This window comes from Caretta caretta, chromosome 24 (assembly GCF_965140235.1).
Source record: "Caretta caretta isolate rCarCar2 chromosome 24, rCarCar1.hap1, whole genome shotgun sequence".
NCBI lineage: Eukaryota > Metazoa > Chordata > Testudines > Cheloniidae > Caretta > Caretta caretta.
The window spans coordinates 19,476,767-19,613,953 of record NC_134229.1 but is presented as its reverse complement, the minus strand read 5'-3'; the positions used below and the strand labels follow the sequence as shown (position 1 = coordinate 19,613,953).

Sequence of the window (137,187 nt, the reverse complement as noted above, 5' to 3'; positions counted from 1 at the left end):
GCCCAGGGACTCCGTGACAGGCTGAAAGAAATCTGATGAGGTTCAACAAGGATAAGTGCAGGGTCCTGCACTTAGGACGGAAGAATCCCATGCACCGCTACAGACTAGGGACCGAATGGCTCAGCAGCAGTTCTGCGGAAAAGGACCTAGGGGTGACAGTGGATGAGAAGCTGGATATGAGTCAGCAGTGTGCCCTTGTTGCCAAGAAGGCCAATGGCATTTTGGGATGTATAAGTAGGGGCATAGCAAGCAGATCGAGGGACGTGATCGTCCCCCTCTATTCGACATTGGTGAGGCCTCATCTGGAGGACTGTGTCCAGTTTTGGGCCCCACACTACAAGAAGGATGTGGAAAAATTGGAGAGAGTCCAGCGAAGGGCAACAAAAATGATTAGGGGACTGGAACACATGACTTGTGAGGAGAGACTGAGGGAACTGGGGATGTTTAGTCTGCAGAAGAGAAGAATGAGGGGGGATTTGATAGCTGCTTTCAACTACCTGAAAGAGGGTTCCAGAGAGGATGGACCTAGACTATTCTCAGTGGTAGAAGAGGACAGGACAAGGAGTAATGGTCTCAAGTTGCAGTGGGGGAGGTTTAGGTTGGATATTAGGAAAAACTTTTTCACTAGGAGGGTGGTGAAACACTGGAAAGCGTTACCTAGGGAGATGGTAGAATCTCCTTCCTTAGAAGTTTTTAAGGTCAGGCTTGACAAAGCCCTGGCTGGGATGATTTAATTGGGGATTGGTCCTGCTTTGAGCAGGGGGTTGGACTAGATGACCTCCTGAGGTCCTTTCCAACCCTGATATTCTATGATTCTATGACCCGGCCAGAGCCAGCAATGTGCTGAGCTGCTCATCTGAGCCAGGGAGAGAACCCAGGAGTCCTGGCTCCTTGCTCCCCGCTAGATACATCCCCCCTGCCCCCTGGAGGTAGTAGAGATGTGGCACCTACCAGCTCAGGGTCCTCAATCTTCTTCTGGGGAGGGGGCGGCTTGTATGCTGGGGGCGCATCCAGGCTAGGGGGCAGGGAAGTTGAAGGCAGAGAGGTTATTGTGGGTGGGGGCAAGGAGGAGAAAGCATGTCCCTGACCCCCTACCCAAATCGTCTTCCAGACCCTCATCACCCTTCCCCCACACTGACCCTCTCCCCTTCCTCACTTCCTCGTCCTTCACCCCTCAGAACCCCCAAACCCCCTCCATACCTCTGACCCCCAGATTCCATCCCCCAAGCTCTGATTCTTGGATGCTCTCCGAGCCCCCTCCCCTGATCTTCCTGCCCAAACCCCGACCCCTGCACACCCAGACACCGCTCTGTTCCCCAAACCCTGACCCCTGTGCTCCCAGACACCGCCCTGTTCCCTGACCCCCCAAACCCTGACCCCTGCGCTCCAGGTACTGCCCTGTTCCCTGACCCCTGCACCCCCAAACACTGTCCTATTCCATGAATGCCAATCCCTCTACCCCCAGACACTGCCCTGTTCCCCAAACCCCTACCCCTGGACCCCCAGGAACCACCATTTCCGAAAACCTGACCCCTGTACGCCCAGACACCGCCCTGTTCCCCCCCAGACACTGCCGTGTTCCCCGAATGCTGACCCCTGCGCATCCAGACACCGCCCTGTTCCCTGAACTCCAACCCTTGCACCCCAGACCCTGCCCTGTTCCCCGAACACTGACCCATGGGTCCCCACATTGCCCTATTCCCCAAACCCTGTGCCCCCAGACACTACTCTGTTCCCCGAACCCCCACATCCCGACGCCTACGACCCATACAGTGCCCTGTTCCACAAACCCCAACCCCTGTGCCCCCTGGTACTGCCCTGTTCCCTGAACCTTGACCCCTGCGCCCCAGACACCACCCTCTTCCCCAAATCCTGCACCCCCACGCACCGCCCTGTTTCCCTGTTCCCCAAACCGTGAGCCCCCAGGCACCGCCCTGTTCCCCGAACCCCGACCTCTGCGCCCCCAGCTCCACCCTTTTTCCCAAACCCCGACGCCGTGCCCCCAGACACCGCCCTGTTCCCCAAACCTCAACCCCTGTGCCCCCAGAAACCACCTTTTTTCCCAACCTCTGCGCCCCCAGGCACTGCCCTGTTCCATGAACCCTGACCCCTCCGCCCCCAGACACTGCCTGGCTCCACCCTGTTCCACAAACCCCGACACCTGCGCCCCCAAGCTCCACCCTGTTCCCCGAACCCCAACCCCTGAACTCCCAGACACTGCCCTGTTCCACGAACCCCGACCCCTGCACCCCCAGACACTGCCCTGTTTCCTGAACCCTGTGCCCGCAGACACTGCCCTGTTCCCCAAACTATTACCCCTCCACCCCCAGGCTCCACCCTGTTCCCCAAACCCCAACCCCTGAACTCCCAGACACTGCCCTGTTCCACGAACCCCGACCCCTGCACCCCCAGACACTGCCCTGTTTCCCAACCCTTGTGCCCCCAGACACTGCCCTGTTCCTTGAACCCTGACCCCTGTGCCCCCAGGCACCGCACTGTTCCCCGATCTCTGCGCCCCTGGGCACCGCGCTTTTCTCCAAACCCCGACCCCTGCACCCCCAGGCACCGCACTGTTCCCTGATCCCTGCGCCCCTGGGCACCGCGCTTTTCTCCAAACCCCGACCCCTGCACCCCCAGGCACCGCACTGTTCCCCGACCCCTGCACCCCCAGGCACCGCGCTTTTCTCTAAACCCCGACCCCTGCACCCCCAGGCACCGCGCTTTTCTCCAAACCCCGACCCCTGCACCCCCAGGCACCGCACTGTTCCCCAATCCCTGTGCCCCTGGGCACCGCGCTATTCTCCAAACCCCGACCCCTGCACCCCCAGGCACCGCACTGTTCCCCGACCCCTGCGCCCCTGGGCACCGCGCTTTTCTCCAAACCCCGACCCCTGCACCCCCAGGCACCGCGCTATTCTCCAAACCCCGACCCCTGCACCCCCAGGCACTGCACTGTTCCCTGACCCCTGCACCCCCAGGCACCGCGCTATTCTCCAAACCCCGACCCCTGCACCCCCAGGCACCGCACTGTTCCCCGACCCCTGCACCCCCAGGCACCGCGCTATTCTCCAAACCCCGACCCCTGCACCCCCAGGCTCCACCCTGTTCCCTGAATCCCAACCCCTGAACTCCCAGACACTGCCCTGTTCCACGAACCCCGACCCCTGCACCCCCAGACACTGCCCTGTTTCCCAACCCTTGTGCCCCCAGACACTGCCCTGTTCCTTGAACCCTGACCCCTGTGCCCCCAGGCACCGCACTGTTCCCCGATCTCTGCGCCCCCAGGCACCGCGCTTTTCTCCAAACCCCGACCCCTGCACCCCCAGGCACCGCACTGTTCCCTGATCTCTGCGCCCCTGGGCACCGCGCTTTTCTCCAAACCCCGACCCCTGCACCCCCAGGCACCGCACTGTTCCCCGACCCCTGCGCCCCTGGGCACCGCACTATTCTCCAAACCCCGACCCCTGTGCCCCCAGACACCGCACTGTTCCCCGATCTCTGCGCCCCTGGGCACCGCGCTATTCTCCAAACCCCGACCCCTGCACCCCCAGGCACCGCAGTGTTCCCCAACCCCTGCGCCTCCAGGCACCGCGCTTTTCTCCAAACCCCGACCCCTGCACTCCCAGGCACCGCACTGTTCCCCGATCCCTGCGCCCCGGGCACCGCGCTTTTCTCCGAGTCGCTCACTCGTCGTTGTCCTGCTCTGTGCGATTCTTCTGCTGCTGGCGGAAAATCAGGACCCCAGTGGCCACCACGGCCACGGCCACGATGGCAGCAATGATGCCACCGATGATGCCCCCTGTGCTGCCCGCGCCATCCATGTTGGGCTGGGCTAGGAAAGAGAGGAAGGGGGGCGTGAATGGATGAGGGGCAATGCCACAGGGGAAGGCCTGTCACCCTCTGGCCTCTCTGTGACCACCCAGGACGTCCCGTGGGCACAGAGGAACCTTCCTCAGGATCTTGCATCCCGTCCATAGCCCCAGCATCACAGACCTGCCCCCGCCCCAGCCTCACCCACCCTCCAGTCCCCCCGTCCCTCCACTGAAATCTAACCTTTACCCCTCACTCTAATCCATCCCTCAGGCCAGCCCTAACCCCTGACCCGTTCCCCTTGTGCCCTATTGGGATTGGGCCAGGCACCCCCCAGACCCCCTGGGGTCCCAGCTGCTCACTCTGGCCCAGCCCTCAGGAGCCCACCAGGTGGCGCTGCCAGGCTGAGCTATCCAGGGGGCAGCAAGTTTGTGGGCCCAGCACCAGGTCCTGGACCAGCTGGGACCCCACCAAAGGAGCTGACCCCAGCCAGCCTGGCTCCGCTCCCCACGCTCCCTCATGCTATACTGAGTGTGGCTGCGGGGGGAGGGGGAGGGTTCATTGCATGAGAGTGAGCAGGCTGGGATACAGGGTTCTACCCATGGCTCTGGGGAGCAGGGGGTGGGGGGGTGCAGAACTCCTGGGTCCCATTACCAGCTCTGAGAAGGGAGTGGGGTCTAGTGGGTTAGAGCAGGGGGAGGGGGGCTGGGAGCACTGTTCCCTCTAAGCTCTGTGCATGTGTGCGCGCCCACAGATCCTGAACCCCATGCACATGGTGAAACACTGCGCGCACAAAAATTTGCACAGAAGAAAATTTTTGCGCACACTGCCTGTCAAAAATTAGAGGGAACATTGGCCAGGAGCCACGACTCCTGGGTTCTGTTCCTGAGCACAAGGCTTGGGGGGGTGCAGAAAAGCTCCCACCTCCCGGTTCTCGAGATGGAGCATTGGTCCTGCCCTATAGATGTGAGCGTCACCTCCCACCTCCCCAGAAAGCCACACTGTACTTGCAGGTGTGTGAGGAGCTCGCTCTCCCTTCTCTGCCAGCCAGTGCATCCAGCCTGCAAACTCCCCTTCCCCCTGCTCTCCGGGGAGAACCCAGAATTACACACAGCCCCATGCATTATGCACAAGCAACTGGGAATGCTGCCAGGCCGTTTCATTTTAGCTTGGGGGTGGGGGCTGGGGGCTTTCAAGTTGCCGTGTTGCAGAAACCCCCATGGAGCCAGAGATCTCAGCACCAGCAGGGACAGGCTGGTCTGGGCCTGGCCTCTCCCCATCCAGCAACCTGGCGTCAGGCTCCCTTAGCGAGACAGGCTGCCCCGGAAACCCTGCAGTTATGGGGGTCCCTGGCCATGGGGAAAGCCCCTCCTAATTCTCACCAGGTGAGAGCTGGCCCATAGCCCAAAGCAGAGGGTTTAACATGCACTTGTAACTGTAAGTCTGCTGGTTTGCGTCAATGGAGTCTCCTCCTATGCCGGGGAGGGGAGGTAGAGCGTAAGCAACTGGACTGGGTCTCAGGACTCCTGGGTGCTGTTCCCAGCTGTTGCTGACTCCCCGGCTAACCTTGGGCCAGTCCCCACCTCTCTCCGGAGCCAGTTCTCAGCTGGGAAACGGGGATAAGAGCTCGAGCTCTGGCTGTCTTCCCTACTTAGACCGGGAGCAATTCAGTACCCAGCCTGACGGAGCCCCCGTCTCAGCTGGGGTCTGTGCAGTGCCTGGCACCACATGAGGCCCCCACACTTGAGCCTCTCGAGCCTCCCGCGTAAGAACAACACTCTCCACATGTTACAGACAGGTTTCAGAGTAGCAGCCGCGTTAGTCTGTATCCGCAGAAAGAAAAGGAGGACTTGTGGCACCTTAGAGACTCACAAAATTATTTGAGCATAAGCTTTCGTGAGCTACAGCTCCCTTCATCGGATGCACGCAAAGCTTATGCTCAGATAAATTTGTTAGTCTCTGAGGTGCCACAAGTCCTCCTTTTCATGTTACAGATAGTGGCCGAGATTTCCAAAAGTGCCTGGTGATTTTGGGCACCCACCTCAACACTCCTGAAAAGGGAGCCTTGTTTTTCACAGGGCAGATGCTCAGCACTTAGCACCTCTCCCCTCCCAGAGCCAGGATAGAACCCAGGAGGTCCTGGCTCGCAGCCCCCTCCTCGGCTGTAACCACTAGCCCCCCACTGCTGAGGGTACAGCCAGGTCTCTCCTGAGACACTGGGGGGAAGGCAGCAGTACAGCCTTTGGGGCCTGTGCTGGGATGGCAGCAGGTGACTCATGGGATCCAAAACCCATCAGCTCTCACAGGGGGAGGGGCTGTCTCAGGGTTCCCCCTCCCCCACCACTGATGTGGGGGGAAATCAGAGCCAAGTTTCACTGTGTGCAGGAGATGAAATACCAAAGCAATGAAACACTCACACAGGGCCCCCCCATCACCTCCTCCCATCTCCAGGGCTGGGAATGCAGCAGTCCCCTTATCTTATCACGCTGCCTGGCCCGTGGGAACAAAGTCCGACTCCTCCACTGCGCCTGCAGCCAGCCCCCCATCCCCCGAGCCTGCAGTCCCCGCATAGCTCCCATCCCCCCACGGCCCCCCTTCTCGCACCACCCCCGTCCTGCCTGCAGACAAGCACTGGCTCTTCCCCCCAAGCATCAGTGTGTGTCCCCCCCATGGGCTCCAGTTTCACCTTCAGCCTTCGGGTGTGCCCAGATCTCATCCGCCTCTCACCTCCTGCCCCCAAAGGTGCCATGGGCCTGGGACCCCACAGCCCAGACCCTTGGCCTCCCCAGCTCCTTCCCAGGCTGTGGGGCCCTGAGACTCCCCAGCTGTGAAAACCTCCCCCATCCCTCCACTCCCCATCTCCCTCCTTGGCTCTGTGGCTCTGAGACTCCCCCAGCTGTGAACCCCTAGTCCTCCAGCTCCCCCCAGGTTCTGGGGCCCTGAGACACCCAGCTGTGAACTCCAGCAGACACCCCCCAACTGTGAACCCCTGGTCCCCCAGCTCCCCCCTGGGCTCTGGGGCCCCAAGACCCCCCAGCTGTGAACCCCCCATTCCTACCTCCCAGGCTCGGGGGCCCAGAGTCCCCTCCCAGCTGAGACCCCCCAGCTGTGAACCCCCAGCCCCCTCCTGGGCTGTGGGGCCCCAAAACTCCCCCAACTGAGACCCCCAACTTTGAGAACCTGAGTCCCACAGCTTGCAGGCCCTGAGACTGGGGGCTCAGGTGACACTTCCCTGAGGGGCACATTACCAGAGGCCACAGGCGCTGGGCAGGGAGGGTGATAGGATGCCAGGCTAGTGACCCCCTCCCAAAGGGAAGGCAGGATGGTCCAATGGTTAGGCCCTTGCCTAGGACTCAGGAACCCTGAGTTCCATCCCCTGCTCTCCCCAGCCTTCATGTGCCTACGAGGGTAAGTCCCATAGGGTGGGCCCATGGGGCAAAGCCCCTGCAGTGGCGAGTCTCCGAGCTAGAGAGCTGGGGGCTTACGCTCTGTATGGTGACAGCCCCTGCAGAGGGGCGCAGTATAGCAAAGTGCATTGAGATCCCTGGCTGACACCACAGGTGAAAAACCCTCCCACCGTCCCCTCTCTTGGCAGGAAACAGCCCGGGTGCGAGGGGGGGAAATGGTGTTTCCCCTAGAAATGTTTGGATGAAACTGAAATAGGACGCAGGGCTTTGGCTTGGTGTTTCTCCCTTTGCATAAACAGAAAAACAACCCTGTTCCGTGTGACTCAGCATTCACAGACACTGGGGAAGAGCCTCGAAGCTCGACAGGAACTCGCTCCTGGTCAGCCCCCCCGCGGTTTGCTAGAGGTGGATCCCAAAGGGTCCACACATTATTGAACCATCTGCTGATCCTGCAGCAGCTGAGCAATTGCTACAGGCGGCTGCAGAATCCAACAGCTCCCTGCTAACTCCACAGCCCCTCGGAGAGATGGGCCGAGGCGGGGGGAAGTCCCATAACCCCCCAGCTCCCGGAGTCACAGGCTGATGGGATGGGAGGGGCTCGGCTTGTGCATTTTACAAAAGGGAAGTTCTAGCCTGCGGCTTTTTGGGAGAAAAGTTACACGACATGGAGTGTGACCCCTACAGGCTCAGACAGACGCTAGAGAGAGGTCACAGAGCAGGAGCCCCCCGCGCCAGGCGCTGCACAAACACAGACGGGCTACACGTGTCTCTAACCTCCAGGCATTCTCCCAGCAACCCCTTGCCATCGAGCCCTGGGAAAATCCCTGCTTCTCCCTGCAGCCCCACTTCCCTGCCAGGAATAAACACGGGCTATTTATACACCACACAGCCACTTAGAACTATGCCCGCAGCTCAGGCGAGCTGCAGAGAGGAAATCACAGGACTTCCAGGAACGGGCAGAGACGGGGGTGGGAGAGTTTGGGGGATGGCGTCACGCACTGGTGCTTGAGGACTTGCCCTTTCACTTCTGCCTTCACCCCAAGGGATTCCCCTTGCGCTGCAGAGAGCCGCAGGAACGGAGCTGAGCACAGTCCCGGCATCCAACTGGCATCCCCTCTGCCCTACAGCAACCGCTGCCTACCATGAACCCCCAACCCCAGAGACCCCCTGCGTACCATGCACCCCACCAACCCCACAGAGACCCCCCTGCCTACCATGCACCCCCAGCCCCACAGAGACCCCCTGCCTAGCATGCACCCCACCAACCCCACAGAGACCCTCTGCCTAGCATGCACCCCACTAACCCAAGACTCCCTGCCTAACGTGCACCCCACCAGCCCCACAGAGACCCCCGCCTAGCAAGTATCCCTCCTGTTGGCATGACCTCATCCCTCACAGAAGTCCCCTACCTGGCATACACCCCATCCCTGCACCCTGCCTGGCATGCCCTCACCCAGCCTGCACCCACCCCCCAGGGTGTGACCAGCCCATCCCCCCAAACCTAGAGCCCAGCCCAGGGCTGGGAGAGAGGCAGATGCTATTTTTAACTCAGGCAGCTTCATCCTCAGCTCAGCGGCTGCAAAGGAAGCCAGGGCCCTGCGGGGAGGATGGGGAGGCATGGGGGAGCTGCACTTGTGTAAAAGGGGAATAGCCCCAGAACTGCTGCTTCAGCTCCCAGCCCTTGGCAACGTCAAACCCCATGTGGAACAGGCTCCGGGGGGGCGGACGACAACACGCGAGGGGTCACCGTGTATCCAGCCCCCCAGCACAGGGGTCTCCCATGCGGCAGATCCTGCCGTGTCTGTGGTGCCCGGGGGGGCAATGGCATCATCTCCCCCAGCACCAACATCCCTGCTGCCTGCCCCGCACCAGCCCTGGCTCCAGCTGTTGAGAGCTCTGGCTGCTCCACAGTGGTCCCTAAACAGCCCAGGGGAGGGCACGTGCATGTGGGGGGGGGCTCACCCAGGTATCCTTGGCCAGAGCAGGCCCCCCCTCCCCGTGCTGGGCAGTTGGGAGGGATTCAGTTAATTGGTCTTTAGCGGCCTACAAAAGCTGCCCTCAGACCCCCGCCCCATGCTATACTTGGGGCTGCAGCAGGGCAAGAAATGGGTGCCCCAACCCCCTGCCATGATTCAGCAAGACTGAGGCTCCTGCTGGGGATGGGGTCCCTGTCTGGGCACCCCCCAACCCCTCGCTTAGCCAAGGGGACGCTCAGCAAGATCATCAGGCAGCAGATTCCCAACAGATGAGAGGAAGCGACTCCCCCCCAAGGCAAGTGAGCCACTGGAACCCAGTGCTACCGGACATGGGGAGTCACCCAGGGAGAGAACACCAGCAACTGCTGGCAAGTTGTGCACCCCACTGCAGGTATGACACCGATCTCTCGGAGGGTCAGGATGAGACCTGCCTGAGGGGTGGGGGGAGTGGCCAGTTGTCACGGAGTGTGGGGGAGTCCAGGCCCTGCACCCCTCTTCCTGGGATCCACTGAGACTCTCAGCCAGCCAGTAAAACAGAAGGTTGATTGGACAACAGGAACACAGTCCAAAACAGAGCTTGTGCGTACCCCCAGGACCCCTCAGTCAAGTCCTTCTGGGGGAGCAGGGAGCTTAGACCCTAGCCCTGGGGTTCCCTGTGTTCCTCCACCCAGTCCCAAACTGAAACCTAAACCCACCCAGCAGGTTCCCTGCTGCAGCCTCCGTCCACATTCCTGGGCAGAGGTGTCATCTCCCCCTCCCCCTCCCGGCTCAGGTGACAGGCTCTCAGGTCTCCCATCCCCAGGGCACATTCCCAGGTCAACACTCCCCTCTCCCTGCTGCATCACATCGTCACACCAATCACCACCTTGCAGGGCTCTCTCACCTCCCCTCTGACACACAGCACTGGATGGAAGACAGGATGCTGGGCTAGATGGGCCCTCACCTGGCAACTCCTAGATGCCAAGCCTCAGCTAAAAAGCAGTGGATCCGACCCTGGGCTGGGGAGATGGCAGCCGGGCTCGGGGGTGGGTCCCAGGCCTTCCCAGAGCTACTGCCCAGTCCCAGCAAGCGTGGAACAGCTGCGAGCACTTCAAAGCTGGGAGCTGCCGGGTCAGGGCCAGGTCAGCCAAAAACCAACCGCAGGACTGCTGAACTGACACCACAAGCTCCCAAGGGGCATGGGGGCTGGAGGGGGCTGCCCCAGGCCTGCAAAGCCATGGGGAGACAAGTCCCACAACAGATCACAGAGCCCGGGTCTCCCCAGCGCCTCCAACCTGGGCAGGCGGCACTGGCAGAGAATTAGGGGGATCCCAGCAGTGGGGGAGGTGGGTGGCACAGGGGAAAGGGGGGGGAATTCTGGGGAGAGGAGCAGCAGAGAATCAGGGAGGGACCCTCGCAGGGAGGAGTGGGGGGAGGAGCCCCAATACAGAACCCCGGAGAGCAAGTCAGTCTGGGGCCCCCTTACTGGTTTCCCAGCTCCCCCACCCCTGACATCTGGCCCCAGCTCCTCTCAGCGTGGCCCGTGCACGAACCATACACCACATTTCACACCTGAGCGGATGCTGCTTGTGGTGACAGGGGCCCGAAACCGCAGACACCTGCAGCGACACTCACAGGCCTCCCCAGTCCCCAGCCAGGGGCAATGGGCCCCCAGCCCTCCAGGCTGACCCTTCCCCCGTCAGATGGGCTCCCCCCCAACCTGGAATCTAGGAAGGCGCAATGGGGCACGAGACAAACGGCAGAACCTGCGGCGCCGACAGAGCCGGGCGACCCCCCGAGCCTGCCACCAACCTGGGCAGCTACTAATAAAATGGACGTTTTCCAACTCAAACCTGGACCCGCCCCAGAGCAGGCTGGGTTTGGGGAGCAGGTCCAACTGATGCTTTCTGTCGCCCCAGACACTGCACATGAGCCGGCGGGTCTGATGTTCCCACGCCTCCCCCCGGGGATTTTTAGTTTTCTGTTGATTAAAATGGAAATTTCTGTGACCACACAACAAAAAGCACCAGCCATTTCGGTTGGAAAGTTTGGGTTTTTTCCTGCCCACAGAAGTCGTTTCTGCCCATCTCTAGATAAGTTGGCGATTCACTGTCCCCGCACACACCCCCTTCTATACCCCTCCAGCGCAATGCCCCATAGACGCCCCTCACCCTGCTAACAATGCATTTCCAGTGTGCCCCCGGCCGGCTCCCTCCCACGCACACCCTGCAGTAATACAGGTGAGTGGGGGGAGGGCGTATGTGCCCCCAGCACACCCTCCTTAGCGCTGCGCATCCCCCCAGCATGCAATCCTTGGTGCTCCGCGCCCCCCCCAGCATGCCCGCCTTGGTGCAGCATGCCCCCCCCAGGCACCATGCACCTTCTCCAGCATGTCCTCCTTAGCGCCGTGCACCCCCCCCCAGCACACCCACCTCGGCATCATGTGCCCTACCCCCCCAGGACACCCACCTTGACACCACACGCCCCTCAAGCACACCCGCCTTGGTGCCCCATGACCCACCTTGGCACAGCACCCCCCTCCCACCAGCACGCCCTCCTTGGCACTATGCCCCCCCCCAGCACGCCCTCCTTGACCCCGTACACAGCTGCCCTCCCAAACACACCTGCCTTCATGCACGTGCCCCTGCCCTCCCAATAATGCAGACTCTTCCTCCCGCCACCTGCGCAGCCCTTCATGCTCCCCCCAGCAATACTCTTTTCAGCCCCTCTTTCCCCCCAGCAATGAGAAGAGACGGGGCTGGGCCTGGGGTCCAAGGAGACTTTATTACACACAAAATGGAGACAGACTGTTCCGGTGCCATAGCAACCAACACACTATGAAAATAACCTCTCTAGGGAGCTCGGGGCCCCAGGATATTTACACTGAGGGGGCGGAGGAGCTGGCCCGTAAGACACAGTATGGGGGGAAGGGGGGGGTAAACAGAGTGTCACACACAGACACTAGGAGACAAGGGAGAAACTGCTCCCTAGGGCAGAAGTATACTGGGCGCCCCGGGGCCATCCACCCCCAAAGCTGGGCAGGTCACAGACATAGGGTGCACCTCGGGGAAGCCCCCCAAACTGAGATGGGGTCACACAGACTCTCCCAATCTCATACCAGGTGGGGCAGAATCAGGCAAATCACATCTTGAATCGAGGGAGCTGTGTGGGCCATCTTTTAAAGAGGGAGGGGGATCTGTGTTCCCGCATTTTCAGCCAGGCTGGGGGACCCCAGCACAGCCCCAGTCCTGTCCCCCATCGCCCCCCCCCCCCCCCCCCCCGACCTCCGAGGCTGACGCCTGGCTCGGGAACTACTCTAGTGTACAAAAAAAGAGGCATCAGCACGAACCTTCCTGTTGGGAGGGGGGGCTCATCTCCCCATCCTGCCCCCCTTCCCAGCACTTGGGGGTCCCCAGCCCCATGTGTTCACCCAGAGCAGAGCATCCCCATCCCACCACATGGGTGTCAATGGAGCCTCTCCCCCAACACAAGGGTGCATCTCCCCCCACCTGGCCAGGCAGCCAAGACCCGCCTCCTGCCTGGGGCTGGCGGGATCACGAGTGAGGAGTCCAGCATCCTTGGCCCCCAGGAGTTTCCGCAGCCCCCTGAGTTAATCCGTCTCTGCTCCCCAGAGTCTCTCGTCCTCTCCCGCGGGGACTTCACCCCCCATTGTCTCGGCTTCCCCTCAGGGCAGGGCAGGGCAGAGCAGTCACACGTAGACAGCCGTCTTGGAGATGATGGACCCGTCGTGCTGCGACTCCATGTCGTCGTCCTCGTAGCCGCTCGGAGCGCTGTGCCCGGGGTGGGCGCTGAGCCGCAACATGGGCCCCACCTCGTCAAGCCGCTCCTCCTCCTCCTCCTCCTCGTGCCGCTGGCCGGGGTAGCCATAGGGGCCGGGCCACTCCCCGGGGGCCCCCTCGCCTGGTGCGGCCTTGAGGGGCCGGTCCAGCTCCGAGTCGGGGCGGTAGGTGAAGTTGTGGGGCGCCCCATTGCCGTAGACGCGGGTGGTGGGGTCATAGGCACCCTTGACAGGGGGGCGGGCACGGCGCCGGCGGAGCAGGAAGAATACCAGAGCCCCCAGCAGGGCGAGGGCCAGGATGCCCCCGACGAGGCCCCCAGCCACGGCTCCGGCGCTGCTCTGCAGCCTCGTGGGGTGCTCTGGAGTAGAGAAAAGACGGGGCAGGGGGTCACTCTCCAAGCTTCGGGGGATGGAGCCGTGGGGGGAGGGCCGGGGTCGTGGCGACCCCTTGGTCATCTGACGCACGCTTCCATGCAGAGCCGGGTCCTCCTGGGGCCGAGACGGGGTCTCCCCTCCCTTCCCCGCTCTGCCCAGTGCCCCCAAAACTCACACCCCGCCTGGACCCACAATGCACCTGGGCCCCTGCATGCCCATTCCAACAAGGCACCCAGCTGTGGGCACATGCCTCACCCCCTGCCCTACCCCTCCAATGCACCTGGGCCCCGCATGCCCATCCCCCTCAACACATCTGGCTGTTGGCACATGCCCCATCCCCACCCCACCGGGCTGTTGGCACACACCAAGCCCCCTGCCGCACAATGCACCTGGCTGTGGACACATGCCTCACCCCCATAATGCACCGGGCTAGTCGCACACACCAAGCCCCCTGTCTCCCTCTCCACAATGCACCCGGCAGTTGGCACACACCAAGCCGCCTGCCCCCCCCGTGCATCCGGCTAACGGCACATCGCCTGCCCCACAATGCACCTGGTTATTGGTATATGCCCCACACACTCCCCCACAACGCACCTGGTTTGCCCTGCCCTCCCACAATGCACTTGGGTATTAACTGACCCCCCCACCCTGACCCCCATATTAATGTTCACGCATGCTGCAAGGCCTATAAAGCCTGGCTGCTGCAGGAGCCTCGCACCTGTGTGCAGATCCTGAGAGCAGAGAATTATTGGCACATGACAGTCACAGGCATCCCCATCCCCGCAATGCTGCCCAGTCACCACCAGAGCAGTAACAGCGGGAGTCCTGACGCCAGCCCAGCCCAGCCCCCTCCTTAACCCACCAGACCCCCCCCTCCTACCCCTAAGAACCAGGGAGAGAACCCAGGAGTCCTGAGACCAGCCCAGCCCCGATTGACTAGGAAAAGCTGAAGCTGCGGGAGATTACCCCAGCTCCCGGACTGCAGGACCCCTGGGGAGGTGGGGGAGTGGGGGGGAAGAGCCTGCAGCTTCCAGCAGGGGTGTGGGAGAGCCCACCACACCTCCAGAAAAGGCAATGAGATGTAACACATTCCCGGAGCAGCTTCCACCAGCTAGGCAGGGCCTCTGCCCCCCGTCCCTCACTCAGAGGGCACAGGCTCCAGCAGGATCCAGAGCAATGCCTTGGGGAGAGGCGATGAAGCGGCCGGGGGGGCGGGGGGGCGGGAGAAGGGTAGGAGCCAACAACATTTGCAGGGACCCCCTCTCGTCCCAGGAGAGGCCCCTTCGCCTCCCAGGGGATGACACAGACACCCCTCCCCCACTCCTGGGAGCCCCACCCCCTGGAACTTCCAATATCCCCGCATGAGATCGCGCCACCTTCCCCTGGGAGCCCCCCCAGCACACAGACACCCCCAGCCCTGGATGAGCCTCCCACCCCCACCCTGCACTCCTCCAGCCCTTTGAACAGACCCTGGACCCAGATCACACACCCGTCCCCCTGGTGGGGGAGGGGACACCCCCCATTCTCAGCCACCAGGGAAGGACCCCCGCGCACTCACCTCGCACCAGGATGATCTGTTCGACCCGTGTCGTCCCCACGCTATTAGTGACCTGGCAGATGAAGGTCGTGTTCACCGCCACGTCCACCGACTGCACCAGCAGCCGGTCGCCCTGTACCTGCACCGTGGGGGGCAGCGGCCCGCTGGGGCTGGGGGAAGGGAGGGGAGAGGCTGGTTAGAGACCAGGGCAGGGGGACCTGACTCCCAGCATACCCACCCCACGCCCTTCTCAGACCTGGGGTTTGACCTGGCTCCCAGCCCCATCCCATGATCTACATACTAGACCCCATGTCCCTCCCAGAGCTGGGATAGAACCCAGGACTCCTGGCTCCCAGGCCCCACCCAGCCATTTGACTCCTTCAGGTGTGCATTTAAAGCAGGAACAACCCCCAACACACTTGCTGCTGACACACTATGGGGAGTGGGGGGCAGAGGGAGACCCAGGCAGCAGTGGGCAGCCACTGGGACAACGGTTCCGAGCTCCGTGCCAGGGGCTGGGTGGGGCCCCCCAGGTAACCCCTCCAATGCTCAAAGTAAGCATGGCTGCCACACTGCCCAAAGCACACTGACCCCCACCCCCCAGCCGCAGTCCTCCCCGGCACAGGGCTCTCCTTTCAGCCCGGCTGCCGAGTGACCAACAGCTGGCTGCCCTGCACCTAGCAGGGTCTGGGGGTGGGGGGGTGCAGCTGTTCCTCCCGGGTGGGAAAGATGAACTGGTTCAGACCATCAGCCTCCCGGGCCTTGCAGAAGCGGGGACAGAATGAGACAGCCCCCTCCCAGCCAACCGAGTCTCCCACAGGGACAGGCCACCCCGAGGTGAGGAACCCGCCTACAGAGAGTGCCCGGGGCCCCTCACTAGCCTGGCTCTGGGGAGTTTGGGGCCCTGCTAACCAGCAGAACAGGACCGGAGGCCCTTCACAACCTAGAAAAACAGGTTTGGGAGCTGGTTTATGTTTTCATTTCCTCCTCCCCATGGGAGCAGCACCATGAGCTGCCACCCCTCCTGTAAATGTAATCCCTTTGTCCCCTGGAACACCCCTTCTCCCATGAGGGGCACAGAACCCAGGAGTCCTGGCTCCCAGCCCCGCAGCTTTAACCCTCTAGACCTCACTCCCCTCCCAGAGCCAAGGACCCTCTCTCCCTGCCGTAACCCCAGGGCAGCCTGCACCCCAAACCCCTCATCCCCGGCCCCATCCCAGAGCCTGCACTCCCAGCCGGAGCCCCAGCCCTGAACCCTCATCCCTGGCCCAACCACAGAGTCCCCTCCCACACTCCAAACCCCTCGGCCCCACTCCCACCACATGAATTTTGTTTTGTGCATGTGCACATGGGTGGGAAAAATGAGAGGGAACACTGCCTCCCAGCCCCCCCTGCTCTAACCCACTAGGCCCCACTTGCCTCCCAGAGCCAGGGATACAACCCAGGAGTCCTGGCTCCCAGCCCCCCAGCTCTAACACACTAGATCCCAATCTAGGAGTCAGCCAGTGTGTTTCGGGGGTGGGGAGGGGGGGCTTAACAGCAGCATCTCCTCCCCCATGGGCCTGCGCAGGGACTCACGTGCTCCAGGAGTAATGGGTGGGTTTGGGGTTCCCTTTGGCCACACATCTCAGCACGGCCTCATTCCGGCTCACATACCAGTTGTCATCATAGCCCTCGATGGTGACTTGCGGGGGGTCTGTGGAGAAAGCAGAGGGGCCAGTCAGACCCTACCGCCTGCCTTTGGGGCCCAAGCTATCCTTGTCCCAGAGACAGAGAACCCAGGAGTCCTGGCCCCCAGCCCCTCCCCACCTTCTAACCCACTAGACCCCACTCCCCCACCAGGGACAGGAAAGAACCCAGGAGTCCTGGCTCCCAGGCCCTCTGCTCTAGCCCCCACTCCCCTCCCAGAGCCGCGGATGGGACCCAGGAGCCCCGGGCCCCGCACTCACACAGCACGGACAGCGTGACAGGGATGTTCTCCGGCTCCGTCAGTGTCCTCTGGCTGATGACGCAGGTGATTTGCTCCTGGTCTGCCACCGCCGTGGGCACCATGTTGAACTGGCTGGTGACAGTGACGGTGCCGTCTCCGTTGGCCACCTCGGAGGCATTGAAATTGCCGGGAAGGGTGGCGATCCAGGTGATGCGGGCAGGGGGTTTGCCATTGGCTGAGGTGCAGACGGCCACCGGGATCATGGCGTTACCCGCCACCACCTTCCGCGACTCCGCCGTGTTGGTGGGCCTGGCTGTGGGGACCAGAGGGCAGGGTTAGCCAGTGGCGTTCCCCAGGCTCCTCCAGCCAAGATCGGGGGCGCCGTCGCACCAGGCAGTGCGCAGAGATTGGACTTGGCCAAGCTCCGTGGGAGCTGACCCAGGAGTCCCGAGTCCCAGCTCCCCAGACTCATCTCGCCAAGATCCTGTCGCTGAAAGTCCCGTTCCCAGCAGCTGCCCAACGAGATCTTCTCCCAGGGCGACCTGGTAGCCATGCCTAACTATGCTTTCCCCATCGTTAATTAAAGCAATTAGCACAGGCAGTTCTGCCCATGTCAGACACAGGAACGAGGAACCCTGAGGCACCGATTTCACCACTTCCCCTGCCCTGGGAGTGGCGCAGGCTGCATCTGATCCCAGGGGCATCCCACAGACCATTCCCTAAGAAGATGGGACCTGCAGGCCAAACCATCAGCCCCACACCCCCCCTAGAAGGGAAGGCCTGTATCTCATTCCCCCACCCCCACCCCAGCCAGTCCCATGCCCTTGGGTGGGATTGGCACACCCTAGAAGGGAAGGCCCCATGTGACATTCCCCCCCAACCAGTTCCCTGCCTGGGGCGCCTCCCTCACCCAGGATGCTGAGTGTGGTGACCCCATCCTCGTTGCCATGAGGGTAGGTGGCGAATTCGCAGATGTAGGTGCCCTCGTCGCCCATGCGCAGGGGCTGGATGATCAGAGTGGCGTCCTGCAGGGAGACGTTCAGAAACCGGATTCTGCCGCTGTTGTCCAAGGGGAAGTTGGGCTTGTGGTCCGGGAGGTAGACAGCCACGTTCTGCTTCTTGCCCCCCATCTCCTTCATCCAGGTAACCTGGCTGACCTTGACGTCGGAGCTGGTTGTGGGGAAGAGGCATTGCAGCGTGGCCTCGTCGCCCACATAGCCCGTGACCTCATTCCGGACCTTCACCCGCTGGGTCAGCACCACTGTGGGGGGAAGAGACAGAGCCAGTTAGTGGGACAGGGACAGCCACTAGACCCAATGCCACTCACAGAGTTGGGATGGAACCCAGGAGTCTGCTCTCCCAGACCCTCCTGCTTTGACCCGCTGGACCCCACTCCCCTCCCAGAGCTAGAAACGAGGACTCCTGGCTCCCAGTCCCCCTGTTCTGACCACTAAACGCCACTCCCCTCTCAGAGCCAGAACAGAACGCAGGAGTCCTGGTTCCCCGCCCCTCTGCTCTGACCACTAAACCCCACTCCCCTCACAGAGCCAGGAAGAGAACCCAGCCCTCCAGCTCTAACCACTAGACCCCACGTCCTTCCCAGAGCCAGGACAGATCCAAATATCCTGATTCACAGCCTAGAGAGAGACTGAGCTGGTTAGTGATTGTAGGGGGAGAACAAGAGAGACACACCCTCATGAGTATCCCACACTGAGCTCCAAGCCCCTGCAGCCCAGAGATGGCCAGCTCCTCACTAGGGATGCCCCTCTGACAGGGAAATGTGGAAGGCTGGGAGCCTGAACCCCAGAGAGTTACAGATGGGTTTGGGGGGATAATTCCGATAGGAGCCATTTAAGTTGCAGGTGTTATTCTGGGGGTCTGACTAGATGATCTAATGGTCTCTCCACCTATGGACCTGCTTTTCCTGCCTGCCCGGGACCCTTGTACCCACAGATCCAGGGCGATTCAGGTCAGAAGGGACTGTTCATGCTTGCAGTCTGACCTGCTGTATAGCACAGGCCAGGGAATTCGACGCAGTCCCCCTGCACAAACCCGCCTCTCCGCGAGAGCCCACCACTTCCCATGGGAGTCCCTCCCAATCCACTCAGAACTGGTGCCTTGTTTCCAGTTGTACCATGTCTGGCTTTACTGTCCCATCACTGGCTCCTGTTCTGCTTCTCCGCTCGGTTCAGAGAGCCTTTCAGCGCCTGGGACAGTCACCTCCTCAGGGGCGTTGGAGCAGCATGTAGAGGGGTGTGCCAAGAGCCATTGAACCAAACTGTAAACTCTGCATGTGATGGAAACCACTTCGATCCCCCGACCCCTGCACCTCGTGACCCTTGTGAGACACTAGCCAGACCGAGCACGCTCAGTCTCGCTCCAAGGCATTTTCTCCAGCCCTCAGATCATTTCTGCAGCTCTTCTCTGCCCACGGGTTTAACTCTATGGGTTTGGGGCACGCAGAGCCCTGTACGAACGCGCCTGTTCCTGGGTCGTTTGCCCAAGTAACAACGCCTGGGCAAGGGCTGCACAGGGAATTGCTCCGATAGAACTGAATGCGGCAGCTTTGTAACCAGTCCAACTGCATGCTTAGACCTAAGCCCACCTCCAGCCAACCCAGTGTGTCCATTTACACCAGTTACCTGAATCCCTTTAAACCCAGACCTTAAAGAGGTGCAGCTCTGCATATAGACAAGGCCAAGGGACAACTGGGGCCGGTTCAGAAAAGGGAAAAGCTAGGCTGCATACCATGGAAAAATATCACAACAGAGAGATGGATCAGGCTGGAGAATTGTCTCCCCAAAGGAAGAGCTGGGAGCCCCAACATTGGGCAAGGGGTCCCTGTATAAATAGCCCCACGCCCCATCCCGTCAGGGATGCACCAGATGAAGATCTCTTCCGCCGTGCTGCCATGAATTCATAAAAGAGCAAGCGTGCAGTTTAAAGCGCTGTCACCCTCCCGTGCCCCAATCCAGAGCGAGGGAGAATCGGGCAGAGGCTGCCAGCCGTGGGACATGGGAAGGTTTCTAGCCCAGCCAGCTGAATGCTGCTACAGGTGCTGATCAAACACACTCCATTTAACAGGCCCCCTTGCACCCGATTTGTTCATCCCGCTAACCGGAGACAGCGCTGTTCTCCCAAGGAGAACCATGCAGGGTCTGGGAGCCTCCCCCGGCCATCTGTCTGTCCAATGTGCCATTGTATTCCAGCACAGACAGACTGACTCGTTCTATCCACAGCCCCAGACTGGCATGCACAGATACACGCCCATCCAACTCTCTCACACAAAGGCTTCCACCTCTCCCTGTACAGTCACTAATCTGAAATTTTCGTGACTCAGGGCCACATAAGACCCATTGTTTTTGTTTCTTAAACTCTTCCTCCCCCCACCCCGATTTGGCTGGTTTTGCCTTCTGCTTTTTGAGCTGTTTTCTTGTCTCCTGACACCCCACCCTGCCAGCCAGGAGAGCCAGAATGGACTTTTTCCAAACAAAAGCGGCAAGTCTCAAATAAATCACATGATCCTGGGAGCTGGGTCTTTATGAGGAAACATCAGACAGCACAAGAGTCATGACAACAGCAGCACAAGTCAGGCAGAGCGCTGGATCTCCCCAGCCCCGCCCCCAGTGTGCATCTCCACACCCCGTCTCCATGCGGACATCCCTGCTCCCCCCCTTACCTGCATGGCTGTATCCATACAGACGGCGTGTTTATACATACAGGGATGCAGGCTGAAGGCACAGTGCATTTTCAGGCTGCTGAAGCCGGTCCGGCTCGGACTTTGCTATCTGAGCCACTTCCATTGATTCGGCTTCACCCTCCCGTGCCTAAGACATTGACCCGATTTCATGAACCCCCAGCCAGGGGGACACGCGCTGCAAATCGGGAGCTGCCTGCTTCCAGTTAAGCAGGTAAGAGCCTTGGGTCTGAGGTCAGAGGGCCCCGACAAAGATTAGCCCCAAAGGCCCCCAGCTGCAGCAGTACCAGTCCCCCGGGGCCCAGGACCACTCACAGCCGCCTCCCTTCAGCTGAAGACGTGCACCTCTGCGGGTGTCCTGGTGGTTTGGATTTGCCCCAAAGCTGCAGCTTATCTCCTCGCACCAGTCCTGACCCCTGTTCCAAATGCAGACAGCGGTACAGGGCCTGCCAGCCACCACCTCCCTCACACACACCCCATCCCAGACCACTGCAAGAGTTAGAATACCCCACGGATAAGAACAGCCCCGTGCCTCACTCCCTGAGCCAGCCAGTCCCCCACCCCGGGAAAGGCCCTGAATCCCATTCCCCACCCCACTCTGAGCCAGCCCACCCCCTGGCTGCTGCTCCCAGATGGGGATTCCCCCTTAGTATGACTCTCATACACACAGCCCCACATATCCCATAGCTGGGCCTGCATCTGAGAGATCACGGCCACCACCCCAACCTGGCCCACAGCTCCACAGGAACTGGCCAACATCTTGTACTACAGCCCTGTGCCAGTCCCAGGCCTGGTGCCGTCAATGGCAGCAGCTCCCCGTTGGCCCCGGGAGGAGGAACCAAACACTGTCGCTAATAAATGCTTCTTATCTCAGAAAACACCTGTTACTCACCAGACACAGCTGGTAAATGACTCACCACCATCACATAGTGAGTTGGCAGCAAAGCTACCAATGGAACATAGGAGTCCTGGCTCCCAGCCCCCTGCTCTAACCACTAGACACTGCTCCACTCCCAGAGCTGGGATAGAACCCAGGAGTCCTGGCTCCCAGTCCAGCCCCCTTAAGAACTGGCCCATTCTCCTCCTCCAGCAGAGCTGCGAGCCTGTGTCCATCCAGGCTGGGGGCACACAAAGCGTGGTATCTGGGCAGAGATTTGGGGGACATGGATGCAAATCCAGCCCACGCACACAAAGGCCCCATGTCCCCTGCTACAGAGATGAGGATAGCAGACGGCTCAGAGCAATGCAGCCCAGTTCTCCCCGCATTTCCAGGCTGCTGGGTAAGATGCCACCTCCTCTGCTTCACAGACAGTAACCTACTGTCCCTGCCACAGCTGTCTTCCTGTCTGGCTGGGAGGACATGGGACACTGTTTCCTGCACACACACCCAGAGATACACCCAGACAATGCAGAAAAGGGAAAGCAACATGCCTGGGTCAGCAGAGAGTAAAGGACAGAGGGATTGGAGCTGGGGAGGCTTCCACGCACTGAACAGGGACGGGGAGAGAATTGGTCATACTTTAATCACTGTGGCTGGCCTGGCTCAGCACACTACAGCCTGGACAGAACATAGAATCATAGAATATCAGGATTAGAAGGGACCTCAGGAGGTCATCTAGTCCAACCCCCTGCTCAAAGCAGGACCGATTCCCAACTAAATCATCCCAGCCAGGGCTTTGTCATGCCTGACCTTAAAAACCTTCTAGGGAAGGAAATTCCACCACCTCCCTAGGTAACGCATTCCAGTGTTTCACCACCCTCCTAGTGAAAAAGCTTTTCCTAATATCCAACCTAAACCTCCCCCACTGCAACTTGAGACCATTACTCCTTGTTCTGTCATCTGCTACCACTGAGAATAGTCTAGATCCATCATCTCTGGAACCCCCTTTCAGGTAGTTGAAAGCAGCTATCAAATCCCCCCTCATTCTTCTCTTCTGCAGGCTAAACATCCCCAGTTCCCTCAGCCTCTCCTCATAAGTCATGTGTTCCAGTCCCCTAATCATTTTTGTTTCCCTCCGCTGGACTCTTTCCAATTTTTCCACATCCTTCTTGTAGTGTGGGGCCCAAAACTGGACACAGTCCTCCAGATGAGGCCTCACCAACATCGAATAGAGGGGAACGATCACGTCCCTCGATCTGCTGGCAATGCCCCTACTTATACATCCCAAAATGCCATTGGCCTTCTTGGCAACAAGGGCACACTGTTGACTCATATCCAGCTTCTCGTCCACTGTAACCCCTAGGTCCTTTTCTGCAGAACTGCTGCCGAGTCATTTGGTTCCTAGTCTGTAGCGGTGCATTGGATTCTTCCGTCCTAAGTGCAGGACTCTGCACTTGTCCTTGTTGAACCTCATCAGATTTCTTTTGGCCCAATCCTCCAATTTGTCTAGGTCCCTCTGAACCCAGGAGTCCTGCTCCCAGTCACCCCCCCAGTCCAATAGGCCTCACTCCCCTCCCAGAGCTGAGATAGAACCCAGGAGTCCTGGCTCCCAGCCACCCACCCTCTGGCTCTAACCACTAGACCCCACTCTTCTCCCAGGGCCTCTGTCTCAGGCTGGCTGTGGGATACACTACTTTCCCTTGTGGCTCCCTCCTCTGCTAGCTCTGCCGAACCAGAACCTTTTGAGCTGCAATTTCCCCTCTTCAGCCCCTCCAAAGAAAACCCGGGTTGTAAACTGTGACTCAGGACACCTGGGTTCACTTCCCAGCCCTGCTGCTGGCTCCCTGTGTGACCAGGGCCAGTTCCTGCGTCGCCCAGAACCAAACTCCCCAGCTGTAACGTGGGGAGATGATCCTGCCTTTGGCCACTTAGACGGCTAACATTTTGGGCCAAGGATTGCGCCCAGCTCTGTGTCTGCACAGCACCACGCCTGACTGGGGGGGCCCTTGCAATCTCAGCCTGCGGGCCAGCACCCAGCACAATGGGGGAGCCCCTGATATGGCTGGGGGCAGCTGCAGAGCATCCGGCACAATGTGGGGGGACTCGTTTTGATCTCGGCTAGTGGGAGCCTATACAGCGCCCAACAGGACTGCCCCCCCGCCCCCAATCACGCCCAGCCCCTCCACTGCATTTTGGCTGGGAGGGCGAGGTCTGTGCAGCACCCGGCATGAGGGGGGAGTGGGGCCCCTCAGCCCTGTGTAACAAACAAACCCTAATTGCACCATCCCTGCGCTCCACTTAGATCAGTTTGATAAACGAGAGAGGAAAAGGCTCCAGGCAGATTTTTTGCCTGATGATTTTGCTGCAGAAGAAAAGGGTTTTTTTGTTCCCAGCCAGCTAAGGGATCTTTGCGAGAGAGAAAGACACACACAAAGGACAGACGGCCACAGGGCCGAGACACACAAAGGACAGACCGCCAATGGGACAGACACACAGACTGTTTCACTTTTTAAAAATAGCCATAGCTGCTGAGGGACTAGCCTGGCAAATGCACCCATCCCCAAACCCCTCTCCGCTCCGGCTTTCAGAGCCCTCTCTTAGGATTCGTCCCGCAGCGAGGACCATTATCCCAGCGAGCCAGGCACGCAGACCCCCTACCCGTAATGGGAAGCGACAGAGCCCTCTCGAGCTGTGCGCCACAGTCAGTCTAATTCTAAGAGCGTGAATGAAGCGGCCCCTAATTTAATAAGAAACCAGATCGAGCGTGAGGCGGGAGCATTAAAAATTCAGTTTTACATGAGGGGAAAAACAAAAACCTGAAACCGAAAAGGAGGAGGCGGAGGGTAATTGCAAAGCTGCATTATATCCTCCACTGCTCGGGGAAGCTCCCAGAGACCCGACTGAGCTGAGATCAACCTGGACTTAGTAGGGGGCTTGGTTATCCCCTTTTTCCTGGCTTTATAATTACAGTCTCTAACCCAAATCCCCCTCTTTTCCCTTCTCAAATCTACATTGCTAACTAGCACTGTTGTGTTGCTGTTAAATGGGCCCCACAGCCCAGAGGTGCATCTCAGAGCCAGGTAAGAGAGCCCTGTAAAAACAGCCCCCGTGCGCCACCCCACCCCAGAAGCAGCCACATCTCAGCACAGCAGGTACAAGGTAAACACAAGCAGCTGGTATTGCCAGCCTGGACCACACCCCCAAGCTGTGGTGCTAAGAGGCACCTGTTCCTCATCAGGAACATTTTGGGAGGGGGCAGCAAACAGAGAAGGGGGACCAGGATTGTGTCTGACTCTCCCTCTCCCTGCCTCCAGCTGAGTCAACAGGACCAGACAGCAGCAGCGGGGCTGCAAATGCACAAGCGTCTCCAGCTGGACCAGCCTGGCAGCCACCACGATTCCCGCACCAGCTTCACGCACCCAGATAAGATTCCCACCACTGCGGGTGAGCCAGGGAGGGGGCTAGTGGCCCCCCGCCACCCCCCCATGCTGCTTCAGTCAGCTCTGTGGACAATGCTGGCTCCGCATCGCAGCACGGGGTGGGGCGGGGCGATCTACAGGCTCCAGCAGCAGTAAGAAGCAAGTTACATGTAAAAGGCACCTTCCCACTGGGCAGTTCAGGTGCCAGGTGCCAGTCTTGGCCGGGGGGAGGAGACAAGGCCCTGAAGTGCTGGGTGCTCCAGTGTGAGGCAGGGCATGGGGTGGGACAGCAGCCAGATGGAAACACGCATTGGGAAGAGAGGATGACAAGACACCCCAATGCATAGATGGGGGAGGAGACGCTCCGGCCATTGTTAGGGGCTCAGAGCCAGGACTCCTGGGTTCTATCCCTGACTCTGGGAGGGGAATGGGGTTTAGTGGGTTAGAGCAGGTGTGGTTGGAAGCCAGGACTCCTGGGTTCTATCCCAGCTTTGGGAGGAGCACCATTCCAATAGCTCTAGCTACAAGAATGGATGGGGGCCCAGTTAACCTAGTTTGCCCTCTTGGCTGGCGTCACACAGCAGGTCAGACAAGATATTCACAACAGTCCCTTTTGGCTTGGACAATCTATGAATAACCCAGGCCAGGGAACGACACTCGGCAATTCACCCTTTGCAGCTGAGCGTTAACACAGGGATGACACTAACGTGCACTGAGGCCCTCAGGACTGCGGGGCAGGGACTGTCTCATCATGTGTTTCTCCCCCCCAAATACAGCCTCTCGGCACTACTGCAAAGGGTGAGCAGCCCGCACAGGAAACAGCAGCGAGAGGGGCCCAGACACAGGAGCCTTTCACATTCCCAGCTCTGCTGCGATGCAGGGAACCAAACACGAGACTTGCAGCATCCATGGGCTGGCAGGAGGCAGGTTCCAGTTCCCTGGCCCGCAACCATATCAAGGGAGTGATTTCTGATCCGGGATGGGGGCAAGGAGTCACCCCAAAGGGCTCTGGGGGAGCTGAGCACATTCCCCGGCCTCAACTGTGCTCAGACAACATTTAGCCTGGTCTGCACATTTAGCCTGGTCTGCATGCCCCTTGTAGCCATGGCTATACAAAGGACACACTAATCCTTAATGAATACAGATTTAATGCCGGTTATCCTCAGGGATCGGCCCTGGGTCCAGTTCTGTTCAATATCTTCCTCAATCATTTAGATAATGGCATAGCGAGTACACTTATAACATTTGCTGACGATATCAAACTGGGAGGGGTTGCAAGTGCTTTCGAGGATAGGATTAAAATTCAAAATGATATGGACAAACCGGAGAAATGGTCTGAAGTAAATAGGTTAAAATTAAATAAGGACAAATGTAAAGTACTCCATTTAGGAAGGAACAACTAGTTGCACACACACTAAATGGGAAATGACTGCCCAGGAAGGAGTATTGCAGAAAGGGATCTGGGGGTCATAGTGGATCACAAGCTAAATATGAGTAAATTGTGTAACTGTTGCATAAAAAGCAAACATCATTCTGAGATGTCTTAGCAGGAGTGCTGTAAACAAGACAAGAAGTAATTCTTCCGCTCTACTGATTAGGCCTCAACTGGAGCATTGTGTCCAGTTCTGGGCGCCACATTTCAGGAAAGATCTGGACAAATTGGAGAAAGTCCAGAGAAGAGCAACAAAAATGATTAAAGGTCTGGAAAACATGACCTATGAGGGAAGACTGAAAAAATTGGATTTGTTTAGTCTGAAGAGACGAGACGACTCAGAGGGGACACGGTAACAGTTTTCAAGTACATAAAAGGTTGTTACAAGGAGGAGGGAGAAAAAATATTCTCCATAACCTCTGAGGCTAGGACAAGAAGCAATGGGCTTAAATTGAAGCAAGGGAGGTTTAGGTTGGATATTAGGAAAAACTTCCTAAGTGTCAGAATGGTTAAGCACTGGAATAAATTGCCCAGGGCGGTTGTGGGATCTCCATCATTGGAGATTTTTAAGATCAGGTTAGACAGACACCTCTCAGGGATGATCTAGAGAATACCTCATCCTGCCTTGAATGCAGGGGGCTGGACTAGAGGACCTTCTTGAGGTCCCTTCCAGTCCTACGATTCTGATTGCTAGAGGCCCCAACAGAAATCAGGACTCCTGCCCCCCGAGACCGAGATCAGAAGTCCCCATCATACTGGGTGCTGCAGACACGGGAAGAGACTCCCAGAACGTCCAGTCTCAACAGACCAAGGCAGGATCATTATCCTGCATTACCGATGGGAACCGAGGGCTGCAGTGACTCTCCCAAGGTCATCCAGCGAGTCTGGCAGCGCTGGGAAGAGAACCCAGGTGTGACACGTCTCATCCCAGCTCTTTAACAAGGCCACTCTGCCCAGGCTCCGATCAGGGCCTGAGGAGCCAGCTGATCCTGGTGCATGTTTGCTGTCTGGGGAAGGGAGAGGCAGCGGATCAAAGCAACCCACACTGATTATGACCGACCACTTCTTAACCTTCCCCTGGAGACGCTGAATGCAGGGAGGGGCATGGGCAAAGGCCGCTTTCCCAGCCCCCGAATCAATCTTCTCTTCTCCGAGCCCTTCCCACTTTGTTTACAGCACCAGAACCGGACGCAGTGTCCAGTGATGGCCTCACCCATGTTGTACACAGAGATAACACCTCCACCCTGCTCTGGCTTGCTATTCTCCTGCCCAGACACCCCAGGGACCCATTCACTCCCCCTTAGCGACAGCATCGGCTGCCAGCTCATGCCCAGATGACCCTCGAAACCTTTCCAGGATACAAGCCACCAGCGTAAGCCAGATTCTTTACATCCAACAGGTAGGGAAACCATGCGAGACAGCAACGGTCATTTTCCTAGATGTTAAGGCCAGAGGGGCCATTCCCCATCCCCAGAGGGGACATCGCAGGCCAGCAAGTTTCACCCAGTGACCCTGCACTGAGCCCAATCACCTGCATTTGGCAAAAGCCCCTTCCAGAAAGGCCCCCGCTCTGGGTCCGAGATGGAGCCACGGCCCTCGGGAGTTTGTTCCCCTAGTGACCCCCTCAATGTCAGACTGGTGCCTCCTGTCGCAGCTGGGATTTGTCTGGCGGCAGCTGCCAGCCCCTGGCTCCTCTGCCTTCCTTTGCTAGCTCCGTGGCTGCAGCTCGCAGGATTTCTCCCCGGGATGGCGCTCAAACCCCATAACCAAGTCAGCTCTCAACCAGATTGCACTGCGTCCATCTCTCCCCATCAGACCTTTTTCTCCAGCCTTAGATCGTTTCTGGGGCTCGTCTCTGCCCCCTCTTCAGCTTTTCCACAGGCGCCCCCAGAACGGGACGCAGAATTCCAGGATCCGTCTCACCAAGACAGAGGTAAAATCACCTCCCTGCTCCTCCTCACAGCTCCCCTGTTTATACACCTGAGGACTGTGACTTGCCCATGGCCACGCAGTGGCCCAAAGCTGGGAGAGAACCCAGGAGTTTTGGCTCCCAACTCTAAACCACGAGACCCCACTCCCCTCCCAGAGCTGGGAGAGAACCCAGGAGTCCTGGCTCCCAACTCCTCCACCCCTAACCACTAGACCTAGGGTGATCAGATGTCCCGATTTTATAGGGACAGTCCCGATATTCTGGGCTTTGTCTTATATAGGCACCTATTACCCACCACCCCGTCCCAATTTTTCACGCTATCTGCTCACCCTAACTGGACCCCACTCCCCTCCCAGAGCTGGGAGAGAACCCAGCTGAACCCAGGGTCTGAACCATAAAGGCCATCCAATCCGGAGCACAACTGGCAGGAGAAGAGTCTGCAGCCCTGGGGAATCCGGGAAGGGGACGATGGGGTGTGTGTGCCAGGCCAATCAATATGGTTTAATAAATATAACCCACAAGATGCAGCAAGCAACCCCTGGGGCGGGGGTAATTTAGATTCTCCCTCGTTTTTTAAACACATGCAAATGATGGGGGAGGGGAGAAGTAGGTCACCCACCAGGAAGCTGCCCTGCATGGTGAGGGCGGGGCAGTGCTGTTTGATGTAGTCACAGCAGGCAGACAAAGCGGTTTCAGAGACATCCACTCCCCTATCTGCCTGGTGCCAGACTGCGGACAGGGTGGGGGAGAGAACTAACCCCTGGAAGGCAGGCCAGAGGGTGCGGGGCGGGGGCAGGTGATAGGCTGGGAGAAGGCACAGCTGCCTGCAGGTCAGCAGGGAGACACAGGAGCCCCTGAGAGAGTAACCAAAGGGGGGGCTCCCTGCAATCTCCCCACGACTGCACCCCCCACCTGGCAGACCTGTCCCTGCTCCCTGAGTCCCTTCCCTGGGAAGCCAGTCACAGCTCTGCCACCCCAAGGCCAGCACTGGAGGATCAACGAGACGCAACTCTGCGCTTCAGAGAGGCAGGTGCCCAAAGACAAGGGTAGGGCGGGTATCCCCGTTTTACAGACAGGAAACCGAGGGACAAGCAGGAAGGACACTTGGCTAATCTTACAATGCCAGAGCCGGGGACAGAACCCAGGAGTCCTGGCTCCCAGCCCCCCTGCTCTAACCACAAGACCGCACTCCCCCTGAGCTTGGGTTAGAATCCGGGAGTCCTGGCTCAGCACTGTAGCTGCAGAGGACAGAGCAGTCTCTCCTCACATTATGCCGCCACATCCCTCGCCGTGCCGCTGCAATGAGCCCCCATCTCAGCCCAAGAGTCACTTCCAGGAAGGCAGCATCACAGCTGTGGCGCAGGGTGGGGGTTGCACGTCTGCCAGGATTACGCTCCCTGTCCCGCAGGGCCCGGGGGGACACCCCAGTTCAGGGAGATCTCTACGAGCAGAGACAGCGCTTCACAGCTCATCTCTTCAGTTCATTACTGAGAAGCCCGTTCCTCCTCCCTTCCCCCACATCAGGGCCCGTACGGCTGCCACTGCCAGACACAGCAAACAGGGCTACAACACAGCCCCTGCTCTAAACACCAACCCATTGAGAGAACCCAGGAGTCCGGGCTCCCAGCCCCCATTCCCCACTAATGCAGGAGGTGGCCACGCCGTCCCCTGGCCAGGGTATCTCAGGAATGTTGGCGCATTGGAGACAAAGGCAGGGCGGAGCTGGGATTAGGGCTGGAACAGAGAGGCGGGAGTGGGAGGGGGGTGCAGAGGCAGGGGTGGGCACAGCACAGCACAGCGGGGACTACGGAGTGGGTTGTATCCAGGGACAGACAGTACTGGGATGCAGCTGCTCCCTGCAGCCTCTCCCACTCCCTTCGGCCACTGCAAACAAAGTCAATGGGCTTTGCATTGGCTGCTTGTCCCAATGCAGCAGGGCCCCAGTGCAAAGGGGTCAGTGCAGGCAACGTCTCTGCCATGGCCCCCCAGCCTCCAGCACCGTCCCTGGCAACAGTGGTCTCTTTGGTGTCTGGCTTCTAACTATTGGTACAGTCTGGGCCGTGAAATACCAGCTCTGTACCAGCCAGCCGCTGCCTTTTCCTGGGCCTCCGATCCCAGCGGTAGCGAGGGGAGGGCGATCCCCTCTGGCTATTCAGACTGAGCTCTTTGGGTAGGGACCATCCCCCGGGACCCCTGCAGCTCCCGGCACGATGGGGGCGGACAGGTGCCGTCACAATACAAATGACGCCAGGCTCACCGGCTCTGCCCAAGGACAGGCTGGGCCCGTAGGCGAGGTGCTAACCTGGGGCTCAGGACGCCTGGGTTCTAGTCTCAGCTCCTTGTACATGTCACTGAATCTCCCTGTGCCTCTGTTTCCCCATCTGTGGATTGGGACAGTTCCCAACCTCACAGAGGCGCAGGGAGGCCAGCCAAGTCCACTGATCTTTGCAAGCTCCTGGATGCTTCAGGCTCAAATCCCACCCAGTGGACAGGACCCCGGGATTCACTCCAGCTCAAAATGGGGGTGAGCTGCTGTACAGCCTGAACATGCCACAGACGTTTGCCCCGTCACCAAGGCAGGAGGAGGCAAAGGTGCAGCGCTGGGGGAAACCGGGACCTGGGCCTGATGGGGACTCTGACCCAGTCTGCACTGGGGACGGGGGTGTCGCCATGCCATTCCTGCAGCTCTAGGGCCAGCTGCAAGTTTTCTCCCATTGAAATGGGATTTTTGCAAACCCAACTTTGTCGAAACCCAGAAGCTGCCCAGTGCGATGTCTGGGTTTGACCAATTCCTCTCGACTTTTGGTGAAAATAGATTAAAAAAAACCTGATTTTCAAAAAGCCCCATTCTCTTTAACCCTCCCCCAAAGCCTTTCCCAAGGAAAATAGCTACTTTTGGGATGAGCTCTAGTGTGTACACCGGTGCACAGACAGACAGACACACGCACCCAGAACAGAGGGGGTGGACGGGTGTGATTCATGGAGCAGGATGAATCGGAGCATCCGGGGGTTTCCCAGGGCCACGTGGCCAGCAGGAGAGGAAGGGGTTAATGCTCCCAGGCTGGGCCCTGAGCCTGCCTTTCTGTGTGTCTGGCTCAGCCAGGGTGTCCTGGGCTCAAGGGGAGTGGACAGAGGAGGGGAGTGGGGCTGCTGGGGTTCTCAATGACCGAGGCACCCAATGACAAGCTGGCACACGGGGCTCAGCGTGGCTCAGGTTTGGCCCAGCTGCCCCCATCATGGTGCCAAACCCGTGCCGTGCTGCAACCAGGCCCAGCAGGTCAAAAGCCCAGACTGGCAGTGGGGCCCAGCCCTCTGAGCCATTGGAGCAGCTGCTGCCTGGTGGGTGCGGAGGGGTGGGGGGAACTCTTTCTTGCACCCCCCCCATCCCACCTGGCTGGCCTCCTTTTCCAGCTCTCCCCTCCACACAAGGGCCGTGTTTCCCTCCCCAACGGGATGGGGCCTTCATGGGACACCAAACTCCAAAGGAGAGTGCAGCAAAAGCAGTTTGGGAACCTGTGGGCTAGAGCACACTTGGCCCCCCTGAAGCAGGCAGACCTGCACTCCCTAAGCACAGGGTGCCCCCTGGCACACCCGGTGCCCAATACACACCCTACTTTCCTACACACCCTCCTCCTGACACAACCTGTATCCCTACAGCATAGCTGTACACACAGTGACTGCAAGTTGCCAGTAGGACCTGTGCCCGCAGAATGTTCCCTAAGCACACTGCACGTACTCTGCCTTTCTCAGCAGGATATTTTACATCTAGAGCACCTGGGTGTACCGCGAAAGGCCCCCACCCTCCTGCAGAACCGCCCCGCACAGAGGGTATGCCTAATGTCCCTAGACAGGGCCCGTACAGGCCCCCAACCCAGCAGCCTGCCACCAGACCAGGGAGACAGGCAGCCAGCTGGGGGCCCTCTTTCTGCTATACCCGCCTCAGGGCAATAGTCACACTGGGCTGAAGCCAAGCGCATGCAGGTGCAGCAGAAAGGAGCCGCGTGCGTGTAGGGTCCATTTTAACATCCCCTGTATACACAGGGGCAGTGCATGTGATGGGGACATCACACATTTCAGCCCCAGAGTCCATTAAATTTGACTTCCCCTCCCTTTCAAGGATTGAAGTCATTTCCATCAGCAGTGAGGGAGCAGAGGTCACACTGACGCCAGGACCGGCTGCACTGCATGTCTCCCGCAAGAATAGCTGGGATGCTCAGAGCAGCCAAGCGGGGTCAGACCAATGCACAGATGCTGGAACTGGAGGTGCTGGAGAACAGTCAGGAGTTTTCATTCCACAAAGCCAGGATGGGCAAGGATGGTGTCCCTAGCCTCAGTTTGTCAGCAGCTAGGAATGGGCAACGGGGGATGGATCACTTGATAATTCCCTGTTCTGTTCATTCCCTCTGGGGCACCTGGCACTGGCCACTGTCTGAAGACAGGATACTGGATGGGATGGACCTTTGATCTGACCCACTATAGCAGTTCTTATGTTCTAAAGCATTTTCCAACCAAGCTAAAATTCCAGTTTCCTGGGGTGTATGGTTTTGGGGGGGGTTGTTTTGCTGTTTTCCCTCCAGGTCAACCCAGAAAAATCCAAAACATGAAAATTTTCAATCCATTTTGTCAAAAACCCACAAAGAAAATGAAGTTTTCCCAGGAGTTCCCGTTTCCCTTGAAAAGCCGGGGGGGGGTGATTAGACTAAGAAAAAAAGACTTCAGAGGCAAGATTTGTTTGTAGCTAAAATGGCAGAGCAGCCCATAGGAAATAAGGACAGGGCTGTGCTCGGCCATTATATGGCCTCCTTTGCTGTCTTAGCAGAGCTTCCCACAACATCTACCCCGCACTCCTGTTGCAGGTTGGGCACCTCCTCATGTTGGGCACCTCCTCATGTTGCAGGTTGGGAACCAAGACCCGGGCGTGGGGTGCATCGACACAGCAACTGGGTGTGACTGCCGCACACACCAGCATAGCTTGCCCTGAGCTAGCGGCAGCCCGGACTAAACCCCCGCGTACAATCACACCCAGGACAGTGACCCCTTCACATCCCTGAGCGGCACGGCTGTGCTGGCAGATGTCTGTGGTGTACGCAAACACACACACGCACACCTGGTCTCCGCTAGAAGCCAGTAGTACGATAGATCCCAAGGCCAGAAGGGCCCTTGGGATCATCTGGCCTGACCTCCTGGATGACACAGGTCAGAGACCTGCCCCACAATCGTTCCTATTGGAGTCCAGGCATTTTTTAACCCATCTAGATTTAAGAATTGCCACCTTGATTTAAAAACCCGCCATACCTCTTGGTGAATTGCTCCAGCCAAGGGTTAGTTTCCTTCCCAGATGAACAGGTTCACCTTATTTCCAGTCTGAATCGTTACACGGGCGTGAGGCCTACCAAGGACAGTGAGACCAGGATAAAGGTGCCACCCACAGAGCTCACTTTGCTTCGCACAACAGGAAGTGGTGATACCAGGTATAACTGAACTCCCATACGCGCTGCAGGCTCCAGAGGGGTGGGGCACTGGTTCTGGGGTCCTAGCCAGCTGGACTGCAGGGTCCCATTGCTCAGCGGGACAGGGACCAAGCTCTACCCAGAACGTGGGGCCCACCCAGAGCAGGACTGGGCCAAGGAATCGCCGATCCTGGTGCCATGTTAGTGACAGAGGCGAAACCTTCTAGTATGGACAAGGCCTGTGTCACAGGGGGCAGAACAACAGAACCCAGGCGTCCCAGCACCAGCTGGAGCATGGGGGAGGGGCTGGCGTCAGGTTTAGGGGCCTTCCGCTAGCCTAGTTAGCCTAGTGTTTACACGGAGTTGAAAGCAGAGTGAGTTTAGCAGAGTCGCTCCCAGTCTCGGTTTCAGAGACCTCCGAGTAGGAGTTCACTTTCCCCCTAGATCCACAGTTTCTGCGATACTTGCTCCTGCGCCAACGCCCCAGGCTCTCCTGGGATCCGGTGACTTCACACAGCTGTTCCCACAGGACCCACGCTCCGGACGCAAGGCAGAGCCGGCCCCCTGCGCCATCAGCCGCTGTCCTGCCCCGGGGCTGCGAGCCCTTTTCACAGCTCCCAAGGGTCGTGGGGCGGGACGCGATGTCCCAACAGCCCCACGCCGGGACAATGGGGGGCCAGGACCCCACCCGCTCGCTCCAGTGTGGGGAGCCGCCGGGGTAAAAGAGGTTCCCCCCGCGGGCTGAAATGCCCCACATTCCTTCGGGCAGAGGGGGGGCAATAGGCACTGACCCCCCCCTTCAGTTGAGCAGAGTCCGAAGGCTACGCCCCCGGCTCCCGGCGCCCAGCCAGAGAAACAGGTTCCCTGAACCTCGCCATCTTGGGAACAGAGAAAGTTTATCCAGGGAGAGGGCAGATGCCAAGGGCCGGAGTTCGGGGGTGGGGGCAAGACCGAGGGGGGCGCGGGACAGGGGGGAGGTGGCAGAATTGGGGGGGCATGGCACAGCCTGGAGATGGGGGCGAGTGAGGGGGGCGAAGGCGGGATGGGGATGCAAGGGGTTAGGAGGGATCGGGAGGGGGGACGCAGGAGGGACTGGGGGCGCAGGGGGGATTGGGGAGGTCTGGAGGGGGATGGGGCGCAGGGGAGATCGGGGGTCTGGAGGGATCGGGAGTCTATGGCGGGATCGGGGGGTCTGGAGGGGTATGGGGGGGACACAGGATGGGGGGCGCAGGGGGGACTGGGGAGGTCTGGAGGGGGATGGGGCGCAGGGGAGGATCGGGGGGTCTGGAGGGATCGGAGGGCGCAGAAGGGGTCTGGGGAGGGGGGACGCCTCCCTTACCGCTCAGCAGGCACCAGAAGACGAGGCTGCGGGGCGCGCCCATGGGACGCAGGGGGCCCCGCTGGGCTCGACCCCGGCTCGGTGTCCGGCCACGTCCCTCTGTCCGGCCGGCGCCGCTGTGTCCGTCCTGCCCCGCACCGCTGCCCCGGTCTCCTCGGCGCCCGCCTGCCAGAGCCCAGCCCAGCCCAGTCATGCGCCCGGCCCGGCCCGGCCCGGCCCCAGCGCTAGCCCCGCCCCGCCCCGCCCCGTCCCCACCCGGCACCCCGCCCCCGGGCCGGCTCCCCCCACCCAGCCTGCGGACTCGGGGGGCTCCGGCCCGCGCGCGCCCCCAGCCCTTAGCAACCGGGGCTCAGTCCCCCCTGCCCCAGCCCGGCACTCAGCGCCTCAGCCCCCCCGGGCACGGACCCTCCCCCCAGCCCTCAGGTGGGGATCCCCAGGCGGGGGCACCTCGGGGGTCAGGCGCCTCCCGGCCCCTAAAGCCCCCTCCACGATCAGACCTGGACCCAAGCCCGCCGCGGCGGAGTCGCAGTCCAGGGCACAGCAGGGTGTCCGCACCCCAGACCCCCGGCAGGGGCCGAGAACGGACCCCCACAGGGTCTGGGGTGCAGCCATGTCCTGCCTGCACCCCCTGTGGACCCCACAAGTCCGGCAGGGTCAGGAGCCCCCCGGCGGCCGGGATAATGATCAGCGGTGATGGGTTTATAGAGGGGGGGCTGGTTCCTCAAGGCCCCAGCACCCCACACCTGGCCTGAGCAGGAAGGGGCTCTATCAGGCTAAAGGAAAGAACTCAGGAGCCCTGGCTCCCAGACCCCTCCCACTCTAACCACTAGACCCCCCTGTCCCTCCCAGAGCTGGGGATAGAGCCTAGGAGTCCTGGCTCCCGGACACCCCCCCCCCATACCCACTCCCCTCCCAGAGCCAGGGAAAGAACCCAGGAGTCCTGGGGTCAGGGGAGTGATGCCCACCCTAGCAGAGACTGGAGAAGCGTGGCTTCTCCTTGCACATCCCACTGAATGCAATTGGTTACCTTTCTTGGGAGACCTACATCCCAATATCCCAGACCCCCACCTGCCCCTTGATCAGGTGCCCGCTGAGTCAGCAGCTGTCTCAGGGTAACTTGCCCAATCCCCGATTCCTGCTCCGCTGTTAGGGAACAGGGTGGTGATAGAGAAAAGCCCCACATCCCTTCCCCACACCCCTGAACCAGCCAACAGTCCTGCCCTGAGGCCAGATCAGAGTCAGTGCCGCCTGGGGAAAAGGCCCCACCTGGGGCTGGATCTGAGGCAGGGCCAGGGCTTTGTACCTCCTCAGCAGAAAGGCTGCCCTGATGGGTCAGGCCCCAAGCTGGCACCCTGGACCTCTGGGTTCGATTCCCAGCTCTGCTGGTGACTCCCTGGATGCCCGTAGGCCAGTCCCTGCTGCTCTCCGGGCCTCTGCTCCCAGCTGGACAGCGATCCTGCCTTTGGCTTTTAGACTGTGAGCCCTTCAAGGCAGGGCCCATCTCATCTCCCTGTGTGTCTGCAGCCCCTGGGGGACCTGATCTCGGCTGGGGTCTGTGCAGCACCGAGCACCCTGGGGACCCCCATCTCAGGGGGTAGGTGCCACCCCCAGCACAAGGGGGGGCCCAAACTCAGGGGGGGTCTGTGCAATGATCAGCAGAGCACAGGCCCCCAACTCCGTGGGGGGGTGGCAGCACTGTCCTAGGCGTGCCCCCTTGTGGCACAAGGTGACCCTGCAGGGCTCCTGCAGTCAGTTCCCTCCCGATTGTCCCGCTAACTCGCTGACAGCCAGAAGCACTTGGGACAACATCCCCCTTTCTTGGGGGCGGATTTGTTCTGTCTCAGTACAGCCCAGCCGGCCTGTCAGGCCCCAACCCTCTTGGGCTGCTACTTCACCCTGGTTTCCAGCTCCTGGGTCCCTCTGCTCCAGGGAGCTCAGCCAGCCCAAAACAGCCCCTAACCTCGCTGGAGAAATTTTCCTACCAACCTCCTGCCTCGTCCTTGGACTTGCACCCCCACCCTGCAGTTCAGGGCACCGCAGCCCTCCTCCATGGGGCTTGGTATGATGCAGCTGAGGTCCCTCCACAGCTATCTGCCTGCGCTCATCCCCTAGGCAGGGCCTAAAGCACGGTTTTCACTTTTTCCGGGGTAGCTCCTAACTGACACCTGGCACCATTCCCCAGCTGGGCAGCTGCTCCCTTGAACAGCTGCTCCTTAAAGGGATGGCTGGCCCCGGCCTCCCTCCTCCTTAAAGGGGGCAGGTGTCACGGAGTCCCTGGGCGTTGCTCTGGAACTGCTCCCTATGAAGCCAGTCAGGACACTGGAGAAGTCTCCTTTCTGTGAGCAGACTGTCTGCAGGGCAAAAAGCTCACACGGCTTCCACCTTCCTGGGTCTGACCTCGGAGCATTCAGCATCCTCTGCCCCTCCGTGCACTTCCCACAGCGAGTCCGCCCAGACGGGCTCCTGGGGAAGACAGAGGGTCCTGCCCCCCAACTCCGCAGTCAGACGTGACTCTCAGCCAGCCAGTGAAACAGAAGGTTTATTAGACGACAGGAACATGGTCTAACACAGAGCTTGTAGGTGCAGAGAACAGGATCCCTGAGCTGGGTCCATTTTGGGGGGCAGTGAGCCAGACAACCACGTCTGCACTTCACTCCATGTCCCCAGCCAGCCCTAAACTGAAATTCTCTCCTGCTCCTCCTCCTCTGGGCTTTGTCCCTTTCCCGGGCCAGGAGGTCACCTGATTCCTTTGTTCTCCAACCCTTTAGCTCTCACCTTGCAGGGGGGAAGGGCCCAGGCCATCAGTTGCCAGGAAACAGGGTGTCGGCCATTCTCTGTGTCCAGACCCCTGCACACACCTGCCCTCTAGGGCTCTGCAACGATCATACACCCTTATCCCATCACCTAGATACTTAAGAACTGCATAGGAGAAACTGAGGCACCCCCCACACTATTCAGAGGAAACATTAAGAACAGTCCCGCTTCGTCACATCACTCCCCCCTTCGAGACCAAACTGAGCGGGGTCACTTTAGCCGGTGACCTGGGGAAGTTCAAACCCACCAACATTCCCATGGATGCCCCAGCATCTCTCTCGTTCCTTGGTGGGAATTACACCAGGCCCTTCCAGTTTCACACCCTCCCTTAGGTCGGAGGTGGTCGATAGCACTCGCATGCCGCATGTGGGAAGGTTTATGCGGCCCGTGCCCTTTTGCCACCCCAAAACCCCTGGGGGTCACACTGGGATCAGGTCTTCTCCCAGCGCTCCAGTCTGGAGGCCTGCAATTCAGGCTCTCTTGGTTACACCATTTTGTGTACTTAATACTCCTCATTGTGTGTTATTTCTGTGGGACTCACTTCAGTCACTTGTTTGCATGGATTTCGTTAGCAGCTTCTTTCTCCTTTAGTGGAAGTGGCTTGTACTTGATGGAGGTGTGTGGAAGGTGGGAAGACCTGGGCCACATACTGTTCACTTACAGAACTAGCATTGAGACATTCCTTTCTCAACAACCTTGTCTCCCCAACAAGCTGGCCAAACACAGCCACTTGGCTATAAGACTGTTTAACTTTCTTAACAGCTTTCACTTCATCTGAGACCTTCTCAAAGCTATCCACATTGGATCCTTCAACAGGAAAGTCAGTGGATCCATTCACAACAGAAAATTTCTGGCTGTTAGGAACTCAAACTTTCTTGATTAATTTCAGAGTAACAGCCGTGTTAGTCTGTATTCGCAAAAAGAAAAGGAGTACTTGTGGCACCTTAGAGACTAACCAATTTATTTGAGCATAAGCTTTCGTGAGCTACAGCTAGTTCCTTGGTGAAAGTTCCTCATGAAAGCTTATGCTCAAATAAATTGGTTAGTCTCTAAGGTGCCACAAGTACTCCTTTTCTTTTTTCTTGATTAAATCACTTTCACACCCTTCAGTTGCAGTAAACTGCTTGCAAAGACTCCATGAGGATTCCTTTCCCTAGGGCTTTTCTATGCAACAATTCACCCCTCACGGAAATTCTGCCCTTAGCCTCTTCACCTAGGGCTTGCTCTAGAGGAACACTTTCCTGAGCAACAACAGACTCTTTCTGGGTCTCCCTTACATCCAGAATTACCTCTGGCCCATCAGGCGGATTCCTACACAATCCCCTTTCAGGCAAATTCACAGACTTCCTAGATAAAAGGTTAGAAGCATTCTCCATTCCTTTGCCACACACAAGTTCAGGAATCTTTTCCTTCTTGCTACAGGTTTCCACACCCTCAGTAGATAACACAATCACATCACCTTCATGCTCTCCTTGTGCCCTGGCTAGGATCTCACCCTGATTAGACAGAGTTGCTGCACCCTTTCCCAACAACACACTAGCAACAGGCAAAATACAAGCACCAGAATTGTCTGGTCTCTGGGATTTTACATAGACATTAACGGGATGCGACCTAGTTACAGGGCCATTCTCCCGAGCAGACACAAACTTAGGACCCTTCCCTTCCTGGGCTTTAGCTGAATCCAGAACCAGCTCTGAGACAACTGCACTCCCCTCAACCATCACAGGCTGCAAGGCCCCTTCTGTCTGCTCCACAGACAAAGGAGAGCCAGACACACTTTCTCCTTTCCCAGACACACAGCTTGGGATCTCATTCCCCTGGTCCCAGCACACAAGGCTGGTCACAGACAACTGCTTGGAGACCAGGGTAGCTCCCTCCACAGGCAAGTCAATACCCCTGGCAGACACAGGCACATTTCCTTCACTGTCCCACTTCTCCACCCAGCTAACAGGTAAGGTCCAGGGACACTCATCTTCCACTCTCCTCGCCTTCCCACCCTGCTGACTAGACAAAGCCATCAGCTCACAAGGCTGCCTAGGCTCATCCAGACTTTCCTTACCAAGCACCTTGCCACTCCCCACAGATCCCCTGCCCTGCCTGTGTCTCCCCCCACTCAGCTGGGGTCTCAGCTCCCACTGTGCTCAGCGCTGTCCTTGCTGTCCCAGTGGGGCAGGCCACTGCTTTCCTCACTGCATCAGAGCCAGCAAGAGTCCCCACTCTGGTGTGCAAGGGGGCGGGGAGCATCCCTCTGTCCCACCCAGCCCCAGGGGGCTGGTTACAGGCAGGCAGGTAACCTAAGCCTAGCAGCTCCTCCCCCCTGCCAGCCAGGTCATCTGCATTTTCACTGACCATTTCCCTCTCCACCGATTGCTTCCCTGGATTCAAATTCAAACCCTTGGCAGTTACTGGAGCAGGGCCTGGATCCTGTCCCAAAGAGACACAGTCGCCCCACCACACGGTCTCGCAGCTGGTGTCCTGGAGAACCCCAAGGACCAGCCAGCCCCACCCCTCCTGTGTCTGCACAGGGATCTGGGCCATAGGCAGGGCGAGGGGCTTCATCCCTGGGACCCTCACCCAGCTCACCCAGCCCCTCAGCCTCTGAGGCTGCACCACCCAGGGCCTGACAACAGTTCTCTCTGTCCCAGGATCTTGCAACCCCAGGAATGTCTCCCCATTGACCATCACCTTCTGCTCCCACTGGGGGTCCGAGGGGCCTGGCCCCAGGAAACTCCACACAGACATATAGGTTGGGGTCAGGAGTGGGAGCCTGTCCACCTCCCCACCCATCTGGCTGACGGAGTCTGTGGCCTTGGGACTGTGATGATGTGATGCAGCAGGGAGGGGGGAGTGTTGACCTGGGAATGTGCCCTGGGGATGGGAGACCTGAGAGCCTGTCACCTGAGCCGGGAGGGGGAGGGGGAGGTGACACCTCTGCCCAGGAATGTGTACAGAGGCTGCAGTAGGGAACCTGCTGGGGGGGGTTTAGTTTCAGTTTGGGGCTGGGTGGAGGAACACAGGGAACCCCAGGGCTGGGGTCTAAGCTCCCTGCTCCCCCAGAAGGACTTGACTGAGGGGTCCTGGGGGTACGCACAAGCTCTGTTTTGGACTGTGTTCCTGTTGTCCAATCAACCTTCTGTTTTACTGGCTGGCTGAGAGTCTCAGTGAATCCCAGGAAAAGGGGTGCAGGGCCTGGACTCCCCCACACTCCGTGACAGGGACCCAGCAAGGGAGCTAGACACCGGGGCTTTTCTGCAGGGTCCCACTGGTTCAAATCTCCAGCCTGCTCAAAGGCAGTGAGATGGGCATCCACATCCCCCCACTCCTTAACCAGGGGCAGCAATTTAGTCTCGAGGCTCCCTGCGGAACTGGCCCCCTGGGGTCTATCCCCACTCATCCCTGGGGGGTCCCCTAGGCCTCTCCACTCCCCCACCGCCAGTTAATGCTGCTGCTGCTTCTGCAGCTCTTTCTCGGGCTCTCGCTGTCTCTCACAGTCCTCTTGCTCTCTCGGACTCAGCTCCAATCCCGTCCGTCTCCGATCCCCCGATGGGGAACCCGATCTTGAAGACCCTCATCTGGTCGGGGACAGGAGTCTTGGGGATGCCTGGCTACCACTCCAGCTGCTCCCAGATCCTGCTATAGCCCCATTTGGGGTCAGGAATCTGCTCCTTAGAGTAATCATCCTCCTCCAGCTGCACGATAAACTGTGCCTTGGTGAACTTTCCAATGCGCAACCCTCTCTTTCTGCACAGGGTTACAATGTCCTTCTTAAGGAGACGGTGACAGGCCATCACTCCGCTCTTCCCAAGTTGTTGTGGACTCACAGGCCTGTGTGTTCTCAGCTCCCCACGGTTTCCAGGGAGAACCCCTAGTGTGCCAGCCCTTCTAGAAGTCACCACCTCTTTGCCAGGGTCGAGCTGCAGACTCCTCCGCCCTTGGGACTGCTCACCGCAGTCCCCCGGGGGACCCCATTACTGCACAGTCCTTCTCGCTGGTCACACACTCCCAGGGGTTAACCGCCCCCTGAAACCGCTCCTCTCTGAGCCATCAGCATGCCTGGTCCTCGTCAATCCCCCTTCGTTTTACTGCTCCCCAGTCACTTCCTGTAGGAAGCGCCATCCACGGGGTGCAGTAGATCCCACCGCTGCCACCAGTTGTCACGGAGTCCCTGGGCGATGCTCTGGAACTGCTCCCTATGAAACCAGTCAGGACTCTGGGGAAGTCTCCTTTCTGTGAGCAGACTGTCTGCAGGGCAAAAAGCTCACACGGCTTCCACCTTCCTGGGTCTGACCTCGGAGCATTCAGCATCCTCTGCCCCTCTGTGCACTTCCCACAGCGAGTCCGCCCAGACGGGCTCCTGGGGAAGACAGAGGGTCCTGCCCCCCAACTCCGCAGTCAGACGTGACTCTCAGCCAGCCAGTGAAACAGAAGGTTTATTAGACGACAGGAACATGGTCTAACACAGAGCTTGTAGGTGCAGAGAACAGGATCCCTGAGCTGGGTCCATTTTGGGGGGCAGTGAGCCAGACAACCCCATCTGCCCTTCACTCTATGTCCCCAGCCAGCCCCAAACTGAAACTGTCTCCAGCCCCCCCTCCTCTGGGCTTTGTCCCTTTCCCAGGCCAGGAGGTCACCGGATTCGTTTGTTCTCCAACCCTTCAGCTTTCATCTTGCAGAGGAGAAGGGCCAGGCCATCAGTGGCCAGGAAATGGTGTCGGCCATTCTCTGTGTCCAGACCCCTGCACACACCTGCCCTCTAGGGCTCTGCAACAATCATACACCCTTATCCCACCACCTAGATACTTAAGAACTGCATAGGAGAAACTGAGGCACCCCTACACTATTCAGAGGAAACATTAAGAACAGTCCCACTTTGTCACAGCAGGCCACCCTGTTGGTGGGTGTCTCCACGGCACCGAGCACAACAGGGGTCCCCCAATCTCAGTGGGGGTCTGTGCAGAGCCCAGCATGTTGGGGCCCCCCCATCTCATCTGTGGCCTGAGCAGCACCCACCCTCCCCCCACCAAGCTCAGGGCCCCGTCGTGCTAGGTGCTGCAGAGAGCCGGTGAGATGGTCCCTGCCCCATAGAGCTCAAAGGCAAGAATGTTTTCCCCCATGTTACTGTTGGGACCTGAGCCTGGGAGAGAGGCAGGGACTGGCCCATACCAGGAGTCATTGGCAGAGCTGGGAATTGAACCCAGGAGTCCTGAGCACTTGCCCCATGCTCTAACATCGGTTAAAGGGGCTGAGAATCACTCACTGCAAGGCCCCTTGGGAGCCCAGAGCCAGGGGATGGGCAGGGTCAAAGACAAACACGTCAGGTTCCCACCTCAGCTGCATTCATGCCTTAATGGGCAGGGTAGGCATAGCCCTGCTGGCAGGGTGGAGACAGGAGACAAGCGTGTTTCCTGGGCCAGAGCCCGAGCTGCTGTAAATCAGCCATAGCTTCATTGGTGTCAGTGGGCCCAGCGCCCCAGCTGGGGGTCAATCAGCACACGACCATCCAGCCCAAGGGGCTGTCACCAGTTTACACCAGCTGAGGATCTGGGTCCTTCGGACATTGAAATTTAACTTTTTATATGTGGCAGAGGGGTTAGGGAAGAGTGGGCTGAGGGGACAAGGGTGTGTGTGTGAGGGGATTGCGGGGGGAGACAGGATGTGTGTGTCATGGACTCACAGGTCGTGCCCACTCTTGGCCCCTTGCGGTGTGACAGCCCTTCTCAGGGGTCCACTCTCTCTCGGGGGTTAAGACCCTCCACCTCCTGGAGCCGCACCTCTCTGAGCCTTAGTGTGCCTGTTTCTTGCTGTGGGCCCCCTCAGGGAGTCCACTCGCTCCAGACCCCTGGGCCCTCCACTCCCAGAGGGAATAATGCAACCCTGTTCTCTAGGCTGGAGTGACACTCAGCCAGCATAACACAGGAGGGGTTAGTGAGCGTCTGAACACAGCACAGGAAACTCTCAGGGCCCTCAGGCCTGGCCTCCCCCAGCCCAGCACATCCCAGTCTCCCCTGCATCCAGGTGGGCTCTGCCTGCTCCCTCTCCCCAGCCCAGAGTCCCCCTGCTTCCCAGCTGGGCATCTGCTATCACCAGCCCCAAGCGCCCCCCCGGTCCATAGTCTCCTCTCCTGGTAAACAGGGTCGCCTGAGCCCCCTCTCCCCTCTTCTTTCCTTGGGCCCCTCTGGCTGGACCCTGCTGGTCAGGTCTCCGGGGTCTCCGCAGCCCCTTGTCCTCCCGCTGGCCAGAACCAGCTGCGACTCCTGAGCTGGGCCTCTGGGTCTCCCGGTCCCCAGTCGCTGGCGTCTCCATTCTCCAGGCCATTGGCCGGAACCCCAAGTTCCCTCGCTGGCCCTGTGTCCCAACAAACTCTCTCTCCCATCATCTCGTTAAACCCGTAACACCCAGGGAAACTGAGTCCCACCCCCTCTGCATGCAAACCATTGGAAAAACAAGGAAAAAACAAGAAAACTCCCCACTTCGTCGCATCTCTCCCCCTTCAAGTCTGAACGGAGCTGGGTCACAGCCAGTGACCTGGGGAAGTTCAGGGCCGCCGCTCCGGGATAAAGCATCGGCTATCAGGTTGGCACTTCCCTTCACGTGGACCAGCTCCGTGTCATACCCCGGGAGGAGCGGCTCCATCTCAGCAGCTTGGCATTAGCTGCTTTCATTCAGAGCAGCCACGTTAGGGGCGAATGGTCAGCGTACACTGTGAAGCGCCGCCCAAATAGATACGGCTGCAGTTATTAGGGCCCACACCATGGCCAGGCACTCCTTCTCGATGGCCGCGTAGCGCTGCTCCCGGGGCAACAGCTTCTTGCTCAGGTACACGATGGGGTGTCTCTCCCCCTTAGTAACAGTTTGCCTCAGCACCGCACTCAGCCCCACATCTGAGGCATCGATGAACACCAGGAAGGGTTTGTTAAAATCCAGGTTTACCAGCACCAGGCTTTGGATAAGTGCCCCTTCAGCGCACAGAGAGCCTTCTGGCACTGCTCCGTCCAGACCACCTTGTCCGGCTTCCCCTTCCTACAAAACTTTGTGAGGGGAGTTGCCAGGGAGCTAAAGTGGGGCACAAACCTCCGGTAGTACCCCGCCATCCCAGTGAAAGCCTGGACCTGCTTCTTAGTCTGGGGAGTGGGCCAGTCCTTGATTGCCTCCATTTGGCCGGCTTCGGCTTCAGGTGGCCGCTCCCCATCTTGTGGCCCAGGTAGGACACTTCTGCCATCCCCACCTTGCACTTTTCAGCTTTTATGGCTGGCTTTGTAGGGAGCAGTTCCAGAGCATCGCCCCGTGACACCGTGACAGAGGGGAGTGTGGGGGGGACACAGGGTGTGTGTGAGGGGATTGCGCGTGGGAGGAGACAGGGTGTGTGTGTGAAGGGATTGCGGGGGGCAACACCGTGTGTGTGTGAGGTGATTGCATGGTGGGGACACTGGTGTGAGTGTAAGGGGACTGTGGGGGGGACACAGGAAGGGGGTGTGTGGGAGGTGACTGGGGGTTGCAGGGGGCGTGTGTGAGGGGACTGTGGGGGGACACAGGAAGGGGGTTTGTGTGAGGTGATTGGGGGTGCAGAGGATGTGTCTGTGAGAGCATTGTGGGGGGGGACACAGGAAGGGGGTGTGTGTGAGGGAATTGTGGGGGGCACACAGGAAGGGGGTGTGTGTGAGGTGACTGGGGGTGCAGGGTGTGTATGTGAGGGGATTGTGGGGGGACACAGGAAGGGGATGTGAGGTGACTGGGGGTGTAGGGTGTTTGTGTGTGAGAGAGAGGATTGTGGGGGGGGACACAGGAAGGGGGTGTGTGGGAGGTGACTGGGGGTGCAGGGTGTACATGTACGTGGGGAGGGGTATGGCCACTGATTTCTGTTCAGTCTTGGGCTTTGTGGCTTTTGCTGCTGTCCCGAGTGACACTGCCTGTGAACCCCAAACTGCTCCCCTCGCCTTGCTCGGCCCCCAAGGAGCTGAATCCACGTTTAAAGGGATTTAACATTAAGCCAGGACTGCTCTGAGCTGGGCCATCCATGGAGTTATTCTGGAACAGTCGTGGCACTTTCAGTCCTCACCCTCCCTTAGTCCGAACTCATGTTCCAGTGTGGACGAGCCCCGGAGACAAGCGTGGAGGCTCTGTGGGGTTTGCTTCCCCACCAGCACCTCCCAGGATGCCAGCGTGGGGCTGTCACGGAGTCCCCGGGCGATGCTCTGGAACTGCTCCCCATGAAGCCAGGCAGGACTCTGGGGCAGTCGCCTTCCTGTGAGCAGCCTGTCTGCAGGACACACAGCTCACCCGGCTTCCCCCTTCCTGGGTCTGACCTCGGAGCATTCAGCCTCCTCTGCCCCTCCGTGCGCTTCCCACAGCGAGTCCGCTCAGGTGGGGCTCCTGGGGAAGCCAGAGGGTCCTGCCCCCCAACTCTGCAGTCAGATGTGGCTCTCAGCCAGCCAATAACACAGAAGGTTTATTAGACGACAGGAACATGGTCTAACACAGAGCTTGTAGGTGCAGAGAACAGGACCCCTCAGCTGGGTCCATTTTGGGGGCGGGGGAGGGACAGGGAGCCAGACAACCCCATCTGCACTTCACTCCTCCTCCCCAGCCAGCCCCAAACTGAAACTCTCTCCACCCCTCCTCCTCTGGGCTTTGTCCCTTTCCGGAGCCAGGAGGTCACCTGATTCCTTTGTTCTCCAATCCTTTGGCTCTCACCTTGCAGGGGGGAAGGGCCCAGGCCCTCAGAAACAGGGTGTCGGCCATTCTCTGTGTTCAGACCCCTGCACACACCTGCCCTCTAGGGCTCTGCAACGACCATACACCCTTATCCCACCACCTAGATACTTAAGAACTGCATAGGGGAAACTGTCACAGAGTTGTCACTTTGGATGGGCTATCACCAGCAGGAGAGTGAATTTGTGTGGGGGGATGGAGGGTGAGAAAACCTGGATTTGTGCTGGAAATGGCCCACCTGATGATCACTTTAGATAAGCTATTACCAGCAGGACAGTGGGGTGGGAAGAGGTATTGTTTCATATTCTCTGTGTATATATAAAGTCTGCTGCAGTTTCCACGGTATGCATCCGATGAAGTGAGCTGTAGCTCACGAAAGCTCATGCTCAAATAAATTGGTTAGTCTCTAAGGTGCCACAAGTCCTCCTTTTCTTTTTACACAAGTTCAGGAATCTTTTCCTTCTTGCTACAGGTTTCCACACCCTCAGTAGGTAACACAATCACATCACCTTCATGTTCTCCTTGTGCCCTGGCTAGGATCTCACCCTGATTAGTCAGAGTTGCTGCACCCTTTCCCAACAACACACTAGCAACAGGCAAAATACAAACACCAGAATTGTCTGGTCTCTGGGATTTTACATAGACCCTAACTGGATGCGACCTAGTTACAGGGCCATTCTCCCGAACAGACACAAACTTAGGACCCTTCCCTTTCTGGGCTTTAGCTGAATCCAGAACAAACTCTGAGACAACTACACGACCCTCAACCATCACAGGCTGAAAGGCCCCTTCTGTCTGCTCCACAGACAAAGAAGAGCCGGACACACTTTCTCCTTTCCCAGACGCACAGCTTGGGATCTCATTCCCCTGGTCCCAGCACACAAGGCTGGTCACAGACAACTGCTTGGAGATCAAGGTAGCTCCCTCCATAGGCAAGTCAATACCCCTGACAGACACAGGCATGTTTCCTTCACTGTCACACTTCTCCACACAGGTAACAGGTAAGGTCCAGGGACACTCATCTTCCACTCTCCTCGCCTTCCCACCCTGCTGATGAGACAAAGCCATCACCTCACAAGGCTGCCTAGGCTCATCCAAACTTTCTTTACCAAGTCAGACGTGTTTCAGAGTAGCAATCGTGTTAGTCTGTATTCGCAAAACGAAAAGGAGTACTTGTGGCACCTTAGAGACTTAGATCCATCCGATGAAGTGAGCTGTAGCTCACGAAAGCTTATGCTCAAATAAATTGGTTAGTCTCTAAGGTGCCACAAGTCCTCCTTTTCTTTTTGCAAGTCACACGTGACTCTCAGCCAGACAGTAAAACAGAAGGTTTATTAGGAACATGGTCTAACACAGAGCTTGTAGGTGCAGAGAACAGGACCCCTCAGCTGGGTCCATTTTGGGGGAAGTGAGCCGGACAACCACGTCTGCACTTCACGTCCCCAGCCAGCCCCAAACTGAAACTCCCTCCAGCCCCTCCTCCTCTGGGCTTTGTCCCTTTCCGGAGCCAGGAGGTCACCTGATTCCTTTGTTCTCCAATCCTTTGGCTCTCACCTTGCAGGGGGGAAGGGCCGAGGCCATCAGTTGCCAGGAAACAGGGTGTCGGCCATTCTCTGTGTCCAGACCCCTGCACACACCTGCCCTCTAGGGCTCTGCAATGATCATACACCCTTATCCCACCCCCTAGATACTTAAGAACTGCCTAGGGGAAACTGAGGCACCCCCACAATATTCAGAGGAAACATTAAGAAGAGTCCCGCTTCATCACAGGGGCTGGGGTCTCTTTAGCATCACAGGCCAACGCAGAGGCAGACAGAGGCAGATTGGGGGACCCTTCTCCACAGGGAGTGGGGTTCCCGGGGGGGCAGCTGCTCCGTAGGGAAGCTCTGCCCATCTCACCGAGATGTGGCCCCTTATTCCCAGCCAGACTCTCTGGCTGCAGCTCCCAGTTCTGTCTTGCCCTGTGACATTCAAGAGCATCTGTTTGCAAAACCTCTCCCATGTTGGTCCTTATAGGTAGACCCAGGAGCCTCTCCCCAGCTCACTAGACCAAGAGTGCCCAGTGCTGGCGGAGAGACGAAGCAGGTGTGCTGGAAACGCTGGGGCTTTGGGACCAGTTAGAGAAGGGCTCCTGCTGCAGGCAAGTGTCTTCTCCTGCATCATCAGGGTAATTATCCCTGGCACCCGCTGCTCCGGTCGGCTTCCATGTTGGGATCAGCGCTCACAGAACCCGCCACCGTCTCAAAGCAAATGCAACATAGACACGCTGCCACCGGGTTAACAGAGGCAGCTCGACCAGGATGCACACGGATTTAGTGGCAGAACCAGGGATAAAATTCAGGATTAGAGGCTCCTAGTACTGAGCCTTCACCCCAATACTGGGCGCAACTTGCAGAGGTGCTGGGCTCCTGCTGACCCCACCAACCCCTTTGGGAAAACGACCCGAAGGGGACTTTCCCGGCAGCTCCAACCCTGCGCAATTCTTGGACTGGCCACGTGGTGACGCTGCCGCCTGTGATGAAAGGACGGAGGGGCAGGATCCCAGCTCGGCCCTGCAAGAGCAGCGGGTGCTGCTGGGCCCCTGGATCTAACTCTGTGTGTGTGTGTGTGTGTGTGTGTGGGCACACCAGTGCTGGTTGGCCCCGGGTCAGCATTTCCCCTTTCAGCCTGCTGAGAGCCTGAGGCCCATCTGTGCCTGGCTCCTGTTTCCTCGCTTTGTTCCTGATTCCTGTGTCCTGGCCCCGGCCACCAGTTCCTGCCGACCAACTCTGGCTCGATCCCTCAGGCCCGGCCTAACCATTGGACCTGCAGCCTACGTCCTGACACGCAGCTACACAACACAACACACCCTCTGCTGCACAAGGGCCACAGCCTCCTGGACACACAACTACCCACAACACTCCCATGCAGAACGGCTTATGTACGCACTCACACTAGCCCCTACACTTTCACACACTCATTCACACTTGTGAACACTTGTTTGTGGACACACACGAGTGTGCATCCTGCACACATGGATTTGTGAATGCACAGACACTCACCCACCCCTCATGTTTACCTGCCTGGTGTCTCTCTCACTCCATCACACACGCGCACACGCCTACAAGCCAAAGCACACACCGCCAGGTTCAGCCGGCTCAGATTACAGCCTCCCTGAAACAAAGGGCTCCCAGACCAGAAGGAGTGGATCCAGGGAAGGGGGGCAGGGTGGGCTGGGGCACCCTAGGGGGCTGCTCCCATGATGCTCAGCACCCCGCTCCAGGTTGGGGGGCCTGGTGGGATGTCTCCAATGCAGCAGACTCGTGATTTGCAGTGAGCTTGGGGCTGCTGCCAGCCCAGGCTGACATGAATTCCCAGCTCCGGGCTGGCAGCCCAGCCCAGCCCCCCCACCCCCTGGCTCTGGCCCAGGACTGCAGAGAGCAGGCAGAGAGGTGGAAACGCACATCCGGGCCCAGCCAGGGCATCAGCTCCCCAGCCCAGCCAGTGCCCCCATCCTCCCAGCATCCTGGGGCCAGATTGACACTGGTACCCCTAGGAGCAAGGCCCCATATCCCATTCTCCGTCCCCTCCTTTTGCGCATGCATGACACACTCACTGCCACCAATCCTGCAGGGCCTTCCCCCCAGTCAGGTGTGACCTTTGATCCAGGTCTGGGGGTTGCCCCCAGACCCTGAGACAGGAACGAGGAATATGCAGCCTCTGAAACGGGAAGGTGAGGGACAGGTGGTAGCAGGTTGAGAGCAGAGAGGTCAGGCCCTGGGCTGGAAGTGGTCTTGGATGGATGGGAGTGGGGAGCCAGGACTCCAGGGTTCTGTCCCTGGCTGTGGGAGGGGAGTGGGGTTCAGTGGGTTAGAGGAGGGGGGAGCTGGGACCTGGGAGCCAGGACTCCTGGGTTCTGTCCCTGGCTCTGGGAGGGGAGTGGGGTTCAGTGGGTTAGAGGACGGGGGGGGGGAGCTGGGCCCTGGGAACCAGGACTCCTGGGTCTGTCCCTGGCTCTGGGAGGGGAGTGGGGTTCAGTGGGTTAGAGGAGGGGGGAGCTGGGAGCCAGGACTCCTGGGTTTTGTCCCTGGCTCTGGGAGGGGAGTGGGGTTCAGTGGGTTAGAGGAGGGGGGAGCTGGGAGCCAGGAGCCAGGACTCCTGGGTCTGTCCCTGGCTCTGGGAGGGGAGTGGGGTTCAGTGGGTTAGAAGAGGGGGGAGCTGGGCCCTGGGAGCCAGGACTCCTGGGTCTGTCCCTGGCTCTGGGAGGGGAGTGGGGTTCAGTGGGTTAGAGGAGGGGGGAGCTGGGAGCCAGGACTCCTGGGTTTTGTCCCTGGCTCTGGGAGGGGAGTGGGGTTCAGTGGGTTAGAGGAGGGGGGAGCTGGGAGCCAGGAGCCAGGACTCCTGGGTCTGTCCCTGGCTCTGGGAGGGGAGTGGGGTTCAGTGGGTTAGAAGAGGGGGGAGCTGGGCCCTGGGAGCCAGGACTCCTGGGTCTGTCCCTGGCTCTGGGAGGGGAGTGGGGTTCAGTGGGTTAGAGGAGGGGGGAGCTGGGAGCCAGGACTCCTGGGTTTTGTCCCTGGCTCTGGGAGGGGAGTGGGGTTCAGTGGGTTAGAGGACGGGGTGGGAGCTGGGCCCTGGGAGCCAGGACTCCTGGGTCTGTCCCTGGCTCTGGGAGGGGAGTGGGGTTCAGTGCGTTAGAGGAGGGGGGAGCTGGGCCCTGGGAGCCAGGACTCCTGGGTTCTACCCAGGCCTGTCAGGATTGGTCTAGCAGACCTCTTAGAGTCTCTTTGACCTGTCTGACTGGTAAACGGATCCCAACCGGCCGGAGATGAACCCAGGAGTCCTGGCTCCAGGCTCGGCTCCGATTGCCCTGGTGCAGACCCTGACGCGTGGCTATGGCCGTGACAGCGGCAGGGACCCTTGGCTCTGGGATTCAGCAGGAGGTGCTGGAGGGTGAGGTGGGGAGGCCTGGCAGGGCCTTGCAGCGGCGAGGGGGGAAGCAGGCTAAGGCGGGGAGTGGGGCTGGCTGGGGAGAAGGGGATCCAATGTGCTTTAGGGGGTCCCTGCTGTGGCGAGGGCTGCAGGGGGCAGCGCTGGCTGTGGGCTCGGAAGGGGGGTCCTGGGGGGGGGTCCCGGGGATGTCTCTAGCCAGGAGCCCCGCCCGCTCTGGAGCAGGTGGCTGTTTGGGGGTCGGGGGCGGGGCGAGCCGGGCTCGGGGCGGGGCGAGCCGGGCTCGGGGGCTGGAGTCCGAGCCGGGCTCCGGGAGTTAGTTACAGTTTCTCCCGGCCGCGGACACCATGGGCCAGTCCGGCTGCCCGCTGCGGGGCCTCCTGCTTCTGGCTCTGATCGGTCGCCCAGGTAGGCACCGGACCTGGACACCGGGCGCCCCTCACCGTGCGCCCCGGCCGCCCGACCCTCAGGCCCCTTCGCTGCCCGGGCTCTCGCCCTGCGTCCCACCGTCCAGCCCGTGCGCCCCGGAGCCCTCCTAAGCCCCAGGGCAGGCGCTGCCCAGCGCTCCCCCCCGCAGTGTGAACTTTAGTCTCGCATTACTGGGGGGGGCGACATCTGCGAGGCCCTCTGCCTGCCCCCCTCCGGCCCTGGGCTGCCCCCGCCTCACCCGGCAGGGGCTCCCCGGGGCTCGTCTCTGCCCCTCCCTGCCTGGGCCAGGGGGCCCCATCCCCATCCCTGCTGTAACAGTCGCCGGCCAGGCTGAGCCCCCTTGGCAGGACCCTTCTCCCTCTAGCCGGGTAAGAGGAGCGGGGGTCCTCCAGTCTCTCCAGCTGGCTGCAGAGTTGGGGGGCGCAGGGGGAGGTGGCTGAGTGGGGTGGGGGGCCGGTGTCGTAGGGAGGGCAGGAGGAGAGGTAGCTATTTAGGGTGTGGGGAGGGCAGGGGGAGGGGGAGGTGTGTAGGGTGCGGGGGTGTGGGGAGGGCAGGGGGAGGGGCTGGGGGGTGGGGAGGGCAGGGGAGGGGTAGGTGGGAGCTGTGTGTGTGACAGCTGTATAGGGTGAGGGGCTGGGTTTAGGGGGCTGATGGCTCAGCCTCCCCGCTCCATTATCTTTGGAGCTGGCTCTGGATGGGGGGCAGAGCCCTTTGTTAGAGAGACCCCCCGCTTTAATTAATGGTTTGAAAGCCATGGGGAATTTAAAGGGGTCTGGGAGGGTGAAAGGGAATTTAGTGTGATTTTCCCCCCCACACCCACTCCTTGTGTCCCTTCAGCCTGCGTCCCCTTCCCCTCACAAATCCCCCCCCATCCCCTCTCCCACTGCAAACCTTCCTCATCCCCTCCCCGCTCCTCTCCCCAGCTGGCCTTTTAACATTTGCCCTCCAGCACCCGCCCTGGCACGTTTCTGGGGGGCAATGACTTTGTGTTTAGTGACTCACCAGCAAGGTGACAAGATGAGAAAAGTTACCACAATGATTAGTGTGTGTGTGGGGGGGGCGGGGGTACTGCTCTCCCCTCTGCATGTACACCATGACTCCTGTCCCAGAGTGGGGAGAAAACCCAGCAGTCCTGGCTCCCAGCCCTGCCTCCTCTAACCCCTGAGACCCCACTCCCCTCCTTGAGCAGGGGGTTGAACCCAGCGATCCCGGCTCCCCCTGGTTTCTGGAATGCCGGAGGTCGCGCGCCCTGGCTCAGCACTCTGTGGATGCTGGCAGTGCTGGGGGCTGGCACGGGTGGGCAGATATTGAGCGTTGGCAGCTGTCAGGGAGGTGGATGGGTGGGATGCTGGGAGGGAGAGCTGGAATGAGGCAGGGATGCCTGGAGGGGGGTGGGTTCGGGAGCTGCCTCCCCCGCCCACCTCTACCCAAACATGCCCCAGCCCGTTGTTTGCTCTGCTCCTGCTGCCTGCATTCCTGGCCTCTGCATAGCTTTTCCCAGCCTCCTGGGCTCTGTGCATCTGGCAGCCCCACCCCACCCACCCTGGCGCAGCGCAAACGGGGTCCCCTCTCCCCCAGCCTGGCCCCAGCACAGAGCACCTGGGTCCCAGCCCAGCCCCAGGGCTGAGCAAATGGGAGACACTCCCTGGAGAAGGACACTTAGTGTGGCCTAGGGAGCCCAACCTGGCCTCTCGGGTGGGGAGCGGGGGAGAGAGAAGGCTGCCTTGGCAGGGCCGGGCGGGAAGCATGCTGAGATTGGCCAGGCCAAGCCTGGGGAAGCGTTGGAGGGTGGCTGCATGGCGCAGCACGGTGGGGCAAGGGGGCCTGTGCACTTGGAGATTGGCCCGGGAAGGGGGGACACTGCATGGCCCAGTGTCGCACTGGGGTCCGCAGGGGGGCTGCACCGAGATCAGCCTGGCCTGGGGGCAGACCAGCTCCACTCGACGACGGTCTCTGCTGGGGCTTCCCCGCTCCCAGCCGGGCACATTCCAGCCTGCGCCCTGATAACATCGCCCAGGTGTGTCTGAGTGGAGCCGGCCGGTCTCCTCCACACCCCTGCCCCTGCACTGCCCAGGGACAGCTGCAGGCCCCCCAGGGTCATCCTCCCTGCCCTGCTCTGTGCCCTGAGAGCGAGGGTAGGCAACAGGGTTTCAGGTGCCTGCCAGCATGGTCCCGTTGTACAAGGGATACCCTTCGCTGCTCAGCACCTGCCTCCCTACCCGCCTGGCTCCCTCTCTCCAGCTCTCATCTTTCCCTTGTTGTCTTGCAGTGCAGGGCATAGCCCCTCCTCAGAACAGTGGGGGAGAGAACCCAGGAGTCCCGGCCCCCAGCCCTGCCCCCCTCAGTAACCCACCAGACCTGAATCCCCTCCCTGAGCTGGGGAGAGAACCCAGGAGTCCTGGCCCCCAGCCCCTCCCTCTGTCCCCCTGGGTCTGGATGTCTGTGGCTCTGTCTGGCAGAGGCGCCTGCCTGGGACTCCCCCTGTTAGCTAGCCAAGGTAGCTCAGTGGGACTGCAGGGCTGTGTGCCATGCCATGCAGTCCGTAGTCCTGGGAGCAGCAGATTAACAGGGCCGCTCTGACAGACAGTAGGAAAGTCCTTTGCCAGGGTTATTTCTAGCTGCTCTGGGACTTCGGGGCTGGGTGATGCTATTCATAGCCAGGCCTTGGACCTGGACTTTCTCACGGCACAGGCTGGGGGTGGGGGTGGGGGTGGGGGGGGAGTCAGGGTAGTGGGGAGACCCTGGGCTGGGAGTGGAGCTGGTGCAATGAACAAACATGGAGAGTAAGGAGCGGAGAGTCCTTCCCAGGATGCCAGCGCCACTGGGCAGGCCGCACCGATGGGCAGGCTGTGCCCTTGGCTGGATGTACGCACAGGAGTGTGTCCCGAGCCTTCCCCTCGCACATGGATGGGTCGAGTGCACCCTGGGTCCTGTGCACACGCATGCACCACTGAGCGTGTCCTGTGCCCCTTGGCGCATGTCTGGATAGGGCTGGCTGGGCCCTTTGCACACACATGCACCAATGGGCCCCATGCCCCTTTGCACATACATAGGCTGGCTGGGCCCTTTGCACACACATGCACCAATGGGCCCCTTTGCATGTGAACAGATAGGCTGGCTGAGCCCCTTGCGCATGTGTGGAAGCAGACGCCCATCCCAGCCCCCTGTCTGTGTGTGGTGGAGGGAATGTGCCCCACGCTGGGCAGGAGGGTCCCAGCTCCTGCTCCCCACCCCACCCTCGCCTCCTGCTGCCCAGCTCGGGTTCAGGCAGTGACAGCTGCTCCCTGGGTCAGCAGCACCTGTTACTGTTTAATCTGCTCCCAGCTCCTTCCTGCCCGGCCTGTAACCCCTTCCTCCCCTCCAGTGCTCTGGAGACACGGGAGCCCCACGGGCAGGGCTGTCTGGAGTCCCTTCCTCTGGACCCATAGACCCTCCAACACCTCGGCCCAACCAGGGCCCCAGGGTGGTCCCAATCCACCAGTGTCTGGAGCCCAGATGGAACACGGGGAGCACTTTCTCTGGGAATTAAAGGGAAGAACCCCACCCCGGGGTGGGCTCTGAAACCAGCTGGGGAAAGTGTCTATAAGAGCAGAGGCCTAGTGGGAGAGAGCTGGGGAGGTGGAGTCAGGACTCTTGGGTTCTTTCTGGGCTGGGGGGGGATGTCTAGTGGGTTAGAGGGGGAGGGGAGGGGAGAGACTGGGAACCAGGACTCCTGGGTTCCCATCCCTGATCCCCTTTGTTATAGGGAAGGCAGAGTTTGGGATTTATTCAGACTCCCCTCACTGTGTGGGGCAGGGGCGGGGTGTGTGTGTGTGTCCCTGCCACCACCTCATAGCCTTCCTCTGACCCCATGGCTCGGGTCTGGCTTTGACCAAGGCCTTTGCTTCATGGCCTCCGTGGCACCAGCTGCCACCGCCCTGTCCCCCAGTGGGGGCTCTGCTAATGAGGCTAATCTGTCACTGGCCCCCCATCGCCAGCAGTCGCCCGGCCTGAGCCCAGATGGATGGAGGTAGGGTCTCAGCTGGCGGGAGGGGGGGGAACAAAGGGGAGAGGAATAAAGGGGAGACAGACAGGGGAGGGGAACAAAGGGGAGAGGACTAAAGTGTCTGGAAAACACCCACCCCCATTTCTCACCAACACCACTGAAGTCCCAGCCCTGCCCTGCTCAGCTCAGCTTCCCTGCAGATTTATTGTAAGCACAGCAAAAATTACATCCCAGCCCCCCACCCCTCCTCCAAGTACTATGGGTTCATACCCTAGCCACTAGAACCAGGACTTGTCCCCCTGCCCCGAGTGCCGTGGGGTCTGTGCCCCCCATAGATCCATGCCCTGGGATTCGCTCTTACCACTGTTCTAGCTGCACGTTGGGGGCAGGGTCCGAGCACCGATCCGGGAGCCTGGGTCCCAGCTGGGCAGTCTCTGGAGATGGGGGTGCAGAGTGGGGCTCTTAGAAGGAGTTGGGAAGAGTGCATGCAATTGTATCCGAGCAGGGGTTGTTTTAATGCGTGCTTGCAGGTGCGTTTCCCTGTGCAAGCCTGAGCATGCAAACACTCCTGGGAGTCTACAGCCGGAGGGGTGTGCAAGGAAGTGTGTGTGTGTGCAAATCTTTGAGTGGGCGTGTGAGTGCTTGAGTGTGCAATGGCTGGTATGCAGGGGGCTGGTCCTCTGGCGCTTGGCTAGTGTGTCCTGCCAGCAAAGTGGGGCTGAATTGTGTGTGTGACGGGGTTAGGAGGGCACCGGGTGTGCAGGCCAGCATGTGTGTCTGTCTGCAAACCAAGTGTGTTAGTGTTCCTCTGTATGTGTGTTACACGCTCTACCAATGTGAGGCCATTGTCACGTGGCCTTTACCCCAGGCAAGCCTCTCATCACCCAGCCACTTCCAGGCAGGAAAACAAGTCAAGGGCCCCCCCTCTGTCTGTGCCAAGTGCCTGCCCATGCCCCCCCTACCTCAGTGCCGGGGGGAGAAGGGGGCTTCCTGCCTCTCTAGCCCATAATCTCTCCTGCATCGTGGTGATGCGTCTGTCCCACCCCTAGGGTCTGTCTTTCTGTCTCCTCCCACCCCTCAGGGTCTGTCTCTCCCAGCATGTCCCTGGCGCTGAGTGTTTCTGGCACATGTCTGTGCCGGGTCCCCTCTGCTCCCACCAAGGGGTTTTATCCTGGAACAAAGACCCAGCTTAGCAGGACCCGCCTGGAATCTCAAACAGCTGCTGCTGGCTGACGCTGCTTCCCCACCTCCTCCAGCTCCTCCTACTGCCCCCTTCACCCCCTTGCTTCTCCTCCTAACCCTCCCTACTCCTTTTGCACCCGCACTTTTCCCCTCTTTACCCCTACTCCCTACATGCCTTCCTTCTCCCCCTTTACCCCCCCACTCCCTACACGCCTCTCTTCTCCCCCCTTTACCACCCCCACTCTCTACATGCCTCGCTTCTCCCCCATCCCCCACCCTTTGCACCAGCCCTTCTTCCCCTTTTACTCCCCCAATCCATACACGCCTCCCTTCTCCCCCAATTCCCCCCACTCCCTTTGCACCCCACTTCCCCCCCACTCCCTACACGCCTCTCTTCTCCCCACTTCCCCCCCACTCCCTACACGCCTCCCTTCTCCCCCCTTTACCCACCCTGTGATCGGGGTCCTAGTGGGGAGCCAGCTGTGGTCACTCAATTAGGGTGAACTGCAAAGAATGGGGCAGCCAAACCCCCAAAAGCTGGTGGATATTCCAATTCTTAGAGTCACCAAGCCAGCATAAAACACCACCTTTTATTACCTTACTGGTCACTCAGAAGTCCTAACACCACAGTTCCTTTAAAGTGATCCAGCCTCAGGTCTCCATCCAGGTACCCACATCAAATATGATGAAAATTTCCATAAATCTTATTTCATCATATAAAGGAAAAGGTTCTACCAATCCCAAAGGATCGGGCACATCACCTCCCAGGTTAATGAACGTTTCAGATCTTACCCAAATACACGCTACAGCCAATTCTTATTAACCAAACTACTGGGACCTCAGTCTTGCGACTCAAACTTCCCCTGATGAAGCTTAAGCAGACCTGAGATGACAAATCAGGACCCAAGGATCTTTTCTACAATTTCATATCCTCGTTGACAAGGTAGGATTTCCTTGTAGAACAAAAGGTAATCGGACCTCCTTCAAAGTCATCCTATCACCGGTACTTAGCTATACGAATTAACGTAGGGCCATTTGCTTTTTCCTCCATCATTCCCAGCACAGTTCAAAGAGAGATGAATACCGAGATATCCCGTGTTTACAATTCATTTAAATGTTAGGATCTTCTTTTGACCTCTGATCTATCAGAATACAGCACAGACAGGGACTGATGAGTACATTATTGACCCCACTCAGACATATGTAAATATATAAAAACACAAAACATTATCTTGTACTTAAAGTATTGCACGGGATCTTTACGGGGGGATAAGGCAAAGCGCCACGTTTATTGGTAATCCATGTATACTCAACACTGTCTCATATGCACATGAGAGATATTACACTCCTGCACTCACATACACACACAAGCACACTCCGTCTTGTTGTTGTTACCAAATAGTTGCTCCCCTTAACTTCACTGGCCAGGTGAGTTAGATGTGGGAGGGGTGGAGCTGGGCTTCTGTCGATCCGGATCGATGCTCCGATGTTGACAAGACGAGACCCAGGGCCCTCTGCAAGACACCTCACATTTATAGCAGCTTCCCTCTCATGCAAATGCAAAATCTGTGTCTTTTGTATCAGTCGGTCATCTGTGGCTCTTCCGTCTGGGTGTTGTCTTCATGCTGCCACATTTATTTTCAAAGAGGGTGTTTTCAAAAGAAGGTGCTAGCTTCTAACCCCCAAGGCCATCAATACGTCTGATCTTCTTTAATGAGCCCACTTGACAAGTTTTATTGTTCTTAAGTCTGGCATCCATCCCCTCCCCAACTGTTGCAACCATCGGGAGATGCTGCCTTCCACGCCTCACTCATTTACACCTCATTCATTCAACAGGGCAATTGATTAAGAGGGGGGAAATCTTGTTCTACTCCTAGCGAAAAGACATTTTTCTTCCACCTTAACTATCCTTAGGGGCTATCACATTATACCAAGGCTCAATACAAAGTTTCTATATAAGGATTTGATACAAAGTTGCATGAAGATAGAGGTATATATGGAAAGACTTAATACAAGGTTATATGAAGAGGCATAATACAAAGTCCTATGAAAATGATACACAGTTATGCGAAGATGCTTAATGCAGAGATTTATCTACAATCTCCCCACATGTCTTCTGTGGGTTATTTTGCAGGATGTTTAACCCTTTCTAGCCATGCATCACACCCCGAATGTGAGACTGGTGTGGAAGGGCAAAATTACAGCTCCTAGATACACCTTAAGGACCTTCCAACATTGATATAAGCTATGTTTACGTTGAATTATTTGTAAGGCCAAATTGTTGATGTATGCTTTGGCCCTAGCCAAAAACTTAGTCCGTACTTTGTGAAACATTTTAGTGATTCCAGGATTTGGTCAATGTGTTAATTTAACATAGCCATTAATGTTTTTCAAAGAGCACTTACTCTGACATTCAGCCATGACGGCTGTGAGGTGTTGTACCTCAGTTTCCCTTTGTGCACAGCAGTTCAAGCTTGTAGTGGTTTTTCTGCTGTGGAAAGTTTTATAAATGTGTCTATGCATTAGCTGTGAAACCTTACCATTATTAGGCTTTTTAGTACAAAGTGTGTTCTTGTTGAACCAAACAGCGTAATCACAAGGGTTTCTATTATGCACCACTCTTAACATGTTCAAGGGGTTTTTCAAGAGACCAGGGACATTGCACATTTTTATAGTTCTTGGTATCCGCACCACAGTCACAGAAGTTAACATCAGCATTAACATCCAATGTATTACAGGTGTACAGTCCCAATCGTTTCTGTCAGGCCACGCCTTTGGCTCAATACCATTGGGGTTTTAGCATTTTAGGGTTAACCTGTGGCTTTCATTAGCATGATAAACTTTTTCCCTTTCTCCCTGTTCTGGAGGGTCAAAATCGGAACTCTTTTGCTTCACAGAATCCATTGGCCAGCTGGGTGCGTCCTTTTTCTAACAGCTACAGGCAAGTTTTTCTCCCCCCACTCAGTCAGGTAATTTGCATCAATGCAGACACTAACCTGTTTACCAGTTTTCAGATCCTCAATCGTTACCAATTCCAAAGCTGGACTCTTAAAGAGAGACCATCCATTTTCTCTAGCATGTTAGACTCAAGGTTCATTTTGTCCTTCCCTTACCAACCTCTGCTTCCACATGGAGTCAGATGTCAAGTTCACTAAGAGATTACAAGACATATCCAAAATATGTAGAGATGAGTTTACCTGCCCTCCCCTGTGTTCTTTGGAGATTAACTGCACCACTGTCCTCCTGCTCTACAGATTGTTTACTCAAAAGAATCAACATGGAGACAGTCATGTCCCAACACCTTTGTCTCCCCGACAAGCTGGTTAAGCTTATAGGGCTGTTTAAAGTCTCTAACAATTTTTATTCCATCTGAAATCTCCTCAAAGCTATCCACAATGGATTTTTTTCAAAGCAAATTCAGTGGATTCATTTTCATTTGAAAGACTTTGTCCACTAGGCACCAACACACTTTCCTCAGAAGAGAGACTGTTTACTATCCACCATGGCCCATGAAGAGTCAGTGGAAACAATTCCTTTTCACAGACATCAAAGACTTCACTCAGAAATCTTCCTTCTGCAATATCCTGCACTGCAACAGGTTCTTTCTGAGCTTTATTTATGTCCAGACCCAACTTTGGCACAACAGACAGATCACCAAACTCCTTCTGAGTTTCACAGAGATTCAGAATCACCTCTGGCCCCTCAGGAGGATTTTCACAAAACCCCCTTTTGGGTAAATTGCTAGACTTCATAGTCACAAGATTAGAAGCATCCTCTTCCTTGTTACAAGTTTCCACACTGTCAGTGGGTAACCTAGTCCAATCACCTTCATGCTTTCCTTGTGCCCATGCTATATCATCACCCTGATCAGACAAGGTTGTCATATCTTTACCCAGCAACACACTAGCAACAGGCAAAATAGAAGCACCAGAATCACTTGGTCTCTCAGAGCTTTTTATGACATCAACTGGATGCAACCTAGTTGCAATGTCATCATCCCTAGCAGACACAAATTCAGGACCACTTCCTTCCTGGGCTTTAGTTATATCCAGAATTGGCTCTGGGTTAACTGATGCATTTTCAACCATCGTAGGCTGACAGGCTTCTTCTGTATGGTCTACAAACAGAAAAGAGATGGAGAAACATTCCCTTTTAACAGACAAACAGCTTGGGATCTCATTCCCCTTGTCCCAGCACACAGGGCTGTTCACAGACAACTGCTTGGAGACCGGGGTAGCTCCCTTCATAGGCAAGTCAATACCCCTAACAGACACAGGAACATTTCCTTCACTGGCACAATTCTCCGCACTGGTAACAGGTAACAGGTAAGGGATAGGGATACTCATGTTCCACTAACCTTGAAGGCTGCCTAGGCTCATCTAAACTCTCTTTGCCTTCCCCTCCCTTAACGGATAAACTGCTGTTCCCCACAAATAGTGTCTTATTACACGGAGCTACTTCAAGCACATCCCTTTTACCTGGGTCAGGCTTAACTTTCCCAAGCTTTACCAGCCACCAGTGTATCACTCACCAAGACTGTCCCCCTTCCTTCCTCAGTTAGGGCTTTAACCTGATCACCAACATTAATTTGCTCTAGAGAAACATTTCCCTGAGCCCTATCTAATGCCAGATTCACTTCTGAGATACCAGACAGACATTCTGAAATTTCTTCCACATATGCACTGCTTCTCTTCACAGATAAACAGCTATCTTTCTCATACAAACATTTGGAGAAACCTCCATAGGCAAATCCTTGCCCCTAGTAGACACAGATTCAGAATTATTTCTTTCCTGTGACAGGTTTATGTCATCAACTTGACTGAACAAAGTTTTAATATTATCCCCAATCTAAAGATCCTTAGGCAATAGCTTCCTTACACCAGCTATAACTTCATGTTTAACACCTTTCCATTCAAGATGGGTTCTGGCTAAAGGCACACTTACAGTAAATTCATAGAGGATTACAACATTCACACTCTTATTTGGTAAGTAATCTTCCTCTTTGACAAGATCTGCTTTAACAAGAGTTATGTTAGAAGCTGTAATTTGCCCTGAACGGCTTTTACTATTGACTTTTACATTCTCTGCACAAGTTATGGGGTTACCTTCATCCGAGCTCACAGTAAAAGCATTTACATAAAAGGTGGCAGTGTTGGGGTAAATTTGGTTACACAAAAACAACTGCTTAGAGTCAAACAACATACCAACATTGTTACAAAATGGATAGATTCTATCCCCATCTTTGCTGTTGAGAGGAGCTGGTTTTTCAGGATGATACAGTTCCTGTTCCTTTATTCTCTTGAGTTGGAGTGTAAGTCTGTCCACTTTTGCCTTAGCTTCTAGTTCCTGCAATCGAATATATGCTATTCTTTGTTCATGTTCAAAACACAGGCATTCTCTTTCAGCAGCTTCTCCTTCAATAACAGCTATTTTTTGCTTTTGTTCAAGTTCTAGGTGCTGGTTTCTCACTGCAAGCATTTTCACGGGGTCTGCTTCCTTATCACTGGCAATTAATAGATTTTTCAGTTCCTGCTCTGGGGCTTTTTGCTTCAAAGACAACCCTCTCTGTGAGCACAATTCTTCCAGGCTTTTTCTGTCAGGATCTTGATCAGGGGTCACTCACTGTAACTGATTTTTAACCCTTAAACTCTCCAGTATTAAAATTAAATGTTGACAAGTGTGTGGTTCTGATCAAAAAACCCAATTAACCTGTGGTAATGTGTATGCAAGCATGACTACACCTCTGTGACCAGGATCCTAGTGGGGAGCCAGCTATGGTCACTCAATTAGGGTGAACTGCAAAGAATGGGGCAGCCAAACCCCAAAAAGCTGGTGGATATTCCAATACTTAGAGTCACCAAGCCAGCATAAAACGCCACCTTTTATTACCTTACTGGTCACTCAGAAGTCCTAACACCACAGTTCCCTTAAAGTAATCCAGCCTCAAGCTTCCATCCAGGTACCCACGTCAAATATGATGAAAATTTCCGTAAATCTTATTTCATCATATAAAGGAAAAGGTTCTACCAATCCCAAAGGATCGGGCACATCACCTCCCAGGTTAATGAACGTTTCACATCTTACCCAAATACACCCTACAGCCAATTCTTATTAACCAAACTAAAATTTATTAAAAAACAAGAGAGAATGGTTAAAAGATCATTATACATACAGACATGAGCTCAATTCTTGAGGTTCAGATTCATAGCAGAGATGGTGAACTTTGTAGTTGCAAAGAGTTCCTTTAGAATTCAGTTCATAGTCCAATGTCCAAAGCTCATATTCAGAGCATACCAGCATAACTGGGACCTCAGTCTTGTGATTCAAACTTCCCCGGATGAAGCTTAAGCAGATCTGAGATGACAGAATCAGGACCCAAGGCTCTTTTATACAATTTCATGTCCTCTTTGACAAGCTGGGATTTCCTTGCAGAACAAAAGGTAATCAGGATGACTTTGAAGGAGGTCCATCACCGGTACTTAGCTATACGGATTCACATAAGGCTATATTTCAGAAGGTGGAGAAAGCTACTGGGGGGGAGGCTGTTCTAGATTTGATTTTGACAAATAGGGAGGAACTGGTTGAGAGTTTGAAAGTAGAAGGCAACTGGGGTGAAAGTGATCATGAAATGGCAGAGTTCATGATCCTAAGGAATGGTAGGAGGGAGAACAGCACAATAAAGACAATGGATTTCAAGAAGGCAGACTTTAGCAAACTCAGGGTGTTGGTAGGTCAGATCCCATGGGAAGCAAGTCTAAGGGGAAAAACCATTGAAGACAGTTGGCAGTTTTTCAAAGAGACATTATAAAGGGCACAAGAGCAAACTATCCCACTGCATAGGAAAGACGGGAAGTCTGGCAAGAGACCACCCTGGCTTAACCAGGAGATCTTCAATTATCTAAAACTCAAAAAAAGAGTTCTATAAAAAGTGGAAACTCGGTCAAATTACAAAGGATGAATATAAACAAATAACACAAGTATGCAGGGACAAAATTAGAAAAGCCAAGGCACAAAATGAGATCAAACTAGCTAGGGACATAAAAGGAAACAAGAAAACATTCTACAAATACATTAGAAGCAAGAGGAAGACCAAGGACAGAGTAGGCCAGATACTCAATGAGGGGGGAAAGACAATAACAGAAAATGTGGAAATGGCAGAGGTGCTTAATGACTTTGTTTCGGTTTTCACCAAGAAGGTTGGTGGTGATTGGACGTCTAACATAGCAAATGCCAGTGAAAATGAGGTAGGATCAGAGTCTAAAATAGAGAAAGAACAAGTCAAAAATTACTTAGACAAGTGATGTCTTCAAATCACAAGTTAGATGATGAAATGCATCCTAGAATATTCAAGGAGCTGACTGAGGAGATATCTGAGCCATCAGCGATTATCTTTGAGAAGTCATGGAAGATGGGAGACATTCCAGATGACTGGAAAAGGGCAAATCTAGTGCCCATCTATGAAAAGGGACATAAGGACAACCCGGGGAATTACAGACCAGTCAGCTTTACTTCTGTACCCGGAAAGATAATGGAGCAAATAAGCAATCAATTTGCAAACATCTAGAAGATAATAAGTTGATAAATAACAGTCAGCATAGCCTATGCTCAAATAAATTGGTTAGCATGTCTCTAAGGTGCCACACGTACTCCTTTTCTTTTTGCGAATACAGACTAACACGGCTGTTACTCTGAAACCAGTCAGCATAGAGTTATCAAGAACAAATCATTTCAAACCAACCCGAGAGCTTTCTTTGACAGGGTAACAAGCCTCGTCGATGGACGGGGAAGCGGTAGATGTGGTATATCTTGAATTTAGTAAGACTTTTGATACTGTCTCGCATGACCTTCTCATAAACAAACTAGGGAAATACAACCTAGATGGAACTACTATAAGCTGGGTGCATAACAGGTTGGAAAATCGTTCCCAGAGAGTAGTTATCAGTGGTTCACTGTCATGCTGGAAGGACATAGCGAGTGGGGTCCCACAGGGATTGGTTCTGGGGCTGGTTCTGTTCAATATCTTCATCAATGACACAGAGAGTACACTTATAAAGTTTGCGGACAATACCAAGCTGGGAGGGGTTGCAAGTGCTTTCGAGGATAGGATTAAAATTCAAAATGATCTGGACAAACTGGAGAAATGGTCTGAATAAATAGGATGAAATTCAATAAGAACAAATGCAAAGTACTCCACTTAGGAAGGATCAATCAGTTGCACGCATACAAAATGGGAAATGACGGCCTAGGAAGGAGTACTGCAGAAAGGGAGCTGGAGGTCATAGTGGATCACAAGCTAAATATGAGTCAACAGTGTAACACTGTTGCAAAAAAAGCAGACATCATTCTGGGATGTGTTAGCAGGAGTGTTGTAAGCAAGACACGAGCAGTAATTCTTCCATTCTACTCTGCACTGATTAGGCCTCAACTGGAGTATTGTGTCCAGTTCTGGGCACCACATTTCAGGAAAGATGTGGACAAATTGGAGAAAATCCAGAGAAGAGGAACAAAAATGATTAAAGGTCTAGAAAACATGACCAATGAGGGAAGATTGAAAAAACTGGGTTTGTTTAGTCTGCAAAAGAGAAGACTTAGACGGGACACGATAACAGTTTTCAAGTACATAAAAGGTTGTTACAAGGAGGAGGGAGAAAAATTGTTCCCCTTAACCTCTGAGGACAGGACAAGAAGCAATGGGCTTAAATTGCAGCGAGAGCAGTTTAGGTTGGATATGAGGAAAAACTTCCTACCTGTCAGGGTGGTTAAGCACTGGAATAAATTGCCCAGGGCAGTTGTGGAATCTCCATCATTGGGGATTTTTCAGAGCAGGTTGGACAAACCCCTGTTAGGGATGGTCTGGATAATACTTAGTCCTGCCATGAGTGCAGGGGACTGGACTAGAGACCTCTCGACTGGTCCCTTCCAGTTCTATGATTCTATGATTTGCTTTTTCCTCCACCATTCCCAGCACAGTTCAAAGAGAGATGAACACCGAGATATCCCATGTTTACAATTCATTTAAATGCTAGGATCTTCTTTTAACCTCTGAATATCAGAATACAGCACTGACAGGGACTGTTGATGACATTGTCGACCCCACTCAGACATATGTAAATATTGTTTGTGTATCTCCCCACAGGTGGGTTATTTATTCTGCGGGTTATTCTTCTGTGGGTTGTTTATTCTGCAGGATGTTTAACCCTTTTTGGCCATGCGTCACACCCCCCACTCCCTTCATACCTCCCTTCTCCCCCAACTCCACCCTACACACCTCCCTTCTCCCCCTTCAACCTCCCCACTCCCTACACACCTCCCTTCTCCCCCTAACTCCCCTACACACCTCCCTTCGCCCCCTCGCTTCTCCCCTCTTTACCCCCCCACTCCCTACACACCTCCCTTCTCCCGCCTCAACCCCCCACTTCCTCTGCCCTTCCTCTCACCCCATTCCCCCTACCCCTCACCCATCCCCCAGCTCCTGAGATCTGCAGAGCTCTGGGGGCAGGACTGTGAGGGATGGAAGGAGACGTGGAGACACCAAGCCATAGGGGGGTTGTTGGTTCTCTGGGGCTGGAGGAGGGGGATATGGAACCATGGGGGGGTGTTGGGTCGGAGGGACAATAGTGGGCCATAGGGAGCATCCAGGGGTGCTCTTGGCCCTGTGGGAACTATGGGGCCCTGTCTCACCCCCCCCCCATCCTGCCCCCCAGGCTGCCTGGCCGTGGTGCAGATCTCAGTACCAGCGCAGGTCGAGGTGCTGCTGGGATCCCCGGTCACCATCCCCTGTACGCACAGTATCACCGGGTCACCTGACGCCCGCCTGGTGGAATGGTTCATCGTGAGTATCCTGGCACGTGTGTGCGAGCGGCTGGGGAGTGTGACTCGGGGAGAGGGTGTCATGGGGGGGCTGGTGTGAATCCTGTCCCTGGGGGCTGTGGGGGGAGGGGTGCATGTGTCTCACTGTACATGGTGGGGGTTGTGTTACTGCCTGGGGGTGCTGTGGGTGTGAATCCAATTGTACTCAAAGGGGGTGTCAGAATCCCATGGGTGGGGCTGGATGTGACATCCTGTGTTTGTGTGTGTGTGAGAGAGGGGGCTGTGAAGGGGATGTCCCCACACATGCATGTGCGAGGGAGGTGTTGAGGGTGAACCCCACACATGCGTGTGCAAGGGAGAGCATTGAGGGTAACTCTCTCACACATGTATGCAAGGAGGGGGCATTGGGGTGAATCCCACACTCATAAGAACGGCCAGACGGGGTCAGACCAAAGGTCCATCCAGCCCAGTGTCCTGTCTGCAGACAGTGGCCAGGGCCAGGTACCCTAGATGGGGAGAACCCAACAGGTAATGATCGAGTGATCTCTCTCCTGCCATCCATCTCCATCCTCTGACGAACAGAGGCTAGGGACACCATTCCTTACCCAGCCTGGCTAAGAGCCATTCATGAACCTAACCTGGAATTTATCCAGTTCTCTTGTATCTGCAACACTTGTATCCTGTGTCTGGGGTGAATCCAACACTTGCGTGTGCAAAAGGGTGTTGGTGGGTGAATCCCGCTTGTGCAAGGGGGCAGTCACTAACTCTGTTCCCCTCCCCCCAGACGGACCGGGATGGGGAGCGGCGCCGTGTGGCTTACAGCGAGGGGGGCCGCGGGGGGGTGGACCAGGGCACCGAGTACTCAGGCCGTGTCCACATGGACCCCGATCTCAGCCTGGTCCTGCCGAAGGCCGACGTGAGCGATGAGCGGGCCTTCTCCTGCCAGGTGACAGCGGGCACCGCAGGCAGCGCCGAGGGGGTGGCCCAGCTCCGGGTGTACGGTGAGAGACCCCCCCCAGGTGCCCTGGCACCCCCCAGCTTCCCTTCCCAGGCTGGCGGTAGACACCCTCCGGCAGCTGGCACTGCACCTCCTTCGCTGCCCCCATGTCCCTAATCTTACCCCTTCCTTGGGACTGTGCCCCCTTCCCTCAGCCCCCCCCACTCCAGCCCAGCCAGCCGAGCCCTCCCCTTGCGTGAGGCCCCTGCTCGCTAGGTTGAGGCTGGCTCCATGGATGGAGCTGCCCCTGGCCAAGCTCGCTGAAGCAGGCCCAGGGATCCCACTCACTTATGTCCGGGTGCAGGGACACAGATGCTACAGGGAATGGGCCTCGCACGCTGGCCCCTCGCACGCCGGCCTCTCGCGCTTGTGACCTCCTGCAGCCCCAGCTGCTCGTGCCTCTGTGAGGCAGGAGTTGACTGACCCTTGCCCTGCAGACCCCTCCCCGGCGGGGTTCTCTGTCACTGCCCCCCCAACCCCGGCACTCTGGGCCTAGCCGGGCCTGGCCTGGTTCGGTTCGGTTTTCACGCTTGCTTGCTCTCCTCCCTGCAGAACCGCCCGAGCCCCCGGCGCTCACCGCTAACCCCGGGATCCTGTCCGTGATGGAGCGGTCGGCATCAGAGGTGAGGTGACCCAGGGGCAGGGAGGCACTAAGCTGCAGGAGTGGGGGCCCTTCCCTGGGTGGGGGTCGGGTCCCATAGTTCATTAGGGTCACTCAGACCCAGCACTCTGGAACTGGGGTCCCCAGCCCCTGGCACCTCCCTCTGACCAAGGGGTCCCTGCACTGCGTGAGGGGGGAGGGGACATCTATGTCGGGGGTATGGGTAAGGGGGGGCCTGTGCTGGGAGTGATGTCGTGTGCCTGTGCCCAGATTGCCACCTGCAGCAGCCGGAACGCCAATCCCGCCCCCACCATCAGCTGGTTCAAGGATGGGGCCCGCCTGGAAGCCCCCACTGAACGCAATGACGGTAACAGAGACAACGCCCCCTCCCCACACCTGCGCTGCTGCTGGGCCCCTCCAGTTCCCCTGCCTGACTGCCAGGACCCCCCGGCCTGCCCCTCACCCACCTCCCCAACAGCGTGTTCCCCGACCTCCTACTGGTGGTGCCCCCTGCACTCCCCGCTGCCCCCCTGCCCTGACCTCTGTGCTCTCCCCCGCGCTGACCCCTGTGTCCTCGTCGTCCCCTCCCCCTGCGCTGACCCCTGTGTCCTCGTCCCCCTGGGTGCTGACCCCCCTGCTCTTCCCCCAGACCTTTACGTGGTGTCTCGCTCTGTGAAGGAGGCCTCAGGGCTGCAGTCTGTGTCCAGCACCCTCTATCTGCGCCCCAGCAAGGCCGATAAGGATGCCCAGTTCCAGTGCCTGGTCCAGTATCCACTGCCCCGGGGGCAGGTGGGCAACACCACCTCAGAGCGCTTCAGCCTCATGCTGCACTGTGAGTAACCCTCGAACCCCCGGGACACTGGCAGTACGAGTGTGCCGGCACAGGTATGGCATATGCACGAGGATGCTAGCCTTGCACAAGTGTGTGTGTGTGCATGCGCGGGACACTAGGCTTGCATCGGCACTGAGCCTGACACACGCACCAAGACTGGAAACCTCCCCCTGCCTTGCACAGACACGTGCAGGGGGACTGACCTTGCACACACTTGTGCGCAGTAGCACCAGTTCAGCCAGTACTGTCTGTGAGACATGCAGCCTGATACAGTGCTGTGAATTCCGCCCTGGCCTGCAGTCTCTCCCCTCACAGGCATGCCATTGGTTCTTACTGGTGTATGTGCATGATGGGGCTCTTGTGCAAAAGCATCTTGCAACTGCTGCACAGAAACAGGGGAATAATTTAAGAACACCTTACGTGATGCCCAAAAGCACAATTCCACAACTGAGGAAGAAAACTGTGCTGGTTAAAAAACCAACCTTGTTTAGAAGGGAAGTGAAAGGCAACTACAAAGTGTGTGTGTGTGTGTGTATATATATATGTATATATATATGGAAGAAAGGGGAAGTTGATAGGAATGAATATAAATCAGAAGTTAGGAATTGTAGAAAATTGATAAGGGAAGCAAAAGGATGCTAGGAGCCATCTATGGCCAGCAGAGTTAAGGACAATTATGAGCTTTAAAAAATGTATTAGGAACAAAACTAATGCTGATAATGGTATTGGTCTATTATTATACAGCTATGGTAGAATTATCACTAATAAGGCAGAAAACGCAGAAGTGCTCAGTAGATATTTCTGCTCTGTATTTGGGGATAAAACTGATTATATCTTATCACATGGTAATAACATTCTTTCCATTCCACTAGTATCTCTGAAGGATGTTAAACAAAAGCTACTAAGGTTAGACCTTTTAAGTCAGCAGAACCAGATAAGTCTTATCCCAGAGGTTAAAGGAGCTGGCTGTTAATGTTGATTTTCAGGAAGTCTGGAGCCCTGGGGAAGTTCCAAAAGACTGGAAGAAAAAAAGGTGATGCCAGTTTTTAAGGGGGTAAAACAGGGTGATCCAGGTAATTATAGGCAGGTCAGCCTGAGCTGGGCCTGGGCAAGGTAACAGAGTGGCCGATAGAGGCCTCAACTAAGAAGGAATTAAAGAAGGGTGATGTAGTTAATATGAATCATCAGGGGTCTAAGGAATATAGATCCTGTCAAGCTAACTTGGTAGCTGTTTTTGATGAGATGACAAGTTTGATTGCTCAAGATAACAGTATTGACATGACCGACAGACTTCTGTAAGGGTTTTGGCTTGGTACCACAGGACGTTCTGATTAAAAATCTAGAAAGATAGAAAATGAACATAGCGCACAGTAGCTGGATTAAAAACTGACTAACTGATTGATCTCAAAACGTAACTAAACAGGGAATTGTCCTCGAGCTGGTGGTTTTCCAGTGAGGCCTGCAGAGGTCTGTTCTTGGCCCTGCGCTTTTCACAATTTTATCCATGACCTGGAAGAAAACAAAATCCTGCCAGATAAAGTTTGCTGATAACACAAAAATTGGGGGAGTGGTAAATACTGAAGAGGACGGGCCACTGAGTTAGAGAAATCTGGCTCACTCGGTAAGCTGGGCATCAACACACAATATGCATTTAACTATGGCAAAATGTCAATCACACATCTGGGAATCTCGGCCACCCTTACGGGAGGGTGCTGGGAAGCAACGACTCTGGAAAAGATTTGGGGGGGGCAGATAAGCAACTGAATGCGAGCTCCTGGCGCGAAGCTGAGACCGAAAGAGCTCCTGCGATCCTGGAGGTGTAAATGGGGGAACTGCCAGTAGGAGCAGACAGGCTATTTTCCATCTGGATTTAGCATGGGCATGACTGCTGCTGGAATCCTGGGTCCAGGAGGATGCTGGTCGATTGGAGGGGGTCAGAGAAGAGCCAGAGAATGATGAAAGCGTCAGAAAACCTGCCTTGTAGTGATTGCCTCAGAACTCAGGGCTGTTTAGTCTCACAGAGAGAAGGTGAAGGGGTGACGTGATCCCAGTCCAAGTCTCTACCTGGGGAACAAATATTTGCTAGCAGGCTCCTTAGTTGGGCAGGGGAAGGTCTAACATTCCCCAGCGGCTGGACAAATGCAGACAGAAATTTGCAGAGTTCAGGATTGAACAACCTACCAGGGGCCGTGGTGGATTCTCTGTCAGAGCTGATTTTTAAACCAAGACAGGCTGTTTCCAGGGAGATAAGCCACGGGAACTCTCACAGAGTCCCCGGGCGATGCTCTGGAACTACTCCCTACAAAGCCAGGCAAGACTCTGGGGGAGCCTCCTTTCTGGGAGCAGCCTGTCTGCAGGGCAAGAAGCTCACACGGCTTTGACCTTCCTGGGTCTGACCTCGGAGCATTCAACATCCCCTTCCACACTGTGCTCTTCCCACAGCGAGTCCGCCAAGGCGGGGTCCTGGGGAAGACAGAGGGTCCTGCACCCCAACTTCGCAGTCAGATGTGTCTCTCAGCCAGCGTAAAATAGAAGGTTTATTAGACGACAGGAACATGATCTGGCACAGAGCTTGTAGATACAGAGAACAGGACACTTCAGTCAAGTCCATCTTGGGGCCAAGGAGGCCAGAGCCCCATCTGGGCCCCCCTCCATTTCCCTAGCCAGCTCCAAACTGAAACTCTCCAGCCCCTCCTCTGGCCTTTGTCTCTTTCCTGGGCCAGGAGGCCACCTGATCTTTGTTCTCCAACACCTTCAGTTGGCACCTTGCAGAGGAGGGGCCCAAGCCATCAGTTGCCAGGAGACAGGGTGTGGGTCATTCTCTGTGCAGACAGCATCACACTGGCCCTCTAGGGCTCTGCAACAATCACACACCCTTATCCCACCACCTAGATACTTAAATGCATAGGGGAAACTGAGGCACCCACACAGTATTCAGAGAAAACATTATGAACATTCCCACTTCGTGACATCTCTCCCCACTTCAAGACCAAACTGAGCGAGGTCACTTTAGCCGTTGACGTGGGGAAGTCGAACCCACCAACGTTCCCATGGATGCCCCAGCATCTCTCCCATTCCTTGGTGGGAGTTACACCAGGGCCTTCCAGTTTCACGCTCTCCCTTAGGTCGGATGTGCTTGATGGCACTCGCAGGCTGCATGTGGGAAAGTTTATGTGGCCCGTGCCTCTCTTGGTTAAGAGCCCCCATCTTGACCTTGGCTTTGGATGGCTCTGGGCTTGGGCAGCCGCTCCCCACCTTGTGGCCCAGGTACGACACCTCTGCCATCCCCACCTTACGCCTTCCAGCTGTTACCGTCAGTCCTGCCTCCTTGGGGTGACCCAGCCCCCTCTTCACCTGGAACACGTGTTCTTCCCAGGTCTGGCTAAAGACACACATGTCATCAGTGGACGCCAGGGCCAAGTTCTCCATCCCCCTCAGTAGCCGATCCACCCGGCGCTGGGGGCGGCCGACGCCCCCTCGAGGTCGAAAGGCAGGACCAGGAACTCAGAGAGCCCCAAAGGGCTGGTGAAGGCAGATTTCAATCTGGCATCTGGGTCCAAAGGCACCTGCCAGTCGCCCTTGGTGAGATCCCTAGTAGAGAGGTAATGAGCCTCCCCCCCCCCCCCCCCCCCGGCTTGTCTAGAATCTCATCAGGCTTAGGCATGGGGTAGGCAGGGCCACCCAGAGGACTCAGGGTGCCTGGGATCTTCGGTGGTGGGGGTCCTTCCACTCTGGATCTTCAGGGCACTTGGCCGAAGACATGGAGCGGAAGGACCCCTGCCACCGAATTGCCGCCAAAGACCCGGAGTGGAAGAAGTGGCAGTGGGTCTTCGGGGGCGGGTCCTTCACTCCGGGTGTGTTCAGCGGCATTGAAAACTCTCCTGGGGGCCCCTGCGGGGCCCAGGGCAAATTGCCCCACTTGCTCCCCCCCTCCCCCCGGCGGCCCTGGGGGTAGGCATCAGACACCGTGATGGCATTAAGCTTCTGATAGTCCCCACAGAACCAGATTGACCCGTCTTCCTTGGGGAACAACCCCATGGGTGAGGCCCATGGGCTGTTGAATGGCTGGATCACCTCTAAAGCCAGCATGTCCTTGACCTCTCTCTCCAGGTTCTGGGCTGTTTTCCCAGTGACTCTGAACGCGGGACACCTGATGGGAGGATTGGCCCCCACCTCAGGGGAGAGATCCACCAGGGGGTCTTCCCTGTTCTCCTCCCGACTGTCCCTTTCCAGGTCCAGGGGTCCCCTCACTCTCCTCCCACACAGCAGCTTGAAAGGGAAGAACCCTGTGGATTCCTGGGGCATGTCCCCATACCATGGGTGGGGCAGGTCCTTGTCCCCATCCTGCGGATGCTGATTCATAGAAGTCCTCAGCATCATCCCCAGGGCCCCATAAACTCTCTCCACCAGCCTGTGGGATGGAGGGTGACCTGCAGAGGCCCGGGTGGGCTAGACCCCCCCCCCCCCATTTCTCCCACCAGCCCTGGAGCAGGGCTGACAGGACATTGGACCCCTGGTCTGTAAGGACCCCGCAGGGGACCCCCCTCTGCTGAAGATGGTCAGCAGCGCCTCTGCCCTGGGGCCTGCCTCGGTGGAGGACAGAACCCCTGCCCCTGGGTAGCAGGTGGCGAAATCCATCACCCCCAGGACGTATTTCTTCCCTGCCCAGGTCGCCTTGCTGAGGGGCCCCACTATGTCCAGAGCCCCCCTCTGGAAAGGTTCCTCTATGTTGGGCAGGGGTCTCAAGGGGGCTTCCCCCTTGTCCCAGCCTTCCCCCCTCTCTGGCTGGGGTCACAGGACCTGCCGTGCTCCCAGGCTGCATCCCAGACTCCAGGCCAGTCACGGTGCTGCCTGGGGCCTGGATCCCCTGGCGTCCCGAGAGAGGGACATCGTGGGCCAGGTACGACAGCCGGCGGCGACACTTCTGGGGCACCCCCAGCGGCCTCCTGATCCCCCGCAGTTCTACTTCCCCTGGGAGAGCCCCTTCCCAGTACAGGAATCCCTTCTCCCATGGGAATCTGTCCCTGCAGCCTTCCCCACGGGGGTTTGCAGCCTGTGGCCAGCAAGTCCCCTCAGCCCCTCCAAGGAGGGATCCTTCTGTGGCTCGGTCTGGAATTGAGCTGCTGGGGGTGGGAGTGGGACCTGCTCCCTCTCGCGGGCTGGGCCTGGGGTCACAGCCCCACTGAGCCCTGTCCCTGGTCGCTCCCTCCTTGCCGTGGGATCACTTCCCAGCAGCGCCTCTGGACATGGCAAACCTGGTGGGCAGCCGTCCTGCCCTGCCTGTGGGTCCCCCCATTCAGCTGGGGTCTCAGCTCCTCCCTTGCTCAGCGCTGGCCTTGCTGTCCCAGTGGGAGCAGACAGCGAGCTTGCTGCTCTCCTTACTGCATCAGAGCCAGCGGGAGCCCCCTCTCCGGTGTGTAAGGGGGCGGGGAACATCTTGCCCATATGCTCAGGGTTTAGCTGATTGCCATATTTGGGGTCTGGAAGGAATTTTCCTCCAGGGCAGATTGGAAGAGGCCCTGGGGGTTTTTCGCCTTCCTCTGTAGCATGGGGCACAGGTCACTTCCTGGAGGATTCTCTGCTCCTTGAAGTCTTTAAACCACGATTTGAGGACTTCAATAGCTCAGACATAGGTGAGGTTTTTCACAGGAGTGGGTGGGTGAGATTCTGTGGCCTGCGTTGTGCAGGAGGTCAGACTAGATGATCATAATGGTCCCTTCTGACGTTAGTATCTATGAATCTCTCTGTCCCGCCCAGCCCCAGAGGTCTGGTTACAGGCAGGCAGGTAACCTGAGCCTAGCAGCTCCTCCCCCCTGCCAGCCAGGTCATCTGTATTTTCACTGGTTTCAGAGTAACAGCCGGGTTAGTCTGTATTCGCAAAAAGAAAAGGAGTACTTGTGGCACCTTAGAGACTAACCAATTTATTTGAGCTTTCGTGAGCTACAGCTCACTTCATCGGATGCATCACTGACCATTTCCCTCTCCGCCGATTGGTTCCCTGGATTCAAATTCAAACCCTCGGCCATTATAGGAGCAGGGCCTGGATCTGCTCCCAAAGAGAGACAGTCACCCCCCAACAGGGTCTCACAGCTGGTATCCTGGAGAACCCCAACGACCAGCCAGCCCCACCCGTCCTGGGTCTGCACAGGGATCTGGGCCATAGGCAGGGCGAGGGGCTTCATCCCTGGGACCCTCACACGGCCCCTCAGCATCTGGTGAGGCTGCACCATCCGGGGCCTGACAACAGTTTGCTGTGTCCCAGGGTCTCGCCACCCCAGGAATGTGTCCCCATTGACATCTCCCATCCATCTCCGATCCCCAGATGGGGAACACGATCGTGAAGACCCCCGTCTGGTTGGGGACAGGACTCTCGGGGATGCCTGGCTCCCACTCCAGCTGCTCCCAGATCCTGCTATAGCCCCATTTGGGGTCAGGAATCTGCTCCTTAGAGCGGTCATCCTCCTCCAGCTGCATGGTTAACTGCTTTGGTGAACTATCCAATGCGCGACCCTCTCTTTCTGCACAGGGTTACAACGTCCTTCTTAAGGAGATGGTGACAGGCCGTCACTCTGCTCTTCAGCTGTAGGTTTTTTTGCCTCCCCAAGCGGAGTGCTGCCAAAACCAAAAAAAAAAGGGAGGGGTGGGGGGGACCAGAGTGCCACCCCTTGAAAAGAGCTGCCCCAAGCACGTGCTTGGTTTGTGGGTGCCTAGAGCCGGCCCTGGCTGGACGCTCGGTCCACGGGGTGCAGTCGATTCCACTTCTGCCACCAGTTGTCACAGAGTCACTGGGCAATGCTCTGGAACTGCTCCAAAGTACTCCTCTCTGGGAGCAGCTTGTCTCCAGGACAAGAAGCTCACGCAGCTTTCACCTTCCTGGGTTTGACCTTGGAGCATTCAGCATCCTCTGCCCCACCATGCGCTTCCCACAGCGAGTCCACCCAGGCGGGGTCCTGGGGAAGCCAAAGGGTCCTGCCCCCCAACTTCGCAGTCAGATGTGACTCTCAGCCAGCCAGGAAAACAGAAGGTTTATTAGACGACAGGAACATGGTCTAACACAGAGCTTGTAGGTACAGAAAACAGGACCCCTCAGTCAGGTCCATCTTGGGGGGCAGGGAGCCCAGACTCTGGTTCTGGGCTTCCCCCCTTTTCCCTCCCAGTTCTAAACTGAAACTCTCCAGCCCCTCCTCTGGCCTTTGTCTCTTTCCCGGGCCAGGAGGCCACCTGATCTCTTTGTTCTCCAGCCCCTTCACTTGGCACCTTTGCAGGGGAGGGGCCCAAGCCATCAGTTGCCAGGAGACAGGGTGTCAGCCATTCTCTGTGCAGAAAGCATCACACTGGCCCACTAAGGCTCTGCAACAATCACACACCCTTATCCCACCACCTAAATACTTAAGAACTGCATGGGGAAACTGAGGCACCCACACAGTATTCAAAGAAAACATTAAGAACAGTCCCACTTCGTCACAGGAATGATTTGGAGCAGGTCTCTGGCCCGCACTATGCTGGGGGCCAGACCAGATGGTCACAGTGGCCCCTTCTGGCCTTGGGGTGTGTGAACTGGGCAACTGCATGCACAGAGACCCTCAGTCACACACTCGCACTCCTGGTGCTGCTCCGTAACCTCCCCCCATGCTGGGGTAGGGGTGTTAACTCATGACCTTTGACCCCACCCCCAGATTTCACGGAGAACGTGGAGTTCACGCTGGAGTCTCCCGTGGTGATCAAGGAGGGGGACGACGTGAGGCTGCGGTGCCAGGGGGATGGGCAGCCTGAGCCGGAGTACATCTTCTACCGAGTGCAGGTATTGGTGGGGATACCGGGTTTGGGATGGGGGGATACCGGGCAGCCCAGGCCCCAGGGGTGGGAGATCCCGGGTTTCCCCGGGCACCTGAGCCCTGTGGGGGTGGAGGAGGTGTCCAGGCGCCGTGGGGCTGAACTCTGTGGGAGAAGGAGGGGGTTCCCGGGCCCCGTGGGGCTGAGCCCTGTGGGGGTGGAGGAGGTGCCCGGGCCCCGTGGGGCTGAGCCCGGGGAGGGATACTGGGCTGCCCTGAACACCTCCCCATCCCCCCAGGCCTCCCAGGCCATGGAACTGGCCACCAAGCAGGACGGGGTCCTGACCCTGCCCAGCGTTTCCAGGGCCAACAGCGGGACCTACCGGTGCCAGGTGCTGGACTTCGACAGCCCGCCCGAGGTGCAGCTGGAGAAGGAGGTGATCATCCACGTCAACTGTGAGTGCCCCAGGGGCTGCTGGGAGATACGCCATTCCCCCCCCCCCCCCCCAGTCAAATGTGCGTGCCCCAGAGGCTGCTGGGAAATATGCCATCACCCCCACACACACACATCCACTGTGAGTGCCCCAGGGGCTGCTGGGAGATACGCCATTCCCCCCCCTCTCCTCCCCCCCCGTCAACTGTGAGTGCCCCGGGGCTGCTGGGAGATACACCATTCCCCCCCCCCCCCCCATCAAATGTGTGTGCCCCAGAGGCTGTTGGGAAATATGCCATCACCCCCCACACACACATCCACTGTGAGTGCCCCAGGGGCTTCTGGGAGATACAATTGAAGTGGAGGAGGGGTGGCATGAGTGCCCCAGGACGTGTTGGGGGAGGGGTGGGGGGGAGTGCCCCAGGGTGGAGAGGGGAGGGGTGGCATAAATGCCTCAGGGAACTGGCTTGGGATGCTCACACCAGGAAGGGAGGGGGTATGTTTTGAGGAACCTTCTGCATTACAGCTTAGCCCATCCCTGCCCCTCTCTTCCCCCACAACAGACCTGGACCCCCTGACCCTGCACCCAGGCAGACGAGTGACAGTACCCCTGGGTGGAGATGTCACACTCACCTGCTCCGGCCAGGGCTCCCAGCCCCCCAAACTGGTGTGGAGGAAGGTGAGATCCACCGGGGCTTGACTAGGTATCGGCAGGCCCTGCAGGGGGGCCTGTTTATACAAGGACCCTCCCCCAGCGCTTAGATGCAGCCACCTCTGGGGTGGGGTGCAGGGGCTGTTTATATAGGGATCCCTCGCTTGGCACTAAGATGCAGCCGCTCTGGGGTGAAATGAGGCAGAAATCTCACAAACCGTGATTTTTCAAGGACATCTGGGTAATAGCTGATTCTGGGGAACCTGCTCTCCCATCCCACGCCCTGCAGCATAGCCCCCCCAGTACCACGTGGGGGCATTGGGGCCAGCGCTGACGGCCAGGGCAGAGCACCCCCTACTGAGCCCCCACCCTGCTCCTTGCAGCACAGTGCCCCGGCGTCCTCTCTCATTGCAGGGCAAGGAGCGAGTGGCTCATGGGGACACCCACACCCTGCACTCGGTCTCGTACCACATGGCCGGCACTTACACCTGCGAGGCCTCTGTGCCCAGCGTCCCGGGGCTGCAGCGGGACCAGACCATCCAGGTTACCGTGGAAGGTACGGAGCTCCCTCCCGGTGCACAGACGTGGGGCGTGCCCCCCAGCTGGGACAGGGCATGGGGTGGCAGATCAATGTCGAATTCCCAAGGCCGCATCTCCAGCAGAGCAGCTAGCCCCGCGTCTCTCTCTGGGCAGAGCCCCCAGGGTGGGTGCAGCGTAAGGCTGACGGCAGAGCCGCACCACCTCCCGCAAGGACGTTAGCGATGCTGTGTCTACACCGGAGGATGGGGGCCTTTGCCAGCAAAGCTGTGCGCGAAGGAGCTGGATTTTTCACACCCCTGACGGATGGGATGGGGCCCAGGGGGTGAGAGCATCAGAGCACACATGGAGGCTCGCCTGGTACTGTCGAGCGTTGGCAGAGCCCGTGTGGGCAGGAGCGTCAGACCGAGAATCCACCCTCCAGACACGCGCTTCAGCATCTCCGCTGCCTCCGTGTGGGCCCCGAGTCTCCATGTCCAGCCATGGAGCATTGTGGGTGCAGACTCATCCATTCAGACCCGTCAGTTCTAGCCCCTCTTCGCCCCCGGCCTGCCCTGCTGGGCCAGACGAAGCTGGTTGCCCTGTATCCCCACAGGGGGTGGCAGGGCAGAGGTGGTGGACAGGCCCTGGCTCAGAACCATACCACAGGGGGCTGTGCCTGGGGAGTCCTGGAGTGGCCGGGTGCCGTGACGGGGAGTGTTCCAGGCTCAGGGGGCGCAGGGTCCTGGGGTGTCCCTTTCTGGGGCAGGGGCCAGTGATGCCCAGGAAGAGGGTCAGGGTGGGGGCTTGGTGTCCGGGAACCTGGGGATGCAGGGTGGGGCTCCCTGGGGTCAGGAGCTGAGGTAGGGGGACACCTGGTGGCAGCATGGGAGGGGGTCCATGCCAGGGCAGCTGGGGACTGGTACCCAGGGAGGAGCAGTGGCAGGGGAGCTGGGGGCGTGTCTCTGGGGCCAACTGGGGGTCCCTGGGTGCAGGGAGCTGGGGAGGCAGAGTCGACATGGGGCCCAGGGGGTGTCTACGTCTCTGACTTTTACCCTTCCCCCAGGGAAGCCGGAGATGGAGGAGCGCCCGACCCGGCACCAGCTCCTGGCCGAGGGGCAGCGCATCCAGCTGACCTGCTCCGCTCTGGGGCACCCTGAGCCGGAGCTCAGCTGGAGTCTGCCGGGGGTGAAGGTGAGGGGGCAGGGGGACGGGACCTGGTGCAGCGGTGGGGGGAGGTTCAGGGGGGCTGGTATCTAGGGAGGGCAGAGTTGGATGCGGCAGAGGTGTGTCTCAGGGTGGTGGGGAGGGGGTGGGGGCACAGGATGGGGAAATCCCTGTAGAGAAGCCCCCTCTCGCATGCCCCCACTGCACCTCCGCCCCCAGCCTGGGCTGCTCCCCGCCCTGGCAGGGAGCTCCTCTCTCCCCCCAAGGCCCAGCTGCTCCAGTGACAGCTGCATGGTCGGCAGCTTCAGAGGAGTCAGGCATTCGTGACTGAGCTGGGCCTGGGAACCGGGGGGGCAGCACTGGGTGGCCACACGGGGGTCATGATCTTCCCCCGCACCCCCAGGACCTGGCTCTCACTGCGGCAGGGCAGCTCCCCCACGCCCCGCTGGCTCTGCAGAGCCCTTGTGAAGCGGGTCTCGGCCTGGCGGCTGCGGGGGAAAACATTTTGCAGTGTGAGCCCTTGTGCAGAGGGCACGTGTGGGGTGACACCCCCTGTGCTGGGAGGCAGCACGGTTCAAGTCCCCCCGGCCATACGTGCTGGAGGCTGGGACTCGATTTGCTGCTCCGTCCCAGTGTGATTGCCCTTGACACCTCCCCCCCGAACAGCCAGACAGGGCGGCAGGGCAGGAACAGCCCCAAAGGGGAGGGGCACTTGGGGGGCAGAGCAGTTGCGGGAGGCGCATAGAGCTGGGGGCAGCAGGGAGGATCTGGGCCCCATGGTGCTGGGATGTCTACCTGCCCCCAGGAGGTGTGTCTACACAGCACGCAGCCCAGGCTGTGACCCAGGTTTGAGCCCAAGCCCCTGCTTCTCTCCACACAACCTGGTCTGACTCGGGTCGGCGAGTGCTTGGGACCCAGGTCCTGAGAGTGGGAGAGAGCCCCCGTTGCAGGCTGTGAGGGTCCAAACCCTGTAGTGTGGACGCGGGTTACACTGCAGCCCCGAGGCAGAAGGTCTGGGCAGCTGGACGCTCAGGACGTTGAAATAGCGAGTCCACAAGCCCGGTGCCAGCGAGCAGCACAGACACCCCCAGAGTGGCAGGGTCCCCAGAGTTGCAGGGTCCCCACAGGGCCACGTCCAGAGCTGGGAGAGGGTCCCTTACCCCTCGTGTCCCCACTCAGCCGGTGGTGAGCAGCACGGGGAGCCGAGTGACCAGCGAGGTGATGGTGGAGGTGACGGCGGCACTGGCCAAGTCTGGGATCTGGTGCCGGGCCAGGAACCGGTTTGGGGAGACCACGCAGCACTTCATCCTGGAGATCGGTGAGTGGGGGGTGGGATCGGGGCTGCAGGGGGAGACCTGGGGAGGTGAGTGGGGGCAGGTAGCTGGGGGAACAGGGATGGTCAGGGTGGGGTCGGGAAGGGGTAGTAGGGAAACAGAGCAGGAGGTAATTGGGAGGTGGGGGGGCATCTCTCCATCTGGGCACTGACCTGTGTGTCTGTCTTTCCCTCCCATGGCAGAACCCCCAGCAGCTACCCCCTCCTCTTCCCCCCCAGCAGGTGAGTGCCCCTTTCCCATGGGGCTGGGTGGGGGGGGTGATGCCTGGAGCAGCTGTGCCCCCCAGGCAGTGACTGGCACCAGTGCTGGAGCCCCAGGGGGCTCTGGGGGTCATGCCCCCACTAACCTCCTTCTCCCTCTTGTTCATGCTGCCAGGGGACCCCGTGCTCCGGACAGGTGGGTGTTGGCGGGATGCGGGTGGGGGATTAACCCTATTGGGTGCCAAGCCCAGAACTGCCCAGGTGGGCGTGGGGGTCTCTGAGCCCTGAGGGGGGGAGAGAATGCATAGGGGGCCCTAGATGGTTTAGTCCATGGTGTGCACTGGGTGTCCTGTTCCGTCTCCGTCACCCCCCTCCAGCCGGGGCACTTGGCGCCTTGCTCCTTCCCCAGGAACAGAGTCCAAACAAAACCCCAAAGTCGTGGGGCCCGAGGACCAGGTCTGTGACCCCGATCTGGGATCATCAGCTTCCATCCCTTTATTCCCGAGGCTTCCACCGTCCTCACGCCCGTGGTCAGGAGCCCCAGGCCCTCTCGGCGCTTGTGTTCCAGCCACAGCCTGTCAGATCCCCCTGCGGCTCCTACCTTGGCCCGGTCCCAGCGTCCGTCGCAGCCTGCGCTCTCCTGGCCTCTCTCGGGGTCAGCCGCACATGGGGCTGCCTGGACCCTTCAGCCCCCTGCTCACTGCCTTCAGACCTTCCTGCTATAGGAACCTCCTTGGCCTGCTTCTCCCCAGCTGGGTCTGATCCGTAGTCACACGTCTCCCTCCTGATGTCAGAATGGGCTAATTAGGCTCCCCTGTCATTGCCAGTTTGGAGTTAGACACCCCATCGCAGGGACCCAGGTGTCCAGGCTCACCCGCTTTCCCACAGTGGGGGGCTCTGAGCCCCAGGGAGCAGCAGTGGTTTGGGGGGGAACGTAGGGGACCCAGACGTCCGTGCTCACCACCCCTCCCTCCCCGCAGTGCGGGGCTCTGAGCCCCAGGGAGCAGCAGTGGTTTGGGGGGGAACGTAGGGGACCCAGACGTCCGTGCTCACCACCCCTCTCTCCCCGCAGTCGGGGGCTCTGAGCCCCAGGGAGGCAGCGGTGGTTTGGGGGGGAACGTAGGGGACCCAGACGTCCGTGCTCACCACCCCTCTCTCCCTGCAGTCGGGCGCTCTGAGCCCCAGGGAGGCAGCGGTGGTTTGGGGGGGAACGTAGGGGACCCAGACATCTGTGCTCACCACCCCTCTCTCCCCACAGTCGGGGGCTCTGAGCCCCAGGGAGCAGCAGTGGTTTGGGGGGGAACGTAGGGGACCCAGACGTCCGTGCTCACCACCCCTCTCTCCCCGTAGTCGGGCGCTCTGAGCCCCAGGGAGGCAGCGGTGGTTTGGGGGGGAACGTAGGGGACCCAGACGTCCGTGCTCACCACCCCTCTCTCCCCGCAGTGGGGGGCTCTGAGCCCCAGGGAGGCAGCGGTGGTTTGGGGGGGAACGTAGGGGACCCAGACGTCCGTGCTCACCACCCCTCTCTCCCCGCAGTGGGGGGCTCTGAGCCCCAGGGAGGCAGCGGTGCTGCGGTTGTGGCTGTCGTGGTCTGTGTCCTGCTGCTCCTGCTCATCGTCGGCTTCTTCTACTGCATGCAGCGCCGGGGACATCTGTCCTGCGGGGCGGGGGAGAAGAGATCACTGTGAGTGACCCCCAATTCCCACAGCCCCCCCCAACCAGAACACCCCTCCCCCCTTGACTGAATGCAGCACCGGGGACACCTGCCCTGAGGCGGGGGAGAGATTGTCAAGAACCCCCCTCCCCCTCCCCCTCCCCCTGCCTGGGCCGGGTGGCAGAAATCCCTGTGTGAGCCCCCCCACGCCCACCCCCTCTGTTTCCCTTGTCCCCCGTCTGTCTGTCTGCTCCCCATGGCGCTCACTCCTCCCTCCATCCCGCAGGACACCCAAGGAGGGCGGCGCGGAGGACCCGGCTGTGGAGATGAAGACGGACAAACGGAACGAGCAGACGGGGCTGCTGAGCCCGAGTGGGGGCGGGGGCGATGGGGGCCACGAGGTGAGCCATGGGGCGCTGCTGGGGGCAGCATGAGATGAGATGGGTGGAGGGCCCTGGGTGGGCAGCGGGAGGGAACGGGAGGCCTGAAGTGAGGGGGCTGTGGCTTTGGAGATGGAGGGGAGGATGGGGGAGACCCTCCCTTGGGGGGTGGGGGTTGAGACCCTGGCAGAGTTGGGGGGACACTGTCCTCTAAGCCAGGGAGTCATGGCGGGAGGGGGGAGAAGGAGAGTGGGGCAGCAGCTGCTGCTTGGACCCTGGGTTGTCACCCGCTGGGGTGGGGTGGAGGCTGCTGGTGGGGGATGGATTGGGGACATGGGGTCAGTGTGTGATTCTACCCTCCCCCCACCCCTCCCAGTGCTGAGCCCTGCCCCCAGCGGACGGCTGAACCGGGAACCCCCCCAGAGGCAGAGGAGGCTGGGACTGCGGCCGGGAGAAGATGGGCTTTGTCCCCCGTTTCCCCCCCAGGGAGCTGGGGGAGCATTTACTCCTTCACCCCCAGTTCTTTTTGTGTCAATGCCTCGTTTATATCAAGATACTTTTTCAGATGCCCGGGGGGCTCCCCTTGAGCCCCCCATGGACTCCCCAGCCCCCCAGCACACACTGTCCCCCTATGAGTTCCATCCCCATGGATTCCCTGCTCCCCTCAGCATCTGGAGAAAGGGGAGACCCCCACCTGTCCCCAGTTATGGGGGTCAGGGCCAGGTGGGCATGTTCCATCCATGCCCAACCCTCCCACAGCACCCCCCTGACCCACATCCACTACACCCCCAGCAGCCCCCCAGCTCTGGTACCCTCAGGATCTATCCTGCCCTAGCGCCAGGGTCCCCCCTTACCCACAGCACATGCCCCTCGGGGTCTAACTGCTCATGGTAGCAGCCCCCCATCACCTTCCCTCCACCACCTCCAGCATTGGTACCCCCAGAACACACACCCCTCCCCCCCTCTGCCCTTCCCTGTGTCCCCCAACACCTACAGCCTGTTCCCCCCCCCACTGGGTTGTATGACCAGGTGGCCCCCCGCCCGGTACTGTATTTGTCTCTCGTTGTGAATGTTTTTTTACGAGACCTGTTTGTTTCCCAGCATTTTGGGGGTGGTTCTGCTGCCCCCCCAAGGGGTCTATTCCTATCTGTGCCCCCATCCCCGGGGCCTTCTCTAGTCGTGACACTGGCTTGGGATGTGGGTGTTTATTTTACTGCAATGTCTGTTGGGGGTACTGGAGCTGAGATGCGGGGGGGAACCTGGGGGATCCCTGAGATGGGGCAGGCCCCCCACAGGAGCCCTGTCTGGCAGCTCTACTAACCCCTCCATGGGATCCCCCAGACCTCCACCTTCCTGCTCCGAGGTGCCAAGAGCCTGGGGCCCTCCCCCAGTGAAAGACCTGGGCCCCTGCTCCAGCCACAGGGGCCAAGCCCCATCCTCCCACCCTGGGGAGCTGCAGTCCTTCGCCAAGTGCTGACCCCTCCCCCCCTTGAGCCCAAATGGGGCTATTTATGGCTCTCTCCTGCCCCCCAGCTCAGGGGCCACCACGGAGGGGCGGGGGGAGGGAGCACGGCCCCCACCCCCCACCAGAATTATCCATCCCCACCATCATTCCAGGCCTGATGAGGCCCCATCATTCCCAGCACCCTTGTCCCCCGTCTCATTGGCATCCCCCAGCTCCACCAGAAGGGGATGGGGCTAGGACCCTAGGCCCCCCTTTTCCCAGCCAGCCAGCCAGCAGGGGGCAGCAACCCCCGAGCAACCCTCCCCCGGCATGGGCCACCACCCCCTTGGGAAGAGCCTTGGGGGAGGGGGCTCCAGCCGGGGTGAATTTCCCCCCCATCCCCAGTGGCTGGTCGGTCTAGTCCACAAGCCCCCCACATAGGGGAACCAGCTAGCCGGGGGGAGGGGGTCATAGGTAAGACGAAGCCCTGAATATCAGGACATCTGGTCACCCCCCCCCTTCAGCTCCAGTGGGGGTCCCCCCCATTATTCTGCCTGTTGCCTGCTGCCCCCCCTTCTACTTTACACGGAGGCTAAGTATTAAAGATTGTAACGTCTCCCCCACCTGGCTCCCGGTCTGTACAGCGGGTCCTCTGCTGCTCCGAGAGGCATTTCCTGCCCCCCTGGCCTGGCCCTGGGCCCCTTTGAACTCCCTGCCTGCAGGGCGGGGTGCTGGGGGGGTTGTGTAAACAGAGGATGCCTCTGCCCCCCTCCCCCTTGGCCCAGCTCCTGCTGGGAAGCTGCTCCTGGGTGGGGCAAGTCCCTCGGGGATTTCTCAGGGAGGGCAAATGGGGTGGGGGATTTTAGGCTCTGGGCCTCATTGGCGCTGGGGGTTTGTTTGCAGTTGCAGAGATGGTGAAAAGCAAGGCCCTTAAAACAAGCGCCAGGGGAGCGGGAACGGGGCGAGGCGCGCGCCAGGGAACGGGAAAGGCGCGAGGCGAGGCGGGCGCCAGGGGAGCGGGAACAGGGAGAGGTGGGTGCCAGGGGAGCGGGAACGGCGCAAGGCAAAGCGGGCACCAGGGGAGCGGGAGTGGGAACGGGGAGAGGGGGGCGCCAGGGGAGCGGGAATGGCATGAGGCGGGGCGGGCACCAGGGGAGGGGGAGCGGGGCGGGGCGGGCGCCAGGGGAGCGGGAACCGGGCGAGGAGAGGCGGGGCGGGCGCCAGGGGAGCGGGAACCGGGCGAGGAGGGCGCCAGGGGAGCGGGAACGGGGCGAGGAGAGGCGAGGGGGGCGCCAGGGGAGCGGGAACGGGAACAGGGCCAGGGGGGCGCCAGGGAAGTGAGAGCAGGAACGGGGCCAGGGGAGCGGGAGCGGGGTGAGGGGGGCGCCACAGGAACAGGGCTAGGAGGGCGGCAGGGGAGCAGGAGCGGGGCGAGGGGGGCGCAAGGAAAGGCCAATACACAGACCAGTAGACACCTTGTGCTAACTTCTGCCCCGGTGCAGGGTGCATGTAGACTTTCTCCCATCGTTTTCACCAGCGCCAACCAGCATGAGCCTCTGAGTGGGGTGTCGATGTCTGTAGGCAGAGGGGACGTGGCCCCTTCTTGTAGCCTGCTGGGCAGGTTTGCCGCCCCCCACCCCACCCTGGTAATTGGGGCCCCTGAGGGCTGAGCGATGCCGATAGAGCCAGGACACAAGGCTGCAGGTTGGGCTGTGGCCAAAGCCAAGGAGACGCCCGCTAATCTGGGCGAGGAGCGTGGAGTGGGCTGGAGGCTTTCCACCTCGCGGGTGGGCGCACTGGCTACAATCTGGCTCCAGGACATCATGGAAGGAGGTTGGCTAAGAGGTGTCTCTGGGATTTTGTCCTGCACAAGTCCCTGTTTTCCTGGCAGAGGGGCTGGAAAAGGCATTTCCTCCCCCACCCCTGTCCTTGGGGAGCCCATGCTATGGAAAGCTCAGCAGCTACATGCAGGGCCCAGATCAGCTGACAGACAGCCAGCGCCACCTGGGCTGGGCTTCCTCGCCACTCATATAGCCAGGGAGAGAACCCAGGAGTCCTGGCTCCCAACCCCCCCGCTCTAACCACTAGGCCCAGCTCCCCTTGGCATCTGTGTCTCTGAGCTGTGCGGCATCCCCTGGCCCTGTGTCCCATGCTGACCGTTCTGTGCCCAGCTCCCCCCCCCCCCCCCACGGGCAGTTGTCCCCCTGCTGCGGCCAGCACAAAGCCGTCAGTGAGGCAGGGCTCACCGATGCCAGCTGCACACCCAGCTTCACCTGTCCTGGGGGGCCCAGGGAACCAGCGTGTGGGGGGGGGGTTTGCCAACTGCTGAGGGGGCAGCTGGGCCACTTTAGTTCGTGTCCCACACGCCTGGCCCCTCGCTCTATGCAAGGTGCTGGCCCTGACCCCAGCCCTGGGCTATGTAGCACCTGGCACCTCAAGGGCCCCGATTGCGGGCTGTGGATACAGAAGTTACTGATAATTGGGCCCCTGAGTGTGACACTGATACTGGTGTCCACCCCCCTGCAGCCCGACAGCCCAGGGGGCGAAGTGCATGGGGCAGGGAGCCAGGCATCCGGCTGGAGCCAGGCACCTGAGAGCCTGGGTTATTTCTGATGCAGCCCAGTTCGCCCCACTCAGCTGCTGCCCAGGCTGGGAGCCTGGGCCCCTCGGGGCACCAATTTCATGGGTTAGGTGGGGAGCCTGTGGACCTGAGGGGAGTGGGGGGAGAATGCAGAGGAGGCTTCGTCCAGCCGCATCCTCCCACGGCCGAGAAGGAAATTAAAGCGTTAGCTGCCGGTTAGCGCCGCATCAGCGCATCAGGCTCGGAGCGGTGGGCGGGCGCAGCTGGGCAGCAGCACTGGAAAAAGAGCATCAGGACTCCTGGGTTCTATTTTACCAGCCCATCTTCAAGAGGGGAGTGAGGGCTAGTGGGTTAGAGCAGGGGCCTGGGAGCCTGGACTCCTGGGTTTTAACACCCCCTCCTAGGAGGGGAGTGGGGTGAAGTAGTTTCGTGGGGGGGCAGGTCCCCCTGTGCCCAGCTGGAGGGGCACATGGGGGTGGAAGGAGGGGGGACAGGCTGCTCGTTTCCTTGTGCTGACTCTGATTTTCCCTTTGACCCATGGATGGCTCCGGCTGCAGCTGCCGCAAATGGGCCTGGATAGTCACCTGTGCCAGCCAGTCTCCAGCAGGGGGAACGGGGGACAGGACAGCCCCTGTGCCTCAGAAGAGGGGACCCCAGAGCCCTGGGCAGGAGGCAAGAACAGCCTCCCAGGCACCCCCAAACCCACAGTGGGCGGGAATTTCCCATCAAAAATCTGTAACCTGCCTCCAGGTGGAGTTGGCAGCGACAAGTGCCGGGTCAGTAATTATGGCTCCTCTTACCCATACAGCACAGACCCGGCTCGAGCCCCCAGCCAGTAACCTGGGACACGTACGCACCCCTCTGGCGGCTCCGTGGCAGCATGACTCCTCACACGCAGAGCCAGCGCAGAACAAAGAGCGGGATCTCAGCGTTAGGGAAAACTCCCTACCCACCTTGAAAAGCAGGCTCCACTACACGAACCCAGCCCCGCAGTGTGTTGGGCAGTGTGCCTCAGTTTCCCAGCTGGTGGTGGGCAAGTCCGATGAACGATTGCCCATTTAACACATCACCCCCACACACACACACACACACACTCACCGTTGCGGTCCTTGGCTAGCAGAGAAACCCAGAGGTCGGGGAGGGGTGCACCTGTGACCCCAGAAAGCAGGGGGTATCAAGCAGTGTCTCTGATTGCTGTGCACCTCCGCACCCATCTGTTTGCAGCTCCCTCGGCTGCTTTTCCCTGCCACTGGGGGGTGCTCGTGGCCTCTGCAATGCCACGGTCTGAGGGTGTGCCGCTGAACCCAGGTCTGCAGGGATTGCAGCGCCCGCACTGGCCGGCAGGAACCTCACTGCCAGCACAGCCTGGGCATCGGCCTTCCTGTCAGCGCTGGCCCCGCACCAGGGCTAAGCCCCGCCTGTCCGACCCCTAGACCGTGTCAGCCCCAGCGACTCACCTCCAGCAATCGCTGGGCAGAAACAACAGCTCTCCATGGCCTCTACCCAGCTCTGGCCTGGGGACACCAGCGAGGAGAAACTCAAACTGCATCTAGACTGCTCTGGGTAGTCCAGCATCCTCCCTTCCCCTGGTTAGCGAGTGAGGTTCAGTCCAGGGCAGTGGTCCCCAAACGTTTTACGTCACACCCCCCCCCACCTGTGAGGAAATCTGCCCATGCTCCCCCAGGAGCCAAGGCTGGGGGCTGAGGCCTCGGCTGGGGATGGGGCCTGAGAAGAGCTGGGTGGCTCTCCCTCCCTGCACCCCTGTGCGGGCTGGCTCGGGCCCTGCTGTGCCCCCTGAATGTTCCTCCACACCACCTAGGTGGGCGTGCCCCACAGTCTGGGGACCATTGATCTAGGGTGACACCCCCCTCCCCCCCCCGCAATCGGGCAAGCTAAGCACGGTTCTGCTGCCCTGTGCTGTACGATCAGGACAACACCACGCCATGACCCTGCACTGCCTCCTAGCGCGACTTGTTCCCTCTGGTGATACTCACCCCTTCTTGTCAATCAGGAGAAAGATCTTGGCGTCATCGTGGATAGTTCTCTGAAGACGTCCACGCAGTGTGCAGCGGCAGTCAAAAAAGCAAACAGGATGTTAGGAATCATTAAGAAAGGGATAGAGAATAAGATGGAGAATATCTTATTGCCCTTATATAAATCCATGGTATGCCCACATCTTGAATACTGCCTACAGATGTGGTCCCCTCATCTCAAAAAAGATAGACTGGCATTAGAAAAGGTTCAGAAAAGGGCAACTAAAATGAGTAGGGGTTTGGAACAGGTCCCATATGAGGAGAGATTAGAGAGGCCAGGACTTTTCAGCTTGGAAAAGAGGAGACTAAGGGGGGATACGATAGAGGTCTATAAAATCATGAGTGATGTGGAGAAAGGGAATAAGGAAAAGTTATGTACTTGTTCCCATAATATGAGAACTAGGGGCCACCAAATGAAACTAATGGGCAGCAGGTTTAAAACAAATAAAAGGAAGTTCTTCACTCAGCGCACAGTCAACCTGTGGAACTCCTTGCCTGAGGAGGTTGTGAAGGCTAGGACTATAACAGGGTTTAAAAGGGAACTGGATAAATTCATGGAGGTTAAGTCCATTAATGGCTATGAGCCAGGACGGGTAAGGAGTGGTGTCCCTAGCCTCTGTTTGTCAGAGGGTGGAGATGGATGGCAGGAGAGAGATCACTAGATCATTACCTGTTAGGTTCACTCCCTCTGGGGCACCTGGCATTGGCCATTGGCAGTAGACAGGATACTGGGCTGGATGGACCTTTGGTCTGACCCAGTATGGTCATTCTTATGTTCTTAATTGTTGGGAATAGGCCACATCCACCTTGATTGAATTGGCACTGACCCCCCACTTGGTAAGGCAACTCCCATCTTTTATATTCATACCTTCCTACTGTATTTTCCACTTCATGCATCTGATGAAGTGGGTTTTAGCCCACGAAAGCTTATGCCCAAATCAACGTGTTAGTCTGTATCAGCAAAAACAACGAGGAATCTTTGTGGCACCTTAGAGACTAACACGGGTCCCCTCTGAAACCTAGCATGACTTGTAACCTGCGAGATCCTTTGGCCAACGCCTATGCTCACCAGGCAGAGCCAGCGTCAGTGCAAACACAGGTGGGTCCTGACCCTGCTCCCCCAGCTAAGGGAGAGCTCATCCAGATCCTGCTGACAAATCCATGGGACACCCAGCAACCCTCACCCCACAGCCCCAGTTATGGCTCCACGCCCCCACAGGGCGCCCACCTCGTATTGCCCCCAATCCCAGCACAGGACACATGCCCCCCAGTAAAGTACACCCAGCCCCACCAGTTGGCATGGCCCCCTCACCAATGTATGGCACAGACACCCCAATGCTGCAGCCCCCTGGCCTAGAGCCAAAGCAACCCCTGGGAAGGGGGGGAGATGGGGGCGTGGGTGCAGGGCTGGCTAATGAGCCAGGCAGATTTAATGGGCTGCCAGGGAGCTGCCGTCAGCAACAAACAGAGCAAAGTCATTAACAGGCTCATAAACCCAGCCAGGCACCAGCCCCACAAACAGGAGCTGGGGCAGGGAGTGGGAGGGCTGCGGGTCGGAAGTGAGGGCCACTGGCAGAGCTGGAGGTGGGGAGCCCAGGGCTGGGCTAGGAGGGGAGCCCAGGCCATGTCTCTGTCACTCCCCATCACTTCTGCCCCCCCCCCAGCAATGTCACCTCCCCCAGAATCAATGGGTTGGCCCAGTTGCTTCCTGCCAACCCCAGGGAAACAGACACCTGCTGCCCTGGGGACCAGCCCCCCATTATAGCAATAGTGGGGGGTCCTTGCTCTGGATGAACCATCTGGGCTCCCTGCATAAACCTCCCCCTTCCCCCTGAGGCTCCCTCACAGCCCCTAAGGGGGGTACAAGGGGGTGGGGTTGCTCCCCCCATGGCTCCCAAAGTCCTACCCCGCAGTTCTGTTGGCTCCGCTCTCCCCAGCCGGGGGGGAAGGTGGGGTGGGGGAATGGAGAGCGGCTGCAGCTGTAAAGGCTGATGAAATCTGGGGCTCCCGGTGGAGGAGAGAAGGGGAGAGGGAGAGCGGAGTGGGGAGATGCTGCAGGGGAAAGAGAGGAATATACTGGGGAACAGCGCGGGGGGCACAGCAGTGGCTGGGTTGTTCCTTTCAGGGCACGGCTTCCCCCATCTGCTCTGAGGAGGATGGGGAGACCCAGTTGAGGCTGCCCTGGGGGAGCTGGGGACCAGGCTGACTGATAAATGGGGCTTGAGGGGCACCACCGGGGCTGCTGTGGGAAATGGGGGGAGGGGCAGAGCATGGACCAGTCCCCCCAAGCAAGTCAGAGGGGGGCTGAGCCTCCTACAAAGACCCCCTCATGGGGGGAGGCAGGAAGAAAAGTGAGGGTCTTAGCCCCATAGCTCTGGCCCTAGAGTCCCATGCCACCACCACCCCGCACCTTGCCCTGCAGGGACCCATCCTCCAGCTCTTGGGTTCTCCCCACCTCTGCCTCCCCAAACCTCTCACCTACACCCCAGAATGCTCCATCTGTGCCCCACAGGGACCCCCCACCCTGTCCCCTCCCCCACCCCAGCCTGCAGCTCCACTGCTCATTGATTGAGCTGTTCCTGGAAGTGAGATGAGCTCACATCTGGGGGGGCGGGGGTGTGTGTGTGCAGGGAATCGATCCCTGCTGGGGGGGCAGGGCTGAGAGCTCAGGAGGGGCCAGCAGCGGCATGCTCCCGAGGGTGGGGGGAGGAGCATGGAGCTCCCCATGGGCCCAGCTGCACCCCCCTTCACCCCTCCTCAGCTGCTCAACGCCCCCCCTTGCACAGCGATACCCCTTCCCAGCTTCCCCTCCCTATCCCCAGCTGTTCTGCATAGTCCCTGCTCCCCCACAAGGAGGGGGTGTCACCTGTCTCCCCTCCCCCTTTCTAGGGCCACCCCCAGATGTGGAGCCCCAAGGTTAGCCCCCTCTTGCAGGGGGGCAGCAGGAGGAGGCCACGTGGGGAGCTGGGGGCAGAGGTTGGTGTGGGGGAGTCATGGGGAAGGAGGGGGAGGGTTGAAAGGGCAGCCCATGGAGAGCAGAGAGGGGTCAGGGGTCAGAGTCCTAGAAATGCCATGGTGGGGGGGTATCAGCTGGAAGCCCCCAAACTTGAGCCAGCCCCCTGGGAGGAGGAGGGGGGTCAGCAGGGGCTGTCTGTCTGTCCTGCAGTCTGCCTGCCATGGGGTGCTGGTGACACCTGGTGGCCGCAGCTGGCATCGCACCCCCGCAGACGTTTCACCCCCACACTCCTGGGGAGGGGTGTGGAGCAGGGGGCGGGGGGGCAGACGGCAGACAGAGCCAGACCCAGAGGGGCAGACGCATGGGCCAACTGGTCCTTTCCCCTGTTTTATTGCTTCTCTTTGAGTTACAGGAGTCCAGACCCCTCAGTTAAACAACTCCCCAGCCCCGCCCCGCCCCACCCCCCAGTGCTGCTGGATCCCCCCAGCCTCTGGTCCCATAAGCGTCACGTCTTTCTGGCTGGTCTCTGGGTCATCGGTCGGGGGTCTCTGTGCGGTACTGACCGGGGGGCCTGGGACGCAGCCCTCCATAGGGGGCCATGGGTCAAGGCCCCAGGGTCAGTACAGGGTCAGCCCCCCCTCGCTGGCCGTGGGTCCTGGGGGTGTCTGCAAGGGAGTCCTGGGTCAGTGACCTAGAATAAGAGAGAGACACACATCAGGGACAGACAGAGGGACAGTGAGGGGGCTCGGTACGGGAACCGGGGGGCTGGAGCAAGTGGGGGGGCTGCATGGCAGTAGGACAGACTCACCCTGGCTGTACTGTGGGGGGAGCTGAGCTGGAGCCACCCGGACGCCTGGGTTCTCTGGTCACCTGGGTCCGTGGGGTTGAAGGTAGAGCTGGGGTTGGAGGAAGGAGAAAGGAAGCCGTGAGCTAGTGGTCAAGGCCTGTCAGTCTGTCTGTCCCTTCACCATCCGTCTGTCTGCCCCCCGCATCACTCACTGTGTCTCCGGCGCTGTCAACCCCCCCCCCCACCTGCCCCCCGTCAGCTGGGCTCCTCAGGCCCCTGGGAGAGGGGAGGGGCAGGGGGCCGCCGGGGCCTGGGACGGGGGGGCAGGGGCCGATGCCGGATCCAGTCACTGGGGTTCTGGCTGGGGTGGCCCAAGGGGGGCAGTGGGAGGTGCTGGAGAGAGAGAGAGAGGAGGACACGGTTACACTAGAGGGGATGCAACTTGCACACTCGCTCTCGCACACTCATACACATTCCCTTGCACACTTGCCCACTGTTGCACTGGCTTGCCCATGCCCCTTGTGCGCTCACTCCGGTTGCCCCACAGACAGCGTCGCTCACCTGGGGCGTGGGGTCCGGGTCCCTGGGCTGAAGCAGGTCCAGCCGGGGGGGAACGGGGGGACCAGGCAGCTCAGGGTCCGGGCAGGGGGGGAACGCAGGATGCCCTGCCTGTGGGTGGGAGACAGAGGTGAGGGTCGCTCGAGCTCCTCCCCCACCCCCTATATCCCCCTTCTGTCTCCCTGCCCCTGCCCCACCCCTCCTGTCTCCCTGCCCCCCATCCTCCCACCCCCCATCCCCTGCTGCCCACTGCCCTCCTCCGGCGTCCCCAGCCCCCCACCTTCCTCCTGTCTCTTCATCCCCCATCCCCTGCCCCTCAGTGCTCCCCTCACCCCCCCAGCGCCCCCAGCCCCCCACCTTCCTCCTGTCTCTTCATTCCCCCATCCCCTGCCCCTCACTGCCCCCTCACCCCCACAGACCCCCACCTTCCTCCTGTCTCTTCATCCCCCATCCCCAGCCCCTCAGTGCTCCCCTCACCCCCCCAGCATCCCCAGCCCCACACCTTCCTCCTGTCTCTTCATCCCCCCATCCCCTGCCCCCCCACCCCTCCAGACCCCCACCTTCCTCCTGTCTCATTCCCCCATACCCTGCTCCCGCTACCCCCCTCACCACCACCCCTTGCTCCCCCAGTCCCCCACCTTCCTCCTGTCTCTTCACCCCCCATCCCCTGCCCCTCAGTGCTCCCCTCACCCCCCCAGCCTCCCCAGCCCCCAACCTTCCTTCTGTCTCTTCATCCCCCCATCCCCTGCCCTCACTGCCCCCTCACCCCCACAGACCCCCACCTTCCTCCTGTCTCTTCACCCCCCATCCCCTGCCCCTCAGTGCTCCCCTCACCCCCCCCAGCCTCCCCAGCCCCCCACCTTCCTCCTGTCTCTTCATCCCCCCATCCCCTGCCCCCCCACCCCTCCAGACCCCCACCTTCCTCCTGTCTCATTCCCCCATACCCTGCTCCCGCTACCCCCTCACCACCACCCCTTGCTCCCCCAGTCCCCCACCTTCCTCCTGTCTCTTCACCCCCCAGCCCCTGCCCCCCCAGCCCCCCAACCTTCCTCCTGTCTCTTCATCCCACCATCCCCTCCCCCCCTCGCCCCCCCAGCCCCCACCTTCCTCAGGGCCGCCAGCTCCTGCAGCACCGACTCCACGTCCTCCAGGTCGTCCCCGTCCTCGTCCGGAGCCGCCCCCGCCCCGCGCCCGCCGACGGGGTCGATGCGAATCTCCTCGCGCCCCAGGATCTCCCGGCGGCAGAAGGGGCAGGTCGGGGCCTGGGTTTGCTGGGAGCAGACGGGGGTCAGGGGCCATCAGTGGGGTCAGGGGTCAAAGAGTGGGGTCAGGGGCCAGAGGTCAGGCTGACCTTGCCAGTGCTCGTGCAATCACCACACTGCAGGGTCAGGGGTCACAACAAGGTCAGAGGCCAAGGGTCAGGCTCACCTGCCAGGGGTTCCGGCAGCCCCGCCCAGCCGGGGTTAGGGGTCAGGGGTCAGACTGACCTGCCAGGCGTTCCGGCAGCCCCCGCCCAGCCGGGGTCAGGGGTCAGGGGTCAGACTGACCTGCCAGGCGTTCCAGCCGGGGTCAGGGGTCAGACTGACCTGCCAGGCATTCAGGCAGCCCCCGCCCAGCCGGGGTCAGGGGTCAGACTGACCTGCCAGGCGTTCCGGCAGCCCCCGCCCAGCCGGGGTCAGGGGTCAGACTGACCTGCCAGGCGTTCCAGCCGGGGTCAGGGGTCAGACTGACCTGCCAGGCGTTCCAGCCGGGGTCAGGGGTCAGACTGACCTGCCAGGCGTTCAGGCAGTCCCCGCACAACAGGTGCCCGCATGGCTGGATCCGAACGTCCTTGTCGTTCTCGGCGCAGATTTTACAGAGCTGGAAAGTGGATCCCATCTGGGAGTAGAGCTGGGCTTGGTCCTGGGGGAGACGGAGGGTGAGGCTGGGCCTGCCCGGGGGGCGGGGAGGGCGCCAGGACGGGGGCTCAGGGTGGGGGCAGGGCTGGCGTGGAGCAGCCCCGGTACCAACCGGTGAGACCTCGATCCGGTTCTGAGGCGTCGGTTCTGTCAGCTCCGTCAGGTCCGGATTCATGTTCTTCCCGTCTGGATACAGGTAACTGGGGGGCGGAAACTGTCAGAACCAGCCTGGTCTGACCAGAACCCCCCACGGATCCACACCAGGACCCAGCGGGTCGGCATCAACGCTCCCCAAATTAGAGTCTCCAGGGCCGTGCGGGTTTCATTCTGGGTCAGTTCTGGCTCAGACCAGAACCAACCTTGCCCAGAGCCGACTCGAAACAACCTAACTCAGCCTGGCCAGAACTGACCCGCCGAATCCAGACCCATCCTGCCCGACGCAGAAACGACGACCCTGGCCCAAGTTCCAGATCACACCAGACTCCCGGCACGTAACAGGATTCTGCCCCCCAGGCCCCCGCCCCGATCTGCCCAGCAGGGCCCCAGCTGTGCCCCACTCCGTCACACCCTCAGCCGCCCCACTCCCTGCCAGGCCCCCCACTCACAAGCCCTCCTTGTGCCCCTCGATCAGCGCCAGGAAGAGGGGTCTGTCCTGGGGGATGGTCTGAAGGATGCTGCCGTCCCGGCTCACGTAGCCAATGGCCCACTGCCCCAGCCGCGTGCAGCTGAGCCGAAACACATAGCTGGGGGGAAAACGGGGTCAGTGGCAGGGGGTGACCCCAAAGCCTGAGGGGAGCGCAAGGGGATAGAGGCTGCAGGGAGTGGGATGGGGGCTCAGCATGGGGTGCTCTCCCCTGGCAGTCAGTGCTGGCCCCAATGGGCGCCGGGGGTATGCGTACAGGGAGTGGGGCAGGGGCTCAGCAGGAGGTGCTCCCCACTCCCCCCCACCCTCTGCCCATGGGTCCGTACCTGCCTGGCTTGTTAGAATAGGTTTGCAGCCGCGCCCTCACTTCGTCGTAGGTCAGGAAGGCCACGTAGCCCGGGTGCGTCACTGCCAGGTGCGTCCAGTTCTTCAGCAGTGTGGGCCAGGGCTGGAAGGGCACAAGGGTCGCGCTGGACACCAAGGTCTTGCAGCCCCCCCGAAGACCCCCATTGCCTTTCTGTGCCGCCAGGGGCGACTCCCCCACCCCGTCTGCCCTGCGTCTCTCCACCCACCCCCACCCCGCTGCAGCTCTGCAGCTGCTGAGCCGGAAACCCTCAGGCCTCCCGCCCGCCCGCCCCTGGCAGTGTTCCCCCCACACCGCCCACGGGTCAGCTCAGCTTGAGCGGGGATAGACGCGCCACATCCTGCTGGGGTTCAAGGCCAGCGCCTGGGCCCTGCTCGGAGGGCGGGGGGTAAGAGACTAGAGCGAAGCCGGCTGGAGGGGCATTGTGGGGGATTGGCCACAGCAGCTGCCCCCCCCCCCGCAATCTGGATGGGCCCATGGGGCGGATCGGGGGGGATGGAGGACGGTCTGGGGAAGGGAAGGATGAAGGGAGGGGAGGATGGAGGGAGCAGGTGCGCAGCGGAGGGCTGCCCCTCCTAGCCCTCATCTCCCCAGCTTGGCCCCCCATGTCCAGCCCTGCCTCCCCCCAACCGTACCTGGAAGAGGCGGGTGAAGATGTCGAACTCAAAGATGGACACGTGGTCACTGCAGGTCAGGTCCATGGTGGCTCTCAGGGCTGCGGCCATGGGGCCGGGCACCACGGGGTGAACCCGCTGCAGTCCCTCCTGGAACTCGCTCCAAGGCACCAGGCTCCTGTGGGGGCAGGGGGCAGTGAGGGGGGATGGGCCTGTGGGGCTGATGTAGGGTTGGAAGTAGCAGGTTGGGAGGCCCTGGGGAAGAAGGGGGGTGTCTGGGGGGCAAGTCAGGGGGAGGAGGGTAGTGTGGGCAGGGATACCAGAGAGTCCATGTATCAGCAGGGGGCTGGGAGGGGAATAGTGGGGGATAGCTGAGGGATGGAGGTATCAGGGATCTCACTGTGCCCCCCATGTCCCTCCCTGGAAGGCCTCGGTGGGGGGGCTGGGAGGGGTGGCAGGGGGGAGGTATCAGGGATCTCACTGTGCCCCCCATGTCCCTCCCTGGAAGGCCTCGGTGGGGGGGCTGGGAGGGGTGGCAGGGGGGAGGTATCGGCGGTCTCACTGTGCCCCCCATGTCCCTCCCTGGAAGGCCTCGGTGGGGGGGCTGGGAGGGGTGGCAGGGGGGAGGTATCAGGGATCTCACTGTGCCCCCCATGTCCCTCCCTGGAAGGCCTCGGTGGGGGGGCTGGGAGGGGTGGCAGGGGGGAGGTATCGGCGGTCTCACTGTGCCCCCCATGTCCCTCCCTGGAAGGCCTCGGTGGGGGGGCTGGGAGGGGTGGCAGGGGGGAGGTATCGGCGGTCTCACTGTGCCCCCCATGTCCCTCCCTGGAAGGCCTCGGTGGGGGGGCTGGGAGGGGTGGCAGGGGGGAGGTATCAGGGATCTCACTGTGCCCCCCATGTCCCTCCCTGGAAGGCCTCGGTGGGGGGGCTGGGAGGGGTGGCAGGGGGGAGGTATCGGCGGTCTCACTGTGCCCCCCATGTCCCTCCCTGGAAGGCCTCGGTGGGGGGGCTGGGAGGGGTGGCAGGGGGGAGGTATCGGCGGTCTCACTGTGCCCCCCATGTCCCTCCCTGGAAGGCCTCGGTGGGGGGGCTGGGAGGGGTGGCAGGGGGGAGGTATCGGCGGTCTCACTGTGCCCCCCATGTCTCTCCCTGGAAGGCCTCGGTGGGGGGGCTGGGAGGGGTGGCAGGGGGGAGGTATCGGCGGTCTCACTGTGCCCCCCATGTCCCTCCCTGGAAGGCCTCGGTGGGGGGGCTGGGAGGGGTGGCAGGGGGGAGGTATCGGCGGTCTCACTGTGCCCCCCATGTCTCTCCCTGGAAGGCCTCGGTGGGGGGGCTGGGAGGGGTGGCAGGGGGGAGGTATCGGCGGTCTCACTGTGCCCCCCATGTCCCTCCCTGGAAGGCCTCGGTGGGGGGGCTGGGAGGGGTGGCAGGGGGGAGGTATCGGCGGTCTCACTGTGCCCCCCATGTCTCTCCCTGGAAGGCCTCGGTGGGGGACTGGGAGGGGTGGCAGGGGGTAGGCAGGGCAGAGGTATCAGGGATCTCACTGTGCCCCCCATGTCTCTCCCTGGAAGGCCTCGGTGGGGGGCTGGGAGGGGTGGCAGGGGGAGGTATCGGGGTCTCACCGTGCCCCCCATGTCCCTCTCCAGAAAGCCTCGGCGGGCAGCTGGCTGGGCCGGTACTGGTGCCCCTGGTCCTGCCCGCTGGGGATCAGGGCCCGGAGCTCCCCCAGCATGTGGCTGAAGATCAGCGACAGCTTGGTCAGCTTCCTCCTGCGGGAGAGATGAGAGCGGGGGTGAGAATGGGGTCCACTCTCCCCTCCCCCACCACAGTCAACAGGACACACTTGGTGGGGGGGCGGCCGGGAAGGGGAGAGGGGCAGTTTCTCTGCAGCATCGAAGAGGCCCAGAGACGCTGCTGGAGCCAGACAACCCCAGACTGGGGGGAAAGACATACAGACACCTGCCCCACCCCACAGTCGCCGCTCCAGGCTCCCAGAAACAGACACTGGGAAGGAAAGAAGACGGTGTGTATGTGGGAAAGGGGTCAGAAGTGCGGGGCACCAGCAGAGCTGGGGTGGGGGGGAACCCAGGCTGGGGTGGGGGGGCTGCGGGTCGGGAGTGCGGGGCACCAGCAGAGCTGGGGTTGGGGGGGACCCAGGCTGGGGGGGGCTGCGGATCAGGAGTGAGGGGCACGAGCAGAGCTGGGGTGGGGGGGAACCCAGGCTGGGGTGGGGGGGCTGCGGGTCGGGAGTGCGGGGCACCAGCAGAGCTGGGGTTGGGGGGGACCCAGGCTGGGGGGGGCTGCGGATCAGGAGTGAGGGGCACGAGCAGAGCTGGGGTGGGGGGGAACCCAGGCTGGGGTGGGGTGGGCTGCGGGTTGGGAGTGAGGGGCACCAACAGAGCTGGGGTGGGGGGGAACCCAGGTGGGGGGGGCTGCAGGTCGGGAGTGAGGGGCACGAGCAGAGCTGGGGTGGGGGGGAACCCAGGTTGGGGGGGGCTGCGGGTCAGGAGTGCGGGGCACGAGCAGAGCTGGGGTAGGGGGGAACCCAGGTTGGGCGGGGGCTGTGGGTCGGGAGTGCAGGGCACCAGCAGAGCTGGGGTGGGGGGGCTGCGGGTTGGGAGTGCGGGGAGCCAGCAGAGCTGGGGTGGGGGGGAACCCAGGCTGGGGTGGGGGGGCTGCGGGTCGGGAGTGAGGGGCATCAGCAGAGCTGGGGTAGGGGGGTACCCAGGCTGGGGTGGGGGGACTGCGGATCAGGAGTGAGGGGCACGAGCAGAGCTGGGGTAGGGGGGAACCCAGGTTGGGGGGGGGCTGCGGATCAGGAGTGAGGGGCACGAGCAGAGCTGGGGTTGGGGGGGAACCCAGGCTGGGATGGGGCGGGTTGCGGGTCAGGAGTGAGGGGCACGAGCAGAGCTGGGGTGGGGGGGGGAACCCAGGTTGGGGGGGGCTGCGGGTCGGGAGTGCAGGGCACCAGCAGAGCTGGGGTGGGGGGGCTGCGGGTTGGGAGTGCGGGGAGCCAGCAGAGCTGGGGTGGGGGGGAACCCAGGCTGGGGTGGGGGGGCTGCGGGTCAGGAGTGCGGGGAGCCAGGGTTTCTGGATCTGGGCGTTTTCTGTTGTTGGCTCTGTTTCTGCCCCCCCTGCGATAGGAACGGGTTACTCAGTAACTCGGGGCCGCGCCCTTTCACCAGAGTCCAATAGGTGCGGCCAGCCCTCCCTGTGGACAGGTACCCCTCAATTCTGACCTGGAACCCCCCGGCTATCCCAGCCCTGGGGTCCCTCCCTCAGCTCTGCCGGTGCCCCTCACTCCCGACCTGCAGACCCCTGCTAGCCCAGCCCTGGGCTTCCCCACCTCTCCCTGCCTCCTTGCCCCACGGTGCCCCCTTGGGGCCAGTACCTGGAGGCTGACCCCTCCTGGAAAATTCCCTCCGGCTCTCCCTTGAAGAGCTTGGTGGCCTGCTTGACCTTGCGCTGCAGGTTGTTGATGTAGACGGGGAAGTAGCCGGCCTCCCAGAGGCAGCTCAGGCTGGCCCCGGGCTGGCCCCGGATCAGCAGCAGGTGCTGGCGTGTCTGGGGCAGGAGCTGGGGCAGGCAGGGGGGGCTGTTCCTCAGCCCCAGCCCCGGCTGCTCCACCAGTCGCTGGAGCTTCTCCAGCCCCTGCAGGGTCTTGTCCAGCGAGCGCCGAGCGGCTGTGCCCAGGGCGAAGGGGCTCCGACGGGCACCTGGTCCCCCTGCAGCAGCCATGACGGCTGGCGAAGGCCGGAGGGGAGAGTTTGTGCTTCCTGCACCCAGGGTTGGGCAGGGCGGGTCCGACCGTGGGGGAGGGAAGGAGGGAACGAAGAAACGAACAAGACAGAGCGAGAGAGAGAGAAAAACGTAGAGGAAGCGACACAAACAAGCAGCTTCACAAGAGGGCCACAGGCAAAGCCTTGAGCCCCCCCCGCCCCCACATCCGGACAGGTCACTCCCCTCCCCCCCCCGCTGAGGAGAGGGGAGGGAGTTTGGGGGGGTTTTTTACACACTGCGCACCTGTCAGAGCAAGTGTGAACCTGCAGCTCTGGGGTCTTTGGATCCAGGAGTGAGGGGCACCGGCAGAGCTGGGGTGGGGAGGGGAGGGAACCCAGTGCTGGGCTAGCGGGGGCTTTGAGTCAGGAGTGAGGGGCATCGGCAGAGCTGGGGGAGAGAGGGGGGAGGGAACCCAGGGCTGGGCTAACAGGGGGCTGTGGGTCGGGAGTGAGGGGCACTGGGCGGCCAGGGGGCTGCAGGTCGGGAGTGAGGGGCACCGGCAGAGCTAAGGGGGGGAGCCCAGGACTCGGCGGCCAGGGGGCTGCAGGTCGGGAGTGAGGGGCACCGGCAGAGCTGAGGGGGGGAGCCCAGAGCTGGGCTAACAGGGGGCTGTGGGTCAGGAGTGAGGGGCACCGGCAGAGCTGAGGTGGGGAGCGCAGGACTCGGCGGCCAGGGGGCTGCAGGTCGGGAGCGAGGGGCACTGGGCGGCCAGGGGGCTGCAGGTCGGGAGCGAGGGGCACTGGGCGGCCAGGGGGCTGCAGGTCGGGAGTGAGGGGCACCGGCAGAGCTGAGGGGGGGAGCCCAGAGCTGGGCTAACAGGGGGCTGTGGGCAGGAGTGAGGGGCACCGGCAGAGCTAAGGGGGGGAGCCCAGGACTCGGCGGCCAGGGGGCTGCAGGTCGGGAGTGAGGGGCACTGGGCGGCCAGGGGGCTGCAGGTCGGGAGTGAGGGGCACCGGCAGAGCTGAGGGGGGGAGCCCAGGGCTGGGCGGCCAGGGGGCTGTGGGCAGGAGTGAGGGGCACCGGCTGTCAGTTCTGTCGCACTCTCTGCAGCTCTCTGGGTGATTTCCTGGCCGGGGAGGGGGGATCAGGAGCAGCCGGGAACCCGCCCCGGGCCTGAACCTACCTGTAAATCCAGGTGCCGCTGACTCACCTGTGGCCTCACCTGCCCCTGCCCAGGGGCGCGGCTGGAACCCGCCTGCAATTCTACCTTCGGCCACCAGGTGGCGCCGCTGCCTGGATGATCCTCCAGGGAACAATTGTAACACCCCCAGAGGCGCATCCAGCCCCATAGCGCCCCCCATCAGCCCCACAGGCCCATCCAGCCCCTTAGCGCCCCCCATCAGCCCCACAGGCCCATAGCGCCCCCCATCAGCCCCACAGGCCCATCCAGCCCCATAGCGCCCCCCATCAGCCCCACAGGCCCATCCAGCCCCTTAGCGCCCCCCATCAGCCTCACAGGCCCATAGTACCCCCCATCAGCCCCACAGGCCCATCCAGCCCCATAGCATCCCATCATCAGCCCCACAGGCCCATAGCACCCCCCATCAGCCCCACAGGCCCATCCAGCCCCATAGCGCCCCCCATCAGCCTCACAGGCCCATAGTACCCCCCATCAGCCCCACAGGCCCATCCAGCCCCATAGCATCCCATCATCAGCCCCACAGGCCCATAGCGCCCCCCATCAGCCCCACAGGCCCACCCAGCCCCATAGCATCCCATCATCAGCCCCACAGGCCCATAGCGCCCCCCATTACCCCACAGGCCCATCCAGCCCCATAGCGCCCCCCATCAGCCACACAGGCCCATCTGGCCCCATAGCGCCCCCCATCAGCCTCACAGGCCCATAGCACCCCCCATCAGCCCCACAGGCCCATCCAGCCCCATAGCGGCCCCCATCAGTCACACAGGCCCATCCAGCCCCTTAGCGTCCCATCATCAGCCCCACAGGCCCATAGCACCCCCCATCAGCCCCACAGGCCCATCCAGCCCCATAGCGGCCCCCATCAGCCCCACAGGCCCATCCAGCCCCTTAGCGTCCCATCATCAGCCCCACAGGCCCATAGCACCCCCCATCAGCCCCACAGGCCCATCCAGCCCCATAGCATCCCATCATCAGCCCCACAGGCCCATAGCGCCCCCCATTACCCCACAGGCCCATCCAGCCCCATAGCGCCCCCCATCAGCCACACAGGCCCATCTGGCCCCATAGCGCCCCCCATCAGCCTCACAGGCCCATAGTACCCCCCATCCAGCCCCACAGGCCCATCCAGCCCCATAGCATCCCATCACCAGCCTCACAGGCCCATAGCACCCCCCATCAGCCCCACAGGCCCATCCAGCCCCATAGCGGCCCCCATCAGCCACACAGGCCCATCCAGCCCCTTAGCGTCCCATCATCAGCCCCACAGGCCCATAGCACCCCCCATCAGCCCCACAGGCCCATCCAGCCCCATAGCATCCCATCATCAGCTCCACAGGCCCATCCAGCCCCATAGCGTCCCATCGTCAGCCCCACAGGCCCATCCAGCCCCATAGCACCCCCCCCATCAGTCCCACAGGCCCATAGCACCCCTCCATCAGCCCGACAGGCCCATCCAGCCCCATAGCACCCTCCCATGAACCCCACAGGCCCATAGCACCCCCTCATCAGCCCCACAGGCCCATCCAACCCTATAGCACGCCCCCATCCCTCCCACTTGTGTCTCTCTCTCACCCCCCGTCCCGTTCTCTCCCCCAGCCAGGTCAGCATCCCCCCCCAGCCCTACCCTTTGTGCCTCTCTCTCACCCCCGCCCCCCCCGTCCTGTTCTCTCCCCTTAGGTCTCACTCCTCTGCATGTGTCTGTGGCTGTCTCCAGCCTCATAGCCCCATGGGCCCCTCCAGCCCCACAGGCCCCCCCCCCCATCAGCCTCACAGCCCACACACCCCCATAGTGCCCCCAAGTCTCTTTCAGTCTCAGCATAAAAAGTACAAAAAATATTTTATTAGCGGCTTAGAAAAGACCCCCCATAAGTTACCCCCATAACCCCCCCCAAAAGGAGATTCAAGTATCAGTGACTGGCAGCAACTCTGAGGTGGGGTGAGCAGGTTCCCACTGCCCACCTGCTTCTGCATCCAGGAGAGCACCGAGGGGGCAGCCTGGGAGCAGAAGGGTTAATGCTAGTGAATGGGGGGGGTGAGGGCTTGGCCTGGCTCCCAGCAGCCTTTGGGGGGGTGGGGCATAGAGGGCCCCTGCAAGTCCAGTCTCAGTGCAGCCAATTCCCGCCCCCAGTGTCCCCCCCCCCCCCCCACCCGCTTGTTCCGCCAACTCCACCCTGGGCTTTCGCAGCGACCTCCCCAGGGGCTGCCTGAGTTGTGGGGCAGGGGTCCTGGCAGGGCTCCCAGGGGAGGGGAAGGCAGAGAGAGGACACACTGCCCCCCCCAGCACCCCAGGCATGGGAAGGCGAATGCAAGGGGGACTGTCAGACAGCCCTCTCTTCAGGGCTTCACCCAGGCTGGGACGTGGGCCCCATAGGAGCATATGGGTTCCCCTCCATGGAGTCTCCCGGACTCCTGGGTCCTGTAGGGGAGTAGGCAGCTGTCACTGGCAGCGAGGGTCCCACTAGGAGGCCCGGATGCCTGGGTCCCTCAGGAACAGACGGGGTCCGTGCACGGAGACGCAGGGTTCTCTCGGAGATGGTGACCCCAGCGCTACATCCCCAGGGCTAGAGGCCCCTGGGGTCCCTGGGTTGGGAGGGGCAGCAGCCCCCAGGACTCCACTGTCAGCTGCCCCCGCTGTCCCTGCTGCGGGGCCACTGCCCCTCGGCCGCACCGGCGGGGGGGCTCCCTGCCCCACGTGGAGTCCGTGATTGGTCCAGCCCGGCACCTCTCGGGTGAATCCGATTGGGTGGCAGCCCCTGGGCTAGCGGGACAATGGGCGGGTGAAAGGCGCCCGGCAGCAGCGAGAGGTGATTGGTTGAGGTGTCCTGGCCGGGAGACGCAATTGGGTAGATGGCACCATGGAGGGCAGGCTCCAGCAGGCTTTCGGCCAATCGCAGAAAGGGCTGGGGGGCAGTGGCAGAGCGGGTGGGTGGGGTCATATTTCCCTCCAGCTTCACCCCATGGAGAGGGCCAGTGGTTGATGCCCCATTGGCTGGCTCAGCAGTTTCTGGTCTCTGATTGGTTGGGGCAGTTCTGCAGGCTCCTGGGGTGTGGGGAGGGCTCAGGGCAGAAGGCGGGGAGCCAGGGGAGGCGCTGGGCAGACCTGGGGGGAGAGAAAGGGGATATCAGGGATCAGCCCCATCCCTCCCACTTGTGTCGTTCTCTCCCCCAGCCAGGTCAGCATCCCCCCCCAGCCCTACCCTTTGTGCCTCTCTCTCACCCCCGCCCCCCCGTCCTGTTCTCTCCCCTTAGGTCTCACTCCTCTGCATGTGTCTGTGGCTGTCTCCAGCCTCATAGCCCCATGGGCCCCCCCCCAAAGGGGAACCTGGGATCTACCCCCCCAAGGATCCCAACCCCCCCCCCTGAACCTCTGGACCCTCCCACTGCCCCCTGGGAAACTCTCTGCCCTCCCCAAGGAGCCTGCAGCTGCAAGGGGGTTGGTGCATCTCCCCATGGGGCTGGTTCCAGGGGTCATGGGCACGTGGACCAGAGCATGACCTTCAGACAGGGCACTCCCCAGGGGGCTCCAGGAGCTCTGGGGGGTGGGCACATGGGCTAGGGGGTCCAGTGGGGTGTTACTGCTGGGAGTCAGGTGGGCGCCAGGGGCACTGGGGGGCAGTACTCACCGTTGGGGGTCAGGCGGGCGCCCGGGGAGCTGGCTGAACTGGGTGTCGGGGAGGCCCCATCCCGGGTGCCATCGGGGGCTGGGGGAGGCCGGGAGGCCTTTCCCCTCAGGATGTCGATCACCTGGGAATGAGGGATGGAGGGTGTTACACTGTCCTGCTGGGAGCCCCCCCCAGACCCACCCCAGATCCCCTAACCCCCCCCAGATCCCCTAACCCCCCCCATCCCCACATGCCAGCAGTGGCCCCTCCCCCATCCCTGCTTCCGCATTCCCATGGTCCCCACTCTCCCTCCAAGCCTCCCTCCGCCTCTCCTTCCCCATAACCCCCCAGGGGCGTTTGTGCAGCCTCCCCCACGTATCCTCCTGCCAACCTTCCCCAGCCCCCTGCTCCCCCCAAGCTCCCCCCACTCACCCGCCGGTTCTTGGCCACCATGAGCGCCGTGTCATTGTGATAGTTCTTGATCCCGCAGTCGGCCCCGTTCCGCACCAGCAGCCGCAGGGCATCCAGCAGCCCCCGCCCACTGGCCACGTGCAGCGCCGTGCACCCCGCGTACGACTGTGCGTTCACACTTGCCCCATTCTGCCAGGGCAGGGAAGAGAAGAGACGGGGGGGTGAGATGGGACAGACAACGGCCCCCTGCCCAGAGCGTCCTGTCCAGGGGAGGGCAGGGCACCAGGGGAGGAGGCTGGGAGGGAGCAGGGTTTGGGGGGGCAGTGACAGGAACCTGGCAGGGGCAAGGGGACATTTGGGGGAGCTGAAGGGAGGGAGAGGGAGCAGGTGGGGTGGGAGGGGGCCGGGCCCTCACTTGTATCAACAGCTCCACCATGTCCAGGCTGTTGTTCTCCACCGCATGGAGCAAGGGGGAGCGGCCGCTCTTGATGTCCTGTGTGGGGTGCACAGCAGGGTCAGACCCCTCAGGTACAGACAGCCCCCCCCCCCCCGGTCACACATACACACAACCCCCTGCATCTGGAAATTCCCCCTCAGTTTGCACAGTTCTCTCCCAGCTCTGCATCCCCTTCCCCCCGCTGTACCCAGCTCCGCTTGTGTGTGTGGGGGGGCAGTTGGAGGGGATGGGCTGCCCCATACCCAGCCCCCCATGTGTGTGGGGGGGAGGGTTAGAGGGGATGGGCTCCCCCGTACCCAGCCCCCCGTGCGCCATGTCTGTGTGGGGGTAGGCACCCCCCATACTCACCACAGCGTCTATGTCCGCCCCATGCTCCAGAAGCAGCAGAACGGTGTCCCGGTTCGAGGTGGCCACAGACACATGCAGGGGGGTGAGACCTGGGGGGGAGAGAACGGGATGGGGGGGTGAGAGAGAGGCACAAGGGGGAGAGACGGGGGGCTGGCCTGGCTGGGGGAAAGAACGGGACGGGGGGGTGAGAGAGGCACAAGGGGGAGGGGGAGGGGGCTGGCCTGGTTGGGGGAGAGAACGGGACGGGAGGGGGGTGAGAGAGGCACAAGGGGGAGGGACGGGGGGCTGGCCTGGTTGGGGGAGAGAACGGGACGGGAGGGGGGTGAGAGAGGCACAAGGGGGAGGGACGGGGGGCTGGCCTGGTTGGGGGAGAGAACGGGACGGGGGTGGTGAGAGAGCACAAGGGGGAGGGACAGGCGGGTGCTGACCTGGCTGGGGGGGAACCTTTGGGCTTTTCCAGAGATCCTGGTTCCAGTTCTCAGCTGTTTGGAAAAATTCTCAAAACCACAAGCTCCCTAGCGCACCCCCTCCCGACCCCAGTCTGTCCCCCCACCCCTCCTGCCCTGCTCACCCTCGTAGTTTCGGGCCTCCAGCTCCGGCCGGTCGCTGCCCCACTCCAGCAGCTCACGCAAGCACCGGGGGCTGCCGTGCTCGCAGGCCAGGTGCACCGACGTCTGGCCGTGCCGGTCCAGTGCCATCGGGGAAGCCCCGTGTGAGAGCAGCAGCTTCACTAGGGACGGCTGGGTGGTGATCACTGCCAGGTGCAAGGGGGTCTGAGGGGGGAGAGGCACAAGGCACTGCTGCAGGGAAGCTCGCAATGCCTGGCAGGGGGTCCCAGCTGGGGCACACACAAGGAAGCTCGCAGCACCAGGGGGTTCCCAGCTGGGGGCACAGGCAGGGCATTGCCACAGCAAAGCTCGCAGCACCGAGACACGCCAGTTGTGAGCGGCTGGTGCACACCCTGTAACCAGAGGAAGCTGCCCGGTCTCGACGGTGCTAACCGCAGCCCCCAGCACCAGCCGCGTTGACGCAGACGCTTCTGAGAAGGGGCTGGAGCTGGTTCAGGTGCTGGTTTACGGGAAATGGGGCGCACAACACAGGACTGGGGGAGGCTGCCCCCAGCTTAGAGACCCCCCCCAGGACCCAAGCAGAGCTGGGAGGAGCCCAGGGCTGGGGGAGCTGGGGGCAGTGGGTTGGGAGTGAGGGGCACCTGTCCATAGGGTGGGGCTGGGGAACCGGGGAAGGTGGGGGGGGCTGAGTGTGTAAGAGTGTGCACAGGTGCCATGATGCGTGAGTGAGCGAGCACATCCCAGCAAGTCATGGCTCTCTGAGAGCAGGCATGTGCACCGCAGCGAGTGTGTGTGAGTGTGACCGGCGCATGGGGCCATCGCAGTGGGAGTGTGCAATGCCCGTGGAAGTCTGTGAACACGCTTGTTGCGGGGAGCGAGGGTGTCTGAGCATGGGTCACAGCATGTGTGTCCCACCAGTGCACGGTGAGTGTGGCATGCAGCGTGCCCTGGTGCATGAGTGTGCCGGGCTCTGGGAATACGGGTGCTGCAGGGAGTGAGTGTCCAAGTGTGTGTCTCAGCAGTGCACAGTGAGTGTGCAATGCAGCGTGCCCCAGGGCTCTGGGGATGCGGGTGCTGCAGGGAGCCAGAGGGAGAGGGGCGAGCCCTGCCGGGTTTGCCCGCGTCCTGCTTGGCGTCCCATCAGCGCTCCAGGTTCCAGGGGTGCATGTTTGTCCGTCCGTCTGTCTGCGTCCCCTCCCCCGTGACTCAGGCTCTGACCCTGGGGCGTCGCCCAGGCAACCGGGGAGGAAGTTGTCGGGGAAAGTCCCGTCTGGGCGGGGCTGGGCACGTGGGTTCTGGGAACGTCGTGCCCGGGTTCCCCCCCCCGCCGCCCCCGTCAGCCTGGCGCCACCTGATAGGGGCAGGTTGGCATCGCACCCCTCCCCCGATAGCCAGCTGCCAGGGACCGGTCTGGCATCACAGCCCAGCCCCCCCATCCTGCCCTGGGACCCCCAGGCCCCCCGGACTGACCTGCCGCAGGTGGTTGTAGATGTCCAGGTCCCGCTGACCCTGTAGGAAGAGGCTGACCAGCCGCTGGGCCACGGGCAGGTTCCCCTGGGCCACAGCGATGTGCAGAGCCCTGTGGGCAGGGGGAGGAGAGACAATCACTGGGGTGGGGGTAGAACCTCTGCAGGGTCCCCCTGCTCCACAGAAAGTTCCTCTCCCCTCCCCCAGCCACAGAAATTCCCCAGGTAGGTTCTGGCTAGAACAGCAGTTGCAACAGTGTCACTGGAATCCCCAGCCTCATCCCAGCTCGGTGCTCACTACTGTGGGCAGGGCCCCCTTTAAACCCCAAGAGAGCTCCTCTTCACCAACAGCTCCCTAGCAACCCCTGGGCAGATGCCAGCTAGAACAGTGGTGCAACAATGTCATTGGAGTCCCCAGCCCCACCCCGTGGCGCCACAACTCCCCTGCAGACAGGCTGGCCCCTTCAAATCTATTAGCGACCCTGGTGCTGTTTACAACAAGCGTTGCAATGTTAGCGAGGTCCCCCTCCTTCCCCGCATTGTCCCCACTGGGTCTGAGGCCCCCCCATCTTCCACCCCACCCTCCCCACTGCCCCTTGGCTCCCTCAGCCCATCTCCTTGGGTACACCCCACAATGCCCAGAATTTGGCCACACCGCTCTCCCCCTTCCTCCCAGGTCCTGCTCCCGAGAGCCCTGTCACCCCAGCTCACCCCTCCCTCTGCTCCCTGCTCTGGGGTCCCCACTCCCCTGCCCCCCCCCCCCAAGGACACAGGTGATTTCAGAGAATCGCTCCAGCATTGAATTACGATAAAAGGAAACCTCTTATCAGCGGGACCCGGTGGGGGGGGGTGTCCTCGACTCCGGGCTTCCAGTAAGAGCTCCCAGCCGTCCGCTGACCTCCACTTCCTGTCTCAAACAGGCCGCTTTCGATATCCACTGGCAGCTCAGGCTTGGGAGGCTGCAGCGCTGCGAGCTTCCCCCCATGACAGTGCCCTGTCACTGCCCAGCCGGGAACCCAGCGCTGCGAGCTTCCCCCCATGACAGTGCCCTGTCACTGCCCAGCCGGGAACCCAGCGCTGCGAGCTTCCCCCATGACAGTGCCCTGTCACTGCCCAGCCGGGAACCCAGAGCTGCGAGCTTCCCCCCATGACAGTGCCCTGTCACTGCCCAACCGGGAACCCAGAGCTGCGAGCTTCCCCCCATGACAGTGCCCTGTCACTGCCCAACCGGGAACCCAGAGCTGCGAGCTTCCCCCCATGACAGTGCCCTGTCACTGCCCAGCCGGGAACCCAGCGCTGCGAGCTTCCCCCCATGACAGTGCCCTGTCACTGCCCAACCGGGAACCCAGAGCTGCGAGCTTCCCCCCATGACAGTGCCCTGTCACTGCCCAACCGGGAACCCAGAGCTGCGAGCTTCCCCCCATGACAGTGCCCTGTCACTGCCCAGCCGGGAACCCAGCACTGCGAGCTTCCCCCCATGACAGTGCCCTGTCACTGCCCAGCCGGGAACCCAGCACTGCGAGCTTCCCCCCATGACAGTGCCCTGTCACTGCCCAACCGGGAACACAGAGCTGCGAGCTTCCCCCCATGACAGTGCCCTGTCACTGACCAACAGGGAACCCAGCGCTGCGAGCTTCCCCCCATGACAGTGCCCTGTCACTGACCAACAGGGAACCCAGCGCTGTGAGCTTCCCCCCATGACAGTGCCCTGTCACTGCCCAGCCGGGAACCCAGTGCTGCGAGCTTCCCCTGCAAGAGTGCCCTGTCACTGCCAAACAGGGAACCCAGTGCTGCAAGCTTCCCCCCATGACAGTGCCCTGTCACTGCCCAGCCGGGAACCCAGCGCTGCGAGCTTCCCCCCATGACAGTGCCCTGTCACTGCCCAACCGGGAACCCAGAGCTGCGAGCTTCCCCCCATGACAGTGCCCTGTCACTGACCAACAGGGAACCCAGCGCTGCGAGCTTCCCCCCATGACAGTGCCCTGTCACTGACCAACAGGGAACCCAGCGCTGCGAGCTTCCCCCCATGACAGTGCCCTGTCACTGACCAACAGGGAACCCAGCGCTGCGAGCTTCCCCCCATGACAGTGCCCTGTCACTGACCAACAGGGAACCCAGCACTGTGAGCTTCCCCCCATGACAGTGCCCTGTCACTGCCCAGCCGGGAACCCAGTGCTGCGAGCTTCCCTCCATGACAGTGCCCTGTCACTGCCCAACAGGGAACCCAGTGCTGCGAGCTTCCCCTGCAAGAGTGCCCTGTCACTGCCAAACAGGGAACCCAGTGCTGCAAGCTTCCCCCCATAACACTGCCCTGTCACTGCCCAGCCAGGCACCCAGCGCTGCGAGCTTCCCCCCATGACAGTGCCCTGTCACTGCCCAGCCGGGAACCCAGCACTGCGAACTTCCCCCCATGACAGTGCCCTGTCACTGCCCAGCTGGGAACCCAGTGCTGCGAGCTTCCCCACAGCAGTGCCAGCCAGGCACAGGGAGGGGCCATGTAGGGTGGAGGAAGAGGAAGCCGGGGAGGAAATCTATCCCCCTCCCCTTCCAGTAAGAAGTTTGAGCCACGGGACCATTACGCAGGAAGAAAACGTAGGCAGGGGGTGGGACGGGGGGGGGCGCTACACAGATGGGCCGGGGATTCCCCTTCCCAGCCGGGCTGTCTCGCTCTGTATGGGCTCGCAGATGGGCCACTTGCCGCCATGTCCGTGCTTGGGGCCCAGGGCTATTAAACGCCCCCCCCATTTCCCCCCATTTCCCCCTCGCCCCCCCACTCACTTACGTGTCTCCATCCTCGTCCTGCTTGATCGCCGTGGCAATGTCAGCAGCCAGCTGGGTCTGCAGGGGGCAGAGAAGGGGGTAGGGAGTGGCGGGGCGCCCCAGCAGGGGGGCCGGCAGCAGGGGGTGGGGGGCCACGGGGTGGAAGAAGGGGGCCCGCTCCGGGACCAGGAAGGGTCCGGTCAGACCTGGTGGGGGAGAAGAATGGGGATGCATGAGCGAAATAAGGGATTCCCCCTTATACATCGCAAGGGGCGCAGAAGTCCAGGGCCAGCACTTCCTGGGGTCCCCCAATAACTCGTCCCTAGGGACCCAGGAATCCGGGCCCAGCACTTCTTGGGGTCTCCCACATAACCACTCCCGCAAGGAACCCAGGACTCTGGGGCCAGTGCAACGTGCGAGCAACTCTTAAGCAATCGCTTTACTGAAATCCTCACCCGGCCCCTGAGGCCAAGGGCACAGACTCTCCTCCGCCGTCCCCACTCCCATTTCCCGGGACCCCGGCCGTCCGGGCGGGGGAGGATCTCCAGCCCGTGGCACCTCTCCTGGCCACCCACCAGCATCTGGGGAGGCCCTGGGTGTCTGCGGGGAAAGGAAGGAACCGGGGGTCCCCCGCGGGGGCGATGGGGAGCAGGGGGTCACCCACCTATGAGATAGGGAGCTGGCAGGCGGGTGTAGTCCACAGCCACGTAGGGGGGGCAGTAGCCGTTGCAGAAGGGGGAGCGCTGCGCCCCGGAGACGCCCTCCTGCCCCCCATCGCTCTCCGTCTTGGGCACCTTCCCGGCTGGGGGCCCCGGCCGCTCCCAGCCCGGCTCCTGCACTGCGTAGCGGCGTTTGCGTAGGGGCAGCGAGGTCTCCGCTTTCCTGCCCCCCTCGTCGGGGGGCCCCGGGATCGGCGCCCCGGGGTGCGGGGGAGGAGTCCTTGGGCCCCCCGCCGCGCCGTGCCAGGGTGAAGGGAATGCCCCGCTGCCCTGAGGAGCCCGCTGCCCCCCGGGGTCTTTGGGACGGGGAATCCCTCTCCCTTGGCACCCGGGGGTGTCCCCCTTCCGCCACGTCCTCAGGTCCACGGGCATCTCCTCCGCCATTCCTCAGGCTCCGGGGTCCTTTGCCCCCGAGGGGGGGAGGGGCGCTAACCAAACCCGACTCGGTCTCCTGGATTCTTTGCCCCCCCCAGGGGGAAGGGGTCACCAAACAAACCCCTCTCGGTCTCCTGGGTCCTTTGCCCCCGGGGTGGGGGTGCAGGGGGGTTACCAGGCAAACCCCGCTCGGTCTCCTAGGTCCTTTGCCCCCAGGGTGGGGGAGGGGTCACCAGCCAAACCCGGCTCGGTCTCCCGGGTCCTTTGCCCCCCGAGTGGGGGAGGGGTCACCAGCCAAACCCGGCTCTGCCCTTTTGCAATCTCATTTCCTCCGCAGGTGCCCCCTGCAGCCCGGGGCACCTCCAGGGAGCGGGCGCGCAGGGAGGGGGCGGCCTGGCTGCCCCGTGGGTGCCCACAGCCCCCGACTGAAGCCAGGGCGGCTGCAGCAGGCAGCCGGGTAGAGGAAGGGCCACCGGGACTTCCCCGGCCGCTCAGCTGAACGCTAGGGACTTTCAGAGCCGCCTCTTACCCCAGGCTTGGGGTGGAGAATTATGGCCCCCGCCCCGCGCCCGCCCCCAGGAGCGGCAGCAGGGGAGCCCCGGTGCGCCCTGGGCGCACACTTGGCACAGCGCCCTGGGCGCACCGCCCGCTTTCCCGGACTCTCCCCTCCCCACCGGAAACGCCCAGGAAAGGGGGGGGAGCGGCAGGGAACGCCCCGGGCTCGGCGGAGGAGGGAGGGGCGGGGAGTGGGGCGGTCCCAGGGCGGGGCGACCGGTTAACCCCTTCCACCCCCGCCCCTGGTACGGAGAGATGTGGGCTGTCAGTGAAGGGGACTGCGGGGCGCACCAGGCCGCCCCATGCCCCTCCGGAGCTCTCAGTGCAGGGCTCCCTGGCACCCCTGCAGAGTGCGCCCCTCCGGCCCCGGCCCCGGCCCTGGCCCCTCCAACCCCTAAGCGCATGGTCGGGGCCGGGGGTCCGGCTTAGGGCAGCAGGGAGCGGGAGCCGGAGCCAGAGCCCGCGCCAGGCGTAAGCAGACGAAACAATGGATAAGGGCCCAGCTGCTCAAAGGGGCCCCACTGATTAGTTTGTGGGGCCCCCAATGGACCAGCCCCAGCAATGCCGGGAGCCAGGGGGTCTCACGGCTCCCTGGGAAGCTGTGGGGAGGAGTCTCCCCCTGGGGCCATGGCAAGGGGGCAGGGAGGCGGCAGGGTCGGGAACACGAGCTCCCAGGGTAGATGCCGGGGCAGGGGCAGGTCTGAGTCAGCCCCGGGTGAATCCAGAGTCACTGTGTGGACCCCCAGGGAGCTGTGGGTGGATGCGTCTCAGTCCGCTCTCCCCCCACCTTCTCCCAACACACTTCTCCTTCCATCCCTCCCTCTGTCTGTCCATCCCTCCCCCATCTCCGCTCAACCCCCTCCACCTCCCCACACTCTTCCAGCCCCCTCTATGTATCCATCCCTCTCTGCCCCCCCTCACCCCTCTCTCCCCCACAGCGCCTGAGAAATGTGAGGGACTGTGTCCTTGGTCCAGCCAGGCTCCCAGCACCACCCACTGTGACCCCAAATACAGCTGGGGAACCCGAGGGAGTGACTCCACTACGAGTCACAGCAAGTCACCAGCGCAGTTGAGAATGGAACCCAGGAGTCCTGGCTCCCCACCCCTCCCCCCAGGTGCTCAGTCACATCCGTGTTGCTCCTGCCCCGGTGACAGGGATGGGTCCCGAGCCCACTGCAAAGGGCTGAGTCACTGAGGCCAGGGGGGAGAACAGAGAAATGGGGACCCCATTGCTGGGGGGTTTGAGGGAGCAGGGGGCTCTAGGAGCAGTAGTTGGGAATGGGGTGGAGGGAGGGGAGATGGCCTGTGGGAGACTTTGCCCTGTTGATCTAGTAGGGAGTTTCCTGGGGTGCGGAGGTAGATAATTAACCTGCCCCCCAGCTCCACCGCTCCCCCCTTCAGTGACCCTTCCCTGCATCTCCACTGCTCCCCAGCAGTGCTCCCTGCCCCAGCCCCACTGCTCCCCCTGCAGTGACCCCTCCCTGCATCCCCACTGCTCCCCCGCAGTGCTCCCTGCCCCAGCCCCACTGCTCCCCCGCAGTGACCCCTCCCTGCGTCCCCACTGTTCCCCCTGCAGTGACCCCTCCCTGTGTCCCCACTGCTCCCCCGCAGTGCTCCCTGCCCCAGCCCCACTGCTCCCCCTGCAGTGACCCCTCCCTGCGTCCCCACTGCTCCCCCTGCAGTGACCCCTCCCTGCATCCTCACTGCTCCCCCGCAGTGCTCCCTGCCCCAGCCCCACTGCTCCCCCTGCAGTGACCCCTCCCTGCATCCCCATTGCTCCCCCTGCAGTGCTCCCTGCCCCAGCCCCACTGCTCCCCCTGCAGTGACCCCTCCCTGCGTCCCCACTGCTCCCCCTGCAGTGACCCCTCCCTGCATCTCCACTGCTCCCCCTGCAGTGACCACTGCCTGCGTCCCCACTGCTCCCCCTGCAGTGACCCCTCCCTGCGTCCCCACTGCTCCCCATGCAGTGACGCTGTTGTCCCCCCCAGCTGGGTCCCTGTCCCACGGGTGCCTGTGAGCGAGAAGTGCCCGGTGTGGGGGTGCCCACGCTGGCTGCGGGATGGTGTCTGGAGCTGCACTGGGGTTGCAGAACACACAAAGGCCTGCGAACAGAGAGCTCAGCCAGCTGCCCTGGGCCCAGCCCAGAGGGACAGGGCCCAACCGCCAACCTTTCAGCACTCTGTGCACCTCTGCCCCGCTTCCCCCTGTCCATGCACCCCCCACCCTCTCCCCGCCCCCCGTAACTCCTTCCAACAGCCCCCCCTTCTCCCTGGCTCCGCCCCTGGAAGCAGGATCCGATTTACCAGAAGCGATGGGTTTGGAAAGTCCCTGCTCCGTATCCTGCATCCCCCACTGGGCAGGGGACAGGTGGGGGGGGTGGAGGGAAGGAGCAGGGGGGGTTCGGGTTGGGCCAGCAGCGACCCCCCCTTTCCCCTGAGAGGCTCTGTTCTGCAGGGGAGCACAAGAGTGAGCATGCACCAGTGTGAAAGGGGGGTGACAGCACACACGGCTGGGCAGGGAGTGCACCGCTGTGGGTGTGTGTGCAAGGACTGGGTGGTGGACGTGTCAGGGTATGTGAGAGTGCAAGAAGGGTCAGAGAGTGCATCCTTGCATGAGTGTAGAAAGATCAGTGCTGAGGGCAAAAGGGGGTGTGTGTGCAAGGACAGACAGCTGACAGAAATTGGTGGTGAGTGCTGGAGGGTGAGTGTGATCACAGGAGAATGGTGGTGAGTGTGCAAAAAAGCTGTGGTGTGAGAATGCAAAAGGGCAGCTGGGAGTGTCCTGATTCCCAGTCCTCCCGGAAAAATCCCTAGACCCCGACTCCCTGGCTGGGATGATTTAACTGGGAATTGGTCCTGCTTTGAGCAGGGGGTTGGACTAGATGACCTTCTGGGGTCCCTTCCAACCCTGATATTCTATGATTCTATGATTCCCCTCCTAGAGCCAGGGAGAGAACCCAGGAGTCCTGGTTCCCAGCCCCCTGTACCGCCCACTCGCTGCCTAGAGCTGGGATAGAGCCCAGGAGTCCTGACTGCTGGGTCCTTCAGGGCCCCCTCTACTCCGGCCGGCCCCGTCCCAAGGGACCTGAAGAGCTTTTATCCGGGGGGGGGGGGGGGTCCTCCATGGAGCGGTGAGGACCCCTGGCGGCGAAATGCGGAAATGCGCATTGGTCCGGGTCGGTCGAGGGCCCGTGTGGGAGCGGGCGGGGTGGGTGGTTGGATGGAGGCGGGACAAGGCGCAGCCTGAATCCCTCCCCCCGACACTGCCGGGGGGGGGCTGCCAGAGGAGGGTTCCTGCCTGCCTCTCCCACGGAGCCAGGCTGCAGTGTCCGGGGCGCTGTGCAGCTGGGAGCGGGTCCAGGGCTCGGGGGGCGCTGTGGGGAGGGGAGGCTCGGAGAGGGGCACTGTGCTGAGTGGAGGCGGCGCTGTGGGGAGGTGTCACGGAGTTCCTGGGCGATGCTCTGGAACTGCTCCCCATGAAGTCAGTCAGGACTCTGGGGTAGTCGCCTTTCTGTGAGCAGCCTGTCTTCAGGACACACAGCTCACACAGCTTCCACCTTCCTGGGTCTGACCTCGGAGCATTCAGCATCCTCTGCCTCTCCGTGCGCTTCCCACAGCGAGTCCGCTCAGGCGGTGCTCCTGGGGAAGCCAGAGGGTCCTGCACCCCAACTTCGCAGTCAGACGGGACTCTCAGCCAGCCAGTAAAACAGAAGGTTTATTAGACGACAGGAACATGGTCTAAAACAGAGCTTGCAGGTGCAGAGAACGGGACCCCTCAGCTGGGTCCATTCTGGGGGGCAGTGAGCCAGACAACCACGTCTGCACTTCACTCCATGTCCCAGCCAGCCCCAAACTGAAAAACCCCTCCAGCCCCTCCTCCTCTGGGCTTTGTCCCTTTCCCGGGCCAGGTGGTCACCTGATTCCTTTGTTCTCCAACCCTTCAGCTCTCACCTTGCAGGGGGGAAGGGCCCAGGCCATCAGTTGCCAGGAAACAGGGTGTCGGCCATTCTCTGTGTCCAGACCCCTGCACACACCTGCCCTCTAGGGCTCTGCAATGATCATACACCCTTACCCCACCACCTAGATACTTAAGAACTGCCTAGGGGAAACTGAGGCACCCCCACACTATTCAGAGGAAACATTAAGAACAGTCCCACTTCGTCACATCTCTCCCCCCTTCGAGATCGAACTGAGCGGGGTCACTTTAGCCGGTGACCTGGGGAAGTTCGAAGCCACCAACGTTCCCATGGATGCCCCAGCATCTCTCCCATTCCTTGGTAGGAGTTACACCAGGCCCTTCCAGTTTCACGCCCTCCCTTAGGTCAGGGGTGGTCGATAGCACTCGCAGGCCGCATGTGGGAAGGTTTATGCAGCCCATGCCCTTTGGCCACCCCAAGAATGTCTCCCCATTGACCATCACCTTCTACTCCCACTGGAGGTCCGGGGGGCCTGGCCCCAGGAAACTCCACACAGACATATAGGTTGGGGTCAGGAGTGGGAGCCTGTCCACATCCCCAACCACCTGGCTGACGGAGTCTATGGCCTTGGGACCCAGCAAGGGAGCTAGACAACGGGGCTTTTCCGCAGGGTCCCCTTGGTTCAAATCGCCAGCCTGCTCAAAGGCAGTGAGGTGGGCATCCACACCCCCCCCCCTCCTTAACCAGGGGCAGCAATTTAGTCTCGAGGTTCCCTGCGGAACTGGCCCCCCGGGATCTATCCCCACTCACCCCGGGGAGGTCCCCTAGGCCTCTCCGCCCCACCACCGCCAGTTCATGCTGCTGCTGCTTCTGCAGCTCTTTCTCGGGCTCTCGCTGTCTCCCACGGTCCTCTTGCTCTCTCAGACTCAGCTCCAATCCCGTCCGTCTCGATCCCCCGATGGGGAACCCGATCATGAAGACCCTCGTCTGGTCGGGGACAGGAGTCTTGGCGATGCCTGGCTCCCGCTTCAGCTGCTCCCAGATCCTGCTATAGCCCCAGTTGGGGTCAGGAATCTGTTCCTTAGAGCGGTCATCCTCCTCCAGCTGCACGATTAACTCTGCTTTGGTGAACTTTCCAATGCTCAACCCTCTCTTTCTGCACAGGGTTACAATGTCCTTCTTAAGGAGACGGTGACAGGCCATCACTCCGCTCCTCCCAAGTTGTTGTGGACTCACAGGCCCGTGTGTTCTCAGCTCCCCACGGTTTCCAGGGAGAACCCCTAGTGTGCCAGCCCTTCTCAAGGTCACCACCTCTTTGCCAGGGTCGAGCTGCAGACTCCTCCGCCCCTGAGACTGCTCACTGCAGTCCCCAGGGGGACCCCATTACTGCACAGTACTTCTCGCTGGTCACACACTCCCAGGGGTTAACCGCCCCCCGAAACCGCTCCTCTCTGAGCCTTCAGCAGGCCTGGTCCTCGGCAATCCCCCTTCGTGTTACTGCTCCCCAGTCACTTACTGCAGGAAGCACCATCCACGGGGTGCAGTAGATCCCACCGCTGCCACCAGTTGTCACGGAGTTCCTGGGCGATGCTCTGGAACTGCTCCCCATGAAGTCAGTCAGGACTCTGGGGTAGTCGCCTTTCTGTGAGCAGCCTGTCTTCAGGACACACAGCTCACACAGCTTCCACCTTCCTGGGTCTGACCTCGGAGCATTCAGCATCCTCTGCCTCTCCGTGCGCTTCCCACAGCGAGTCCGCTCAGGCGGTGCTCCTGGGGAAGCCAGAGGGTCCTGCACCCCAACTTCGCAGTCAGACGGGACTCTCAGCCAGCCAGTAAAACAGAAGGTTTATTAGACGACAGGAACATGGTCTAAAACAGAGCTTGCAGGTGCAGAGAACGGGACCCCTCAGCTGGGTCCATTCTGGGGGGCAGTGAGCCAGACAACCACGTCTGCACTTCACTCCATGTCCCAGCCAGCCCCAAACTGAAAAACCCCTCCAGCCCCTCCTCCTCTGGGCTTTGTTCCTTTCCCGGGCCAGGAGGTCACCTGATTCCTTTGTTCTCCAACCCTTCAGCTCTCACCTTGCAGGGGGGAAGGGCCCAGGCCATCAGTTGCCAGGAAACAGGGTGTTGGCCATTCTCTGTGTCCAGACTCCTGCACACACCTGCCCTCTAGGGCACTGCAATGATCATACACCCTTACCCCACCACCTAGATACTTAAGAACTGCCTAGGGGAAACTGAGGCACCTCCACACTATTCAGAGGAAACATTAAGAACAGTCCCACTTCGTCACAGGAGGGGGCTGGGGGCTCGGCAGGGGGTGCTGTGGGGAGAGGGGTGGGGGCTCAGAAGGGGGTGTTGTGCTGCGGGGAGGCGGCGCTGTGGGGAGGGGGCTGGGGGCTCGGCAGGGGGTTCTGTGGGGAGAGGGGTGGGGGCTCAGAAGGGGGTGTTGTGCTGCGTGGAGGCGGCGCTGTGGGGAGGGGGCTCGGGGCTCGGCAGGGGGTGCTGTGGGGAGAGGGGTGGGGGCTCAGAAGGGGGTGTTGTGCTGCGTGGAGGCGGCGCTGTGGGGAGGGGGCTGGGGGCTCGGCAGGGGGTGCTGTGGGGAGAGGGGTGGGGGCTCAGAAGGGGGTGTTGTGCTGCGTGGAGGGGGCGCTGTGGGGAGGGGGCTGGGGGCTCGGCAGGGGGTGCTGTGGGGAGAGGGGTGGGGGCTCAGAAGGGGGGCGCTGGGCTGCGGGGAGGCGGCGCTGTGGGGAGGGGGCTGGGGGCTCGGCAGGGGGCGCTGTGCTGCAGGTATTAGGGATCGGCAGGGGGCGCTCTGCTGCGGGGAGGGAGCTCGGCAGGGGGCGCTGCCTGTGGGGAGGGGGGTTCAGCGCTGTGGGCTGGGGGGCTCGGCAGGGGGCGCTGTCCGGAAGAGGGTTGGGGGCTCAGCGGGGGGCGCTGTGGGGACAGGGGCGCGGCAGGGGGCGCTGTGCTGCAGGGATTGGGGCTCCGCAGGGGGTGCTGTGGGGAGGGGGCTCAGCGGGGGGCGCTGTGGGGAGGGGGGGTTGAGGGCTCAGCGAGGGGCGCTGTGGGCAGGGGGAAGGGGGCTCAGCGGGGGGCGCTGTGGGGAGGGGGGGTTGAGGGCTCAGCGGGGGACGCTGTGGGCAGGGGGAAGGGGGCTCAGCGGGGGGCGCTGTGGGGAGGGGGGGTTGAGGGCTCAGCGAGGGGCGCTGTGGGCAGGGGGAAGGGGGCTCAGCGGGGGGCGCTGTGGGGAGGGGGGGTTGAGGGCTCAGCGGGGGACGCTGTGGGCAGGGGGAAGGGGGCTCAGCGGGGGGCGCTGTGGGGAGGGCTTTGGGGTCAGCGGGAGGTGCTGTGCTGCGGAGAAGGGGGCTCGGCGGGGGGGCTGTGGGGAGGGGGCTCGGCAGGGGGCGCTGTGGGGAGGGGGGCTCAGCAGGGGGCGCTGTGCTGTGGGGAGGGACTTGACCCAGGAGGATGGAGGGGGGAGGGCCCCCCAGTTTCTCAGGGCGGTGCCCGGAGGGGCCGGGTTCCCCCAGCTGCGGCAGCGGGGTCGGGGCCCCGGGGTGTGACTGGAGCCCGCCGCCGCCGAGATCTCCGCTCCCCGCTCCCCAGTGAGCCGCCAGAAACGGGAGCCGGGGGGGTTGGCCCGGAGTCTGGGGGCGGGGCGGGGTCCGTGTTATTCGGGGAGGGGTCTGACAGCACCGACCCCCCCCGGAGCAGCGCAGAGCCACCGCGAACAGGCAGAGGGGGCAGGTCCCGCCCCAGCCCCGGGCCCTGCGGGGGAGGGAGTCAGAGACGGGAGGAGGCTGCCGTGAAGGAGGCAGACAGGAGACGGACCGACCGACGGACCGACCGCACCACCGGCCCCCCGAGGGGGCGGGATCAGCACTTGGTAAGACACAGACACCTACATGTGGGGACCAGGACTCCTGGGTTCTATCCCCGGCTCTGGGAAAGGAGTGGGGTCTGCTGGTGGGGCTGGGGGCCAGGACTCCTGGGTTCTATCCCCGGCTCTGGGAAAGGAGTGGGGTCTGCTGGTGGGGCTGGGGGCCAGGACTCCTGGGTTCTATCCCCGGCTCTGGGAAAGGAATGGGGTCTGGTGGGGGGGGCTGGGGGCCAGGACTCCTGGGTTCTATCCTCGGCTCTGGGAAAGGGATGGGGTCTGGTGGGGGCCAGGACTCCTGGGTTCTATCCCCGGCTCTGGGAAAGGGATGGGGTCTGGTGGGGGGGCTGGGGGCCAGGACTCCTGGGTTCTATCCCCGGCTCTGGGATGGGAGTAGAGTGGTTAGAGCCGGGGCCGAGCACTCCTGGGTTCTCTCACAGTTGTGGGCTGGGAGCCAGGACTCCTGGGTTCTCTTCCCTTATTTTTGATGCGCGGGGCTCTCTCCCCACTACAGTCTGTTTCCCAGGCCACCTCCTGGGCTCGGCACCAGGGCACCTGCCTCTCCAGCCCGTGTTCCAACCGCTGGGTGACTCAGGGCCAGACAGGTTCAGCAGCTCTTGCGTGGTGCACCGCCCCCACAGCCCTGCAGCCCGGTGGGAGGCTGGCAGAGATCCCGCGTCCAAAGCCCATCAGAGGAGCTGAGCCTGGGACCCTTGGCAAAGGCACTCCAGCAAAGGGACCCAGGCATCCGACTGGGCCCCTCTCTCAGGTTCCTTCTCCTCTCTCCACAGACTGGGACCCTCCCCTCTGCTCCTGCCTCCAGGGAGGATGGGAGGGCCTTGTTTCTGGGACACCCCATATAAGGGGGTTCTGTTTGCAGGTGAGACAGCAGTAGGGGGAGCCCTGGGCTGAACTAGCAGGGGTCCGTGGGTCAGGAAGGAGGGGTACCAGCAGAGCTGTGGGGGGAAGCCCAGGGCTGGGTAAGCAGGGGACTACGGGCAGGAATTGGGGGGCACCCGCAGAGCTGGAGGTGGGGAGCCCAGGGCTGGGTTAGCAGGGGGCTGCGTGTCGGGAGTGAGGGGCACCGGCAGAGCTGTGGGGGGAAGCCCAGGGCTGGGTTAGCAGGGGTCTGTGGGTCAGGAAGGAGGGGCACCAGCAGAGCTGTGGGGGGAAGCCCAGGGCTGGGTAAGCAGGGGACTACGGGCAGGAATTGGGGGGCACCCGCAGAGCTGGAGGTGGGGAGCCCAGGGCTGGGTTAGCAGGGGGCTGCGTGTCAGGCCTGAGGGGCACTTTCACCATCTCTCTCCCTCTCCCCTGACCCGTCAGGCTGTCTCCTGTTGTGCTGGGGTCCCCACACTGTGGTTTGTACTTTTGTGGTGCACGTGATCCCGGAGGCGCCGTCCGTGGGGCAGAACGTCACTCTGTCCGTGGAAGGTGGCTTGGAGCCCCTGCGTCACTTCGACTGGTACCGGGGGCGGCTGGCTGATGGCAGCACCCGCATCTTCAGCTACTTCCCTGGGCAGGGCCGCCCCCAGCGCAATGGGGTGCAGTTCACGGGCCGCGAGGTTGGCTTTCCCAACGGGTCTCTGCTCCTCCGGGGCGCCCAGGCCAACGACAGCGGCACCTACCGGGTCGCTCTCCAGCTGGTGCCGCAGGGCAGCGAGAAGGGCACTGTGGAGCTGCGGGTGAGCGGTGAGTGGCCCCCCAAGGGCCTGCCCTTTCCCCCAACATAGGCCCCCCCAACATGTCCATCCCTCTGGGGAGTGAGAGGAACAGTGTGGGGCTGCAGGTGGGTGGTAAATCACATCCCAGAGACACCCCACCCTCTGGGACCCTCTGCAGGGATCCACACATCCCCGAGGGACCCCAGAACCACAGCCCTCCACGAACCTGTGGGCAGGCTAGGTTATAAAACTCACATGGACTAAATAACAGAACGAGCCGGTGACTTCAACTAGTTTTCCTGCTGTTCTTTGGCTCCGTGTCCTTTGGCCAGAAAATTACTAGAAACGGACGAGTTTAGTGGCAAAATAACATTGAAAGCAAATGAGACGTGGCAGCGAGCGAAGCCCTGCTGGGTGGGCGGCCCGTGAGGCCGGCCTGAATTGGGCCCCAGCAGAGCTGCGACAGTTATCGAGGGACAATCAATCCCTTCCCTTCATTCAAAGGCAGCTGTTCTTCTCCTACTCCACGGGTCTGGGCTGGTGACTTGGTACCGACCTAGCCCCTGAGCCAAAGCAGCTTGTCTGCCAGGGGGCTCACGGGGCTGCCTACGGGAAGTCAACCAGCCAGTGCTCCAGGCAGATGTGGAAATGGAGCCAAGTCACTGGTGCCAGCTGTGCGTGAACAGGGCTATTGCGCATCAAACCCCATGAAACAGGCAGTGAGGGAGGCCGCAGGCCCCCAGGGCTGGGGCTCTTGTGCGCTCGGTGGTGCAGTCTGCAGCTCACAAGCCGATTCGGAGCCTCTTCCCCTTTTGGTCTGGGAGCCGCAGAATCTGCGTCCGTGTGCCAGGCTCGGTTCTGTTCGATGCTGGGGCTCTTGCAGCGGCTTTGCCTGTCGGACTCGGCCTGGGCCGTGTGATGAGCTTGTCCAGCCTCAGCATTCTCGGGTACTGACTGACGCAGAGTCGCATCGACACCACGACGACTAAACTCGCCGGCGCGATGCCAACAGGACGCGCGGAGCTCAGTCCGTCACAGGGTTTCGCTCGGGCGCACCCGGCTGGAGACGTGTAACCCAGGCAGCCCTCGCGGGAGACGGGACCAGAGTAAACCTCGTGTGATCACTGGGAGCCAGGAGCTTACACGCGTTCCAGAGCGAAGCACGTGCCGTTGTGGCATGGGTGGGCTCTGCCCCCACTCCTGCCGTGACCGGAGAGAGCCGGGGCGATAGACGGGCGTTCACCGGGTGACTCGCTCAGGGCGCTGTCTGTGGAACGGCTGGGTCCTTTCTAGTCTCTCTGGAGTTCGCAGCTGTCTCTAGCCAGGGCCCGGCCCGGCAGGGCCCCTGGTGCCGTCAGTGAGGAGGAGCTAGCTGTGCCCCAGTGCGGGGGTGCTCTCATGGGCCAGCCTCTCGGCGAGGCGCTTTGCCGTGGGGCAGCGAGGCACAGGGTGTTTTATAAAGGCGCTGCTCCTGCTCGGCAGTCTGGCCTGCTCCCTGCCCAGCACAGCGGCTGTGGCCAGCTGGAAAGCCAGGTTTGAAGCGTCTAGCCAGGATGTGAGCTGTGCCCTCTCCTCAGCCAGACAGGAAACAAGTTGTCTCCTCTGCGGCCTCTTGCGATAGTGGGAAACTCCAGAGTTTTGGTGCAAAACCTCCTGGCTGGGATGAGCCACCGCGTTCTGGGTGGGGCAGGAGGGACCAGGCGCTGGCCGCCGGCTGGCTCCGTTCCAGGCCGCAACCAGCTTGGGCAGTGACTTCCCACGGCCCGTGCTTGCCCCGCCAGCCAGCCATGCTCTCTGCAGAGTCTCTCTGGCCCATCCCTTCCCCGCACGCAGGGCTCCGGCCTTGGTCCGGGGCTCGTCGCACTGCAGTGATATAAACCCGTTCGACTCGCTCGCTTGGTCTGTTGCCAGCCCGAGACGGCCGTGCAGGAACTCGCGCCCGACAGCGGCCCGGGGCTCCGTTCCCAGGCTGGGTTATCCCCGCCCTGCTGCGAGACGTCCAGGATGAACGTCGTACGTGCGGGTCTCCACGGGCAGCCGCCACTCCTGCCGCACGGCTGGGTCACCTGCCCGGCCCCGGGCACGGCCCTGCTGCCGCACGGCCAGTGCGATGTGGCACCGTTGTGCGGACACGTCCTGCAGCGCCAGAAGGGGCTGGTCCGTCCATGTTCACAACCCCCCTCTCGCTGCGCCTGTACCAGGGCTGGGGTGTGGCTTCGTGGGGCTCCGGACCAGCGCGCTGGCTCGCGCTGGGTGTGACGAGCAGAGCGGAGCTACGTGCCTTGGGCACCGGCTCCCAGAGACGCTCCTGTCCGCCTGCTCAGTCCAGTCCCTGGAGCGGCGGCCGAGAGGTCAGGGGACAAATTCTTCCGTGGCCTTAGCTGCGTTCACACCGGGGTCCCTTGTCCTGACTCCAGGGCTCAGGGTGTGAAATTCACGGAGCTGGGGCGGGTTGGTTTGTAAGGTGTAGACCAGGTGTTGGGCTTCTCCGAGATCCTCACAGGAGCGAGCTCCTCTCTAGAGAACCCCCGGCCAGCCAAGAGCCCCATGGGCCCTGCGCCGCTCATGGCTGCAGGGAGGCGGCGCGCTCGGAGCTGTCCGCGGGCCCTTGCGGGCAGGTTCCCTGGGCGGCGACAGAGTCTCAAGCTGAGGGGGCTGTTGGCAAATGCTGGGAACAGCTCCTGGTTCCGGATCCTCAGCCCTAGCTGCACCGGCTCGAACGCCTTTACCCGGTGGCAGGGCCGGAGCACGGGGGCAGCGTCAGCCGCTGGGTCTGCTCCGCATCCAGGCCCAAAGCACAGACACCAAAGAGGAAGGTACTCGGCTGTTGGGCCGGCACGGGCGGTGGGGCCTGGCCCGGGCGCTGGTCATTCCCCAGCGTCCTGCTCCGGAGAGCGGCCGACAGGCCTGGTCCATGGGAGGGTGTTGACTGCAGACTGGTTAAAGACACCCCCAGGGACTGCATCAGAGCCCCCCCCATTGCCCCATCCCCCTCTCCATCGCCCCCATGGCCCCATCCCTCCAGGGACTCCCCCATAGACTCCCCCCCCCTCCCCAGGACACTCTTGGAGACCCCCATCCCCCACATGGACTGCCCCGTGGACCCCCAACCCTTTAGCCCCAGGGGGAGCCAGAGGGTGATCCCTCCCAAAACCCCACTAGCTCCCCTCATTCCCCCAGCCCAGGACTCTGCTCTGTCCACAGGGACTCCCTGGGGTCCCTCCCAAGCTCCAGCCCCCCCCCAACACTAACCTCTCCCCAACTCTCTTCCTTGCAGCCCCAGCGACCACCCTGGGCCCAAGGACGCTGCCCCCCCCGGGTTCAGACACAGAGCCACCCCCGGCCACAGCGGCCCCCAGCACCCCGCAGGTCCTGGGCTGGGTGGTGGCAGGGGTCGTGGTTGGGATTTTGCTGACCGGAGCTCTGGGGGCCGTGGTCATCTACCACCTCGTCCTGCGCAGGTCGGACCTGGCCGGAGGGTAAGTGGGGTGGCAGGGGAGGATGCCTGGGTTCTCTCTTTGGCTCTGGAAGGGGAGCAGAGTCTAGTGGTTAGAGTGGGGGGGCTGAGGTGGGGCTGGGAGCCAGGATGCCTGGGTTCTCTCTTTGGCTCTGGGAGGGGAGCAGGGTCTAGTGGTTAGAGTTGGGGGGGGGGCGCTGAGGTGGGGCTGGGAGCCAGGATGCCTGGGTTCTCTCCCTGGTCCTGGAAGGGGAGTGGGGTGTAGTGGGTTAGAGCGGAAAGGAGATGGGGGGGCTGGGAGCCAGGACACCTGGGTTCTTTTCTCCTGGTGAGGTGGGGTGGGGATTCCTTTAGGATTATCATGTCAGCTCCCGGCTCTGTTTAGCTCCACAGGAAAACTGGATCCCAAAGGGAAGAAACCACCAAGATCTCCCAGGGGTGAGTCACAGCCCTGATGCTGGGTTTGGGGTGGGGCCAAGAGCCCGGACGCCTGGGTTCTATCTCCCGTTCTCTCTCCAGATGACACAGAGCCAATTTATGAGGTGATGGAGTCTCCGTTGGAGTTGCCCCAGCCAGAGGGGAGAAACCCCGAAACTGACCCCCGAGCTCCCCCGGTGAGTGAGGTGGGGCCAGGCACTGCCCCTCTGGGGACCCCATGGGCACTGCCCCACATGAACCCTGGCATGCTGCCCCCATCACTGCCAGGTACTGCCCTCCCCATCGCCCCGCAGAGCCTGCCCCCCTTCCCCACAAGCTCCTGGGTCAGAGCCTCTCCCTGGGGTCTGTTCCCTGCCAGTGGGTTGGGGGGCAGGGGGAATCCTGGAGGGGGCTGCGGGGGGTGTCAAAGGCAGGTTATAACTAATCTCTCTCCCCTCCCCCATGTCCGTCTGTCTTGCAGGCCATGCCCTTGCCTCCCCAGCCAGACCCCAACTACATGGTGAGTCCCCCCAGTTCAGCTCCCTGGCGTTGGGTATGAGGTGCTGGGAGGGTCCGTGTGTCCGGGATCCTCCCCCACGTCTGTCTGTCCCTAATGGCCCCTCTCCCCTGGCAGGAGCTGCTGCAGCGAGTGGAGTCCGTGTATGCCCAGATCCAGAGGTGACGCCAGCCGCAGAGTCCACAGGGGGGAGCCCCCCTAACAGGGAACCGCCCAGGGATACCCCCTGCCGTGGGGAATCCCCCAACGAGGAGCCACCCAGGGACACCCCCCTACCATGGGGAATCCCCCGAGGGTCCCCACAATAGGGAGCCCCTGCCATGGGGAACCCCCTGGAGAGCCCCCTCCACCATGGGGAACCCCCCTGCAGGGAGCCCATAATTGGGATCCCCGACCCCAAGGACCCCACCAATGGGGAACCCCCTACCATCAGAAACACCTACAGAAAAACTGGGGTACTCTCCCAGGGACCCCAATGGGCAGCTCCACCCACACAGAGCCTGAGCACCCCCCAGTGGGGTGCCCCTCAGCAAACCTGGTAACCCCCCACAGCACCCTTGACCCTCCCAAAGGGACCCCCTCCCAGCATCCATGGAAACCCCTAGAGACACCCCCACATTCTCCCTGGGGAACCCCCCCAGCAGCAATAATCCCCCGGGAGAACTCAGCCTCCACGCCAGACCTTGCACTTGGGGATCCCGCCCATCATCATCTCCAAGGAACCCCCCCACCCCCAAACCCAGCCTCCCAGGGCTTGCTCTGGGGTCCCTCCAAGGCTGGAGCCTGGATCAAACTGCAGAGGGAGAGCTGGAGGCTGGTGTTCGGAGCAGATGCGGGGGGCCACACCCCCCCCCCCACCATCCCCACTATTAAACCTTGTTCCTCTGCAAGAGTCTCCCTTCTTCTCTGCTCTGGCTTGCAGGGTGGGGCAGGGGGAGATGCGGGGGTGGGATGGAGATTTAGGGCACTGCCATTACACAGAGACACCCCCCCCCCCCCCGTGCCAGGCCGAGCTCAGCTGCTAAAGACTTTTATTGAGGTTCGGTGGGGGTGGGGGAGGGGTTGGAGTCGCTGGTGGCTGGGATGTGGGGGGGAGACTGGTCACTCCCACCCCAATTCTTGCTGGACCAGTTGGGGGCGAATCCCGGCCCCATCCGTTCAACCTGGAAAAGACGAGACTTCATCACGGGAAGGGTCACAGACCCCCGCTCCCCTACTGAGCCCCCTGCCCCATGGCACCCCCTGCTCAGCCCCCTACTGAGCCCCCCTGCAGCCTGGTGCCCCCAACTGAGCCCCCCCCCACCCCATGGTGCCCCCCTTACTGAGCATCTTCCCCCGCTCCCTGCAGCCCAGCGCCCCCTGTTGCTCTTAACAGAGACCTGCAGATATGGATGTGACGAAGTGGGACTGTTCTTAATGTTTCCTCTGAATAGTGTGGGGGTGCCTCAGTTTCCCCTAGGCAGTTCTTAAGTATCTAGGTGGTGGGATAAGGGGGTATGGGTCGTTGCAGAGCCCTAGAGGGCAGGGGTCTGGACACAGAGAATGGTCGACATCCTGTTTCCTGGCCACTGATGCCCTGGGCCCTTCCCCCCTGCCAGGTGAGAGCTAAAGGGCTGGAGAACAAAGGAAACAGGTGACTTCCTGGCCCGGGAAAGGGACAAAGCCCAGAGGCGGAGGGGCTGGAGGGAGTTTCAGTTTGGGGCTGGCTGGGGACGTGGAGTGAAGGGCAGATGTGGTTGTCTGGCTCACTGCCCCCCAAAATGAACCCAGCTGAGGGGTCCTGTTCTCTGCACCTACAAGCTCTGTGTTAGACCATGTTCCTGTCGTCTAATAAACCTCTGTTTTACTGGCTGGCTGAGAGTCCCGTCTGACTGCAAAAAGAAAAGGAGTACTTGTGGCACCTTAGAGACTAACCAATTTATCTGAGCATGAGCTTTCGTGAGCTACAGCTCACTTCATCGGATGCATACCGTGGAAACTGCAGCAGACTTTATATACACACAGAGATCATGAAACAATACCTCCTCCCACCCCACTGTCCTGCTGGTAATAGCTTATCTAAAGTGATCATCAAGTTGGGCCATTTCCAGCACAAATCCAGGTTTTCTCACCCTCCTACCCCCCTACACACAAACTCACTCTCCTGCTGGTAATAGCCCATCCAAAGTGACAACTCTCTACACAATGTGCATGATAATCAAGGTGGGCCATTTCCAGCACAAATCCAGGTTCTCTCACCCCCTCACCCCCCTCCAAAAACCACACACACAAACTCACTCTCCTGCTGGTAAAAGCTCATCCAAAGTGACCACTCTCCCTACAATGTGCATGATAATCAAGGTGGGCCATTTCCAGTGAGTTTGTGTGTGTGGTTTTTGGGAAGGGGGTGAGAGAACCTGGATTTGTGCAGGAAATGGCCCACCTTGATTATCATGCACATTGTGAAGAAAGTTGTCACTTTGGATGGGCTATTACCAGCAGGAGAGTGAGTTTGTGTGTAGGGGGGTAGGAGGGTGAGAAAACCTGGATTTGTGCTGGAAATGGCCCAACTTGATGATCACTTTAGATAAGCTATTACCAGCAGGACAGTGGGGTGGGAGGAGGTATTGTTTCATATTCTCTGTGTGTATATAAAGTCTGCTGCAGTTTCCACGGTACACATCTGATGAAGTGAGCTGTGGCTCACGAAAGCTCATGCTCAAATAAATTGGTTAGTCTCTAAGGTGCCACAAGTACTCCTTTTCTTTTTGCGAATACAGACTAACCTGGCTGTTACTCTGAAACCCGTCTGACGGCGGAGTTGGGGGGCAGGACCCTCTGGCTTCCCCAGGACCCCGCCTGGGTGGACTTGCTGTGGGAAGCGCCTGGAGGGGCAGAGGAGGCTGGAGGCTCCAGGGTCAGACCCAGGAAGGGGGAAGCCGGGTGAGCTGTGTGTCCTGCAGACAGGCTGCTCCCAGAGAGGAGACTCCCGCAGAGTCCTGCCTGGCTTCGTGGGGAGCAGGTCCAGAGCATCGCCCGGTGAGCCTGTGACGCTAGCCCAGGCTTGCCCCCCCCTGCTCGGCCGGTGTCCCTCAATCCTGACCCGCAGCCCCCTGCCAGCCCAGCTCTGCCCCTCTGCAAGTTCTGCTCGTGCCCCTCGCTCCCAACCTGCAGCCCCGTGCCAGCCAAATCCTGGGCTCCCTGCTACCCTTACTGCCAGGGTTCGGCCCATCCAGGCGGTGCCCTTGCCCTTCCGCCTCCCATCCCATAACTGCCCCTGTGCCGCCCAAACCTCCTGGCTTCTCCCCTCAGCACTGGGGGGGCAGTATTAGGTATATGAATGCACCCATCAGGGCCACACGGGGCAAGGAGCCAGGGCGGGGATACCGGCTCCCCGCTCCCCCCCAAAAAGTAAGAATTTTCTGTAATAGTTTTATGGAGCCTGCCTGTGCCTCAGTTTCCCCCTACAGTGGCAAAGGGGCTCAGCTCCCTGCTGGAGCCGCACAGGAGTTGGGATGGCTGTGGGGCACCAGCAGCATGGGACATGTGCTGACCCAAGGCACCAGAGTGTCCAGGCAGACAAAGCGCCCCCCTGAGGACTGGCCAAGCCTCCCCCCTGGCCCCGGCAGCAGGACACCCCCGAGAGATGGGCCGGTGAGCAAGCCAGCCATGGACTCAGTCACGGCTGGGCTGGGGCATCACCGCGTCGGCCAGGCTGGGCCATGGCTAACGGCCACCTCTCTGGGCTGCCCCCAGGCCCCGGGCCTGCAGCCGGGGGCTGAGTGGGGCCCCTGGCTCTGCACAGGGGCTGAGGTTGCTGTCACCACCCTGGGGGCCTCGCGCCCGCAGGGCCCAGTCCTCCCCCGCAGCAGAGTCTGGCTGGGCCGGACTCCGGCAGGGACCCTCAGGGGAAAAGGGGGGCTGTTGCCAGCAGCCCAGTCCTGGAGCCCATGGGCCTCTGCCCAACCCTGGGGCCCAGCCCGGTAAGGGGTCACACCCAGGAGGCTGGTTGCAGGCTGGGGCATAGGCCAGACCCTATGACTTCCCCCCCCGCCCTTCCCCCTCTGCCCTGGGAACCCTGCCCCCCTGTCTCCCTTCTTCCCCTCCACCCCCTGCTCCCTCTTCTTTCCTCCACCCCAGAGATCCTGTCCCTTCCCTCCTGCTGCCCCTCACCCTGTCCCACTCTGGGCACCCTGCCCCCCACCCCTGCAGCCTAGCCTGCCCCTCTCCCCCATCCCCCGCACTCCCTCTGGGAATCCCTTGATCTGTGGGTTCCTTACTTAAACCCCTCCCCCATATGCTCCCCCAGGAATGGGGCACAGCAGGCCAGCTCGTAGAAGGGACAGGGACTGGCAGGTGAGCTGGGGGGAGGGGCAGTGGGGAGCAGAGGTGTGTGGGGCTGGGCAGAAAGCTCCCCCCCCCCGAATTGATTGGGGCTGGTGCCATTCCAAAGCCGGGATGCAGAATGAGCCCCCCTCCCAGGGCGGGGTCTATGTGTAGCCAGGCGAGGGGGGCCAGACTGGTGCCTGCCGGGGGGTGGCACTTGTTCTAGGAGTTAATGCTGCTCCCCCCCCCCCACCCCCAGAGGCTGGAGTTTGTGCAGAAGTGCGAGGCTGGGACCTGGGGCCCCTTCTAGCCGCCCCCTTCCAACCCTGTCTGCGGGTGGGAGGTGGTGATGAGGGAGGTTCCCCTTTTGGGGGGGCTCCAGCCCCCCCCCAGCTCCATTGCTCTGGTCCCACGGCGCCCCTGGAGTGGGGGGGGGTCACCTGCTCCCCGCTGGGGGCCAAGCATGACCTGGTGACGGCAGGGGGAGGGAGACCCGAGATCCCCAATCACACAGCCCCCTCCCGCCTCCCACATGCACTCGGCCCCTCTACAGGTGGGGACTGCCCCTGACCCCCCCCCCCGTTTACCTGTCCCCCAGGACCCAAACTCCAGGCTGTGGCTCAGTTCTCAGGCTTTTACTGAGGTTTACTGGGGGGAAGGGAGATTTGGGAGGGGTCTGGGGAAGGGGCACTGGGGGGGGAGGGCGATTAGGGGATGTGGGGGAGCAGTCTGGGGAAGGTGCGAGGGGCGAAAGGGGTTGGGGGTTGGGGGAAGGGTGGGGAGGGGGATTTGGGGGGAGGGGGCTGGGGGTGGCATCGCTTGGTGGCTGGGCCAGGGATCGGGGCAGAGGAGGGCTGGGATCCGGTAACACCCCCAGGACCCCCCCGGGGGGGCAGTGAATCCGGACACCGCCCAGTCACCCTGCGAACAAAGAGAGCATAAGTGGGAGACAGCCCCCAGCCACCCCATGGAGCAACCTGCTGCCCCACCCCCTTCCCCATGGCACCCCCTACTGAGCGCCCCCAACCCGCTCCCTGCTCCACGGCACCCCAGGCTAAGCCCCCCACGGTGGCCCCTGCTGAGCCCCCACCCTACCCCACAGTGCCCCCTGCTGAGCCCCCCACAGTGGCCCGTGCTGAGCCCCCCACCTCGTGCCATGGCACCCCCTGCTGAGCCCCCTGCCCTGCCCCACGGCGCCCCTTCTTGCTCTTACGGAAGAGCCGCAGGCGCACGAAGAGCGCGTGGGACCGGCCCCTGGCGCGGATGATGAGGGTGAAGCTCCCGGTGTCCCGGGGCGTTAACCCCGTGATGCGCAGGGAGCAGTCACCCCCCAGGGTCTCGCGGCCCGTGGACGCCGGTCCCTGGTTCTGTGTGTCCGGGGAGACAGGATCCGATCGGGCTCGGCTGTGGTGGTTCTGCGGAACCAGCTGCAGCTCTGGGCGACTCCCTGACCCCCCCAGCAGGGTCACCGTCTGCCCCACGGTGGGGGGGGGGGCACCACTGCCACCCCAAAATCAATGGCGCCGGTCAGCGGGAGGCAGGAGGACAGGACACAGAAAGCGGGGGGAAGCAGGGGGAGGGAGGACGTCAGAAATGGGACCCCGCCAGCTCTGCTGGTGCCCCTCACTCCCGACCTGCAGCCCCTTCCTATTCCCGTGCTGCCCACGCCCCAGACCTGCCAGGATTGGGCCTGTCCAGGAGCTGGCCCAGGTGTGGGCGTGGGAGGTGCCTGGGAGATGCCCCATGTCCAGTCTGTGCCGGGGGTGAACAGGGCTGGGCTGGGGCGAGGGTGCCTGGCTGGTGAATCCCGGGCTGGGGGAAGCACAGGGATGGGTGGGGGAGGGGGATGTTGGGTAAGAAAGAAACCCACAGAGCAAGGGAGTCCTGCCCCACTCCAGTACTCTCTGTACCCCACCCCCTTCCCCACAGCCCCCATGGCAAACACGCCCAGACTCCTTGCTACCTCTGCCCCGCAGGCCCCTGCCCCCAGCGGGGGAGGGGGGTCAGGAATGTGATGGCAAAGGGGACAGGTTGGGGGAGAGATAGCTCAGTGGTTTGAGCATTGGCCTGTTAAACCCAGGGTTGTGAGTTCAATCCTTGAGTCACCTACTACAGGACAGGCCTAACGAAGAAAACAACAGAACGCCACTAGCCGTCACCTTCAGCCCCCAACTAAAACCCCTCCAACGCATTATTAAGGATCTACAACCTATCCTGAAGGATGACCCAACACTCTCACAAATCTTGGGAGACAGGCCAGTCCTTGCCTACAGACAGCCCCCCAACCTGAAGCAAATACTCACCAACAACCACATACCACACAACAGAACCACTAACCCAGGAACCTATCCTTGCAACACAGCCCGTTGCCAACTGTGCCCACATATCTATTCAGGGGACACCATCACAGGGCCTAATAACATCAGCCACACTATCAGAGGCTCGTTCACCTGCACCATCCACCAATGTGATCTATGCCATCATGTGCCAGCAATGCCCCTCTGCCATGTACATTGGTCAAACTGGACAGTCTCTACGTAAAAGAATAAATGGACACAAATCAGATGTCAAGAATTATAACATTCATAAACCAGTCGGAGAACACTTCAATCTCTCTGGTCACGCAATCACAGACATGAAAGTTGCGATATTACAACAGAAAAACTTCAAAACCAGACTCCAGCGAGAGACTGCTGAATTGGAATTCATTTGCAAATTGGATACAATTAATTTAGGCTTGAATAGAGACTGGGAGTGCCTAAATCATTATGCAAGGTAATCTATTTCCCCTTGTTTTTTCCTACCCGCCCCCCCCCCCCCAGACGTTCTTGTTAAACCCTGGATTTGTGCTGGAAATGGCCCACCTTGATTATCATACACATTGCAAGGAGAGTGATCACTTTAGATAAGCTATTACCAGCAGGAGAGTGGGGTGGGGGGAGAGAAAACCTTTTGTAGTGGTAAACACCCATTTTTTCATGGTTTGTGTGTATAAAAAGGTCTTCTGCACTTTCCACAGTATGCATCCGATGAAGTGAGCTGTAGCTCACGAAAGCTTATGCTCAAATAAATTGGTTAGTCTCTAAGGTGCCACAAGTACTCCTTTTCTTTTTGCAATCCTTGAGGGGGCCATGTAGGGATCTGGGTCAAAAATTGGGGATTGGTCCTGCTTTGAGCAGGGGGTTGGACTAGATGATCTCCTAAGGTCCCTTCCAAACCTGATATTCTATTCTATTCCCTCCAGCCACCCCTGGATTCAGGGCTCTGCCCCCCTTCCCCCCCCAAATCTGGGGCTGTTGCTCAGTGGGTTTCTTACCCAACTTGCTGCCCCTCCCCCACTGGCTCTTGGGAAACTTCCCCCAGTGGCCAGGGGACCCTGCCCTGGGAGCTGTGGGGTGGGGAAGGAGCTGGGGCCTTGTGACACCTCCAGGAGCCAGGGTCCCACAGACACAGTGCTGTGGGGACCCAGCCCCAATACTGCCCCACACCCGGGGGCCTGGGTTCCATCCCCGGCTCAGGGAGCGGGGTCATAGAATCATAGAACTGGAAGGGACCTCAAGAGGTCTCTAGTCCAGTCCCATGCACTTGTGGCAGGACTAAGTATTATCTAGACCATTCCTGGACAGGTGTTTGTCTAACCTGCTCTTAAAAATCCCCAACGATGGAGATCCCACAACCGCCCTGGGCAATTTATTCCAGTGCTTAACCACCCTGACAGGTAGGAAGTTTTTCCTCATATCCAACCTAAATCGCCCTGGCTGCAATTTAAGCCCATTGCTTCTTGGCCTGTCCTCTGAGGTTAAAAAAGAACAATTCCTCTCCCTCCTCCTTGTAACAACCTTTTATGTACTTGAAAACTGTTACGATGTCCCCTCTCGGTCTTCTCTTCTCCAGACCAAACAAACCCAGTGTTTTCAATCTTCCCTCATAGGTCACATTTTCTAAACCTCTAATAATTCGTGTTGCTCTTCTCTGGACTTTCTCCAATTTGTCCACATCCTTCCTGAAATGTGGTGCCCAGACCTGGACACAATACTCCAGTTGAGGCCTAATCAGCGTGGAGTAGAGCGGAAGAATTACTGCTCGTGTCTTGCTTACAACACTCCTGCTAACACATCCCAGAATGATGTCTGCTTTTTTTGCAACAGTGTTACACTGTTGACTCATATTTAGCTTGTGATCCACTATGACCCCCAGCTCCCTTTCCGCAGTACTCCTTCCTAGGCAGTCATTTCCCATTTAGTGTGTGTGCAACTGGTTGTTCCTTCCTAAGTGGAGTACTTTGCATTTGTTCTTACTGAATTTCATCCTATTTACTTCAGACCATTTCTCTGGTTTGTCCAGATCATTTTGAATTTTAATCCTATCCTCCAAAGCACTTGCAACCCCTCCCAGCTTGGTATCGTCCGCAAACTTTATAAATGTACTCGCTATGCAATTATCTAAATAATGTATGATGACAGTGAACAGAACCAGACCCAGAACTGATCCCTGCAGGACCCCACTTGATATGCCCTTCCAGCATGATTGTGAACCACTGATAACTACTCCCTGGGAACTATTTTCCAACCAGTTTTGCACCCACCTTATAGTAGCTCCATCTAGGTTGTATTTTCCTAGTTTCTTTATGAGAAGGTCATGCGAGACAGTATCAAAAGCCTTACTAAAGTCAAGATAGACCACGTCTCCTGCTTCCCTCCTATCCACAAGGCTTGTTACCCTGTCAAAGAAAGCTCTCGGGTTGGTTTGAAACGATTTGTTCTTGACAACTCCATGCTGACTGTTACTTATCAACTTATTATTTTCTAGATGTTTGCAAACTGATTGCTTAATTATTTGCTCCATTATCTTTTCCGGGTACAGAAGTTAAGCTGACTGGTCTGTAATTCCCCAGGTTGTCCTTATTTCCTTTTTTTAGATGGGCACTAGATTTGCCCTTTTCCAGTCGTCTGGAATGTCTCCCGTCTTCCATGACTTCTCAAAGGTAATCGCTGATGGCTCAGGTATCTCCTCAGTCAGCTCCTTGAGTATTCTAGGATGCATTTCATCAGGCCCTGGTGACTTGAAGACAACTAGTCCAGTGGGTTAGAGCTGGGGAGGGTTGGGAGCCAGGACTCCTGGGGTCTCGCTCTGCGCCCCCGTTCCTTGCAGCCCAGCGCCCCCTAGTGTCACACTGGGGCATTAGAGTCAGCACTGACCGATGTTTTTGTGGGAAGGGACCTGGCATCCTGGATTCCCAGCCCCGTTCCCCAACACCCTTAGTTCCTCGGTGCGGGCTTGTCTCTGTCCTGTGTGAAGCACCTGGCATGGAGTATTAACCTGGGAATGTTGCGTGGAAGTTTTCCTAGTTTACTGTCTGCATTGATACTAGATGGGGTGGGAAATCAGGGGGTGACTTCACTGAGGGACGATACCTGATGGCCAGCACATAACCTGAGCTAGGAGGGGGCTGGGGCCAGGTGGCACCTTCTGCCGGGGAAACTGGACAAAGGCTGGAGGAGGAGCTGGGGGCAGGCGGGGTGAGACAGCTGGAGGGAGTTTCAGTTTGGAACTGGCTGGGGAGACAGGGGGAGGCCCAGGACCTGAGTCTGGGCTCCCTGCCCCCCAAGACGGA

The 137,187-nt window shown here is 60.4% G+C and overlaps 5 protein-coding genes across 17 annotated transcripts in view; 2 read left to right on the top strand and 3 right to left on the bottom strand.

The window, feature by feature from the left end:
• NECTIN2 (nectin cell adhesion molecule 2) overlaps nucleotides 1-35,171 on the bottom strand; it is a 42,802-nt gene extending 7,631 nt beyond the window's left edge. For 2 of the 5 annotated variants that reach the window (XM_048827804.2, XM_048827806.2), the window contains exons 1-7: nucleotides 34,961-35,171; nucleotides 17,724-18,074; nucleotides 16,833-17,126; nucleotides 16,462-16,579; nucleotides 14,905-15,053; nucleotides 3,688-3,832; nucleotides 952-1,015 (exon numbers count right to left, since the gene is read on the bottom strand). In XM_048827804.2, coding sequence (XP_048683761.1) covers nucleotides 952-1,015; nucleotides 3,688-3,832; nucleotides 14,905-15,053; nucleotides 16,462-16,579; nucleotides 16,833-17,126; nucleotides 17,724-18,074; nucleotides 34,961-35,153 — 1,314 coding nt within the window. In that variant the 5' untranslated portion in view covers nucleotides 35,154-35,171. Of the gene's footprint in view, nucleotides 1-951; nucleotides 1,016-3,687; nucleotides 3,833-11,937; nucleotides 13,331-14,904; nucleotides 15,054-16,461; nucleotides 16,580-16,832; nucleotides 17,127-17,723; nucleotides 18,075-20,492; nucleotides 20,851-33,466; nucleotides 33,561-34,960 lie in introns of those variants that run through there. The other 3 variants (XM_048827807.2, XM_048827808.2, XM_048827805.2) reach the window with 3 other exon arrangements.
• A 16,511-nt stretch (nucleotides 35,172-51,682) lies between these two features.
• BCAM (basal cell adhesion molecule (Lutheran blood group)) lies at nucleotides 51,683-85,420 on the top strand. 7 transcript variants are annotated; one of them, XM_048828125.2, is made up of 17 exons: nucleotides 51,683-51,817; nucleotides 66,710-66,837; nucleotides 67,600-67,816; nucleotides 68,365-68,435; nucleotides 68,684-68,780; nucleotides 69,063-69,245; nucleotides 76,922-77,046; nucleotides 77,317-77,473; nucleotides 78,014-78,129; nucleotides 78,517-78,658; nucleotides 79,685-79,812; nucleotides 80,965-81,103; nucleotides 81,302-81,340; nucleotides 81,495-81,515; nucleotides 82,856-83,003; nucleotides 83,260-83,374; nucleotides 83,730-85,420. In XM_048828125.2, the coding sequence occupies exons 1-17, from the start codon at nucleotides 51,757-51,759 to the stop codon at nucleotides 83,733-83,735; spliced, it is 1,893 nt and encodes a 630-aa protein (XP_048684082.2). In that variant the 5' UTR covers nucleotides 51,683-51,756; the 3' UTR covers nucleotides 83,736-85,420. The 7 variants fall into 7 exon arrangements, with proteins under 7 accessions (XP_048684082.2, XP_048684084.2, XP_048684083.2 ...); XM_048828127.2 differs by lacking the exon at nucleotides 81,302-81,340; XM_048828126.2 differs by lacking the exon at nucleotides 81,495-81,515.
• A 7,415-nt stretch (nucleotides 85,421-92,835) lies between these two features.
• On the bottom strand, nucleotides 92,836-100,969 carry CBLC (Cbl proto-oncogene C). Its single transcript, XM_048828152.2, has 12 exons — nucleotides 100,623-100,969; nucleotides 98,854-99,000; nucleotides 97,253-97,409; nucleotides 96,580-96,701; nucleotides 96,216-96,353; nucleotides 95,723-95,810; nucleotides 95,483-95,614; nucleotides 94,816-94,983; nucleotides 93,716-93,823; nucleotides 93,367-93,547; nucleotides 93,176-93,263; nucleotides 92,836-93,058 (listed from the first exon to the last, which is right to left on the bottom strand). The coding sequence occupies exons 1-10, from the start codon at nucleotides 100,967-100,969 to the stop codon at nucleotides 93,410-93,412; spliced, it is 1,545 nt and encodes a 514-aa protein (XP_048684109.2). The 3' UTR covers nucleotides 92,836-93,058; nucleotides 93,176-93,263; nucleotides 93,367-93,409.
• Nucleotides 100,970-103,972: 3,003 nt separating this feature from the next.
• Nucleotides 103,973-113,499, bottom strand: BCL3 (BCL3 transcription coactivator). 2 transcript variants are annotated; one of them, XM_048828147.2, is made up of 9 exons: nucleotides 112,430-113,498; nucleotides 111,788-111,971; nucleotides 109,010-109,118; nucleotides 107,542-107,743; nucleotides 106,971-107,059; nucleotides 106,581-106,658; nucleotides 106,187-106,354; nucleotides 105,776-105,896; nucleotides 103,973-105,252 (listed from the first exon to the last, which is right to left on the bottom strand). In XM_048828147.2, the coding sequence occupies exons 1-9, from the start codon at nucleotides 112,866-112,868 to the stop codon at nucleotides 104,771-104,773; spliced, it is 1,872 nt and encodes a 623-aa protein (XP_048684104.1). In that variant the 5' UTR covers nucleotides 112,869-113,498; the 3' UTR covers nucleotides 103,973-104,770. The 2 variants fall into 2 exon arrangements, with proteins under 2 accessions (XP_048684104.1, XP_048684105.1); XM_048828148.2 differs by lacking the exon at nucleotides 106,581-106,658 and having other exon boundaries at nucleotides 112,430-113,499.
• Nucleotides 113,500-121,134: 7,635 nt separating this feature from the next.
• Nucleotides 121,135-128,149, top strand: CEACAM19 (CEA cell adhesion molecule 19). 2 transcript variants are annotated; one of them, XM_048828175.2, is made up of 8 exons: nucleotides 121,135-121,222; nucleotides 122,005-122,093; nucleotides 122,540-122,905; nucleotides 126,155-126,356; nucleotides 126,720-126,772; nucleotides 126,854-126,948; nucleotides 127,233-127,271; nucleotides 127,386-128,149. In XM_048828175.2, the coding sequence occupies exons 2-8, from the start codon at nucleotides 122,042-122,044 to the stop codon at nucleotides 127,431-127,433; spliced, it is 855 nt and encodes a 284-aa protein (XP_048684132.1). In that variant the 5' UTR covers nucleotides 121,135-121,222; nucleotides 122,005-122,041; the 3' UTR covers nucleotides 127,434-128,149. The 2 variants fall into 2 exon arrangements, with proteins under 2 accessions (XP_048684132.1, XP_048684133.1); XM_048828176.2 differs by having other exon boundaries at nucleotides 121,728-122,093.
• The last annotated feature ends 9,038 nt before the right edge of the window (nucleotides 128,150-137,187 follow it).

Excerpts from the sequence above, each read along its gene's own strand:
- BCAM (XM_048828125.2), top strand. The coding sequence starts at position 51,757 with ATGGGCCAGTCCGGCTGCCCGCTGCGGGGCCTCCTGCTTCTGGCTCTG. Across the intron at positions 79,813-80,964 it reads GGAGTCTGCCGGGGGTGAAG|CCGGTGGTGAGCAGCACGGG; the intron begins GTGAGGGGGCAG and ends GTCCCCACTCAG. Across the intron at positions 81,341-81,494 it reads CTCCTCTTCCCCCCCAGCAG|GGGACCCCGTGCTCCGGACA; the intron begins GTGAGTGCCCCT and ends TCATGCTGCCAG.
- CBLC (XM_048828152.2), bottom strand. The coding sequence starts at position 100,969 with ATGGCTGCTGCAGGGGGACCAGGTGCCCGTCGGAGCCCCTTCGCCCTG. Across the intron at positions 97,410-98,853 it reads AGAGGGACATGGGGGGCACG|GAGCCTGGTGCCTTGGAGCG; the intron begins GTGAGACCCCGA and ends CTGCCCCCACAG. Across the intron at positions 95,615-95,722 it reads ACCGGATCGAGGTCTCACCG|GACCAAGCCCAGCTCTACTC; the intron begins GTTGGTACCGGG and ends CGTCTCCCCCAG.
- BCL3 (XM_048828147.2), bottom strand. The coding sequence starts at position 112,868 with ATGGCGGAGGAGATGCCCGTGGACCTGAGGACGTGGCGGAAGGGGGAC. Across the intron at positions 111,972-112,429 it reads GCCAGCTCCCTATCTCATAG|GTCTGACCGGACCCTTCCTG; the intron begins GTGGGTGACCCC and ends CTCCCCCACCAG. Across the intron at positions 105,897-106,186 it reads TGGTGGCCAAGAACCGGCGG|GTGATCGACATCCTGAGGGG; the intron begins GTGAGTGGGGGG and ends CCTCATTCCCAG.
- CEACAM19 (XM_048828175.2), top strand. The coding sequence starts at position 122,042 with ATGGGAGGGCCTTGTTTCTGGGACACCCCATATAAGGGGGTTCTGTTT. Across the intron at positions 122,094-122,539 it reads TAAGGGGGTTCTGTTTGCAG|GCTGTCTCCTGTTGTGCTGG; the intron begins GTGAGACAGCAG and ends CTGACCCGTCAG. Across the intron at positions 126,773-126,853 it reads ACCACCAAGATCTCCCAGGG|ATGACACAGAGCCAATTTAT; the intron begins GTGAGTCACAGC and ends TTCTCTCTCCAG.